Source organism: Vigna umbellata, chromosome 3, assembly GCF_029865625.1.
Source record: "Vigna umbellata cultivar VRB3 chromosome 3, Vumbellata_1.0, whole genome shotgun sequence".
Classification (NCBI taxonomy): domain Eukaryota; kingdom Viridiplantae; phylum Streptophyta; class Magnoliopsida; order Fabales; family Fabaceae; genus Vigna; species Vigna umbellata.
In genome coordinates this window covers 9,197,051-9,324,962 of record NC_142167.1, presented here as the reverse complement: position 1 = coordinate 9,324,962, position 127,912 = coordinate 9,197,051, and the positions used below count along the sequence as shown (strand labels likewise).

General features: G+C 33.9%; 10 protein-coding genes and 2 pseudogenes across 11 annotated transcripts; 4 read left to right on the top strand and 8 right to left on the bottom strand.

The window, feature by feature from the left end:
• Positions 1-12,091: 12,091 nt before the first annotated feature.
• On the bottom strand, positions 12,092-13,730 carry LOC148201587 (secreted RxLR effector protein 161-like). The gene is made up of 3 exons (XM_088109441.1): positions 13,332-13,730; positions 13,146-13,280; positions 12,092-12,244 (listed from the first exon to the last, which is right to left on the bottom strand). Exons 1-3 carry the CDS (start codon positions 13,728-13,730, stop codon positions 12,092-12,094), a joined length of 687 nt encoding a protein of 228 aa, XP_087965567.1.
• Positions 13,731-24,163: 10,433 nt separating this feature from the next.
• Positions 24,164-27,427, top strand: CRR22 (Pentatricopeptide repeat (PPR) superfamily protein). The gene has a single exon (XM_047309825.2). The coding sequence runs from the start codon at positions 24,809-24,811 to the stop codon at positions 27,251-27,253; it is 2,445 nt and encodes an 814-aa protein (XP_047165781.2). The 5' UTR covers positions 24,164-24,808; the 3' UTR covers positions 27,254-27,427.
• A 1,818-nt stretch (positions 27,428-29,245) lies between these two features.
• Positions 29,246-37,304, bottom strand: LOC124834976 (serrate RNA effector molecule). The gene is made up of 12 exons (XM_047309820.2): positions 36,794-37,304; positions 35,943-36,067; positions 34,605-34,656; positions 32,444-32,518; positions 32,270-32,344; positions 32,107-32,154; positions 31,875-31,943; positions 30,992-31,792; positions 30,858-30,903; positions 30,294-30,535; positions 30,022-30,201; positions 29,246-29,629 (listed from the first exon to the last, which is right to left on the bottom strand). The coding sequence occupies exons 1-12, from the start codon at positions 37,123-37,125 to the stop codon at positions 29,569-29,571; spliced, it is 2,106 nt and encodes a 701-aa protein (XP_047165776.1). The 5' UTR covers positions 37,126-37,304; the 3' UTR covers positions 29,246-29,568.
• LOC148201586 (uncharacterized) lies at positions 32,527-34,584 on the top strand. The gene has a single exon (XM_088109308.1). It carries the CDS (start codon positions 33,669-33,671, stop codon positions 34,134-34,136), a length of 468 nt encoding a protein of 155 aa, XP_087965434.1. The 5' UTR covers positions 32,527-33,668; the 3' UTR covers positions 34,137-34,584.
• A 9,973-nt stretch (positions 37,305-47,277) lies between the features above and the next one.
• Positions 47,278-48,801, bottom strand: LOC124834977 (Pentatricopeptide repeat (PPR) superfamily protein). The gene has a single exon (XM_047309821.2). The coding sequence runs from the start codon at positions 48,613-48,615 to the stop codon at positions 47,278-47,280; it is 1,338 nt and encodes a 445-aa protein (XP_047165777.2). The 5' UTR covers positions 48,616-48,801.
• Positions 48,802-49,441: 640 nt separating this feature from the next.
• Positions 49,442-55,785, bottom strand: LOC124834979 (histone acetyltransferase of the MYST family 1). The gene is made up of 9 exons (XM_047309822.2): positions 55,465-55,785; positions 54,306-54,394; positions 53,752-53,814; positions 52,626-52,835; positions 51,561-51,629; positions 50,874-51,035; positions 50,179-50,272; positions 49,927-50,069; positions 49,442-49,850 (listed from the first exon to the last, which is right to left on the bottom strand). The coding sequence occupies exons 1-9, from the start codon at positions 55,733-55,735 to the stop codon at positions 49,647-49,649; spliced, it is 1,305 nt and encodes a 434-aa protein (XP_047165778.2). The 5' UTR covers positions 55,736-55,785; the 3' UTR covers positions 49,442-49,646.
• An 8,019-nt stretch (positions 55,786-63,804) lies between these two features.
• Positions 63,805-65,621, bottom strand: LOC124833470 (ribosomal RNA small subunit methyltransferase-like). Its single transcript, XM_047307964.2, has 2 exons — positions 65,129-65,621; positions 63,805-64,736 (listed from the first exon to the last, which is right to left on the bottom strand). The coding sequence occupies exons 1-2, from the start codon at positions 65,435-65,437 to the stop codon at positions 63,996-63,998; spliced, it is 1,050 nt and encodes a 349-aa protein (XP_047163920.1). The 5' UTR covers positions 65,438-65,621; the 3' UTR covers positions 63,805-63,995.
• A 361-nt stretch (positions 65,622-65,982) lies between these two features.
• Positions 65,983-66,618, top strand: LOC124833468 (ubiquitin-ribosomal protein eS31 fusion protein). Its single transcript, XM_047307962.2, has one exon. The coding sequence runs from the start codon at positions 66,024-66,026 to the stop codon at positions 66,489-66,491; it is 468 nt and encodes a 155-aa protein (XP_047163918.1). The 5' UTR covers positions 65,983-66,023; the 3' UTR covers positions 66,492-66,618.
• A 12,553-nt stretch (positions 66,619-79,171) lies between these two features.
• Positions 79,172-80,319, top strand: LOC124833466 (ABSCISIC ACID-INSENSITIVE 5-like protein 3). Its single transcript, XM_047307960.2, has 3 exons — positions 79,172-79,735; positions 79,817-79,888; positions 80,072-80,319. The coding sequence occupies exons 1-3, from the start codon at positions 79,172-79,174 to the stop codon at positions 80,150-80,152; spliced, it is 717 nt and encodes a 238-aa protein (XP_047163916.1). The 3' UTR covers positions 80,153-80,319.
• A 10,448-nt stretch (positions 80,320-90,767) lies between these two features.
• Positions 90,768-91,256, bottom strand: LOC148201585 (secreted RxLR effector protein 161 pseudogene; annotated as a pseudogene).
• Positions 91,257-93,567: 2,311 nt separating this feature from the next.
• Positions 93,568-94,450, bottom strand: LOC148201584 (uncharacterized; annotated as a pseudogene).
• Positions 94,451-99,282: 4,832 nt separating this feature from the next.
• On the bottom strand, positions 99,283-107,372 carry LOC124845987 (protein FAR-RED ELONGATED HYPOCOTYL 3). 2 transcript variants are annotated; one of them, XM_047323191.2, is made up of 10 exons: positions 107,138-107,277; positions 105,513-105,621; positions 100,664-102,869; positions 100,535-100,591; positions 100,282-100,353; positions 100,127-100,189; positions 99,977-100,045; positions 99,853-99,897; positions 99,693-99,775; positions 99,283-99,587 (listed from the first exon to the last, which is right to left on the bottom strand). In XM_047323191.2, the coding sequence occupies exons 3-9, from the start codon at positions 102,830-102,832 to the stop codon at positions 99,719-99,721; spliced, it is 2,532 nt and encodes an 843-aa protein (XP_047179147.1). In that variant the 5' UTR covers positions 102,833-102,869; positions 105,513-105,621; positions 107,138-107,277; the 3' UTR covers positions 99,283-99,587; positions 99,693-99,718. The 2 variants fall into 2 exon arrangements, with proteins under 2 accessions (XP_047179147.1, XP_047179150.1); XM_047323194.2 differs by lacking the exon at positions 105,513-105,621 and having other exon boundaries at positions 107,138-107,372.
• Positions 107,373-127,912: the final 20,540 nt, after the last annotated feature.

Below are 127,912 nucleotides of genomic sequence, written 5' to 3'. Positions count from 1 at the left end.
ACATCAGTTGTATGTCCAATGCCTGAACATCACTTACAAAGAATGGTTCCTTGGGCATGAAGTTCGATATAAATGTGATAATCAATGCCTGAACATCACTTGTATGTCCAATAAGTCTTAAAAAAAATTGGTGCACTTAAAAATCAATGCCAGTTTCAAAGTTGACCCCTATGTGCATAACCTTTGCCTGAACTCCCCACTTATTTGGCCTTTGCTCCAGTGGTATTTCTGCACAATGAGTTTTACAAAGAATGGTTCCTTGGGCATGAAGTTTGATATAAATGTGATAATCAATGCATGAACAACACTTGTATGTCCAATAAGTCTTAAAAAAAATTGGTTCACTTAAAAATTAATGTCATTTTCACAGTTGACCCCCGTGTGTAGAACCTTTTCCTGAACTCCCCACTTATTTGGCCTTTGCTCCCAGTGTTGTTTCTGCACAACGAGTTTTACAAAGAATAGTTCCTTGGGCATAGAGTTCGATATAAATGTCATAATTATTGCTTGAACATCACTTGTATGTCCAATAACGATTAAAAAAAATTTGCACTTAAAAATTAACGACATTTTCTTTGTTGACCTAACTGTGCAAAACCTTTGCCTTTTGTCCCTAGTTATTTAGCCTTTGGTACTAATGTAATTTTGCATGAAGAGTTTTGCAAAAAATGGTTCCTTGGGGATGAACTTCGATATAAATGTGATAATTCTTCCCTAATATTCGTTATCATGTCTATATTTGTGCTTCCATTAACTTTATTTGGATTACTTGGATCATGTGCCCAGTGCAATGTGTTTTCCTCAATCTTCGTTTGGAAGTTATAATATTATGTTTTCTGCAGATGATCCAAACACCCCTTGTGACAATTTTTTCTCTAATATTAATTTTATATTTTCAGGTATAACAAGTTGAAGCAGCACTGTATAAAATCCAAATTTTAAACAATTTAAGATAGGATATTTTAAATCTATTTAAAGTGATAATAAAGAACTATAATTACAAATTGTAATTTTTTAAACAAAAGTAAAAACACTTTTGAAAAAAAAAATTGGTTAAGGTTAAATTATAACAAATTTAAAAATTTGTATCCAGATTTGACAATTATAACTACTATGAAAACAAAATTTTAATATGATATATTAGATAACTAAGAAAAATTCAATATTTTACCAAACTAGAATAGATAAACAATACATACAAGAAGTGTTAATACAATGTATTTTAGATATTTAAGATATTTTAGTGAGTAAATAAAAAAGTCAAAAAAAATTATATAATTTCACAAAGCCTCAATGCTTATTTATAACTAATTATTACACATTACTTTGTAGTCCATTACATACATAAATATATGTACCCACAAAAACTAATCACTAAAAGACAAAAATTGTAAGCTATATCAAGAACATGGTACATCTATAGTTGAAAATTTCTGCTACAAAAATGATTCTAAGACCTCATTTATTAGATTAATTTTTGCTGCAACAGGACTGTAGTACAAGTGTTGATCCATGAAACAAAGAATTCAAAGAGTGTCAGACAATCATTAATCAACCAGCACTGGATCAGTTCTTTTCATCCCTAGTCTGAAGCACTTTGAACAGCTCGTTATATGGTAGGTGTAGTTTTCAAAACATTAATCAATAATCTGAGATTCAGAGAGCAATAATTTAGATCATCAATAACAAAAGAAATTTTTATGGAAATGTAGGAATTGAGCACACAATATTGGTAGAGTTCCCTACAAAAAGTTCACAATAAAACTACTTACTAAGCATGAGGGAGAATGTCAAATCAAAATATTGATAAATTCGGTAGGACTTGAGTTTTAAACTTGATTTATTGGTACAGTTTAGAGAAAAAAATAAATAAAATAAACAATAAGCCAAGTGAACAAACAAAGCCAATATCCTAGGAACAGTGACTGCCTGATGAAGTTAAAGAAGTTAACAACAACCTGGGAATAGTGATTGCCTGATGGTTGTTCTGAGGACGAAGAAGCAACATCCTTTAGCCTTTTTTTTGAAGCGGGCGTATTGCCGAATCATTCGCAGCAGAAACAAAACAAGTGCAGCAAGAGAGACAACACCACATGAAAGATACAGGCCCCAAAAGCTAAATCAAGTGAAGTTGATAAGGCTTGGAGTTGCTTGTCCTTTCTTCAGGACAACCCATTTTACAGAACCACCTCTCCTGTATCCTATGATGACCTTGAGAAAGAAAAAGAAAACAAAGGAACTATTAGACTTTGGAGTAAGTTGTTTCATTACGATTTTTATTAAACAGGGTTAAGAGGCTGAACTTGAAAAATAACAAAATAACATGGAGTTAGAATCTACAACAAAAGATGAACATTGGGGCACCTATTGCTGCACCAAATTCAATAAACTGGTCGTAAAAGGTTATCATATGACGCTACAAAGGCGTACATTAACATAGTTACAATTTTCTTCTTAGGAGGACCACGAAAGTCATTATTGACTCGGTGCTCAAGAATCCATATAACAATTCCAATCACCAAAAATGAGGCAGTCGTAGCACACCACATATCTGCTATAAATGGTTTGAGGAACACCCGAGCACTTGATCCTAATTTGTTGATAGGAGCCACTATGACAAGGCTAGATGATGCAAAAGGCTGAGAAAAATCCACAATCCTTGTACGGTTTGTTACAATTGCAATGTCTCCAACAACAACATCATATACCTAAACAATTTTCAAGGATTACATGTTAACAAAATTAAGACAACACTGAACAAAAACCAATGCTGATTACAAATTTTTCAATTTTTGTTCCCTTCTTTTCTCACTACGATTCTACCCAAAAATATTATAAGGAAGAAGAAAAATAAAGAACAGGTAAATTTTTTTACAAACTTTGGAGTAAGAAAAAACATAATATTATTTCATCCATCAGAATTTTTACGTATAACACAGCTGCCTTTTAGTAAAAACACTATATGTCAACTAAAAAACAATCGTAACAAATTGAGTAGATATATATGAATTAACCAACGTTGACTATGTTTCTTTTTTCATCATGGGTATCACTTACAAGCTACACATAATCCTTGGCCATCATTTGAAGTTTATGGGCAATAGAAAAAATTCTCAAGCTCGGATCAGGGTTGGCATGAATAACATACACACGAGGACCAAACAATTTAGATTGATTAAGTTGGTGATTTCATCCATATCAAACTTAATACTCAAAGGAAGTTTATAAGAAATTTTCAAACTCCTTTTTTCAAGTTCATGACTCAAAGCAGATACTCCATTAATCAAGCTCAAAAATATGGTTTCTATTTAAATACATAAAAACCCTAAATTTATGGAAATATAATATAACTCAACATACTTTTTTCATGTCTTAATAAACTTCATCTTCTTGACCAACTTCCTCTATTGCAACAATACCTACACTACCAAATAAGGTCTAAAAATATCAAAATAACACCAAAAAAACACAACAACCCTAAATGGTAAAAAAAATTAAAAAAAGAAATCAAACCCACCAAACAACAACAAAGGATTGACAAAAGGAACGTCTGGAAGCTTAAAAAACACCGTCAATGGTGGTTTCGCCCTTTGTTGGTGCTTCAGAATGGCGAACGACGCAGACAAGGTTTCGGTTAATAGTGGGAGTCCGGTGAACGGTGAAAAGTTGGCCAACGTCCGATTCTGCTCAAGCAACACTTGTGGCTAGGAAGATGCTCTTTCTAGGGTTCTCTCACGAAAATGAGATTTCTAATTTTTGAAATCTCAAAATGAAGCCCGCGCAATCAAAACCCATCTGACCTTTATTTACATGTCATTTTCAATTTTTAAAATCTCTTCCACATGGACCAATCAGAGCGTGACACGTGGCTGTGTCAAAATGTTGTCAAAAGTTGTTGTCAAAGTATCATTATCCAATTTCAAATGGCAAACAATACTAAACCACATAATGTTTGGAATCCCATAGAAAGCTACAACAAGTAGAACTTCAATGAAGAATAAGCATAATAGGTGCAGATTATGATCACCAAAAACTAAGTAGTTTTTGTACCAATACTGCATTAAGGAGGACAAGCGTAGTAAAATTGGAACAAGAATTTTTCTTTTTGGAGAACAAACTTTCCCCTCAGATAAGTTCAATGCCTTAGTTTGTGTATACAGAGCTATCGGCTAGTATGTGTTCTTCACTCAAAAGAAAAGATTGCATACACTAAACAAAGAAATATAAAGTGAAAGGACATTTTCAGTGGCAGCTCACCATATGCCTCTGAAGCTGTTTTATGCACTTCATGAAATTGAGGCAAAACTCGCAAAAGTATAGTCTCAAACAGTCATTGTATTCTGGTGGGAATGGGGAGAAGTACCATGTCTTGATCTCATATCTTCCTAGCTCAATAGTAGCTTATGAAAATTGTTAGAAATTCAGCTTATGATGTTCAATTTTTTTACAGAGGAAATAACTTCTCCGAAATAAGTGAAAAAAAAACCCCGGAGCTTATGATTATAAATCACATTTTATGACAGGTAAAAATGACCTATTATAACAAGTGGACTGGGGTCATCGTTCTTACAGTTATAATAGGTCTATGTTTTTTTATGACGTAACATAAAAATAGCCTATTATGACGACTTTCTGTCACCTGTCATAATATGTCAAAGACAAAATTTCATTTATCAATCATAATAAAGATAATTTTTTATAACGTAACTGGATTTACCTGTCATAATACTTGAATTTTTATGACCGTAGATATTTTTATCTATCATAATCTGATATGACAGATAATTGTTCACATGTCATAATACATGTTTTTCAAAATTAACTTATTAAAGCATACATTGTCATATGAGTTATAAAAACTTGTTTAAAAAAATCTTAATTACAATTGACATCAAATCAATTTCCTGTGTTATCATTTCATCCAATCAAATTTATAATCAATATATCATGAAATCACCATATTCAATTGTACTAATAAAATGGAATTCATTTCAAACATTAAATTGTCTAATAATATTTAATACATTATTTATACATAAAAATATATATTAAATCCAAATATTACATTATATATATACTACTAAATTGTAGCAAAGTTTCTACAATTTACTAACACTTAAAATAAAAGAAGTTCACTTAGTTCTAATGTCTTCCATGTCAAGATCTTCCAAAGAGCAATGCTTTCCAACATTCAAATAATTATTGCACGGACAAAAGGAACTTTGATTTTATCCAAGCAACGAACTAACTGAATTATAACCTTTTAAAATGCAAAAGTATAAAGTTCACTCATCAATGAACAAGCAATGTACCAAAAGATTGCAAGTGTTAATCACTCAATTGAAGTCTCATACACGAGACAATCCATATTGTATCTAGAAGCAAGTTTTAACTCAAAATAATAATAATAACAATAATAATAATAATAATAATAATGATGATGATGATGATGATGATGATGATGATGATGAATATTATGTGGGAGATGATATTGTACAAAACAATACCTTCTTATAACTAGATGGTTCTAATTTTATAATTGATTTGATAGATGTAATTGCCTGAATTAGCACACCCTCTTCTCCACCAAGGATCTAATAACCTACTGTTGGATTAATAGAAGAAAAAAGAGGCAACGAGAAAATGAAGAAGGAAGACAGTAGAGAATTCCTTAATTCTGGAAAAGGATATTTTATTCAATATATCTCAGATACATTTATAATGATAAAATTGAAAGCATCCACGTAGCAATAGCAGTTTTCAGAAACCACGTAGCAGTAGCAATTTCCAGAAACGGTGAATAAGAACGAGACTTGCTCCTAAAGTGTAGCAACTAATAAATTAAAATAAATTGAAATAAATTAAGGCAGTTATAAAAACAAGTTTTAACACTCCTCCTTTTTTTTGAACTTCAAATTCCAATCTTCTCTCTTAAGAATTCAAATTTGTTGATTGGAAGTGGCTTTGTAAACATGTCAGCCAATTGATCTTCAGATTTGCAGTAAACTAAGTTTACTTCTCCATTTTGCTGCATCTCCCTCAAAAAATAGAGCTTGATGTTGAAATGTTTAGTTTTTCCATGACACACGGGATTATTTGCAATTGCAATTGCTTCCTGATTGTCAATATAAACTTCAGTTTTATTCTTCTGCTGAATATGTAAATCACATAAAATCTTCTTCAGCCATAAAACTTGATTTACAGCTGCTGTTGCTGCTATGAATTCAGCCTCTGCAGTGGATTGTGCTACAATCTCTTGCTTCTTTGTACACCATGAGAAAAAACCTAAGCCTAGGCTAAAACAATATCCTGAAGTACTTTTCATATCATCAATGGATCCAGCCCAATCACTATCAGAAAATCCATACAACATGAATTCTTTACACTTCTTAAATTTAACACCATAATCAACAGTGCCTTTTATATATCTCAGTATTCTTTTTGCTGCTCTTAAATGCATTTCACTAGCACAATGCATAAACCGAGATAAGAGACTTACAGCAAATAGAATGTCTGGCCTTGTTGCAGTGAGATACATTAGACATCCAATCAAGCTCCTAAAGTATCTTTCATCAACTTTATCAGTTCCATCTTCCTTTGTGAACTTTTCCCTTTGATTCATCGGTGTGCTAATTGCTTTGCACTCCTCCATTTGAAATTTCTTCAATATTTCTTTTGCATATTTTCTTTGGCAAATAAAGACTTCATCCTCACTTTGTTTGATCTCAAGTCCAAGAAAATAGGACATGAGACCAAGATCCGTCATTTCAAAGGCTTGCATCATTTCTTGCTTGAACTCCTCAACTAGCTTTGTGTCATCTCCTGTCACCAAAAGATCATCAACATAGAGAGAGACTATGAGAAGGTTATTTCCCTTATGTTTCACATAAAGAGTGGACTCAGATAAGCTTTTTTTGAAGCCTATGTTCAATAGGTGATCATTTATCCTACTGTACCAGGCCCTTGGTGCTTGTTTTAGGCCGTATAGGGCCTTTTTAAGTAGATAAACTTTATCTTCTTCACCATGCTTCACAAATTCCTCCTGTTGCTCCACATATATTTCTTCATCTAGAACTCCATTTAAGAAGGCTGATTTGACATCTAATTGGAATATTTTCCAGCCCTTTTGCGCAGCTACAGTTAGCACCAATCTGATTGTATCTAATCTAGACACAGGAGCAAAAGTGTCAGAATAATCAACACCAAAAATTTGTGCATACCCTTTAACGACTAGTCTAGCCTTGTATTTGTTGATTGTGCAATCTGCATTAAGCTTTGTTCTGAAAACCCATTTGACTCCAATCACTTTTCTGTTTTTAGGCCTGTCAACTAGTTCCCACGTTTTGTTTTTCTGTATCATAGACATTTCCTCCTCCATTGCAATTTTCCATTTTGGGAGTTGTAGTGCTTTTTGACAACTAGTAGGTTCACAAATGGCTACATTACATCTTTGATAGATATCAGTCAATAGCCTTGTGCCTCTAATTGGAGGTTCATCTTCCAATTCATTCTGCAACAACTCTGTGGTTTGCTCTCCAGGATGATCATCTTGTATATTGTGAAATGATTCAGTTGTGCTTTGTGAATTCTTCCATTCCATTGCTGCCCTTCATTGAAATTCACATCTCTAGTGATAGTCATCTTTCCGGTTTGAGGATGATAAACTTTGTAGGCTTTCGAAATTGTACAGGCTTCAAATGGAGTTTTGTCTTTCAAGGCTTTAGTTGGAAGTCGGTTTTGCAAGTAAATTGCTGTATTAGCAGCTTCTGCCCAAAATGTTATAGGTAGCTCCTTCTCATGTAACATGCATCTAGCCCTCTCCATTATCGATCTATTTCTCCTTTCACTAACCCCATTTTGTTGAGGAGTGTAAGGAGTTGTTAATTGATGCTCAATCCCATCTTCTTCACAGAATTGATTGAATTTGGTTGATGTATATTCCTTCCCATTGTCTGACCATATAAATTGAATCTTGTAGCCACTATGAGTTTCTACCATTTTCTTGAATTTCATAAATACTCCAGCCACTTCATGCTTGAATTTCAAGAAAAATATCCAGCACATTCTTGTAAAATCATCTATGAACAGAACAAAGTAAAGACTACCTTGTAGTGATGGTGTTCTTTGGGGTCCTGCTACATCAGTGTGAATTAGTTGCAACTTTTGAGAGGCTCTCTAAGCTGATTTGGGAAATGTCTTCCTGTTTTGTTTACCAAATTGACAAGCATTACAATTTGGCAAATTATCAGAAAATATTGGTACACCTGTTGACATGTCATTCTTCTTTATTTTTAACATTCTTTCAAGGTGACAATGACCAAGTCTCTTATGCCAGAGTTCTGTAGGACTGAACTGAGTGTAATAGGTTGTCTGCTCCTCCTCTGTTGGATCAAATGAGAAGCTTTTACCTCTCATTCTAATTTTTAGAATTTCCCGGTCAGCAATGTCACAAATAAGGCAATGTTGATGTTCAAAGGACACTTTAAATCCCTTTTCCATCAACTGACCTACACTTAGCAAATTTTGATCAATGTCAGGTACATAAAGAACATTTGAGATTGTTATTGTACCTGTGCTCGTTGAAATTACTATGGTTCCTTTTCCTTTTGCAGAAATATAGCTACCATTTCCTATTCTGACTTTCGAGACTTTAGTGGGCTTCAAGTCCTTGAATAGAGTTTTTTCATATGTCATATGGTTGGTACACCCACTGTCAACCAGCCAGCATTCTGAGTTGCCCCTTGCTGAAAAACATACTGCAGTAAAAATGTGATCTTCTTCGTCTTGCTCAACAACTTGGGCATTGGCTTCATGCTGTTGAAGTTTGCTTCTACAAATGATAGCTTCATGGCCAAGCTGATTGCATTTACTGCACTTCGCGTCTGGTCTTTTCCAACATCTAAATGGTGGATGTCCCATTTTTCCGCAATGCTTACAAGGTGGATAATTTTTCTTTTTATCCTTGCCTTTGTTTGTAATATCTTCGCTACTTGTTGGATGGAATTTGTTGAAGCTTTTCTTCTTACTGGTTGCAGCAACTTGATGCTTTACTGGTAAAGCATCTTCAACCACATGTTCTTGCCTCATAATCCTCCGTTGCTCTTGGGCCTGCAAAGCATGTAACACTTCCGCCAAAGTAATCTTGGACAGATTCTTTGTGTTTTCCAATGAGGCAATAGACACTTCGTACCTTTCTGGAACTGTCACAAGGATTTTCTCGACGATTCTGGAGTCTACAAAGTCACTGCCTAACAACTTTATTTTGTTGGCAATGCCCAATAACGTGTTTGAGTACTCCTTGATTGTCTCTGACTCTTTCATCCTTTGCATCTCAAATTCCCTCCTTAGGTTCAACACTTGCATGCTTTTTATTCTGTCATCTCCTTCATATTCTTCCTTCAAAAAATCCCAAATTTTTTTTGGTGATTTAAGAGTCATGATTCTGGTGAAGATCAATTTTGTAACACCAGAAAACAAGGATGACTTTGCCTTTGCCTTCTTTGTTTTTTGTTCCTTGTGATTTTTGATTTGAGCAAAGGTAGGGTTCTCTGGCAGCGGTTGAACAGTGTAATCCTCTTCCACAGCTTCCCATAAATCCAGTCCCTCTAGATAGGACTGCATTTTTACAGCCCACATATCATAGTCTTCCCCATTAAAGATGGGAAGTGTTACTGGAAAGGAAGTTGACTCTCCTTCCATTCTACAGGTCCCTTAAGAAAAAATGCTCTTGATACCAATTTGTTGGATTAATAGAAGAAAAAAGAGGCAACGAGAAAATGAAGAAGGAAGACAGTAGAGAATTCCTTAATTCTGGAAAAGGATATTTTATTCAATATATCTCAGATACATTTATAATGATAAAATTGAAAGCATCCACGTAGCAATAGCAGTTTTCAGAAACCACGTAGCAGTAGCAGTTTCCAGAAACGGTGAATAAGAACGAGACTTGCTCCTAAAGTGTAGCAACTAATAAATTAAAATAAATTGAAATAAATTAAGGCAGTTATAAAAACAAGTTTTAACACCTACAATTACTAACACTGGAATGTCTCCTACAACTTGTAATAACGATTCTGCGTTATTAGTTGAAAGGATGGTTTCGAATGATAATTTACCAATCTCATGAAGTTACATATAAAAGACTAGTTCATACGTTTTTGAATGGTTTAATACCTCTTTTGGTCCCTCGAAAGGGGGCCAATGTTCAATTCGGTCCTACCTTTTTTTAGAAGTTCAATGTGGTCCCAACTTTTGTAAAAAGTGTGCAATCAAGTCCTTTTTGGAAACGGCGTTGAGTTTTTAACGGAGCAGCTGACAGGGTGGACTGAAGTTAGCTACGTGGCTGTGTGTGGGTAATACGTGGCTGTGAGAGGGTGATACGTGGCTGTGAGAGGGTAAATGTGATAATATTACTAAGGTTAAGAAATCAGAAGTTAGGGTTTGAGGAGTTGTAGAGAAATTGGTGTTTGAGATACAAATGGCTTCTTCTGAAGGGTGTTCGTCGTGTTCGAGAAGTTGGGGCAAAGGATCTTCTCGGTGGTCCCATGGTTGTGGTGTGAGAGGAGGTGGGATAATCCCTACTTGTTACTGTGGTGAGGTGTTTGCAGCGTCTAATAATTCATCTTCTACCTTGTCTTGTTCAACTTCGAAAGTCAATGGTTGTGCATCGAGCTTCTTGAACAAAATGCCAGCGAATAATACACAGACGAAAAGTCTGGTGTTTCTACCGCCGTCGTCTTTGCCGTTTTCTACCCCCAAAAGTGCATATGCGTCTGCATCTGCATCTCCGGCTGATAATAGCGACACCACCAATTAAATAATTGGTGATTTTTCTATGACCAACTACTGTATTTTATTCTTGGATTATTGATGTAATTAATTAAGATATGCTAAGTAAAATTCAGCACAAAACACGTAAATAAATTATGAACATATTTACTCCTTTTTTGTTTTATATTTTTTGGATGAAATATACTTTATGAAACTGAACCAGAAGCTACTGCATTTGATATTGACTTGTATGAATAAGTCAGTAACTGTGGGTTCCCGATTGGATGCATGCTTTTGCTTTTCAATTGGGGAAAATTAACGTTCTATTTGGAATTTATTATTTAAGTTGTTTTGATTCATGTTTTTATGGGGATGCATAAGTTTAGAAGTTATTGTAGTGTAACTTCTTTATCAAACATAAACCCTAACCTGATTTGTGGTTTCCAATTTCAGTTTCAGATTTGCAGTATCCAATTCGCGCTTCAGATTTCAACACACTTCCTCCACGATGATAAATCCCAAATTACCAATTTCTCTATAACTCCTCAAACCTTAACTTCTGATTTCTTAACCTCAGTAATATTATCACATTTACCCTCTCACAGCCACGTATCACCCTCTCACAGCCACGTATTACCCACACACAGCCACGTAGCTAATTTCAGTCCACCCTGTCAGCTGCTCCGTTAAAAACTCAACATCGTTTCCAAAAAGGACTTGATTGCACACTTTGTACAAAAGTTGGGACCACATTGAACTTCTAAAAAAAGGTAGGACCGATTTGAACATTGGCCCTCTTTCGAGGGACCAAAAAAGGTATTATCATGTTAACAAGTTGCAGACTATATTGTAATATCATGTTAACAATGCTCAATAAAAATTGATTCCAAAACATCCAGTCATGCTCCCTCAGAAAAAATGAAAAAGGTATTCAACATAAGCATAAAACTAAAATCATTATACAAATTTGTGATAGCTCGTTAATATTTATACAGGATTCATATCATAGAGTTTATTTTACTTCACAAATTGAAGCTCAAAATACTGAGCAGTTCTTATTTATATAATGCAAATAAAGCTTAAGGGATACAGGCATACCTTGTAAAGGGTTAAAACTTCTTGTAGGATCATACCAAGCATGCCGATTCACCACTTGAGTGATTTCTATTCTTAGTAGAGGGCGAACCAAATCTTAAGCATAATTAGTTTTGGGTTCACGCTTTCTATATGGGTGTTGTTATACCTTTCTGTTATTTTTCTTTTCTCTCTCTTTTCCTCACACGTTGCTCTTTTAATAAGATGAGTCACTAAGCAACATGATTCATGCTTGCGAGTGTATCTCGTTAGCAAATTCTCTCTGATATTTCTCACCAAATGCTTCTTTCCAAGTGAGGTATGCAGAAATTCTTACAAAGGATGGAACCACTTCCCTTGACAACCTGACATTTAGCAATAGAACCCTTTTCACATCAACCTGAATGGACACAAAATAGATTAAAAGTATGGAATTTTATCAAAAGTAAATTTTTATTTTTTATGCATCCAATAATTTATTTATTTACACAAATAGAAGGCCTTAATACTAGGTATAGATTTGGTAAGGTATAGATTTTTTAAATGAGTATTTATTTTATAGAAAGTTATATTTTCATTGGTACCTGCAGATGCCATAGATGTCAATGTGAGAATAACTTTAGCTAAGGTCATATGGTTTCCATTAATACCTGCAACCCATAAATCCCTTCACTGAAACCCTCACAATGCTAGAGTTCATCACAATTAATAAAACAATTGTAATTCTAGATTCTCATTTATATGTCAATTGTTGATTCATATTTTATTGTCAATACCCAAAAACATTCTCAATCAACAATACAGTTATAATATTTTGGAATATAATATACTCATCACATTCAAGTAACTGAGGGCTAATCTCATTGTACTTTAAGTGTTCGGCGTATAGAAGAAAAGTAAAATAGTAGAGGAGCAAAAGATGGAACATGGTGGAACTTTGCGTAACTTTTTCATAATGAAGGAAAGGAACTTATTTTATTCAATATAACAATAGTATATTTATAATAATTTAAATAAAACAGAAAACACCCATGTAACCAAGATTTCAGCAAAATGTGGATGGAAAAACTGACTTGCTCCTAAAGTGTAAAAACCAACTTATTGACTTAGTCCTATCTAATAAATTGAAATAAATTAAAACAAATTAAGGCAGTTACAAAAACATAACTTTAACACTCCTCATTGCCTTTTGTACTGCAAATTTCAATCTTCTGTCTCAAGAATTCAAATTTACTGATTGGAAGTGGCTTTGTAAACATGTCAGCTAATTGATCTTCATATTTGCAGTAAACAATGTTTACTTCTCCATTTTCCTGCATCTCCCTCAAAAAATAGAGCTTGATGTTGAAATGTTTAGCTTTTCCATGACACACTGGATTATTTGCAATTGCAATTGTTGCATAGTTGTCAACAAAAATCTCAGATTTATTCTTCAGCTGAATACATGAATCACATAAAATCATTTTTAGCCATAAAACTAGATTTACAGTTGTTGTTGTTGTTGCTATGAATTCAGCCTTTGCATAAGATTGTGCTACAATCTCTTGCTTCTTTGTACACCATGAGAAAACTCTTGAACCTAGGCTAAAACAATATCCTGAAGTACTTTTCATGTCATCATTAGATCCAACCCAATCACTATCAGAAAATCCATACAACATAAATTCTTTACACTTCTCAAATTTAATACCATAATCAATAGTGCCTTTTACATACCTCAGTATTCTTTTTGCTGCTCTTAAATGCATTTCACTAGCACAATGCAAAAATCGAGATAAGAGACTTACAACAAATAGAATGTTTGGCCTTGTTGCGGTGAGATACATTAGACATCCAATCAAGCTCCTAAAGTATCCTTCATCAGCTTTATCAGAACCATCTTCCATGGTGAACTTCTTCCTTTGATTCATTGGTGTGCTATTGCTTTGCACTCCTCCATTTTAAATTTCTTCAATATTTCCTTTGCATATTTTCTTTGGCAAATGAACACTTCATCCTTACTTTGTGTGATCTCAAGTCCAAGAAAATAGGACATGAGACCAAAATCTGTCATTTCAAAGGCTTGCATCATTTCTTGCTTGAACTCCTCAACTAGCTTTGTGACATCTCTTGTCACCAAAAGATCATCAACATAGAGGGAAACTATGAGAAGGTTATTTCCCTTATGTTTCACATAAAGAGTGGACTCAGATAAGCTTTTTGTGAAGCCTATGTTCAATAGGTGATAATTTATCCCACTATACCAGGTCCTTGGCGCTTGTTTTAGCTCATATAGAGCCTTTTTAAGTAGATAAACTTTATCTTCTTCACCATATATTTCTTTTTATAGAACTCCATTTAAGAAGGCTGATTTGACATCTAATTGGAATATTTTCCAGTCCTTTTGCACAGCTACAGTTAGCACCAATCTGATTGTATCTAATGTAGGCACAGGAACAAACGTGTCAAAATAATTAACACCAAAAATTTGTGCATACCCTTTAATGACAAGCCTAGCCTTGTATTTGTTGATTCTGCAATTTGCATTAAACTTTGTTCTAAAAACCCATTTGACCCCAATGACTTTTCTGTTTTTAGGCCTGTCAACCAGTTCCCACGTTTTGTTTTTCTGTATCATAGACATCTCCTTCTCCATTGCATTTTTCCATTTTGGGGGTTTTAGTGCTTCCAGATAGCTAGCAGGTTCACAAATCGCTACATTACATCTTTGATAGATATCATACAATAGCCTTGTGCCCCTAATTGGAGGTTCATCTTCCAATTCATTCTGCAACAGCTTTGTGGTTTGCTCTTCAGGATGATTATCTCGTATATTGTGAAAGGATTCAGTTGTGCTTTGTGAGTTCTTCCATTCCCATTGTTGACCTTCATTGAAATGTACATCTCTAGTGATAGTCATCTTTCCAATTTGAGGATGATACACTTTGTAGGCTTTTGAAACTGTACTATATCCCACAAAGATGCCCAGAATTGCTTTCTTGTCAAGTTTATCACGCTTAACCTGAGGAACATGTACAAAAAAACACAACCAAATACTTTAAGAATGGTTAGAGAAGGCTTATACTCATACCAAGCCTCAAATGAAGCTTTTTCTTTCAAGGCTTTAGTTGGAAGCTAGTTTTGCAAGTAAATTGTTGTATTAGCCGCCTCTTCCCAAAATTTTTTAGGTGGCTCCTTCTCATGCAACATGCATCTAGCGATCTCCATTACCAATATGTTTCTCCTTTCATTAACCCCATTTTGTTGAGGAGTGTAAGGAGTTGTTAATTGATCCTTCTTAGGAAGTTAAAGGTATACGTCAGAAGGAATAAAAGGGGAGGAAATTAAAGGTGGGAAAGGAGGTTAGTTTGTTAGTAGAGAGAGAGAGAGTATAAATAAGAAACATAATAGAGGGAGAGAGGGTTATCAAATATTTTTGCTTGGGTATAGACTGGACATCTTTTCCAGCGGAGGAAGGGAGGCTTCCTTGGGGAGAGACACTTGTATTTCTTCTTTCTATACATTACAGATTGAATAAAATACATATACATACATTTTATCTTCTGTTGTTTAGAGTGTGAGTGAGAAGAGAGAAATTTGTTTTGGCTCCCTGAATAAAGGAACCTAACAGATTTGGTATGACCTGGTAGATCTGTATTGGAGGGAAGAAGAGTGAGGAAAGAGAGGTAGAGAAGAAGAATTAAAGGACGAATGATGGCGATTGAGTAGATGGTGGAAGGCGAAGATGCGAGCGGTGACTCACGAACTTTAGTCGTTTAGCCGCGCTCTCGGACAACGCTCCAAGAACCAGGATCGGAGCTCCGAAGAAAATCACGATTCCGTCAATGCCGAACGCGAGCAACGACCACCGGAAAGCTCGGAGGATGAGTCGAAAGATGACCGAGGCGAAGTGCAACGCAATTGGATGAAGTGCGTTGGACTAGATCTGTCAAAACAAGTAACCCTAAAATGATATTAAACTCCAAAGACAATTCAAAATAAAAAATTAGCATACAATCCAAGCATAATCCAAAAACAAGTACAAAAGGCGAATAAATAAGTTTTAAATATTGATAATTTTTGTATCACTTGTCCATTTATAATATTAAAGTCTTGAATAGATAAATCTATAATATTTTTCTCTCTTGAAACATCCTTTGTTTATCCCCATCTACATATAATAAAAAAATGCTAACTAATAATATTGAAACACAAAATAATAAATAATTAAATTAAATTAGGTGGGTTGGTGAGCGAACCCAGCTCACCACGGGTTCAACCTGTATGAGCCAGGTTCTAAGTGAGTCGGGTTGAAAACTAACCTGCATAAAAAAAATTACATTTTTTTAAAACCCAACCCGGCTCAAACCCATGGTAGGCCAGGTTGGCTCGTGGGTTACAACCTATTTTGATAACATTATGTTGAACTACCTACATTTGAAGGTATTGATCCTATGGGTTGGATCGCAAAAGCTGAGAAGTTCTTTGACCTCCAGAGCGTGCCGGAGAAGGAGAAGATGAAGCTCGTTTATATCTATATGGAGAGAGGCACTAGTTACTAGTTTCGCTTTTGGCGAAAGAAAACCAGACATCCAACTTGGAAGCTGTTCACCGATGCGCTGACGCAGAGATTTGGCGAACTGAATAGGGGCACCTTTTTTTAGAAATTGGTCATCGTGCGAGAGAAAGGGAGCGTTGACGAATAATCCAAGAGTTCGAAATCCTGGTGGCACAAGCATTGGGAGTAAGTGAAGAACAAGTTCTGGGATACTTTTTTGCTGGATTGCAGGAGGGACTGCACAATATGGTGAGACCGCACGATCCACGCGACTTGTTGATGACAATGGAACGAGCTCGAGACGTAGAACAAGTTGGGCTGGTATCGCGAGGGAGTGGTGGAATGGTAGGAAAAGGAGGGGCGACTCTAGAAGCACTCCTAAAGGAAAAGGGAATTGAAGTCATGACGTTAGTTTAGAGCTTGAGCCAAACTAAATTGATGGAAGGGGAGACAGAAGGGAGTGGCTTATCTCATGGTGAGGAGGCAAAGTTGGAGCAAATTCTAAGTAATTTTGAGGGGGTATTTAAGGACCCCCATAGATTGTCGCCTGAGAGGAGAGTAGATCATAGAATTCCATTGAAAGAAGGCATTAAACCTATAAACGTGAGGTCATACCGTTACCCCTATGGGATGACAACTGAAATAGAGAGACAGGAGGAGGAGATGTTGAATCTGAGCATTATTAGGCCCAATAATAGCTCTTATCCTAGCCCTGTAATATTTGTGAAAAAGAAGGATGGAAGTTGGAGGTTTTGTGTGGATTATAGGGCATTAAATAAAGTAGCAGTGGCTGAAAAATATCTTATCCCAGTCATTGAGGAGTTGCTGGATGAACTCTAAGGAGCATCTTATTTTTCAAAATTGGATTTGAAGGTTGGGTATCATCAAATAAGGATGAAGAGTGTGAAGATATTTCTAAGACTTTCTTTAGGACTCATAAGGGGCATTATGAATTTCTTGTTATGCCTTTTGAGCTAACAAATGCCTCATTCACCTTCCAAGACATGATGAATTCAGTTTTAAGACCCTTTTTTAGGAGATTTGTATTGGTATTCTTTAATGATATACTTGACTATAACAAAACATGGGAGTAGCACTCACAACATCTAGTGAAATTCTTGCAAGTGTTGGCTGAGCATAAACTCTTTTCCAATAAGAAGAAATGTGGATTTGGCAAGAAACAAGTGAGATATTTGGGGCACAAAATATCTGTAGTAAGGGTTGAGATTGACAGAGAAAAGATTGCAACTACTTTGGAATGGCCAGAGCCTAAAAATATCAAGGAGCTACGAGGTTTCCTTAGGCTGACTGGGTATTATAGAAGATTTATGAGAGACTATGGGAGGATGGCTAGACCTCTAACTGATAGGCTGAAAAAGGGAATGTTTAAGAGGTCCACATAGGAGCAAAAGCCATGCAAAAGCTTAAAGAAGCTGTAACTACAGCCTCGGTATTGGCTCTGTCTGATTTCAATCAAACCTTCTATGTAGAGTGTGATGCCTCTGGTACTGGAGTTGGGGCAGTTCTGTCATAGAGAAAAAAACCTATAGCCTTCTTTAGTAAGGCTTTATCTGAATCTTCTCTGACCAAGTCCATCTATGAGAAGGAGTTGATCGCGCTTGTGCTTTCTATACAACATTAGAGGCCATACTTATTGGGTCAGAAATTTGTTTTTTGTACTAATCAAAGGAGCTTAAGATATTTACTAGAACAACGTATTACAACCCAAAGCCATCAAAATTGGCTAGCTAAGCTCCTTGGGTATGACTTTGAAATAAAATACAAGACAGGGGCTTTCAATCAGGTGGCTGATGGGTTATCAAGAAAACGAGAGGAATGACAAGCAGGAGACAAAAGTCTTACATATGATATCCAGACCATATCGATTTGAATTTCAATAAATCATGGAGGAGGTGGAAAAGAATGATTGTTTAAAGAAGATTTTGGAGGAAATAAGGGTGAATCCTAATTCCCATCCTGCATATACCTTGGAGCATGGGAGATTACATTAAAAGAGGAGGTTGGTTTTATTGGCACAATATGTCTGGATACCTAGATTATTGGCAGAATTTCACAGTCACAAGATGACATTCAGGGGTCTATACGACCTATAGGAGGGTGGCACAATCTTTGCATTCGGGGAATGAAGAAGAGAATTACAAATTTTGTGGTTGAATGCCTCGTATGTCAACAACATAAATACTTGGCAACATCTCCCCAAGGTCTTTTGCAGTCATTACCCATCCCGAAAACAATATGGGAGGAGATTAGTATGGACTTTGTAGTGAAATTACCCAAGTCTTATGGGTTTGACACTATATTAGTGGTGGTGGATAGAATCAGTAAGTATGGACAATTTATCCCAATTAAACACCCTCATACAGCAAGATCAATAGTTGAAGTGTTTGTGAAGGAAGTGATTAGACTTCATGGGATACCTATAACCATTGTTAGTGACCGAGATTCCACCTTTTTGAGTGGATTTTGGAAGGACATTTTTCGCTTGCAGGGAACACAGCTGAGGATGAGCACTACCTATCATCCAGAAACGGATGGGCAGACTGAAGTGTTGAATAGGGTGTTGGGAACATATTTGAGTTGTTTTAGTTTCAAATAGCCCAAGAGTTGGAGTTTGGTCTTACCTTGGGCTGAATATTGGTACAACATCCTTTACTAAGGAGCATCCAAGTGCACACCCTTTGAAACAATGCATGAAAGACCCCCTCCCACAGTGACACGCTTCATACCTGGAGAAATAGTGGTAGAAGTAGTTGCCCAGGACTTGTAAACACATGATGAGGCTTTGAAGCAACTGATATATCATATGGCCAGAGCTCAAGACCAGATGACACACTATGCCAATAAGAAGAGGGTGGAGGCCAAGATCAAGGAGGGAGATTGAGTATTCCTTAAAATCAGACCTTATAGACAAACGTCTATGTCTACAAGACTACACCCTAAGCTCTCAACAAGGTATTATGGACCAATACTGGTGGAGAAACAAATAGGACCTGTTGCTTTTCGGTTGCAGCTACCAGAAACATCAAGAATACACCTTATATTCCATGTTTCCCTGCTAAAGTTAGCTATAGGAGAACATCATGTTAAAGGAGCCCTACCAACTGAACTACAGGATGACAAACCCATATACACATCTGAAAGTGCTACAGCGAAGAAATCAACAATAGTAAGGGGAGGAGATACCCCAAGTCTTAATACAATGGCAAGAGGGCAGTTTGGAAGGTGTCACTTAGGAGGAGGAGCACTACATCCGACAGCAGTTCCCTGACTTCAACCTTCAAGACAAGGTTGACGTTGGAGAGGAGGTTAATGTTAGGAAGTTAAAGGTATACGTGAGAGGAATAAAGGGGGGTGATTAAAGGCAGGAAAGGAGGTTAGTTTGTTAGTAGAGTGAGAGAGAGTATAAATAAGAAACATAATAAAGGGAGAGAGGGTTATCAGATATTTTTGGTTGGGTATAGACTGGACATCTTTTCTAGTGGAGGAAGGGAGACTTCCTTGGAGGGGGGGGGGGGGGGGAGGGCACTTACTTGTATTTCTTTTTTCTATACATTATAGATTGAATAAAATACATATACATACATTTTATCTTTTATTGTTTAGAGTGTGAGTGAGAAGAGAGAAATATGTTTTGGTTCCCTGAATAAAGGAACCTTATAATGCTCAATCCTTGCTTCTTTACAAAATTGATTGAATTTTGTTGATGTATATTCCTTCCCATTGTCTGATCTTAGAATTGAATCTTGTAGCCACTTTGAGTTTCTACCATTTTCTTGAACTTCATAAATACTCCAATCACTTCATGCTTGACTTTTAAGAATAAAATACAACACATTTTTGTAAAATCATCTATGAATAGAACAAAATAGAAGTGATGGTGTTCTTTGAGGTCCTGCTACATCAGTGTGAATTAGCTGCAACTTTTGAGAGGCTCTCCAAGCTGATTTGGGAAAAGTCTTTATGTTTTGATTACCAAATGAACAAGCATTACAATTTGGCAAATTATCAGAAAGTATTGGTACACCTGTTGACATGTCATTCTTCCTTATTTTTAGCATTCTTTCAAGGTGACAATGACCAAGTCTCTTACGCCAGAGTTCTGTGGGACTGAATTGAGTGTAATAGGTTGCTTGCTCCTCCTCTATTAGATCACATGAGAAGCTTTTACCTCTCATATGAATCTTAGAACTTTCCGGCCAGCAATGTCATAGATAAGACAATAATGATGTTCAAAGGACACTTTAAATCCCTTTTCCATCAACTAACCTACACTTAGCAAATTTTGGTCAATGTCAGGTACATAAAGAACATTTGAGATTGTTTTTGTACCTAAGCTCGTTGAAATTACTATGGTTCCTTTTCCTTTTGCAGAAATATAGCTATCATTTCCTATTCTGACCTTCGAGACTTTAGTGGGCTTCAAGTCCTTTGGTTGGTACACCCATTGTCAATCAATCAGCATTCTGAGCTACTCTTTACTGAAAAACACGGTGCAGAAAAAATATGATCTTCTTCATCTTGCTCAACAACTTGGGCATTATCTTCATGCTGTTGAAGTTTGCTTCTACAAATTATAGCTTCATGTCTAATCTGATTGCATTTACTACACTTCGCGTCTAGTCTTTTCCAACATTTAAAGGTGATGTCCCATTTTTCCGCAATGCTGACAAGGTGGATAATTTTTCTTTATATCCTTGCCTTTGTTTGTCATGTTTTCGGTGCTTGTTGGTTGATTGTTCTTGAAGTTTTTCTTCTTACTAGTTCTAGCAACATGATGCTTTGCTGGTAAAGCACCTTCAACCACATGTTCCTGCCTCATAAGCCTCCATTGCTCTTGGGCCTACAAGGCATGTAACATTTCTGCTAAAGAAATCTTTGACAAATCCTTTGTGGTCTCTAGAGTGGTATGGATGCCTCATATCTTTTTTGGCACAGTTACAAGGATTCTTCGATAATTCTACAATCAGAAAAATTAGTATCGAGTAATCTTACCTTATTAGCAATGCCAAGTAATTTGTCTAAGTATTCTTTAATTGTCTCAAACTCTTTCGTCCTTTGAAGCTCAAATCCCCTCATCAAGTTCAACACTTGCATGCCTCGAATTCTATCATCTCCTGCATATTTTTCCTTTAGATAATCCCAGATTTTTTTTGTTGTATTTAAAGTCATGATTCTAGTAAAAATGGTTGTCGAAACACCACAAAGAGACATATTTTGCCTTTGCTTTCTAATTTTTTTCTCCTTATGAATTTTGATCTGGGCCATGGTAGGATTGTCTGACAGCAGAAGTACTTCGAAATCCTCTTCAACAGCTTTCCAAAGATCCAAAGCCTTCAGCTAAGCTTCCATTTTTACAACTCAGAGATCATAGTTTCCCATCAAAGACAAGAGGTGCTACTTGGTAGAAACTTTTTTTAGAACTTATTTTCACATGTTTGTAAGAAGACTGCTCTAGATACCAATTTGTTGGGCATATAAAAGAAAAGTAAAATAATAGAGAAGCAAAAGACGGTGGAACTATACGTAACTTTTCAAAATGAAGGAAATGAACTTATTTTATTCAATATAGCAATAGTATATTTATAATAATTCAAATAAAACAGAAAACACCTATGTAATCAAGATTTCAGCAACGTGGGAAAACTGACTTACTCTTAAAGTGTAGAAACCATGTTATTGACTTAGTCCTATCTAATAAATTAAGGGAGTTAAGATAACTTTAACATTAAGATATATGTTGGACCCCATTCATCCTCTCAAAATAATCCTTGATGGGCTTTGTCTGGATGACTCATGAATCTTTGTCCATGATGGATATATCTATGGAACAACCATTCTAACCATATTCTATTTGGATAAGATAAATAAAAATATCATTTTACATTTGGATGAAAATCAATAAACGATGTTGTTGCAGAATGGGTTTCTTGTTTAAGTTTATTCATAAAACAAAAAACAACAAAAAAAAATTAAAGAGAATTACTTATAGTGCAGTTTACACGTGAAAGGTTTGGATGAAATAATAAATAATTGCTTGGTATGGTGCATTCAGTTGTCATAATTGAAAAGGCTGCACCAATACTATTTTCCTATGGTCCACTCACGGTTTTATACCAATGGAAAAGTTGCTCCAGCCATTTTGAAATGACTGAAAGAGTCAAGTTTCTCTCCTTATAATGTAGGTCCATACATAAACTTAGGTCCTTATTATTTAATCCATGAAAGCATAGTAGGGACTTGTGAACAAGGATGAAAAGAAAACAAAACAGCATGGTCTCATCCCTTCTAAGCTTTCATGAGAATAACACTAGCATGGCCAAAGAAGATGTTTATGCGATCAAGGGTCATGATGTACTAGATGGACCGGACGGTCATAATGATACGGGATAGTTATGGCTGGACGATCATAGAATTATCTTTACTGTAACCGGACGGTTAAGAACGAACGACCGTAAAAATTCTGTAGTCATTTACGCAAAGATTAAGGTAAACAACGATTAAAGTCATTGGGCCGAAATTGGGCCGTGATTAACGTCTCACTAATCCTAGACCCATGGCAAAAACTATAAATACAGGTCAAAGGTAAGAGGTAGTGGTTCGCATTTAATGTGCATTTATTACTGTTACATTGAATTGTCGAATGGTACACTTTAGCATCGGAGAACCTTTAACATGTACACCTCCGGACGGAAGAGCGAGACAGAGGACCTGGGAGCGAAACCGGACAGTGAAAGACAACAAATTGTGAAAGTGTTTGGTAACTCGACCTTGCAACTAAAACAATATCCAAGCAGAAATTTCTCTGCACATATATCATACTTTAAACTAGATTTGAAGGTTGTTGTTAGTACAAGAAGATTTTACTTCAATTTCTTTTGCTTCAAGTCTTTAGTTTATGAACTGGTATGATGACCATAGTTCAATGATGAATGAGAACCAAAATTCTTTAGTATTCCACGGCTAGAATACTGGTTTACTAAATCTGCACCTAGTGGAAAAAATGTTGAAAACAAGACAAGTTGATTCGGTGACTCTCTATGAGAAGGAAGTGAAGTACTTTTACCAACAATACCACCCACCTTGAGAACAATTAAGTCAATTTGGCTCTCATTGCCATATTTCATAACCTGGTACAGAAAATTATTTACAACCAAATAGAATAACAAAAGGAAGCATACATAAGACCCATTGCACAATCACCAAACATCAATGTTATGGAAGTATAAACTTTTTACTCAGTGATAAGAACTATATTCAGTGGATTCATGAGAAGTAGCAACAAAGAATTCTGAGCATTGATTATGTAATTTCAGTTGTGGCAGGCTTCATGTTCAATGGAAGGAAATACTATAATCAAACAAACATCTTTAAGCTACAGAGTTTTTGTTAACCAGCCAGTCTTATTATTTTTCTTTCTCAAAATAAACAAAAGATGAAACCATCTAAACATTGCACTTACATAAAAAAGATGGTAGACACTTTCACAACCACTAAATGTTTATAAATTATAATAAGCTACATAACATACATGTCTCAGATGGAAATTTCGTCTAGGAATTCGTCAATTAGTGATGTTGTCCGCTTGGGTCTGCATCTTGCTGCTCGAGGAGACCCTTTTCCCTGTGGTGGGGGGATTTGAATGTTCTCCTCTTCAAACTCTTGAAGTTCAAGCGCAGAGATTCTCCACCAGTTCTATCTGTGTGATGGATATAGGCATATAAAAGAAGCAAAATCAAGCATCCTAACAAGCTCAATACTCTGTATCTAAATACTATAACAACTTCCACCAATTAATCATTCTAATCAACAGATTTACACCCGAACTGTGGAACAAGCAAAACACCCCCAACAACCTATATCAGCTTATTTTGTAGGCTACAATTGAGATAGCTGCTGTTTTGAAACTTTATATATAACAGGTATCTTCAATTACGAATGATAGAAATCAATCAAGATTAATGACATTCATAATTAACAATAAAAATCCATAGGTGTCCTAAACAAAACATATAAACAAATAGCAAGCAAAGTCAAATAAGTTTCCTAGATAGGAATCCTCAGTTTTCAATCATTATCTTCTAATTCAAGGTTTCTTCTTTACAGTTGTAAATTTCATTTTGCATAATTGAAAACCCAAAATTATGATGCAAAATGTCCTTATGCCTCGCTACGCAAAACCCTAGAATAGGTGGAGCCGCACCAGAACATGATGCTACTGTTACAGAGCTATTAACATCCTAATTTTATTACAGTCCTTCATTTCCAAAATATTATCCTCCACTGCACCGAAAGAATATATAAAAAATGTCTGTGAGCTCATGCAGACATGAGTTCGATTCTTACGTATGAATCCAAAGAACTTGGGTACCTTTGCATTGCGTCCAAGTTGAGACACCTCAAAGTAGAATGAGTACCCAATTCATCACTCTACGTCCCCCACCAATTCCCAACATCACAAACCCAAACACCAGAAAAATACCAACACCGGCCCCTCTTTACCAAAGAATTTTCATCCCTTCCCATGTCTACAGACACCCTTCCGCCGTACTCTTAGAACTCTGCACTTCCCTCAAAGAGCTTCACCAAATCCTCCCCCTTGTCATCAAAATCGGTTTCTACGACGAACATTTTTTCCAGACCAAGCTCATCAGTTTGTTCTGCAAGTTCAGCAGCATCACTGAAGCTGCACGTGTCTTCGAGACTGTGGAACACAAGCTCGACGTGCTTTACCACACCATGCTCAAAGGGTACACGAAAAACTCAGCTTTACGTGATGCCCTGAACTTTTATGGTAGGATGAGGTATGATGAGGTGAGTCCAGTGGTGTATGACTTCACCTACTTGTTGCAGATGTGCGGTGACAGTTTGGATCTCAGGAGGGGGAGGGAGGTTCACGGGATGGTCATAACTAATGGGTTTCAGTCAAATTTGTTTGCCATGACTGCTGTGGTGAATTTATATGCCAAGTGCAGGCAGGTCGAGGATGCGTACAAGATGTTTGAGAGAATGCCGCAGCGGGACTTGGTTTCGTGGAACACGGTGGTGGCGGGGTTCGCACAGAATGGCCTTGCCAGGAGGGCTGTGCAGCTGGTTTTGCAGATGCAGGAGGCTGGCCAGAAGCCAGATTCCATCACGTTGGTCACTGTTTTGCCAGCCCTGGCGGATGTCAAGGCTTTGAAGATTGGAAAGTCTGTCCATGGTTATGCTTTCAGAGCTGGCTTTGAGTCTATGGTTAATGTTGGGACAGCGATGCTGGACATGTACTTCAAATGTGGGTCTGTGAAGAATGCAAGGTTGGTGTTTAAGGGGATGAGTGGCAGGAATGTTGTTTCGTGGAATACGATGATTAATGGCTATGAGCAGAATGGGGAATCTGAAGAAGCGTTTTCGACGTTTTTGAAGATGTTGGATGAGGGGGTGGAACCGACTAATGTTAGTATGATGGGGGCTTTGCATGCTTGTGCTAATTTGGGTGATCTAGAACGAGGGAGATTTGTTCATAGATTGTTGGAGGAAAAGAAACTTGGTTCTGACGTGTCAGTTATGAATTCTTTGATATCCATGTATTCAAAGTGTAAGAGGATTGATATTGCAGCATCACTGTTTGGTAATCTGAAACAGAAAACAGTCGTTACATGGAATGCCATGATATTAGGTTATGCACAAAATGGATACATAAATGAAGCTTTAAAACTATTCTGTGAGATGCAAGCTCATGACATCAAACCCGATTCCTTTACATTGGTGAGTGTAATTACTGCTCTTGCAGATTTATCAGTTACCCGGCAGGCTAAGTGGATTCATGGACTTGCTATAAGAGCTTTGATGGACAAAAATGTCTTTGTTTGTACAGCACTTGTGGACACCTATGCCAAATGTGGAGCCATTCAAACTGCAAGAAATCTTTTTGACACGATGGAAGAACGACATGTGATAACATGGAATGCAATGATTGATGGATATGGAACACATGGGCATGGAAAAGAAGCACTGGATCTCTTTGATGAAATGCAGAAGGGATCTGTTAAGCCAAATGAGATAACGTTTCTCTCTGTTATAGCAGCTTGTAGTCACTCAGGTTTAGTGGAAGAGGGACTCTATTACTTTGAAAGCATGAAGGAAAACTATGGCTTGAAACCTGCAATGGATCACTATGGTGCGATGGTTGATCTCCTTGGTCGTGCTGGAAGGCTAGATGATGCTTGGGAATTCATCCAGGATATGCCTGTCAAACCAGGAATTACCGTTTTAGGTGCAATGCTAGGTGCATGCAAAATCCATAAAAATGTAGAATTGGGTGAGAAAGTTGCAGATGAACTATTTGAGTTAGACCCAGATGAGGGAGGGTATCATGTGTTGCTTTCCAACATGTATGCATCGGCTTCAATGTGGGAAAAGGTTGCTAAGGTAAGGACAGCCATGGAGAAGAAAGGGATCCAGAAAACTCCTGGCTGCAGTTTGGTTGAGTTGAGAAATGAAGTTCATACATTCTACTCAGGAAGTACTAATCATCCTCAATCCAAAAGAATTTATGCATACCTTGACACTCTTGGAGATGAGATCAAGGCTGCTGGGTATGTGCCCGACACTGATTCAATTCATGATGTAGAAGAAGATGTGAAGGAACAATTGGTCAGTAGCCATAGTGAGAGGCTTGCCATTGCATTTGGACTTCTGAATACAAGCCGTGGCACAACAATACAGATTAGGAAGAATCTAAGAGTTTGTGGTGATTGCCATGAAGCCACCAAGTACATTTCACTTGTGACAGGGAGGGAAATAATTGTGCGTGATTTACGACGGTTCCATCATTTCAAGAATGGAAGCTGTTCTTGTAAGGATTACTGGTGAATCAATAGAAACCTTTGTCGTCATCAATTGCTGTGTTAATTTTTTAGCATGAACTGCAATTTGATTTCATGCAGCTTTGCAACATTATTCCTCTGTTCCCTCTTAATGGAATAAATTGTTGTATTCCTACGTACGATACTCATTAATATCTTAAAAATAAATTAGTGTTCTCTAGACTTTTTCTTGTATCAATTGAATTTTGTTGCATATGAAGAAAAGATAAGGATAAGCTTAAACGTAAAACTGATCTTGAATATTATCTCACATACCAAACAGACACGACTACTATATATAGGCTCTAAGCCTTCCCCTGTTCAAGCAACAAAAATAGAAAACTAACATCCAGTTGAATAACTGGATGCTTTTTCATCAATATCTCTAATATGATCTCACTGCCAACTCTTCTTGTCCACTCCCAGGTAGGATATATGAGTAACCTTTATTCTGATTTTAGTTCTTCCATCAGTTTCAACTTCTAGAGTGTTGAGTATGTAATACTTAGGGTGTGTTTGAATTCAATGAAATTTGAGGAAAAAAGCTTCTCTGATATAACCCTTTGTTTTAAAATACTTTTTTGTGCAGTTCTTACTTTTCTCCCGGAAACTAAATTTTGTAAACCGTTTTAAAATTTTAAATGTTTTGTCCTTAAAAATAATTCAACTGAACAGGTCCATTATATGTGTTTGTGATTTGATTACTTCATATTCATTAATCACTGTCTAGATAATATGCTGATAGAATGAGTGAGTTATTATTTTGCAGATGTGGATATTAACCGTGGTTATGCAGATTTGTCAAGTGGAGGTACACAAAGGTCAGTTTTTTTCTTTCTTTCTTTAATTTAAACAATGCACGAATAAATGTATCTGTCTTGTTTCATCTATTCCTCGTGCTACATCTGCTAGAAGTTCAATCAACACGATGGTAGTTGAGAAAGGAAATATGGTGAAGGAGCCGATATAATCTTTAGAACATTGCAGGATTGGAACATAAGCTTTATAGGTTATTGAGAGTTTTTCATATCATCTGAGATTAAATGTTTACTACCATAAATCAAAGTAGTTAAACCTTAATAAGAAAAAGAAATTCCTTCATTGATTATACTTTTACTGGAAGTTTTGATCTCACAGAGAGAAAGAGAGAGATGAATCAAATTATACTACCATAAATTACAATTTACATCAGCTTTCAAACCATCAATAACTTTATATAGAATGTGATTTTTATTATTCCAACTACTGGGTATAACTATATATTGGCTTGATTATATCAATTTTTGTCAAAGTTGAATAATTATTAGAACATAGTCAAACAATTTCTATTTTTATGTTTTAAAAATATATATTACGTTTTGTTTGAAAGATATCAATAGAATATTAAATGTGGATTAATGTATAATAAATTGTAGATATGATTTATTTGATAAAGCATTAATTCAATGATAAATTTTTGAGATAAAGTTATCTAATAAAGTTATGGAATGGTCTAAGAATTCATGCAACTCGTAGTGATGTAATTTGATTATATGCCCTATTTATGAAATCTTGAAATGTAATTATAATGTCTGCCTCTTGTACGTGCTACTCCTGTAATCTACCAGAGTTTTAAAAAGGTTTAATGATTCATGTGTTATCTACACATTTATTTCTCTACTTATACTTAAAGTCATCTCTAGTTCTTACACGTCATTTTTATCCATTTTGGTTTAGTCCTTACTTTATTTTATTTTATTTTAATAAGATTGGTGATTGCATGATGTTAGGTGTACACATTAACTTAAAATAAAGTATAAATTTTAAAATGTAGTCACAGAAGAAAAAGCCTATTCTTAACATGATTTAACCCTACTCAGCCCCATCCATCAAATTCCCTGTTTAACTCAACCACTCGACCCAACGGAATAAATAATCTCTCTTAAAAGATGTAAACTTTAGTGTTGTTCTCTTTCACTCTACGCACATTAGAATTATCTCAAATGAATTCAGAATATACTTGAAATAAATTATGAGTGGAAGTTTTCATTTACCAAGTAACTTTTCACTCACATGATGCTAAGCACACCATTATCCAGTAAATAACAAATCGGCTAATATTTTTAAATTATCCTTTCACATCATATGACATTTTGTGAATGAATTCTACAAATCTTATCTCGAGTACAACATCATCAAAGTTAGATCCGTCGGCTCTCCACATTAGAAAATAAGACTCAGACAAATGCACCAAATAAATGAACCCTAAGCCCGCTAAGGGTAGACTGCAGCTCTCATCAAGAAAGTGTAAAATCATTTAAGTTAGATGAATTCCACCAACTCCTACAAGCTCCGATAGTCTATCACAGTTACTTCGTCTTCAGGGGCATCCAGATCTTGATAGCTGCACCACCATTTGGAAAAATCAGTAAATGTTTCATACAATCGATAGAAGACAACAAATAAGTAAATGCCCATATCTGGCAAGTGCACAGAGTTATATAATGACATGAAAATCCTTGAACTCCCATCAACTTTTTCCAGAACATAAGCTAATAAAGAAATATCTTGAGTAAAGTAATGAACTTTCCTTACAAAGGGATAAATAAATAAATATGTAACTAGTAAGGCATGAATATCTTGAGCACTGAATAATATGTAACTAGTTCAAAAAGGGCATAGAGAGTTGGGTTCGGTTGCAGATTAAAGTCTGCAGAATAATATGGACAGGAAAGAGGTAATATGATTTGTATCCGGAAAGGGAATGTCTGGGTAAAAAGACAGCATAATAATTACCTTCGCATCCGTCGAGGATCTGGTCTAAAGGATGGAGGGACAGCAATTATAGGCCCTGGTCCACCTATATGAGGACCAGATCGCATCTTCCTTCCTGAGGCATCATACGACGGTCCTCCTTGCTCCCTTAACATCTGCATTGCAACTTCTGGTGGAGCAGGGACAAAGGGTCCCAAAGGCCTGTGTAATTGAAAATTTATTTAAGTACCAACAAATCCTCAATTAAAGAAATAAAGTGGATTGGAATCAGAAAAATGGGAAGGGAAACCAACCCAGCACCAGGTACAGGCATCAAAACTGGCGGAGGAGGGGGCATATCTGAAGTAAATGGAGGTACACCAGGCCCTCCGTAATCATACATTGCTTCATCATGGTTTCCCATTTGCCTTTCATTGGATGGGGAACTATTATCTCCATTCATTTTGTCATTCGCGTCCTGGTCTCGCCGGTTACCACGGTCATCCTTCAATCGGCCCTCCAAAACTCCTAATCTTCGCTTTAGAGACCTATCCTTCTAAAAAGCAGAACAAAAAGACACTGAGCATTCGAAAATCAATCCTTACTGACATTATAAAAAAATACACGGGTATACAAAAGCCATAAATTCCTAACAACTGATATATCAGGCTACTTTCCCATATAGCAATAGATATTCATAGGGAAATGCAGAAAACAGTGCAGACCACATCTGTAATGATGCTAAAATGCCTCGATACAGATAAACACCCACCAAAACCTGAACATCAAAACGTTTCTATAACATACTTTGATGGACAACAAAGATAGAGTAATCTTCAAGGTATATAACTGCCTGGTAAACAAAATAACTAGACTACCTGAGGTTGCTGCATGACAGGTGTTCCACCAGGAGCATCAGGATCACTACAATGGAAGAAAGGGCACTGTAAGCGGGTCAACCAACACAAGCAATGCTAACCACTAAATAAAAGAAGCCTTAAATAATACTTACTTCATGTAATTTTGAAAATAAAGATCCTCACGCAATTTTGATGTCAGTTCCATTACAAGCTCGGGATGTTTTAGCTTCAAATGTTTGTACACAAATTCAGCCGCATGAAAAAGCTTTGTGCAGCCCTTAGCTCCACAACCATACTTCCACCCATATTTCTCATCCCTAATTTTTCTAACATATGGATCCAACACATCAGCTGCAGCAGCATCTATCTTCTCCTTGGCAGTCATCAATTCCATTGGATCCTGACCATTCAACCTGTCCTGCCAAAATGAATCAAGTTTTTTCTCCCATTCGGAACCTGATTTACTTGTTTCTTCATGCCCTGCTCCTTCTGGTCTCACATGTCTAAAACCCTTGGCCTCATTATTCTCAACCATTCCATAATAATCAATACCATGAATGCGCCAAAGATATGTAATAAGTGTGTCCAATAGCTCAACACCCTCTAAGCCCTTAACAGATGTTAAGCCTCGGATTATTATTATGGGGCCCACAGATCCACTGTGAGACTTGTCACCATTTCTGTTGTGGTCACTAGTACATAAGATATTATCTTCAATACCCTTCTCCATGTCAAGCTTACGAACAACAGCCTGAGCTTTTAAAATATCTGCTTGTATCCGTCTAGGTTCAGAACTGATAGGGTGAGCCTTGGGTGCAGCTGAGAAATCATTATCTTTATTAGGTCCCCTACCATGTCTTCTTCGCTTAATGCCACCATCTGTTTCTTCCTCTGAATTAGGTTCACTGGCATGCCCTGATTTACTGGACGAAGAGGAATTCAAACCAGGATTTCTGTATTGATTGAAAATTATCATAAGTCAAAAAATTAGGAAGAGCAGTCAAAAGCAAACTGTGAGAAAGAGCAAAAACATACAGGTCTAACGTTCCACTCTGCAAGTCAAGAATAAAATCCTTTGCAAGTCGTCGAGCATTTTCATTCCTCCTAAAAGATGATGTGGCAGAGACGATCAATAAAAAAGTATTTCAAAATATTAATTTACCCATGATATTTAGTAACCACCCAACTAAAAACTCTATTATATGTTCCATCAACGTATAGAGGGTGCTTCACTCAGTTTTGATTAGAAAAATCTGCAAAAACTCACCTTTCAATTACTGTTAGTAAATTTGTTGGATGATACTTATCTTTTAACCTACACAAAAGAATCAAAAGAAGGAAAGATCAGAAGATTGCACACGAAATTGAAGCAGGATGATAACCCAAGAATCAAAATAAAAATGTTAGCAGTTCACCAAGAAAACTCATACCATTCCTCATCCTTATGAGCATTAAAATAAGCTCGTTTTTGGGTAGAAATATACTCCGATTTGTATTCTTGATACCTAAGAAAAATAAATAGCATATAATTAGTCAACAACTATCCAATAAGTTATTTTGTGAGCTTATGCGAAATGAAAAGGATATTATATTCCAACACTTACCTACGCTCAGCTTCAGCTGGCAGTACATCATCTTCGAGCTCCTGAATGAATTGTTTATAGGACATCAACCCCTCTCTGAAATAATTGAAAACATCTAAACTGTAAACAGACTTCCCCGTGAATTAGTAACATAATCAACACTTCAAATAAAAACTGCTATAAATACACTTCAAGAAAGAAAAGAAAAAGTAAGAATTTAAATAAATAATAAATTCAATTTTACTTTTTCTATATAGTGATAATTCCCCAAAAGTGGGAGATACAATTAGGTATATTAATTTTGCAAAAGTTAAGCACAAACGCAAAGCACAACTTCCCACAAGGTTGGGAATACAGCATAGGGAAGAAAATAATACTGGTCAGTACATGTGCTAATATGAGACAAAGTATAACTTACAGATTCTTTTTTTTACCATTTAGTATATTTCTATAGCATAATAGAACAGGACACGAGGTTAAAAAAAGTTAAATTTGAATTCACAAAAGAGGGTGGAAACAATAAAAGAGAACAGGAAACTCCACAGAATCAATACATAGTGGCATGCAGAAACTTCTTCTGTTGATTATAACAGAATATGCCCTCCTTTTGTACCTAAATGGGTAAGAACTCAATGACACGAGGACAAACAATCAAATGTAACTGAATTGTTTTGCAATTTAAAAAAGTAGACTTTAATCTTTAACTCAATCTCACAAAATTGACTAAGGACCACACATCTCAAGCATGAGAATAGAGTGGGATGCAATATCGGGTGACACATTAAGCCCAACAAACCATGTTAGGATAAGATATGATGCCATTTTAGAAAATAAAATTCAAACCTAATTCAATGTCACATAATAAGCTTCTAAGATGAGGTTTGTACTAACTATCTTTAGTCGATGGAACTCCAACATGCATATTTCTAAACTCCGAACAAATAATACAAGTTTGCACAATGTTTCAATACCGTCTGTACAGAAAAAAAAATTAACTCCTTAATTAAATATTACTGCTATTTTTTGCAGGCATAAGATAGGAACCAAATGCAAGTAGAACTTCTACATATCCAAAAGAAAAAAAAAACACATAAAAGCAGGACTAATGAGAATTCTAACAAGAAGGAGAAAATAAAAATCAACCGATCAAATAAGAGCATAATTTATGATGGTAGTAAACAACTCCAAGTCAATAAATAGTATTGAATATAAATAACATAAAAAAGTAATTACGGTGTGAAATAGAATGTTTACAATTTACAAAATCTTAAAGAATATTGTTTTAGGGTTTCCTGACCTTTTGTATTCTGCACTACTGTACTCTATAAATACAGTAGAAAATTGTAACAGTAACTTAAGGCAAAAATACATTGTTCACTTAAATCTGAGTTATTCAACTCTTATTAAGGTTTGGCTACTTTCTATGACATTTTTACTCAGTGATTTTCTTTTAACCATTATCCTGTCTGGACTGATTGTTTGTCTGAATATAGTTTTGCTTATAAAGCTCATAATGAATATAGAAGCACCAGTCCTGCAGAAACCAATCTTCAACAACCATCAAAGAAGACTCAGGGCCTGTTTGAAAGAAATGGAAAAGGAAAAAGGGAGGGAGACCATACGAGTTGTAAGATTTCCCCTCTTTACCAATTCTCCCAAAGAGACCCTTAGTGTTCTCAGACAACAACTGTTCCTGTTCCTTTCCAGAAATTAACTTGCCATAACATCATAGCTTCTTCCTAAACTTTCCTTTGCCAAAAGGTATCTTTGTATTTGAATGCCATTTCAGTCACGGATATTTTAATGCATTACTTCAGTCTTTGCAGAGTGCATTGGAATCCATATTTCAGATGCTTATTTATGGATAAAGGATAACTGAGCTGCACAATATGCACATGCTTGTAACACACATTTCAAATTCCTCTAATAATCACGTCTCCAAATTGCTCAACAAATAGTAGAAGAGATCTCAACTCAGGGCACAAAGTAAACATGTCATCTGCGATGATACAAAAAACTCTCAATAACCTATAATGCTTATGTTCCACTCCTGCAATGTTCTAAAGAGTTTATTGGATCCTTCACCATATTTCCTTTTTAGCAGATGTAGCACAAGGAATAGATGAAACAAGGCCGGTATATTTATTCGTGCATCGTTTAACTTAAAAAAGAAAAAGCTAACCTTTGTGCACCTCCACTTGACAAATCTGTATAACCACGATTAATATCCACATCTGCAAAATACAGGAACATACCACAGTAAGCTGACTTCATCTGGGTAAAAACAGAGGAATGTATGTACTTAATAGCATAAAAGTGTTGATCTACAACAAACCTTGAAAGGAAAATATTGTGAAAGAGATTGATTTCTTATATTGAAATGTCTGATTTTATATTTTCTTCAAATGTTAAGGCCAATAGGAGCGTTGTTATGAATTCTCAAAAAAAACAAAGCATAACTGAACTTATACATGTAAAGATATTATTAATTTATTAAACCTTGGAATCAGTTCTGAAAATACTATCAATAATTTGTCAAATTGTAAAAAGGACTGTAAATGTTACAACTTTACCACACAGCAAAATAAACAAATCTAGATAGTTGACTATCAGTAAATTCACTAATGAATAATAAGGCTTCCATAAGCTGGCTCACAATAATAACTCATCCATAATATCAGCATATTCTCCAGACAGAAGTTTTTTTCCTAAAATTTCATTAAACACGCCCTAAGTATTACATATTAAACACTCTAGAAGCTGAAACTGTCTAACTTATGACCATCTTTTTTTCTATAATTCATATTTCAAGACATCTGGCCTATTTAAACAAGAAAATAAAAAAATATGGTGGGAGCTATAAGAACTATTAATATGTATATGATCATTCGCCTCCTCCTTGCAGATGTCAATCTTAGTATTTTAAGAACCTAGAATAATTAACATCAGCATTTTTCACCCGTAGACAGAACAGTTAACTACAATATGTATTGAAGTCAAAGAATCTGATAATTTGTTGCCTGACAAACAAATAAATGTAAACTTGTACACAGCACTTCATGCTGTATGGTGAATGTATCAGCTTATGTTTGACAATAGCACAAAAAGGACACTGAATAAACTAAAAAGCAGCATAAGATACGTAACGAATTGTAGGACAGTAATATTTATTTTTGTTGCAATGGAAGAGATTATATACTATGTATAATTAACATTCTATCTGCACTAATCATGCTGATTCAATGGTACACCTATGGAATAATCTACAAAACAATATGCACATTGTCTACACAAACATGATATAACCAATTTAACTCCCATCATAAGCAACACAAACAAATGAAATTGAAGAGCATAAAAAACTATTATATTATGTGCAGTTATTTTTCAGTATGCAGAGTGGGAAAATGTGTTTAACATAGCTCGATTAGAGAACAAAAGTGAAATTTGAGTTATAAATGTCACCTACACTATGAAAGGAAAACCCAAGGGAATTACAAATTAAAAATTATTAACATACCAGACATCCCATTATGATATCCCCCAACAGATCGATGTGCAAGCCTGCCATAAGACTTCTCATCCGCATAACCAGTTCTTCCACCCACTCCCCGTTCATAGCCACCAAAATACTCATACCCAAATCTGCTTTAACCACATTCAATTAATAGATAAACTATCAGCATAAAGTGTGACACATAGCCCATGATAAAAAGAAAGTAAAGCAACAAATTCAAAGGTGAAAAAAAAAATACTTCCAAAGTATTACCTATAAACAATTTGAATAATTTCACGACAGCATGAAATCACATAACACAGTCAACATATAACCATTCATCTCTGAGAATATTGTGTCCTTTAAACATAAACTTAAATAATAACAGGATAGCATGAATATATCAGCACATCATATAGTCAACATAAAAACACTCGTCTTTGTGTAATCATGCTACAATAGGTGAAATTAGAAAGTCAGAAAATAGATAAAGTCCAGGGTTCCGCCAAAGAAACCTGAACTCCCTTGTGAATTAGAGGGTTAATTTCCCATCTAAACTAAATGTCATTGAGGAAAAAACATATACACTTCCCATCCATGAGGGTTTCTTCATTTTCAGCAACATAAACAATCAATTCAACCAACAGTTCCCACCACAATAAAAACACGACCTTTTACGTCAAAACCCCTAAATTAAAATAAACTACACTAACATACATGACCTAATTCCAATGCTATTTTACTTAGCATGTGCTCAACCCAAACAGTCATTATTAATTATAAATATCTAGCTTGAAAATAAAAAAGACCTAATTCCCTATATTACAGACCAAAATTCCATATACTTCAAAAATGACGGCAAAAGCTGGTATCACCTGTCCTCATTTCCATAACCACGGGGGCTGCCCCTCCGAGACCGCTTGTACGGCGGAGGCGAGCGGCGCGATGGCGGCTGTGGAGAGTAGCGGCGGTCGCGGTAGCCAGGGCTGGGGCTACGGCGGCGCTTGAAGTCCCTGTCGCGGTCGTAGTAATCGCGGCTACGGTTGGGGTGGCGGTCTAATTCCCGATCGTCGCGGCGGTCTCGGCGGCGCGGCGGAGGAGGGTCATCTTCGGCGGCGGAAGTGGCTGGTGGAGGGGGTTGAGGAGGAGCGGAAGCAGAGGGAGATTGATCGAGAGATTCGGGGGGCATGTTGATGACTTCAGCCATGGTTGAGAGAAGAGGAATCGATGGAGAGAAAAACCTAATCCCAATTCAATTGAAGATTGAAGATTTAGGTTTTGGTTTGGTTTTGTTGCAAATGAGATTAAGATGAGTGTGGTGTGTCGTTGGGAGAAGAAAGTGAAAGATGCAGTGAATTGGTGGTTCGCATACAAATCGTAAATTGGATATCAAAAGGCATTTAGTACGAGATAATTAATTAGGGTTTATATATATCTTTTAAGTTTATTTTTACAGAAATCAAAAAGATAATAATACTTAATTAAACAAGAACGAGATAAATTAATAATATTATAAATTTCAATCATATCAAATGTTTATTTATATATATATATATATATATATATATAGATATATATATACACCAGACTATAAAGCAGAAATACGATTATATCTTCTGTGTATGTATGTGTATATTTGTATGTTTTTTTATGTATATAAAGGGGATTTGTTTTTTATGATCTGTTTTCCTTTTAATTTTATTGTTTATATAACCGTTATTTTAAATTGAATTAATGCATTATCAATAAACAAAAATAATATAAACATTTAAAAAGTACATTTTTTTTAATTTATTAAGTATAATTGAATTTTATAATTTGAGATAACCATTAAATTATTGATATTATTTACTATTCTTCTTTTTAACCCAAGCGCTTAACAAATATGAATTAATATGGTCAATCTCATTTTTTATTACTTTTATGTGAAAAGATTTGTAAGTGAAATATGTTACATTATACAATTCACCTCTCTCTGATATGTGAGAGCTCTTCATGTTTTATAATGAATAAAATGTGGGTTGAGTTTTATAGTGATATGACTGAACGATGAAGGCATGTGGTAGTTGTTGGTGTAGGTGACATCATGGTGGCACTGGGTGGAGGTGATGTTGTGGTGAAATTTTTGAGATAGTTTGGCTATGGAAATAGCCAAGTTGTGAAGATAATTATACCATAAAGATAACTTAACTATAGAAATAGGTTGGCGATGGAGATAACATAGTTGTAGAGATAGTTCATTGTGGAGATAACTCAGTTTTCGAGATAGCTCAATTATGGAGATAGCTCAACCATGAAGAAAACTCAATGTAGCTAATATTTTTTCACCAAGAGAGGAATAAATTGGTTTCCCAAAATTTTGAATCTTTTTAAACCAAATCCTGAGATGTTGGGTCTTTAAATTTTTCCAAACTTTCAAAGAAACACAAGATTAATGAAATGGCATAATTACCCACCTTTTGGACTAACCACCCTTACTTGCAAAATGACATAATTACCCACCTTCCAATTCATGTTATGAGACTCATACATTTAAAAATATTAAAATGGACACATCAATCATGTTAAATGAGTGTATGAACATGCCAACACGTCAACATGTTGCTTTCTCCAAAAGACCTCAAAACACTAGGAAGGGCCCACAAAATCCATCATCATTCCACGCAAGCTTGGCGTCTCCCTAAAACAACTTATTGAATTTGAACACAAAACCGTCTTTGCAAACCCCAAGATCATTAAATTTCACGACACAAAGCTCGTACATAACATGTTGGAAAACACACAACAAGCCTACAACACAACCCTATACATAACATCTGGATTAAAATTAATAATAATGAAATCTTTAAGAATTAATACTACATAATACACTAGAATTAGGGATAGCAAAAAGGACTATGTTTGACAAGTCAACCCGACCAAAAAAGTCAGGTCGTAATAATGTTTTTAACTTAGGAGTCTGAACCAACCCGATCTACCAAACCTGGCAAGCCAACCCTAGGGATTGCAAAAGAGGCCAAGCTCGTCGATCTAGCCCATCCGCCCAAGCAAAAAAGGCAGGTCAAGTAAATGTTTTCAGTCCGACCAAAAAGGTGGGCCAAGCTAGTAGCTTCACGAGCCAGCCCAACAACCCAACTTCACTAAAAAAAATTGAACTTGTGTCATGAAACATCATATTAACACAATCTGAAAGTTCAACCAACGTTTGGTACAACTCGCTCAATGTCCAAAACAGTTCGGTCAAGGTCTGATAAGGTTTGACCATGATCTCAAACAGCCTGGACGATAACCCGTTTTAGCTCAAAATCAACCTGGCAACCCTATCATCAGCCCGATTTTCATGTAAAAAATAAAAATTTCAACTTGTTTTCACTAAGTTGGGCAGTGGGCCAAGTTGTAAAGTTTAACCTGTTTTCAATTGGCATGGCAGTCCAACCCGACCCATTTTTGGCATATCAATATTGAGTCAGGCTTAGACAGACAAGATTGACCCATTTTCTCACCCCTAACTAGTCCGATTATCTTGGCTTTGTTAAATGTATTTCTCTTCTTGTTTTGCATTTATTTGGACTCTTTATTTCTCTCTGAATGGAAACACTTTGTTGGTTAGAACATATAATATCAAATTTTACAATTGTACAATGAAATGGTATGACATTTCTATTTTACTTTTATCGAACAAAATATTGAGTATAGAAATATTATTTAGTGATGAACAAAGTATAAATAACATAAAAAAGAATCAAAAAATATTCAGATAGAACAATAAAACTGGTCCAAAATCCCTTTCTAAAAAACTAATAAACAAAACAAACTCACCTCATGTTGGAACAATTTTCTAAGAACTTAGGGAAACAAGATGAACAACAATGTAGACTTGATATAATCTTCTAGGCGTGAATACACATTTCCTAAAATCAATATTTCGTTCCTTATAAGAGTGAAGGGGGTCACGAAATCCGCTTTTGAGATACAAAGAAGAAATACAACGATCATATTCACTCTTAGTATTAACGTCAAACAAGAATAAAATTCTCACAAATTGATTTGTGTGTTAAGTGGATGAGAGAATGTAGAGAAAAAGTCTCACTTATCTGTACATCAATAGAGTACAGGATCCCTTTATATAGATTATGATCAGGCATCTTTGAAATCCAAAAGATATCATATTCTGATTAGTTACATTTCTTCATAAATTATTGTAACTTTTCATGAATGGTTGTAACTCTTCTTGAATAATTATAACTCTTCATTGGTTATAACTCTTCATGAATAAATGTAACTCTTCATGAATATGAAAATTGTCTCTAATACTCTTAGATTCCAACAACCCTCCACCATTTGAGAGTATTGTATAATTACTTAACACAATAATCAATTTAATAATTGCAATCTTACACATAAATGAAAGTGTACAAAGACTTGAACTTTCACTTAGTAGAATACACATTTCAGGAATTTGTATTTTATTGGTGTCGAAACGATTGAACCAACATAATACATAATGAAGTCTTGAAGATACTCTACATATAAGATAAATTACATATTCTTGTTATACTTCACACAATAGAGTCATGCGTCAGTATCTATTCATAAGTGCAACAAAGTCATGCCCCCTGGACTTCTTGAAGTGGCCAAACTTCGCACTTACATAGGTTGATTTCTTAGGTAAACATGTTCCATGTCACAAAACATAAATTCAAGAAATCAATTAAGAATTAGTCAACCTCCTAAGCATCACAGATCTAAAGCACTTTTGAAATAATTATCTGTGCTTTCAATCCTCAAATAAGAGATTTAATCTTATTGAACTTAAGACTCAATGTCATATTAAGCGTTAAGTTAAGATTCCTTTACTTGTGATTAATCGTGGGCTCCATTTCTATTCCAATTGTCATTCTGGAAATGGAATCTTTAGCCAATGCCTTAGTAAATCCATCAGTCAAATTAAACTTTGTTCGTACGAAATCTATTGTAATAATTCCATCTTTGATGAGCCCTTGGACATAACTATGTCTCACACCAATATGTCTTGATTTTCCATTGTATACTTGATTATAAGCCTTTGCCAATGTTGCAGCATTGTCATAATGTATTGCTATTAGTGATATTGGTTTTAGTAACAATGGTATTTCGAACATGAGATTCCTCAACCATTCGGCTTCCTTTGTCGAGGCTAGAGCAATAAACTTTGAAGCTATAGTGGAATCTGTAATGCAAGTTTGTTTCTTAGACGACCAAGAAATTGCACCTCCCCAAGGAGGAAAATCCAACCACTAGTTAAAGAGTGATATTTTGCATTTGTAATCCAACTTGCATCATAATACCCTTCCAATATTGAAGGATAACCACTATATGTTAATCCATAATTAATAGTTTTCTTTAAATACTTAAGTACTCGACGTACTGCTTGCCAATGTGATTGACTAGGGTTACTAGTATATCTACTCAATTTGTTTACCGCAAAAGCAATATCTAGCCTTGTACTTATCATTGCATACATTAAACATCTTATTACCCTTGCATATTCCAGTTGTGAAACTGTTTTACCACCATCCATTAGGTAATATCTTTAAACTAGGGTCCATATGGGTTGAAACAAGAGAGCATTCATAATTATTGAATTTCTTGAGTACTTTCTCAATGTAATGAGATTTAGACAAAATAAATTTCTCATTTTCTCTCTTAATCTTTATACCTAGTATAACATCTGCTTCGCCCATATCCTTCATAGAGATATAAGATGATAGAAATGTTTTGGTCAAATTAACTTGATCTAAATTTGTTCTAAAAATTAGCATATCATCAACATATAAGCAGATTATGACACCATTACCGCTGTCATCAAATTTATTATACACACACTTGTCTGAGTTATTTATCTTGAAACCATTTAATAACACATCATCAAACTTTTGGTGTCATTGTTTTGGCGCTTGTTTCAATCCATACAAGGATTTAATCAATTTGCATACCTTGTGTTCTTGGTTTTCCATAACAAAACCTTCTGATTGTGTCATATACATTTCTTCTTCTAATTCTCCATTCAAGAACGTTGTCTTGACATCCATTTGATGAATTACAAGTTTATGAATGGCTACAAGAGAAATGAATAGCCTTATAGTGGAGATTTTAGCCACTGGTGCATATGTATCGAAATAATCGATTCCTGGTTTTTGTCTAAAACCTTGTGCCACTAAACGTGCCTTGAACTTATCAATAGTTCCATCAACCTTCATTTTCCTTTTGAAAATCCACTTACATTCTATTGGCTTACACTTAGGAGGTAAGTCAACTAAGATCCATGTGTTATTTCCCAAGATAGATTCCATCTCAGCATTAATTGCTTCTTTCCAGAAAGTTGCATCTTGAGACCTTATGGCCTCTTGATATGTCAATGGATCTTCTTCTATATCATAAAAATATGAGAACTTTGTTAAGATACCATCTCTTGTTCCTTCAACTAAATATACATGAAAATCTGAGCCAAAAGATTTTTCTTTTCTTGCCTTTTTGCCTCTTCTGAGTTGAGATGTAGAAGCATCACTCTGATTTAAAGTTTGATCATTTAATCATTTGATCATTGATCAATTAAGTTTTGGTATAAATCTTCAATATTAGTTTTAAGAGTTAAATCCTTTGGACGAGGAATTGAAGAAAACCTATTTTCATCAAATATTGCATCTCTTGATTCTATAATTGAATGAAGCGATACATAGTCATTTTGTTATATTACATAGAATCTATATGTTTTGCTATATTCAGCATATCCTATGAAGATGCATTCAATTCCCCTTTCTCCCAATTTATTGTGTTTGGGTTCTGGCACTTTTACAATTGTCCTACAACCCCAAATTTTGAAATAATTCAAATTTGGCTTTCTTTTATACCAAAGTTCATATGGGGTTATTTCATTCCTTTTCATTGGAACTCGATTTAGAATATAACAAGCCATTAACACGGCTTCACCCCAAAATCCATCACTTAATCCTAAATAGGACAACATGGAGTTGACCATTTCTTCTAAGGTCATATTCTTTCTTTCTGCTACACCATTTTGTTTTGGTGTATAGGCTGTAGTTGTTTCATGTATAATACTCATAGATTGAAAATAAATTGGATCATAATATTCACCACCCTTATCCATTCTCAATCTTTTAACTTTAACACTTAGTTGTAACTCTACTTCATTTTTATAAACTTTAAATTTTTTTAGGGCTTCATCCTTAGAAAACAAAAGATAATCATAACAATAACGAGAATGATCATCAATGAATGTTATTAAATATTTCTTATTTCCTAATGAAGGTGTATTATGGAAATCACATAAGTCATTATGCACTAATTCAAGCAATGTTGAATTTTGTTCAATATTAGGAAAATGATTTCTTGTTATCTTTGTCAACATACATGTTCTACATTTTTCTATGTTCAAATCAAAAGGAGGAATTAAATCAAATTTAGACATTGAATATAATTTTTTATAATTAACATGCCCAAGACGAAAATGTCATAAAGAAGAATCATGATTGACAACATAAACATAGTCTTTCACATAATTTATTACACTTAATTTGAACATATTATTACAAAGATATCCTAGTCCAACAAATACAACACCCTTAGATAATATGAATTTATCAGATTCAAATACCAATTTAAATCCCAATCGATTCAAGATTACTCCAGACACTAAATTTCTTCTTAATTTTGGAGCATATAATATATCTCTTAAAACAAGTGATTTTCCATAACTAAATAATAATTCTATTTGTCCAACACCGAGGACTTTAACCATAGAATCATTTCCCATGTAAAGAACTTCTTCATTGTCATCTTCCTTAAAAGTTTTGAATAGACAACGATCTTTACAAACATGTCTTGAAGCCCCTGAATCGATCCACCATGAATCATCGGTCTGCACACAAAAGATTTCAGAAACCATCTCCACAAAATTCAAAACAGAATTATGTGCAATTTGTGTACAATTACCTTTTTTCGGTTGGCCTTGGCTAGACTCCCCTTGACCTTGTTTAGTGCCATTCTTGGTCATCTTCCTTTTCCAGATTGTGCAATCCCTCTTTAAATGAACAGGTTTGCCATATTCCCAACAATTTGCTTGTTGACTTTCTTTACCAAATTTTGGCCTTTTGTTCATCTTTCCTTTATAGAAATTATGAGGCATTTTCTTGTTATTTGGTATTGTCTTTTTTTTCATCTTCCACCATATTAACAGTAGAAGAATTAGGATGATTGGAATCCTTTTGACCATCTTACAAACGGACCCCTTCTTCTATCCGAAGATGAGCAGCCAATTGTTCAACATTCATATCATCTTTATTATGTTTTAGAGAATTTCTAACATCTTTCCAATTTGGTGGTAGTTTGTCAATTATAGAAGAAACAATGAATGTCTCATCCATTACAATATTATGTTGCTTGAAACTTCCTAGGATTATTTGGATTTCATGAAATTGTTCCATTATTGGTCTAGCATCAATCATTTTATAATTATTAAAATTACTAACTAGGAATTTCTTGCTTGATGCATCTTTAGAAATGTATTTGCTTTCAAGTTAATCCTAAAGTTCTTTTGCAGAATCCACATATTGATATATGTCAAATAAAGGATCAGACATATCATTCAAAATGTGACCACGACAAACATAATCATCATTCTCCCATTTGTTCCTTTTTCGTTGTTCCTCCAATGTCTCGTTTTCGCTTTCTTTGGGTTGGGAAGAATTTAGAACATATGTCACGTTTAGAGCTGAGAGAAGGAAATGCATCTTCTTTTGCCATCGTCGGAAATCAACGTCTTCAAACTTGTCTAATTTGTGAAAGTTTGCAGACATCTCACGAATTGTTGTCATCTTAGAGAATATGTTTCAAACCTAGTCTTTAACTTATCTATTTTATTATTTCTGTGACTACTATTATATGGTTTATTACAATATTTTGGGATGTTACAGTTATACCCAATAGTTGGAATAATAAAAATCACATTCTATATAAAGTTATTGATGGTTTGAAAGCTAATGTAAATTGTAATTTATGATAGTCTAATTTGATTCCTCTCTCACTCTGAGATCAAAACATCCAGTAAAAGTATAACCAATGAAGGAATTTCTTTTTCTTATTAAGGTTTGGCTACTTTCTTTGATTTGTGGTAGTAAACATTTCATCCCAGATGATATGAAAAACTCTCAATAACCTATAAAGCTTATGTTCCAATCCTGCAATATTCTAAAGACTATATTGGCTCCTTCACCATATTTCCTTTCTCAACTACCATCGTGTTGATTGAACTTCTAGCAGATGTAACACGAGGAATAGATGAAACAAGACAGATACATTTATTCGTGCATTGTTTAAATTAAAGAAAAAAGAAAAAAACTGACCTTTGTGTACCTCCACTTGACAAATCTGCATAACCACGGTTAATATCCATATCTGCAAAATGAATGCATAATACAGGAATATACTGACAGTAAGCGGACTTCATCTGGGAAAAAAACAGAGGAATTCTCACCAGGATTGCTGTCATTAATTCTCACCAAAAACAAAGCATAACTGAACTTGTGCAGGTAAAAAAGTTATTAATTTATTAATCCTTGGAATCAGTTATGAAAATAGCATCAATAATTTATCAAATTGTAAGAAAAGGAATGTAAATATTACAACTTTACCACAGCAAAATAAATAAATCTAGTTAGTTGACTATCAGTAAATTTACTAATGAATAAGAAGGCTTCCATTAACCGGTTCATCATAATAACTCATTCATTCTATCGGCATATCATCTAGATAGTGATTAGTGAATATGAAGTCAGCAAATCACAAACACATACAAGGGACCTGTTCAGTTGAATTATTTTTAAGGACAGAACATTTTAAAATTTTAAAACGGTTTACAAAATTTAGTTTCCTGGAGAAAAGTAAGAACTGCACAAAAAAAGCGTTTGATGCCTTTCTTAGAAGCTAAATGAGTTGCGTCTAAAAAGGTATTTTAAAAAGGGTTATATCAGAGAAGCTTTTTTCCTCAAATTTCATTGAATTCAAACACACCCTAAGTATTACATACTCAACACTCTAGAAGTTGAAACTGATGGAAGAACTAAAATCAGAATAAAGGTTACTCATATATCCTATCTGGGAGTGGACAAGAAGAGTTGGCAGTCAGATAATATTATAGATATTGATGTAAAAGCATTCAGTTATTCAACTCGATGTTAGTTTTCTATTTTTGTTGCTTGAACAGAAGGCTTTAGAGCCTATATATAGTAGTCGTGACTGTTTGGTGAGATAATAATCAAGATCAGTTTTACGTTTAAGCTTATCCTTATCTTTTCTTCATATGCAACAAAATCCAATTGATACAAGAAAAAGTCTAGAAAACAATAATTTATTTGTAAGATGTTAATTAGTATCGTACGTAGGAATACAAAAATTTATTCCATTAAAAGGGAACAGAAGAATAATGTTGCAAAGCTGCATAAAATCAAATTGCAGTTCATGCTAAAAAATTAACACAGCAACTATAAAATTTTCAAATTTTCAGAAAAGTAAAATGAAACACATACATCATTACATAATAACTTTTGCACCACGAGCTTTGAGTTTCTCCATTATCTTCTCCCCTTCTTCTTTTGAAACACCTTTCTTTATATAAAAAGGTGTTTTATCCACCAAATTCTTGGCCTCCTTCAAACCTAAATCACTAAAGCCCCGGACTTCCTTGATGATTTTAATTTTGCAAGCCGCTTCGTAGGACTCCAGTTTCAATTCAAACACAGTTTTTCCCGGCTTTTGCTCCTCCTTGGCCGCAGCTGGTGCTTTCGCTGCCATTCCAGCCAAATTTCCCGATCCTGCTTTTATAAATTCCACATTAGGCATCTCCTTCACACCCATTTTCTTCATCAGCACAAGACCCAATTTTGAGGCTTCAGCTACTGTAAGAGATGCTATCTCATCAACAAGCCTGAAAACTCTTTCTGATGGAGGACCTCGATGATCATTGGGATCAAATGTAGCGGGATCAAAATCAGCTGGAAGACTTCTTGGGTAAATTTCCACTTCCTCTACATCCTCCTCCTCTTTCCTTGCAGGCTGACCAAAATTTCTTGAAAATGCATATATGTTACTAGAGTTAAGCTGCACTATGGTTGGCTGAAAAGTTTGTATATACAAACCATGGGGTAAATAATGCCTTATTCTTGAAAGCAAGCTCATTCTCAACTGATTGTGATACAGTATCTAAGAATGCAAAATCAATCCAGTTTAAGACCCATCGTGTTCGCCTAATCCAATAAATAAATTGACCCTGAAAGCAGAAAAAATTAGATTTGTGCATTCAAACTCAAACTGGTTCCTCCATCTCTTGATAGCCCTTGCGAGTCATAACAGGTTTCACCTTCATCATTTGCCTATACCTATTCCATATGCCATCCTTTATTTTCTTGTGCACCACATCCTCCTTCAACAACAAGCCACCCTCCCCGGCAGCGCGAAGCGCATCACAAACCAACCCATAAGTATACTCTCTGGGCACGGATCCGCCATCAACCAACTCAACAAGAAACCCCCAAGCCTCAACAACCCTCCCAGCTTCACAAAGCGCGTGAATGATGGGAGTATATGAATTCGAACCGGGAACCCCGTGCCCCAACCTCTGCATCTGCCTCAACATCTCAACACCCTTATCAATCTCATTCACAGCACTATAGTACCTTATGAAAGACCCGTAAGTAACATGGTTCGGAACAACACCCCTTGTCTTCATATCATCGAACAACTCCAAAGCCCTCTCCACGCGCAACGTCTTACAGCACCCATCAATTAGGGCATTGTAAGTCACAACATCGGGAACCAACCCTTTGAAAAGCATTGACCGGAAGAGACGCCCGGCCTCGTAAATCCGTCGGCGCGTGGCCTTCCTGCAGCCGGTGAGCCTTCCGTAGCGGCAATAAGAGCTTATGAGAATCGTGTAAGTGAAGGTGTCGGGCGGGCACCAGAAACCGGGAAGCTCCATTTGCTGGAGAAGGTAGCGCGCCTTGGTGAAGTTCCCCACACAGCATAGCGCGTAAATCAGCGTGTTGTAGGAATGGGTATCAGGTTTGCAGCGGAACTGTTTCATTCGGTGGAAGGTGAGCAAGGCTTCGTCGGCGAGGCCGTGCTCTCCGAGGAGTTTGATGACGCACGTGACAGTGGCGGTGGTCACATGAGGGCACTGTTTGAGGAAATTCCAGAGGTGTTTGGTTGCGCTGGCACGGGCAAGTAGGCATGCCAGCTCGCGGCACGTGGCTTCGGAATGGGCAAAGGCGAAGCGGGCTTCGACCCAGCGGAAGAACTCGAGGGCCTTTAATGAGCCGAGATGGACCTTGTAGGGGTCTTGGTGGGCAGCTGGGCCTAAGACGAGAGTGTTGTTGCAGAACTTGTGATGTTCGAGGTTGAGGTTGCGCTGCCGCAGCGGGGTGCGGTGACGGAAGCCGCTCTGGCGACCGATGGAGCGAGGTGATTGGAGGGTGTAGCGGGAGATGGAGCGGAGAACTTCCGTGACAGCGTCATTTGTCCATGGCGCAGCTGACGGTGACGGTGACGGTGATGGTGCATCGAATGGAAGGTCTTTGATTACCAATACCAGTACTTGGTTGGTAAGGTGTTTGTTAAAATGACGCACAGGGTTTGTTACTCCCATTTACGTTTTGCAAGCGTTGCAATTTGAACCGTGTGTTCACCCTAGTAAGGAAAAATAAAAGAAAAACAATCGTTGGAAACCAAAACGTATATCTGCCCTTACGGGTTTTTAATAATATTTTAATGAGGGGTAAAAGGGAAACTTTTGCAAGAGATGTGATCCTATTTGTGTTAATATATGTGATTATATAATTCAAAATGTATTTGACATTATTTTATATAGTGTGGATATTTTAAAATGTATAATACAGTTTTCAAATTTCATCTTGTAGTTTAAATTTTTTAAAAAGGTTGTAGTTGAAATTTTATCTTGTACAATTGTATTTTTAGTTTTGGGCTTTTAGATACAATTTTGAAAATGTGTCTGGCAAAAATGAAATTTAAGTGGACTTTTACTCAATTCTAAAACATTTTATTTTTACTTTCATAGAAAAGAATTTAAATATTGAAAAAAATACTCATTATTTTTAGGATACACAATCACTCCAATATAGTAAATATTGACATAATTGAACTCATGTTTACTGTATCATGTATATTTTTTTAAAGAGAAAATTAATGTTAACATACAATCTTGAAAGAAACTTTTTATCTTTTTTTTTTTAATTTTGTAAACTTAAAATCTTAGTAAACCCTTTAATAGATACATATAACAATTACTAAAGATAAAACATAATATTCAATTTTCTCAATCATTGAAAATAAATAAAAAATTAAATTAAACTTTTTGAGCTGAAAATGTATTTTTTTTTATAATTCTTAAAACAAAATATATCAATAATAACTATATTAACTATTTATTTTTAAGTTAATGTGTAGTCCTAACATCATGCAATCACCCATCTCATTAAAATAAAATAAATTTTTGCTTATGGCATTCATGATTAGAAAGATAGGAGGAAAGAGATAATAGAGCAATAGATGTATGTACCTACGCTAACGTTACAGTTACAACTACAGCTACAGCCCAATCAAGTATTGTTCCTATTCTGATTTTCACTATACATAAAGGTACAATTTATTTTTGAGGGATCAACTCTGTTCTTTATAAGGAGTCCAGATCAATTTGCTAACATCAACCTCCAGGCCGCCCCTTCCAGCAGCTTTAAGATGGCGATCCAACACTTTGGGATCAGCACAGATCACATGTTGACCTTTCCTGTATTGAATCAACTCTAGACTCTGTAGGGTTGTTAATATATCTTCAGCTTTAATGGCAGTCATATCACTCAGTTCCTGTTCAAAACCAAATCATAAGTCATTCATTCAAGAAAAACCACTCGTTGCCCTCCAAACATTCACAACAAGGTACCTTGATAGAAATGTTCCCCTTGTGCTTCTTCAGAATGTCCAAGAGAACCCTGGTCCAATATCCTCTGTAGCTTAGCAGTCCAAGATCTGAAAGGGGTCTTTCAGGTGTCCCAACTTTGCTCTCCTTCTTCGACAGTTCGTATGCTTTTCAATCATTCAAATTTCAACAACCAGTTTCAGTCACACTTCATCACATATACTCTAGCCACTGCTAAATAACAAAAGGCCCATTTTACAGAAAAAGAGAGCTTACAGAAAGCAATTAGAAATTTGCCATAGCCTTTCCTTTGGTAAGGTGGAAGGGTGAGGATACATGCCAAATTGTAAGATTCCTCGGAATGTTTTTCCTTCACAATAAAAAAGTAAACAAAATCAACAAGATTAACCATAACGTGAAGAAAACAATAAACAAATAAGTATAATTAGAACCAAGTTCTTTTCTCATAATGCACTACTTGGTAAATCAGCAAGGAGAACCACTGGTTACAGCAATGAAAACCTTTATCAGTTTCAAAGAGACTACTACTGAATTGAAGGAACTTTAAACGAACTTAAAAAAAGATTAAAAGGTAACATGAAAAAGATTGAACTCGAGACATCAAGAAAATGACAAGGATGAATCACTGCACCGCAAGCAAATTTGAAAAACATATGTACATATATAAATATAAACACTAGTCCGACCAATGAACCAATGACCTAACTGAGATAATCAATGGTCCAAGTTTTAAAACACTGACTAAAAAAGCAAACATTAATCTATTTGCAAGAATAAAAACGTATTTAACCCATAGAACTGCCTGAAAATTGATTGGTCCCACAACTTCAAAGGGCGTTTAGGATACGCTTTAGAAAAGAGACAATTTAAATGGCCTCTTAGAAGTAAAATAAAAAATTCTGAAACGTCTTACTGAAGCAAAATATTGACAGCATTGTAATATTTTTTACCTTGGAGAAATAGCCAACCATGTGACATCCTCGATCATCACATTCACACAAAACATAAAACAGAAACAGATCTACATCATAATAGAGGGTCTTGTGATCAAGAAATAACTTGGCCAAATAACAAAGATTCTGCCCATAAACCTTGTTCTTCTTTCCATCAACCTGTTTCCAGATATAATAATAATAATATTTAAAATAGTAATAAAAAAAATTCAAACTTCGATAATAATCAAGGACTAATAATAAAAAATGTGCAGATAATTATTGCAACTTGCAACTGCCAGCAAAATAGACAGCTGCTATTTTCTAAATCGAAATAATTTCCAATATTTTAGATGTTTTAACTTGCATTACATATCATTTAACTATTTCAAAACAAAATCACCTATTTTATTTTAATGAGAGAAATAATTAAAAAAATTATTGGAGTGCTGGTGCTCATCAGGTTAGGGAGCCGCAGAAACTTGGGCAACCATCAATGTCTTTAAAAAAGAACTCTACCAGAATCAAAGGAGAATAATGAATTTTTATAAACAAATTGTGAGTATTCATTGCACAAAGATTTAAAGATAGGTGACAAAAAGAAAAAACTTGATTTTGAACTAAAAAAATTGAAGATAATGGAATGAGTACTAATGAGAATAAAAGGAGGAATTTGTGATATAGAGAACAGTGTAAAAAATGTACCTCAAACATTGACAGTGTGCCACTTCTATATATCTCATCACCAGGGGGATGCTTCAGATCGCATTTCCTCTGCATGAACAGGAAGCCAACGTTAGCACTGAAAATGGTGCTTAAGTGAGCATTGGGAATACAAAACGGGCAATTTCTTCAAGTTCTTGGGGTCCCAACGGAGAGCAAAGAATAAATACCAGCAGATGAATTTTACAGACTGATAGGATATGAATGTGGGTCTTAGAAGGAAGGGAAGACAATAATAAAATATAGTTCTTAGAGGGGTTGAGGGGTCAGGACAGTTAGGAAGCAGGGGGTAGGATAACTATCCTGGTGGGGTGTTATGTTCAGCTTAGGAGGAGTCTTTAAATAGGGAAATGGTTGTCTAGGGAGGGGACGTTTTGAGAGATCATTGTTGACAGGTATTGACCTGTGAAGAGGGTTAAGCCTCTATATCCAGATTGTATAGAACATTCTTTCTATGAATAATACTCAGTTTCATTCTTTTCTTTGTGTTTTGTGGTGAGAAGTGAGTTCTTGATTAGGTTCCCAGTTCAGGAACCTATCACAGACTGTTTCATATTAATACTCTTTTATCAATTTTCAAGTGGTAAAGAAACTAAAAACATTCATTTCACTCAAAAAGGTTCATTTTCAAATAAGTAGAAAGAAGAAATAAATTTTAAAGATGACTAAATGATTAAAAGTGCAATCCTGAGTATGAGTAAATTTCAAATGGCAAACAATACAAAACCACAGAATGTTTGGAATCCCATAGAAAGCTACAACAAATAGAACTTCAAAGAAGAATAAGCATCATAGGTGCAGATTATGATCACCAAAAACTAAGCAGTTTTTGTACCAATACTGCAATAAGAAGGACAAGCATATAAAATTGGTAAAAGGAATTTTGCTTTTTTGAAGAACAAACCTTCCCCTCAGATAAGTTCAGTGCCTTAGTTTGTGTATACAGAGCTATCTGCTAGTATTTGTACTTCGCTCAAAAAAAAAAAAAAGGTTGCATACACCAACAAAAAAATATAAAGTGAAAGGACATTTTCAGCCGCAGCTCACCATATGCCTCTGAAGCTGTTCTTTGCGCTTCATGAAATTGAGGCAAAACTCGCAAAAGTACAGCCTCAAACAGTCATTGTATTCTGGTGGGAATGGGGAGAAGTACCATGTCTCGATCTCATATCTTCCAAGCTCAATAGTAGCTATATTTTTCACTTTTGTAAATTCCTCATGTTCTCGTAAACTGGCAGCATCAAGCTCCTCGTGACCCTATAATTTAACAATACATATATAAATTTAAAATACAATGAACAAATTGATAGTTGAAGCAGGAACAAACTGAACAGCCAGTAGAATATAGTGGATACAACTTGAACACACAAGAAAGCAATGATCAGCATCCAGCTCAAACATAATAATATTACAAATTCACAATTGCATGTTTCATGCAACTTCAATGTTACCATTAAAGCTACTCATGCAAACAAGGATAGAGTTTTTGAAGCACCTATGCATGAGGTGTCTTAATGTGTTTGCAACTGAGGGGCCTCTAAACTTTTTTTGTCGAACAGTTTTTTTCATGAAGAAAAACTATTATAACATACATCCATTATCCAATACCCATCTATCATATTCATGTTTGAAAGTTGTTAGAAATTCAGCTTATGATGTTCAATTTTTTACAGAGGAAATAGCTTCTTCGAAATAAGTGAAAAAAAAAACCGGAGCTTATGATAACCTATATCAGCTTATTTTCTAGGCAGCAAATTTCCGTTTTCTCAATTTATCCCCAACAATTGATTATCTAAAATACAACCAATTGCAAATAATTCAATACCTTGTTTTTAATGTTACTACAGAAGAAGTAATTCTTTTATGCAATCCAAACAAAGTAGATTTTAAAATCATTGTTCACCTTACATATCCTCAAAAATAACTTATTCTATATAGTCAATCATAACAATAGTTAATTGTATACTTAATATATTTTTTACAGCTAATCCAAACACGCTGCTATACATCATTTTGAAGTAACACTCAAATATTGATAAGATATTCAATCAGAACAGTATGAACAAAGAGTTGTGCCAGAGCGAAATTAACAATGTATAGCTTGCGTTTTGTAGTGTGTATCTGTGTCTAACACCTTATCTTGAAGTTGTAACTGAAAATGTAATAATTCTACCTCTACATGTGTCTCATCAATCTTCCTCTTTTGGTGGCGTGTCATCTTCAAACCAGTTGCGCCCTAAAAAACCATATTTGCAATTTTTTAAATGAGTCCAGTCACAATACCCCAAATTTTGATATTAGAAGTAGACATAACCAAGAAAGTAAACAACATTCAAGATATTAAATTGAAGAATAACCAGTACAAGTGAAAACCATTGTGTATTAAATTCCAGACACCAAGATGAACATGACTACAACTCGTTATGATACCAAAACTCTTCTGCTACCACCAGGTCCCACCCAAAAGAAGATTCCATAAAAAAAGAAAATATGTCTGTTTTAAATATTACAAAACCATGCACTTAAATGCAATCCAATGGCATCATTTGTTCCATGTAACCAATCCCATCTAATAGAAAAAGATGAAGTTGTGTTTGTAAATAAATAGATGTCTCAACAACATTATCACTTTTTCCTCAGGAAATCCCCACAACCTTCTTCAAAAAAAAATAAATTGACGAGGTCTAACAAATGCTGCCGATACAATTTGGAGTAAATATTCATTACCTTCTCCTCCACTTTCTCATCAACAACCGCCTCCACTGAATCAAGATCAAGCTGTTCAAGCTTAACCCACTCGTCAAGCCTTCTATTGACTGCCAAAGAAAAAGGCAAAAAAATTACAATAAGACTAACCAGTGAGCATCTTATCATCATTCCTGACTACCAGTGTTTTAAACTTCTGGAAGTGACATATAGCAACAAGCCCAAAAAAAGCTATAATAAGATAGCTGCTATTTTGAAACTTTATATATAACAGGTATCTTCAATTACGAATGATAGAAATCAATCAAGATTAATGACATTCATAATTAACAATAAAAATCCATAGGTGTCCTAAACAAAACATACAAACAAATACCAACCAAAGTCAAATAAGTTTCTAAGATAGGAATCCTTAGTTATCAATCCATTATCTTCTAATTCAAGGTTCCTTCTTTACCATTTTCACTACTATTACAGTTGTAGATTTCATTTTGCATAATTGAAAACCCAAAATTCCCATGCAAAATGTCCTAATGCCTCTCTTCATAGCATGTTTTAGGAATCAACACATTGTGCCGCTTCTGTCCCTATTCAGCCCGTTATTTTGTATGCTACAACAACCACACTAAACCACTTTGCTACGGAAAACCCTAAAGTAGGTGGAGCCACACCACAACAATATGCTACTGTAGCAGAGCTGTTAACATCCTAATTTTATTACACTCCTTCATTTCCAAAATACTAGTTATGGCTTCCCTGCTCACCCCAGATTGGGATAAAAACCACACACGCACAAGTGATTCCTTTCTCTTCAACTCGGAACTTTTCGTTCTGTAAAACAAAACCTCAAATAACAAATAATCCTAACTCGGCCCACTAACGAATTCATAAATAATAATTTATAACAATCCAGGTTCGGTGAACGCTTCACCAGTATTCACCTCATATTCACAACGAATCCTATTAGTAATAAGATTTAAATTACAATCAGAGCCACCGACACAATACTCACCGTTAACCCAGAACAAAACGCGAAACCAAATCAAATTGCATCCAAACAAACCTTAAATCAACACACAGCTCAACCAACCAATCAACCCTCGAAGCCGAAACCATAACAGTTCACTCTATTCATTCAAATGGAGAAACAGAACGAAGGTCGAAGGACGAAGGATCCTACACTCGGTGTAATGGACGTAATACTCGTAATCGCTGGGGATGGCGTTGTGAACCTTCCGGCGTTCGATGACCTTAACGGGATGGTACTTGCTGTCCCTCCACCGGCACATGACACGCGTGCCGACCTCCAGGGGGAGAACCGACGATCTCCTCCGCTTCGCCATGTCGGCCTCCGGCGCCGCCTCCGCGCCGTCGACGGACATGGATTTGCCTTTGCCGGCGGAAGGAGCGGAACCGTTTTCCCCGCCGGTTGGGGTTTCAAGCGAACCCATGAAAGAGAGAAAGACGAGTCAAATTGCGAATCTGAAATAAAGCTAAGGTTTTAAAAATCCCATCAGTTAAGTAGAATGAAAACAAAGGCTTAATTAAGTTTGGTGTAACTAGTAATAAATTTGTAACTTTCAACCTATTTTAATCATGATAGTGAGTTGAATTTTCTCAAATAGTTCTCTTTTTTATTTTTTTTCGATTAGGTCTATAAAATTGATAAATCAAAGTAATTGGATCGATGTTATTAAATTAGGTTAACCGGTTAAAATTAAGCTAGATTGTCACTGTGATGTAAAATCATTAATTGACATGGCAGATACAGAATATATTATGTGGAATATGTATAATTGAAAAAAAAAGTTTTTGAAAATTGAAATTAGGGTTCGTGAAAACGAAATTATGGTTCATCATCTTCAATCTTTCTCCAAATTAGAAACCCTAGCGATTATAGGGTTGGTTCTGTGTTTGGCTTTCCTTGCAGGTTTTGGTTCAAGATGAAGGTGTGACGATGGCCTCATGATGGTTGAAGAATGAGCAACTCGCGATGCACGTTTGAAGAAGATGAAGGGCTGAAGTTTTTGTGCGAAGAAGATTGTGTGATCTGTGTGATGAATATGAAGGAGTTTTGCGATTTGGGTGCTTCTGCGTTTTAGATGCTCATGGCTTTCTAGGTTGAAGGATATTGACTTGAGTTTTTGCAGGTCTGTAATTTGGGATTTGTGCAAGAAGGGAGAAGAGAACTCGTCCAATGGTGGCACGATTTTAGGGTTCTAAATTGGGATTTTTCTGAATTTCTGCAAGTTCAGACTCGTTGCATAGCTCTCGCGATGCTTGCGGTTTAGGTTGCTTCGTGGCACGAGGATGAAGAGAAAACGAGCCTGGTTCGCGGTGATGGCGCATAGACGTTGGCTGACCATGGTGGTTTTGTTGATGCATCGTAGGTTTCACGATTGTGCAAGGAAGATGAACATGGTTTTGCGATGGTGGTGGTTGTGTGGCGTCACATGAAGGCTAGTGGTGACGTTTTTTGGGTGGCTGCCATGGATTGCTAGGGTTTCTAATTTTGAGAAAGGTTTAAGAAGATGACATGGCAGAATGTGGTGACAACTCAACTTAATGTGATGACCTGCATCTGCGACATCAATTAATGATTCCACCTCATAGTCACAACTCAACTTAAATTTAACTCCGTTAACCCAATTTAACAACAGGGTGATTGCACTATTTTTCACTTTTAGGAACCCAATTAAAAAAAAAATAAGAAAGGACCTATTTGAGAAAACTCAACATAAATAGAGACTATCAAAATGACTAAACCAAAATTTTATGGCATATTTGCTTCTTAAAAGTTTAAAATTATTGAATTGATTTTCTACGGTTAGATTTTTAAAGTTTTTTAAGAGATTTTAAAATTTGTAATAAAAATAAATAAAATTATATCACTTAATTATTTTATTAGTTTTTAGATTTAGAGATATATGATGTAAAATCTTATAAGTTAAAAAAGAAAGGTAACTTTAGATTTTTAGTGTGGAGTTGCATATAAAGGGTAAGATCTTAATGGTTCGAGTCAATGCGGGTATTATATTATCTGACTCACAGATACTTGTTACCCGCAAAAAATAATAATAATAATTTAATTTATATATTTTTTAAATTAAATTTAATTAAAATAAAATTAATTTATATTTTATTTGGTTAAATTTAATTAAAATAAAATTTAATTTATATTTAATATAATTTATATTGTATTATATATATAACTTTTGTAATTTTATTATAAAAATATATAAAATATTTCTTTTTTAATTTTTGCGGGTATCTGTGGGTTCTAAAATACTCGAAAATATTTTTTAAACTGGTAGCGGGCGAGTTGCGGGTCGGGTTACAGGTAGGCACTATTCGTGCCCGACGTGACCCGTTGCCATCCATATCATAAGAGAGTTGGGATCTTTGAATAAATGGTGTGTATGAATGTTATGATAAAAGGTTAAAGTGAATAATATTTATAGGATCAACATGAATCGTGAGTCCATGGAATAATATTTATTTGTGAGTATAATAACAATATAATAAATAATAAAAGAATGATAATAGATATAAGTGTGGACTACTTTATAATAGAGAGTCTTAAAAAATCTTATTAGGTCGTGCTCTTTAATATGTTTGTTAAATAGGATAATAACTTTAGACAAATTCAATAATTTTATTTTTATTTTAGTGATAATTTATTTGTAGGATATATGAGTGTACTAAATATAAGTAAATTTACTTCCTTGGGTATGAGAACATTTTGTCATAATATCTATTATTTTCCTTATTTGAAAAGTATAAAAATGTAAGTATAAAAAATGAAAAGACTCTATTAAACTAAAGAGAGATGTGTAAGCAATTAAAGATTTTATTTTTGTTGAAATATTGTGTTAATTTCTTTATATAGATTGAAAAGAATATGTATTCCGGCTTGTGGGGTTCAAGTCAGCTACTCTCCATGTTTTGTTCATCAAACTTTCTTGCACATGCCACTTTTCGCCCTTCACCTTACTCTTATTATTGTTCGGTTAAACTTGGATGTTACTTGCAGAAGGTACTCTGATGCCAAAGTCAGTATAGATTCGATAGTTCAGTAATAAATGCATATTAAACATAACCAACCTACTGCAATACCTCAAACCTATATTTATAGATTTCAAAGTAGGTTTCAGATTAGCACCAACCTAATTACGTCCCAACTTGTTAATGATCATGTTTTGGTTTAATATAATAGTATTTAGCTCTAAACCATGTTTAAGGTCTGATTGATGAGACTGATCGGTTCACACTTCCTAACCAACTGGGTTCTTGACATGTGGGAATGTCTGGTTCAGTCATAAAGTACACAACCCCCCAAGCTCGAGCATATCTTGATGTGCGAAGGGCTGTGTAGATGGAAAGATATCGCGCGTTGTTGGGATGCTAGAGCTATTGGTCGTAAACGATTAATTGCATGGGCAATTATCTTGAGGACGTGTCAGTTGAGGGAAGTTGTAACCAGTGGCAATGGGACACGTGGTTTACGGGGATTCGTGCACTTGTTGAAAGAAAGGGTCGTGAGATGTGGACTATTAGATCTTACTTGTTTCAATGGTTTGGACTCGTTCATCTGAGGACATATTTCGGCTATAAAAGAAGGTGGGGCTCGATGTCATTTTCACCATTGCTATCTATACTCTCTTCAAGAACCGAGCGTCCTATTTTTCTTTTCTCAAAAATAATAATGTTGATTGTTAAGCTTTCTTCGTCTGAAAAGTCTGAGGGGACAAGAGGCCGAGGTTATGGCGACAGTGACTAGAGTCTTCAATGTCATCGGTCAGGTCTTCAATCCTTGGATCAACTGAGTGAGAAGAGGTATATGGTGACGGGGCAGCATGTGTGAATATAAACAATGTTGCTGCCTATGCTAATATGAATGAAGTAATTAGAAATCACAATCCTATTTCATAGAAATCACAATTGTGAATAAAGTTGGACCATGTTCTTGTGTTTTCATAAAATAAGAATAGGTAAAGTCGATTATTGTTTAACAAATTTGGATGAACATCTGATCCCGATGGCTGAATTAAAAATTCAGACTCTAAACTTAAAACTGCATCCAAGACATTGTGAAAGTATTTGTCAATTGTTGACCTAGATCGAATGGAAGAAAAATGTCACACTTTGATTCTTCACATTATGCCCAATTATATGTAGAAATTTAGCAACTTGTTCCTCCACTATCGACCATAATGCATTATTGACTAACTTAGTTGCCCTTAGTCGCTGACATAAGTTAATAAATATCTTTGATCTCATCTGAATAATGTCACAATATCGATTAGTATGCACAAGGTAAGACATTAACTGCTCTCTACGACGATCTTTGTCTGACATAAATTTGCTAACACCATTTGTTGCTCTCGAATACATATTCAATATCTTTAGCACATGTGCAATAATGCATAACATTGTTATTGCATCTAGTGTTATGTGCATTTGTAATGAGCAGTGTAAGTGTGTTACTATATTGATGTCCACACACACAACATCATCAACTATATCTTTACCAACCAAATATGACACATCTATCTATACTACCGTAAACAAATATAAACATTATTACATACAAATAAAAATGAAGCTATATTCATTTACAATTTAAAAATAAAATTTGTTTTATTCTTCTCGAAAGCAAAATAATTATTTATTTTCCTAAAAATATTAATTTAAAAATAGTAATACATCTACTCAACATCACAATTTCATAAATATCTACATTGAGCAACATAATTTCATTAAAATAATACACAATACATAAATTCATACAATCATTAAGTAAATAATACATACTCGTAAATAATACATATAATAATTAATAACACATAATAAATATTACCTATTGAAGACTTGTGTACTAATGAAGAAAACGAAATACGAACCAAGCATAAAACAACCATAAACCATGCATAAAACAACCATAAATCGAGCACAAAACAACTAGGAATTGAGGATAAAATAACCACAAACTGAGCACCAAACAAGTACATAATATCAACCACCTCCACACACAATCACAAGCAAAAACAACACAACCACTATTAGAAACAACCACAATAGCTCTAACACCTACACTAACCACCATATATAAAAAAAATCAAATGACAAACAACTTCACCTCCACAAACCACCAACTAACCTCCATCAGTTGAGAACCATGTGCTTCATCTCCTACATCAACCACAAACTCAGATCCACCACAAGTCAACACTATCACACAAACCCGACTTCACAACATGCATGAGTACCAACTTCAACTTGCCTTTCCACCATGGATATCCCACAACCCAAGAATAAGTATTGGAATGAGTTATAATGACATGGAATCAATTACAACCTCTTGAATGGGTTACAATGCCTTACAAAATTGATTCCAAACTCCTAGAATTGATTCTTTATGTGTTGAAATTGGTTACGAGCTTTACTGAAATGGATTTCATTTTTTCATTTTGTTGTATGGTGTAATCTATTCCACTTGAAGGGGAATTAGTTTTGTTTCCTTTATATTTTACCTCATCTTCATCTTCACCACCATGGAAGTTGTGAAGGATACAATATTAACAACTTGGTAGCATAGCTCGACAATGCGCCTTAACAGCTTGGCAGTACGCCTCTTACCATTAAACATGGAATTGTGAACCCATGAACCACACACACATATAACTCCCTTGAAATAACTCAGAACACTACTCTTTCCACCACAACAAAAGAAAATGAATCCAACTTTTCCATGTCTAAAAATTTGTACACTCACCAACCACCTATAACAACTAGCTTGACCATATTTAATGGCTTGTTGAACACGAACTGGGAAAATTTTTCAAACGAAAATTGTGTACTCATTCATGTTAGGAGAATCTCACTGTGTGGCTCATGGGTCCGTGGATTCTCTATCAAGGGTAAAAATGTTAAGGTTAAACATGCACATGAACAAAAAATCTATTGAGGGTAAAAATGAATTTTCATACATAATACCCTCAAATCACCATAGTTGAAGAAAGATTCGAAAATCACTTCATCCTACTATCGTCATCTTCTCTCGTTTTCAAATGCATGAATATGAGCAAAATTTTACCTTCGAGTTCATCTTCACCAATGTTTGTAAATATTATCACCCTAAATGAACACAACATTAGTGTATTTAGGGGGTATGCCATCTATGCAAGCACTTTCAAGAAAGAGCTAGAGTCATTTATGCAAGGTCAAACTAAACACTTTCTATTAGGTCATCATAAAGCACCTTTAGTAGATTATTAGTATTTATACCTTGTATTAAGGGTCAAGTAATGTAGGATTTATTTTTAGGTCTTGTATTAAGGGCAAAGTAATATAGGATTTTTAAACAATCTTGCTTAAGTTGTAGGATGATATTTGCACCTAGCTTAAGCTAATCTTGGATGATTAATTTTGTAACCCTAGCTTGGTGGAGGCTGTCCCACATGAGACATGGTGGCCACTTGACAAACTCTTAATGAAGAGTTTTCTTACAAAGGTAGTGGTCATGTGTCATTTTCCTGGTAGGGAACTTTTGCTAAAGTGACTTTCGACATGACAAACTCTTAGTGGAGAGTTTTCTTACAAAGGTAGTGACCATGTGTCATTTTCTTGATGGAGAACTTTTGCTAAAGCGGTTTTCTACATGACAAACTCTTAGTGGAGATTTTTCTTACAAAGGTAATGGCCATATGCCATTTTTCTAGTGAGAAACTTTTGCTAGAGTGATTTTCCACATGACTAGGAGTGAAAAGTTTTCTAAAAATTAAAGTGGCACATGTCAAGCTCTCCTTCACGAAGATAGGATTTTTAAGGTTTGATGCAAGATAACATTTTAGAGTATTGGTATACTTTGGAGACACCTTCATCTATACATAGAGGTGTCTCCCCCTTTGTAAACCCACTTTTGAAATTAATAATGAAATGCTGTCAAAATATTGAGTCATTTTATTAATCTCTAAAGTCAAGGTTAGAACATTTCATGTGATCTCTTCTAGCCACATTCCTCTAGAATTGACCTAAACTCTCTAAGAACACCATCAAAACACCACCCCATCACCATTAAAACAACAAAGGTCATGAGTCTTTCCCCATTATTCACCTTGCTTCCGCATCATATTATTTTCATAACATCTCTTCTAGATTTGGACCAACATAGCTTGAAAAGATTGCTATCATATAGTAATAGAACTTTAGTTATTTTTGTTTCCCCCTTTGTTTTCCTAACCTTTTTTTTGTTGTAACTATCTTGAAATGTTCCAAATTAAGTTCTCTTACACACAAAACAGTTATGACATTGATGATTTTCAAAATTAAACTGTATCTATAATTTTTAAACTTGTCAAATTAATAGAAAAAAAATTAGCAAGCTTCCATAATCTTTCATATAATTTATTGGATACATGAACCTCATGGACAATGACTATCAAGATCAATTTTCAATTCATTTGCCGGACAATCAGTTAATTTATATTTCATTTAGATTGAATACCATATAACAATGAAATATGTTTCCGTTATACGGAATATCAGACATACCAAATGATAAATAGTTCAAAGCATAACGTAGCATAAACTGAAATCACTGTGATTAAGTTCTGTGATATCAAATTCGGAGTGATAAACCTAACTTCTTGCTTGGTTCATGGAATCTCTCTTGTCATAAACATTATCTGGGGTAAGGCAGGGAACCAGTTGCCAGTCCTTGGAATTTGAATAGTGTAACCTTCTGCTACAATGATTCATTCACAAACCAGGCATCTGCAACAGTATAGTAGTCTGCACTTTTATTCTGGTTAATGGAAAACAGAAGTAAAAGACTGGCTGGCATGAATATCAAAATCGGTAAAATTTGATTGAGTTGTATAGTGCCCCTCTATCTGTACTACAGTAACCTTCAAAAACGTTAACTGATCAGGTCCAAACCAAATGCTGCCATGCAATTTTTAGAATAAATAATCATTAACTTCACTTACTCATCATCAATGGGCCTATGAATCAAGCTCTTGCGATTCAATTTAAACGTAAGTAAAAAACAGAAAGCACGTGAAACAACTCGTTTCAGCGTCCACTACAACGAGCTCATTATGGCCATGGCCACAAAGGGGTTCAATATTAATTTGGTAATACCATTAAAAAAGGCATAAGCACCCATGTCAAAGAGACATGAATAATTTAAAGGCTATTTGATTCAATCCAGGTAGTGTAGACATTTATTCATTTCCAACCTTAGAATATCATATGCCTCATATCACCAAAAGACTACCTATAAATTTTAGTACCAAATGTTGAAATTTAACCTGCGTGTGACAAATAATAGCTCTAACAAAATATTGGTTCATCTGTAACTGCAATATGCCTCATGATCATTATCAACACTTCAGCTTCCCAATCAGGTTGCAGCAGAAAGAGAGAATGAGAATATTTGCCAAAAAAATAATGTGTGACACCACACAGAAAGCTGCACATGCAGATTTTCATAAAGTAACGAAGGAAGAACAACATGTGATCAAAACACTATAGATTATATGGGGTAGAACACATCCATGAAGGATCTCAACAAAATACAATGCTTAAGAAAAGTTTATCTAATACCACTCTTTCTTTGAAAACTGCAGCCTAATGATAAGACTAATAAGAAAAAAATAGTGTAGATTTAAGACTGAAGAAGCTATCAAGAAAATTGACCATCTGAAATTAGGAGAAGTGTATGCCAGCTTTGTTAAATAGAGATAGCAGGTATAGGAATTCCTGCAATGTGAGCTTGGATGACCTCTTTTCTTCAAAATCTCCCTCTTTCAGAACACCCAAAACCTTGTCCTTGAATTCAGATTGCACCTCATCAGCTTCCCCATCCTCAACTTCCATTTCATCATCATCTGCTCCATCATCATCCATCTCCATACCTTGATCATCACCAAAACTAGCAAAGTCAATTTTGTTATCTGCTTCCTTCAATGAATCTACTTGCCCAAGTTGCAGCGCCCTAACAGTTCTGTAGTTCTTTTCAAGCAAGGAGATCACACTCTTCTGCCTAAATATCGAACCAAGAGTCTTGTTCTTCCTGTTGAAACAAATTCGCAAAAACCCCTCCCATTCCTTCTGGTTTACTTCAATACGGGGTTTCCTGGGCTCAATTCGCACTACAGAGGAATCAACTTTGGGAGGGGGCCTGAAGTTGTTTCTTCCAACTTTGAGGAGGTGGAAGACTCGAGCATGGAGTTGAGTGTTCACCGTAAGACGACAATATAGTTTGTCACTAGGCTGAGCAACCAGTCTCATGGCAAATTCTCTCTGGAACATTATGATTGCAGCCCTAAATACAGGCTGGTGATTGAGTAACTTGAATGTGAGAGGAGAAGATATTTGGTAGGGAATGTTTGCAACACATATGTCAAAATAAGGAAGATCGGTTTTCAGCACATCACCTTGGATAACCTGTAACCATGAAAAAAAATAAAACAGAACACAAGTATCCATCTTGTAAGTCGAAAATAAGCTCTTCCAAACGGGTTCTCTTTGCTCATCATGCATGATACACTTAATTCATAACTCATCGTAATAAGCACTCGAAATATAAGTTGAAAACTGTTTTCATAGGCTACCCTAAAACCCCATTGAAGCAATCTGCCCCATATTTTAAAAACCCAGTCACTGACCTCCTAACAACTCAAGTTTCTGGTTATTTTCAATTTTCACAGAATCAAATATTTTGAATTGTTGACTGTATTTGACTGAAAAATTGAGAATTCGCAGTGGAATTAATTTTCCTAAAAACAAGAGTGCGGAAAACTGAAGAGAAAGTGAAATTTTGTATTTTGTATACATACAGTGAGGCGATTGGAGTGAGGAGTGCCCTGGAACCGTCGCTGGAGCTCGAGAACCATGCGTGGATCGATCTCAACGGCGACTACTTTCTTGGCTACTTCTAGAAGCTTCTTGGTGAGGTTTCCGGTACCGGGACCGATCTCGAGGACAACGTCGGTGGGTTTGACGCCGGATTTTTGCACGATGGAGTCGACGAGCAAGGGGTTCTTGAGAATGTGCTGCCCCTTCGATTTGTGGAAGGAGATTCCTCCCTGGTACGGCATGTGCTGCTGCGCCTTCGCCTTCTCCTTCCTCGCTTTCCCTCCCGCCATTGAAACGCGCGTTCTCGCAAGGCGCTGTTTGTTTTGGATCAAAATTACTTAGAATGGAACAGCGTGCTGAATAGGTATCGCTGAAATGCGAAGAAGAATTTAAAATTGCTTAACAGAGAATATATATCTCAAACTAGCTTCTGCGTTTGCCTCCACCGCGGAAAAGAAAGAAACAAAGCGAACATTAGAGTTTAAGTGTGCATTTATATATATAATTTCAGTATTAATGTTGAAATGAAATAATAGAAAAATTATTTTAAAAAAATACAGTAAATAAAAAAAATCAAACATAACATAATTATTTCAAATCACATTTTTATTTCACAAATGAAAAATTATATATATATTTTTTACAATGTAGTGTGATAATTCGTTGAATAAAACTAATATATATATATATATATATATATATATATATATATATATATATAATAAAGCTGTGATTTTTCTTCAAAAACTTAATATTAAATGGGTTGGGTCCAGCAAGTTTTGGGCTGAAAAGAAGCCCAGCAGAAACCCTAATTCCTACACTATTTAAACCTTCCATGTGATCAGAAACCCTGCATCGGAAACCCTAGCAGCTGCAATGCAGATATTCGTGAAAACCCTTACGGGGAAGACCATCACCCTTGAGGTGGAGTCTTCGGACACCATCGATAATGTCAAGGCCAAGATCCAGGATAAGGAGGGCATCCCACCGGACCAGCAGCGTCTCATCTTCGCCGGAAAGCAGCTCGAGGACGGCCGCACCCTCGCCGACTACAACATCCAAAAGGAGTCCACTCTCCACCTTGTCCTCCGTCTCCGCGGTGGTGCCAAGAAGCGCAAGAAGAAGACATATACCAAGCCTAAAAAGATCAAGCACAAGCACAAGAAGGTGAAGCTCGCCATCTTGCAGTTTTATAAGGTTGACGACTCCGGCAAGGTGCAGAGGCTCCGCAAGGAGTGCCCCAACACCGAGTGCGGCGCTGGAACCTTCATGGCTAACCACTTCGATCGTCACTACTGCGGCAAGTGCGGTCTCACCTATGTCTACCAGAAGGCCGATGCTTAATCCGTAATGAATTTGCTTTTCTTATTAGTATTTTTAGTTTTTAAAAGTTTTGTTTCATGTTTGTCTAATTAAACTTTTATCAATACTTTATCGATTTGGATTATCTATTATTCGCTTTCATGTTAAATTTCGTTGATGCCATTGGTGTTTGATCGAATTGATATGGTTGTTTATTGTTCTATGATATATTGGGTGTGGTATACGAAATGAAAGTTGTAGATTGAGATTGGAAAATCCTATTTATTCGTTTTGTGTGCTTGATGAATGTTGAGTTGTGATTTAGGTGTTAATGGTAGGGGTGGCAAAACTTGTAGGTATTTTTTAACCCGATATTCGATTGTACAGAATACATATTGTAAGTATTTTTAAAATCCATATTCGATTAGATGGATAACAGGGTCGGGTAATGGGTAGGAATTATTTGTTTCTGAACTATCCGCTGTCATTGTATAGAAGATTATGTTTCTATTTTATTTTTATGATTTTGAGATTGGTTTCTTGATTGGGGATATAAAAGAATTGCTTGTGGAAAGGTTTCGAAGTGTGATTGGATGTTGTATGGTTGAAGATCGAGTGTTAAATGGTGTACTCTACTTATTTGTTTTGTGTAATGAGCCTGTAAAAATTTGAAGTTAGAGATTTAGCCTTATTAAGTTGATAAACAACTAGATGTAGCCTATTTCAAGAGGTGAACTAGTATAAATGTATATGTATTTTTCTTTTTGATATCTATCTCTTACATATTTATGCAGAACACGGTTTCTAGCGTTTTCCTTTAGAGTAAAAAGAAAAATTTGAGTCATGTTTATACTTTAAACAAAAAGAAAAATATTTAAAAGTTCAATTCACACTCTTTTGAATTCTACTTATTTATTTTTAATAAGAGGATCAGAAGATACTAATCAAAAGCAAGGGAAAAAGGCCATGTTAGCATTGTTTCATTTGTTGTTATGCAAATAGGGCAACATGCTATGCAAATAGGGCATCTTGCAAATAATTTATAAGCCTTCAAAGCAATTACCCTCCCTTTCTTTAATTATTATACTTTCACAACTTCATTTTTTTTATATAATAACCATTCTGAAGTTGCTTTTATTCCTTTTTTTATTGAGTGAAGTGATTTAATTTACTTTTAATCCATTAATATTTAGTAATATTTTAATTTTAAAAGTGAGTTGGTTTTTGACTTTTTTCAAAAAATGGTTGTTGATTTATTTTTTTCCATTTTTGTTATTAATTCATCTCATTTCATTTTCTTGTTAAATAATTAATCAACTAATATAATACTAATTTCAAGGGCAAGACAGTAATCCAATTTTTTTCTTCTAAAATATCACGTTCTATTTTTTATATCTGTTCAAGAAAATAATACTTAATCAATTACCTAATAATTGTAGTTTTGACGTATTGAAAAATAAAATTAATTGAAGTTTTTATCTTTCAGTGAAGAATTATTACAACCTTTTTGAAATTTGTCTTCGAATTAATTATTTTTTGTTCTACCCAAATATAATATATTTAAGTAAAAGTTTCAGTAAATATGTTTTACATAAGAACTTTATTATTATGTATGGATCGGGATTTACAAGGGGGCAATTAAAGTTTACATAGAATTGAAATGTATGAAAAAAATTCTTGGAAGTTAGTTAAGAATTATTTGAAATTATAAAATTTTAAAGAGTAAATGAATTATTTAAAATTATAACATTTCAAACAAACTTCTGTTTGAAAATTTTATACTCAAGTTTTTCTTTTTCTTTATATTCTTTTATTAATATTGAAGGGTATGTCTTGAGTTTGATCAAGACCAAGAGAATGCCGGTTTGGTCAAATTTTATTGTCTTTATTGTAATAAACATTAATGATGTTTCTAATAAATTTGATTGTATTCTTTCTTGCCAAATTTGATTGTATTTATTTTTTAGTTGACACCATCGAAGTTTTCTAAATTAGCGATCTTAAATTATAATTACTTTCCTTCAAAGTTTTATTTTTTCAACAATCATGCTTGTGATTGATTTTGTTAAGATCAAAAGATGAAAGAGTGAGGGGTTTTAGTATGTAAAAGATTATCACGTGGATTTAGGAGGATTTTAAGATAATTTTTTTGTTTATTTGAGTGGATTTGAAGTTAAGTGAGAATAAATTTGGAGAATTTTTTTAACATGTCATATCAATCAAATCGAAGAATAATTTTCATAAACTTTATTTTCAAATTTACTCTTACTTAATTCTAAAATATTTATAAATAATAAGAAAAACATTATAAATATTTTCTAAGTAAAATACATATCTATATTAGAAAAGATTTAATTGATCATATGGTCTTATCTTATTTGTATAAGGAAATAACACCTTAAATCATATTTGTAATGAGATAATGTTTTGTGTTCTTAATTGCTTGGTAATTTTTAAATTCACTATTATTTGAATTGAAATTTTTTCTTTTAACAAGACATGATAAAAAAAATCTCTATACATATTTAGATCACATTATATTCTTTGTTTTTGAGTGTCTACCATGAAGAAGATTCAACTCTTAAAGATGATACAAAATTTATGCAAATAAGAATATGAGCTTTAATAATAATTTTCAATTGTTTCAAATAGAACTCATGTTGAAAATCAAGATATGCATAATTTCCAATTCTATTCGGTGCTTAAAGAGTTCTACTATTCTAGTAGTTTAACGTGTTTATTTCTAATCATCTATAATGTTTTAAATGAGAATGTGAAAGTTATTGTAATATTTTTCACATGTCATTTAGTAATAATTATAATATTTTATAAAAAAAATCCATACTTATTGGAGTTATTTTATATTAGACATCTAGATGATAAAAAAAAAAAAATCCAAATTGGAATTATTTTATACTAGACATAGTTATTTTGTATTAGACATACTAATCAGGATGATTTTATTATGTGGAAATAAAATTTAAATTATGATGTATAATTATAAGACCACAATTACTCATCTTTTTCATCGCGTCACTGTAAATCTACCTTGCGCTACCGTCATTTCTATCATACCCCCGTGACTCTACCATGTTCGTTCCAATCACCATCGCGAGTAGCATCTTGCACGCGTCACACACCCATCAGCTTCACCATACACAACAACGCCATTGTTTAGCCACCATGACGAAACCTTAATAGCAGAAATCGCGAGTTCGACCAACGCACCATAATCGCGCCTCCATGAAGACCTAAAAACCAAAACACTCAGATTGCGAAAAGCCGCAAATCGCAACCAAGACTCGAACAAAGAACCACAGTCTCGTATCTTCGTTCTTCTTCCATCGTGAACCTGTAGAAACTAAATCGCGAGAATTGTGCCACCTAAATCGCGCCACCGCAGCTACCATGGACCATCTAGTTCCATCATCACACAGCTACATTGATAAATAACCCAAAACTAGAAAAACCCAAAAAAAGCAAATCAAAACCCTAACTCGCGAGTTTGCAAGCTCCTCATCGCAACACCATCAACCTCGCCGTTAATCACCAACAAAACCCAAATTGCGCTTCAACCTGAAGAGAAAACGAAACCCAAGTATGAAATCCTCGTGCAATCCTCCTTCATATCGAGCTTAATTGTGCCACCATGGCCTTTCCATTGTGTCGCAACGACGAATCACACGTGAACCTCTTCTTCTCCAAGGAACTTCGCGCACTACCTCCATTAGCTTCTTCAACCAACAAAAAGAAAAAGACCACAAAACCCAACTATGCAATGCGCCATTGTGATAATAGAACCAGCAGCCACCAGAAAACCTTCTCCATGTCCTTGCGGTGCAAGAATCTCACTCTGTGTCAGAACCCTAATTTGGGTGGAGAATTACACGTCATAATTTAAATTCTATTTCTACGTAATAAAATCATCTAGATCAACATATCTAATATACATCACATCAACAGGTCTTGACGCCGTTTCTTATCACTTAACGGAAAGGACTTAATTGTTACTACTTTACAAAATTAAGAACCAAAATGAGATACTTTTAAACGAGAAGACCGAATTGAAATTCTTGAATAAATATGAGGACCATCCGATAGTTTAAAATTTTTTTAGGCTTAAATACTTACTTGGTCCCTATGTTTAGTGGTAATTTTCAGTTTAGTACCCGGTTTTAAAAGTGTAGACATTGGGTCCCTATGTTATCAAAATTGTTTGACTTTAGTCCTATCCGTTAAGTTGGTAGGAACAACGTTAAATGTTAATTTATGTGGCAAATTACTTATCCAACGTGGCTAAAGCAAATTTTATAGCAAAGACAGATATGAAAATATCCTTTGATTAGAAAATCAAATACATATGTGCTTGCCCTAAGACATTCATCTGGAAGGAGCTTAGCTGAAGAAGTTGAGCTGAAGGAGGTAGGGTGCCCTAAGTTTTTCGTTCTAACACAATGTTTGTGTTCTTTGCTGTTTCCTTCTTGTGAGGTGGGTGCCCTAAGTTAAGGAAGGTGTTGTTGGTTTTCTGAAGTAGGTGCACTAAGTTGAGGAACTGTTGTTGTTGTCTTCTCTGTTTGGGGTTCGTTTTTGGGGATTGAGGTTGTTTTGTTGGTTTGGACGAAGCATTATTGTGTCGTTCCGCGAGGCAATGTCAATGAATTAGTGTTTGTCTTGCTCATGGGGGAGCTCTTGTGGTGGTTCATCGAGAGGAATGGTTGGCAACCAAATATGATATTGTGGAGAGCTTGCCGTATTGAGAGTCGCAAAAACTCTTAAGAACGAGGGGAAGCATTTTTGGGGTTGCCCTAATTACAAGGTTTGCTTCATATCGTTGTGTTTTTATTTTGGGATACATTTCTTTGGTTTTTCCTGAGATGTTTTTGGTTGACTGTTTTGAATAGTGGAGTCAAAAGGAAGAAATGCGAGGATGTAATTTCTTCAATTGGCGCACTGAAGATAATGTAGATGAAAAGGATACTACAATTGGATGACAAAGAAGAAAGGTTATTAATCTGGAAAAATGACTTTTGGTTTGTCAGAAAATGGAGAAGGTGTTAATATGGATGTTATGTTTGATGGGTTGATTAACATCATCTTTGTATGTCTTATGTTTTAATTTTGTTCAAGTGGTGCATCAGTCACATTTTGTGATGAAGTTGGTTATATTGTAATGTTTGTTTGTTACTTAATGAATGAGATTCTGCTTGTAATGAGATTGTGCTTGTAATGACATTCTATTTAATGAAGAAGTTGGTTATATTGTAATGTTTGTTACTTCAAGTGTTTGTGATATTGATGAAATCTGGTTTCATTAACTTTTGAATGAAAAATAAAGTCATGAAGTTAATATGGCTATGACAATACATTAAATGTCATGAAGTTTGATATTAGAGAAGCCAAATTAATATGGCTATGACAATACAATATGAGACAACCCAAAATAATATGATATTAAAGGTGAAACATCACAAAACAAAATACATCACATATCATCCAAAATGTAAACGTTGTTATGTACAAAATACATGACAGAAAGTAATAATATTGAAGGTGAAACATCACCTCAATATCAGAAATTAACAATATTTAAACTTCAAAGTACATATCCAAAATACAACACAAATGTACTTAATGTTTGAAAGTAGAACAATAATCTAAAGTGGTGTTGTATATTGATCAGTCTAGGGTTCTTGAGTAATTTGACTTGCTTGAGTAGGGTCTAGTGTAGCTTCCTGGTGTTGTTGTTGACTTGCTTGTGGACAATTAGTTCTTCTATGCCCTAGTTGTCTACATATGGCACATCTCTTAGGGATTCTGGTTTGTCTAAGTTGTGTATCATCCCTCTTTTGCTCCAAAGTCTCTAGTCTTCTTTTCTTTCTTGGTATACCTGGCAACACCCTTTTTGGTGGAGGCAAAATATCAAGATTTGAAGTCTTTTGCCATAGATGAGGTCCGTTCAGAGGGAAAATGATTGGAGTGTATGTTTCATCATACGTGGAGGTTCTAAACCAATGTGGGATGTAGTCTTCTAGATTGATGTTTAAAAACCTCATGGCTATGACTGCATGACAACAAGGGATTCCCGTTACAGTCCACTTTCTACAGCTATAGTCTTTTTTCTCTACATCAACCACAAACTTTTCAGCAATGTTGGATGTATGGAAAATCTCAAATATTTGAATCCCTGACCAACTGCCAAATCATAAGCAATGAATGTTAACAAGAAATCTTAAATGGAAATAGTTGAATGGAAACTTGAAGCAAATCAGTATTGTCATACTTAAGTATCACAAATTTTGTCTTCTCTAACTCTTTCTGTAGTCTCTTATGAATTTTGGGGCAAATGACACCTTCAAATCTACTTATCTTCTCTCTATTGGATGCCCACCTCTTCATCAGGTAGATACGAATCTCTTCCAACATTGTTATGATTGGTTTCCCACTTGAATCTAAGATGATACTGTTAAAAGCTTCAGATATGTTATTCACAAGTGTGTCACAAGCATGTCTTCCTGTAAATCTAGATCTAGACCAAAATCTGCAAAAAAATTAAAGTTAAAGATTTGGAAAAGAAGCAAACATTTAAAAAATATGATAGATCATTTAAACTTTTGAATACTTGCCTTGGTGGAATAACTATCAAGTGTTTAAAGGCGTCTTCATTAACGTCTGTACACCTTGAACAAAATCCCCCACCTCCAAGATCATCAATTAACCATTCTAAAAACCAAGTTCATATTTCCTTATTCTCTACTTCAACAACAACATATGCCAATGGACACATCTGGTCATTACCATCTCTTTCAACAACAGTTAAAAGCTCACCTCCATATTTGACTTTTAAGAAACATCCATTCAAATGTATAATAGACCTACATGATACAAAGTTTTCCTTACATGCTTTGAAACACGCATACATTCTCTTGAATATGGCCTTATCATCATTTGGTTCTACATTAAGTTTAACTGTTGAGCCAGAGTTTGACCTTAGTAACTCCTATGCATAATCATACAGTCTTTCATATTGTTGTTTGAAACAACCATCAATATTGGTGGATGCCATTGCTTTTTCCCTACTTGTTGTAGACCTAGACACACCAATGTTCCATTTTTTACAAAATTTATTGTGCAGGTTTTTTAGATTAATATCAGGATTTCCTTTCATGCTCTTCTCTAACCTCCCACTTAACCATTTAGAGGTAACTAAACAAATATTGAATTCTCTACTGCATGTATGCTTGTCTATAATCTTCCTTAATTGCCTTGTACTTTGGCTACTCCTATATCCATAATAAGCGTACCGTGGACGTTTCCCTTGTGAGCCACAACATTTGACACATATTCTTCTCTTGTCATTCTTAGAAATCTTCAACTTCCTACCGTTATATACTCCATAAGTTCTACTTGCATCAGTGAAATCCTTTTTTTGAGAGAAATATGTCTCAGTTGCCATATTCTTTCATACTTATGGGTTCTGAGAAGATCCCAAAATCTCCATATCAGACTGTTTCATGGTCTAAGTCATCACTTAAATAAATACTGGCACAACTATGAGATTCCACTCACTATCAGATAATCCTCTGGCTTGTACATGCTTCTTTAGAGTAGTACATCCACTTCTTGTACCCACTTATTCTTCACCATCCTCAACAAATTCTTCTTGACCCTCGACACTTACTTCATCTTCACCATGTTCACAAAGTTTATCTTTACCCTCCTCACTAACCTCATCTTCATCATGTTCACCAACTTCAACAACTTCACCTTCACCATCCTCAGCAACTTCTTCTTGACCCTCTTCACCAACTTCATCTTCACCATGTTCACAAAGTTTACCTTTACCCTCCTCACCAGCCTCATCAACCTCATCTTCATCATGTTCACCAACTTCAACAACTTCACCTCCTCCATCCTCAACAACATTTTTGCATCTTTCTGTGCCTACAAGTCTTTGTTAGTGTATTTTACTTTCATATTGGGTAGAATTAGGCTAGCTTTAGGATTTTTCTTTATATTTGTAGTTTTGTAAAATTGTAGTTAAAATTAGGTTTTTAAGAGTAATTTTTAGTGTTTGTAAATAATTAGGAAATTAATATTTTTTTAGAAAATATTTTGATAAAAATCTTTCTTTTTAATTGATAAATTTCCTTTTCTTTTCTTTAATTTTGGATTGGTATTTTGATGCAGAATAAGCCCTTATAAATTGAGCTGAGTTGACAAATGGGCTGTTGAAGCTGATTGGGCTTATTGGAATTAAATTTGGAAGCTGCTGCATAAGCTTTTGGCCAACGCATAAGCTGGATAATGGACATCTTGGGCCACTACTGCTGTCTGGATGAGTGGGTCGCTGCTGCCACACTTGGAATGTATTGCAACATTTCATATTAGGCTGCTGCAATGAGGCCTAAGTTGAACGACGTCGTTTTGGGTGAAGAGGGAAGTTGCTGCTTTTGGGGGTAAGTCTCGAAGACTTAATTCATTTTTCCCCATTTTGGAAGAGAAGAACCCTTGCGCTAGGGCTCCTGTGTGAGAAGAAAAAGAGAGTTTGAGAGAGTAGGAGTTGCCCGGAGATGGCTAAGGCACGTGACCGAAGGAGCTGCCCGACGAAGATGACCGGAGCTGAACCAGAAAAGTTGGAAGATGATCGGAGCTGCCACGTGGAGAGGATCAACGGTTAGAAAGCAGATGAAGGTTAGCCGTCCGATTAAACTAAATGAAGCTTCTCGAGCAAGGTTCCCATCTCCCATTTTGATCTCTTTTTCCCATTTCTTTTCTCTTTTCTTTTCTGTAACCCTATATATAGGGATTTTGCTTCTGCCATGTAGAATATATACACTTTCATGGAGACATATATTTTTTTAGTTTACATTTTTAGTCTTAGGAATAGATAGAGCGAACGTGAGAGCTTAGGGTTTTATCGCGCTTTCAGCTTTGAGTTTCTTGCGTTCTCGCTCGCCTTTTCTTCGGTATATTCTCGTGTAATCCTTGTTTTCTTGTGAATAAAATTTCTTCTGTGAAGTTTCTATGTGTTGTACGTTCGATGATAAAATAACTCATAAAAAGCGCATCTTCCACCTTTTCGCTTCAAAGAAATACCACGCTCACGAACTGTATTCGCTCCCCCACCGCAGTCGCTGACAAACCCTGCTCCTTCACCAAGCCTTTTCGGTCAAGAATATTCTTCGAAGAAACCAAGCAATTCACCTCTGCTCACAGAATGAAGAAACCAAGCAATTCAACCCTTGATAAAAAATCCCCAATTTAAATATGACCTAATTTTCCTAATGATTTTATTTCACCATTTAAAAACCCTAATGATTTTATTTCCCCAATTTACATACACGTAACCCAAACTTTGGCTGCCACGTTAACTACTTTGGGCCAACTAAATGCCACATCAACATTTCTTGCACAACTCACATCTACGGTAACTTTAACGTTATCAATTTTAACACCGTTAAACGGATAGGACTGAAGTCAAACAATTTTGATAACATAGATCCAATATCTACGCTTTTAAAACCGAGTACTAAACTGAAAAAATTACTACTGAACATAAGGACCAAGGAAGCATTTAAGCCAACTTTTTATATATTAATATCAATACACCCAAAACTATATAATATTTTTTATCAAATAAAAATGAATTGTAAGAGAATAAATATGTTTATTAAAATAATCTTTAAGTTTTGTTTTCTGAATTTAAAAATACATGCGTATTTATTAGCATTAATAATACATTAATAATTAGTAGACGTATAATTAATATATATATTAACATATTTATTTGAAGACAGAGAATATGAGCTTGCGGTTTATTAAAGGAATGTAGATGCATGAAATTTTGTGGCAAACAAAAAAAGTATTAATAAAACTAGTACAGTTAAAATCTGGCTATCGCTCCATTACAAGTTAGTTATTTAATGAATCAATTCAATCCAACTCATTTATTAGCAAATAAAAAAAAGTTATACCTTCCACATTGTTAAATGGTCTGACTTACTAACTCACTTTTTTTTTTCAATTAAAAGAAATAGCAAAATTTTTCTGATTCAAATATAAATAAAGTGGAAGGGTCTTAAATTAGATTTATAATCAATCAAACATAAGATTTCGTTTATACAAAGATATGATAAAATCTCCTCAACAAAATTTTTAATGGCTTTATAGCGATTTAAATTTGTTTTTGTATAAAAATTGAGTTACTAAATATAGATTTATAGATTTTTCATGTTGTCTAATTATTCCATACAAAAATAATTTCATGGAAGACTTTGTTTCAATATTTTGTAAAATGACTAATCCAATAAAAAAATACTTATTAGAAAAATTAGGTGGATTAGTGAGGTAACCTAACTCACCATCAGTTTAATCCAGGTGAAATTGATCCATATCAAAATTTTAAATTTTTTTCAACTCAATTGGCTCGTGAATTACAACTTGTTTTGACAACACTAAATAAAACCAAACATTGTTTTACGTGAAGTGTGCACAAAAGAAAAAGGAAAATATTTTTTTAACAACTTTTTTTGACAACCTTTTTACAATAGCCTATGTGGTAGCTTGTGATTGATCCGTTACAAATATATGGACTAATAAAATAGTGACACAGTCTATTGTCAAAAAGTTATTAAAAAAAAATTGTTAACATATCATAGTCCAAAGAAAAATTATGTAGTTTGGTTTTGTGGTTCTCTCTCTTCACTCACACATAAATGTTTCTGTGAGTTGTCCTTTTCCGACTACATTACAACATCAATAATGTTATATATAAATAGATATATAAATAAAGTAATGATATTTTGACAACATTTTGATATAACATTTGTATTAATTTTTCATTAAATATAGGATACGGTAACACAATAATATATTAATACTGAGCCCGTGAGAAAATGACATGTGTATTGTGTTAAAATGTTATAGAAAAATATGTGATAAAATATTTTTTTCATATAAATATATGCATCCACTCACAACACACATTTGTATTTCTCAGCTTTGTGTTTTTGAGACACTCTCAAATCTCAATTTCATTCCTTTCTCCACTCATGAGATCGCTCTACACAAGGTAAACTTTTCATTCTACTTTTTCTTTTTCTTCCTTTTTCTGAAAACCGCCACACGCTTCAATATCTTTTCTCTTCTCATGTTAAAAATGGAGCTTGATCTCCTTTTGCCACTGAATTAATTGCATGTAAACCATTCTTTTTTGTGTTTTCATTTTTATTTTTTTGAACCCTTTTGCTCGTTTGTTTGTTTTTTTTTTCTTTTCAATTTTTCATTGTCTATCTGTTCTTATTTGTTTTCCATTTTTTACTTTAAAAGAAAATTGAGTGTATACTCTTAACTAAAGGGTTTTGGAGTGGAATTTCAAATAGGATCTTTTATCGTTTTAATTGTGGGGTTTAGTGTTTGAATGTGTATTTATTTGAGGTATATGTATTTGAGCATGGAGGCAAGTTATCAATGTTCTTAATGCACCCTTTGATGCTTATAAAGGGAGAAGCAATTTTTTTTTTCATGTGAGAATTTTGATCAAATTTCTAAGTGCTTATGCTTGTGTGATACGAAGGGAATAAGGTTTGGAAATGCATAATTTGTACTATATTAGAAAATGATGTCCTAGTCCAAATTTTATCACACTCTTTGATAACAGTTGTCATTTTGATATCATATCAATATGTTTTCATTTTTTTTAAGTAAAATGAAAATATTGTTAATTATGGGTTTTGTTCTTCTTGGATTGGTCTGAATGCTTCAAATTTCAAAATCATTAGGATGAAAGAACGTTAGTGCTCAACATTTTCATGCTTATGGATTCCTTTCTTTTTGGCCTCATTTTAACAATTAAGAGCTACAACAATGACTATAAAAGTCTTTTACCATTAGATGTATGATCTCATTGTTTTCCAATGTTTATTCCTAATAGAAATTAGTATTTTTCTTAATGCTTTTTACATACATCCATAAGAAATCATCACCCTTTATGTAAACTTTGTAAAATTTCACAAAAAAAGTCTCATAAAATATACAAAAAAAATCTACAACTATTCCATGAAAATTACATATTAATGTTTGAATGGATTGAGTTTCAACACAACACTTTGTTTGAAATATTATTTATTGAATAATATGTCAACACAAATTTCTTTTACAACATTGTGACACATCACACATGTTATTTTTTTCATTGAATTTAAAGTAAGTGAGTACAATAACAAAGAAATAATGAATCAATGAAAAAAATAACATATGTGTTTTATCAAAATGTTGTTGTCAAAATATTTTATTTTATTTTTATTTAAATATATGTTTGAAAAAGAGTTTAAAGAAGCTTCTTTCTTTCCAATGGACAAAAAACCCAAGTGACAATGTTACGTTTTTTTATCTCATGCTTATGAAGATGAAAAGTTTGTTGTTGGTCAATCGAGACATGTATGCTAAATTTTTAAAGGAATTGAAGAGCATTTATATCAAGGTTTTTATTCATAAGGGCATTTTTGATTGTATGATATGATGTGAAATGTGGAGCTGATCGATGTTGAATTCATATTTTGTGTTTTCTCAGGTTGAGTTTATATATAAGGTGGTTATGATTGAAGATATGTATTTGTTACTCTTACGTAAGAGTACAGTATTTTTGTCTTAGAAAAGTCGATTTTAGCTATCATAAAAAGTTCATATTGTAAGTTTGATGATTGGCTTTTGTGATCGAAATTATGGAATGCCAAGATGGTGGTGATAAGAATGAAAAACATTTACTGCAACAACCTTTGGTGCGACAAAATTCCTTGTACGGTCTGACACTGAATGAAGTTGAGAACGAATTAGGTGAGAGAGGAAAACCAGTGAGTAGCATGAACCTTGATGAGCTTCTAAAAACTGTGTACACTGTTGAAGAAAACCATTCAACCAAAGCTGGTTTATCCTTAACCAGTTCTCTATGTATGAAAACTGTTGATGAGATTTGGAGAGACATACAAGAAAGCAAAGAGAACAAGTTTGAAGAGAGACAGCTTAGACTGGGAGACATAAAATTAGCGGATTTTTTGGTGAAAGCAGGAGTTGTTGTTGAAGCATCTTCTACCGTTGTTAATCCTCAACAACCACAATACCAAATTCCACAACAAGGTTTAATGGGGATTTACATGACTGGCCAGAACATAGCACAATCGTTACACACACGAGCTACTGCTACATCACAAGATAAGACCTTTGAGAGAAGACAAAAGAGGATGATTAAGAATAGAGAATCTGCTGCACGTTCTAGAGCAAGAAAACAAGTCAGAATTCTCTTTCTTTTAAATGCTATCATATAGTATTTTGGTTAAATTCCTTATCATAAGTGAGATAATAATGAACAGGCTTACACAATTGAATTGGAGCACAAAATCTCCCGTCTGGAAGAAGAAAATCAAAAGCTCAGGAGACAAAAGGTTTGGTTCAGGTTCTAGTTTTTTGTTTTTTTTTTTTCACTTCTATTGATTCAAAATGATGAATATAGAAAGTCTTTCAGTATTTACAATTATTCTACCACCACTTTCTATATTGTATAACTTTCAATTGATATAAAAAATTATTAAAAAAAGTGATTTTTGCTTTGAAACATTGATTTTCAGGAGATAGAGGACATATTATTGAGTGTGCCACCTCAAAAACCAAGATACCAGATTCGTCGAACTACATCAGCTTCATTTTGACATTTTTGTACCTGTAAGGACAAATTTGTAGATATATGAGCATGAATGGGTGCTTCTTTTGGTTGTTGTGTGTTAGTAATATTAGCTATTTGATGCATTTGGATACAAGGAACCGTTGTTTTGTTATTAGGCTTCTCTAATTATAATAGCTCAGTGAAATATCTGTTGTAAACGTCTTGTGGAACATTAGTTTTATGTTGTTTGATGTACTTGCATACAAGGAACAGATTTTCTTGTTATTATGCTTCTCTAATTATAATAACTCACTGAAATCTCTATAGTAAAAACCTATTGAGCAACATTATAGTTTTCTGGCATTCATTATATATAACTTTTTCAATCAGTTGAGTTTATTATGAAAGCTTTATAGAGTGGCTTGAATCTGGGATGACATGCTTGCTGAGCATTTCAACTATTTCATGTTATGAAAAAGGAAATGTTGCTATAAAGAAATAGCACCAAACAAATTTTAAGAAAATATGTTGTAGAGATTATAAGAAAGAAATCATAAGAAGTTACAATGGAGTAGTTCAAAATTTAATGTATATTCAGATATTACGAAGGGTGTATTGGTTGAATTCCTCTATTATTACTTTTTCCATTGCATTAGTTATAATATTTTATGAATCTGGAACGAAATAAGTTATAATTAACAGTTTCTCTATAGAAGTATTAAAAAAACATGATTGCATAAAATAAATGTGTTATGTGCAAACAAGCAGAAGAAAGTACTGAATATTTATTGTCTGAGTGAAAAATTTTATGTTATAAAATTTCATCACAAGTTGAGTAAGACTCCCATTTTGATTCATCATATATTGAAATTGTTTTCCTAATTAAACTTTTTAGTATTGGATGTGATACTCATCTTGAAAAAAAAAATTCATCACAATGTATCGAGATTGAAAAGGACTCTAATACTATTTATGTGTTCATCTCTATTATTGTTGAAATGAATCCAAAAACAATTTAATAATGGTCATAATAATCAATTTTACCATATAATAAATTCAAAAATACTTTTCAATAAAAATCATAAGTTCCACTAACTGTATCCATTTTGTTATTAGAGCCATTTCAAGAAAATTGTTCTATCTCCTCACAGGTACAACATTTCTTTTCTTTTGTCTCATTACCTCCTTATTGCAGCTTATCGTAAGTTTTTTTTTGCTACTCAACATCAAAATTCCTACCAGAAGATCCTCCCTTCTAGGTTTTGATCACCCAACTTGTTTCACCTCTCGATTATTCTACCATTTTAGCCTTCTTGATCAACATAAAAAAACTCCCAAATTCCCATAAGTATAATGACTTTCCTTAACTCATGCCTTAGTCTTCTCTCAAACTTTTGGCATTTGCATAGTTCAGTCATGTTTTGAGTATAAAATCTTGTTGGATACTCGAACCTAGCAACATAGTCGTGCACGAACATCTCTCCTTGGTGCATGGTCATGAAATCTAGCTCCCTTTTGAATTTAGCATTATCCGGAAAATACTTCTCTAAAAACCTCTCTTTGAAGTTTTCCCATTCAAATTCTCTCATCGAACTTCCATCATCTATTGCATGTCAACCCATCAATACTTAGCCTCTCAATTCAAAAGGTAGGATACGAACCCCAACTTCTTTTCTTTAAAACAAGGTCCTAAAGATATTATCCATCTCTCGGACCCAAGAATCAGCCTTATCTGGAATAGTCTTTCCAATAAATTTAGTGTGATTATGTCTCATAAATTTGCCTAATTTGGGCTGATCTCGAGCTCCACTAACTACGTGTTGTTTTTGGTAACATTAGCCATCATTTTAATGGCCTTAGAGACTCCCTTCGTCTTTTTAGCGGGTTGCCTATGAGAGTGGTTTAGGTTCCTAACTCTATGCGATATTCTAGACACACAAAAATGAAGTTACATGAAAAACACAAATAGTTACTCAACGACACATTGGACTCTATAAAATATGCATATAAGAATCACGAGCTCACTTCCCAGCATACCCCTAAAAATCATAACCTGTCTTTGATACTACTTTCACCCGCAAAAGACAAAATGAAGAACACACACGAAGTGAGATAAAAATGAATAATTGTCTCTTGTATTTTTAATAAATGCTATTGCTTGCAAAGTTTTCAACATTCATGCAACAAGCAAAATATACCTTTATATAACCCTACAAAGTGGTTAAATGATTTTTAAAAGTACGCAACAATAACAACTAAAATAATGAAACTCACATAAAAGATTGTTGGTCCATCAAATGATATAACATTTAATAAAAGATTTAAAGAATAATTTTGATGTATATTTCAAAGAGTAGAGTACCATATATATACATTCAAGGATCCTATAATTCTTCATCTATTAAAGGAATGACAGGTGCACAAATATGCACAAATTATAATAATATCGAAATTATAACTAACACAATATTTGATTGCCTAATATCCTTTAATAGAATATTTGACATATCTTAACACCCCCACTCAAGTTGGTGCATGGATATCACACATTCCCAACTTGAATAGAGACTCATTAAACAATCTTCTTGACACTTCTTTGGTGAGAACATTAGCCAACTGCAATTCTGATCTTACAAAAGGAAATGAAATTATTCCAACTTCAAGCTTCTCTTTGATGAAATGTCTATCAATCTCCACATGCTTTGTTCTATCATGTTGCACAGGATTGTGAGCAATTGCTATAGCTGAAGTATTGTCACAGTACAAACTCATAGCTTCATTTTGTTTAAAGCCCAAATCTGATAGCACATTTTTAATCCACAAAAGTTCACATACACCTAGTGCCATGCCTCTGAATTCTACTTCAACACTAGATCTTGCTACTACAGGTTGTTTTTTACTCCTCCAAGTTACAAGATTCCCTCCTACAAAAGTAAAGTATCCAGAGGTAGATCTTCTATCATCTTTTGAACCTGCCCAATCTGCATCAGTGTACCCTTCTACCTTTAAGTTTTCATGATTTGAGAACAAAATTCCTTTTCCAGGAGCAGACTTCAAATATCTCAAAATCCTTTCAACAGCATCCATATGAAGCTTCTGTGGGTCATGCATAAATTGACTAACAACATTCACTACATAGGTGATATCTGGACGTGTATGGCACAAATAAATTAATTTTCCTACCAGCCTTTGGTATCTCCCTCTATCTATGCTTGCTGAATCTGAGCATTGAAAGAGTTTATGATTTTGTTCAATTGGTGTATCGGCTGGTTTACTCCCAAGCAGCCCAATTTTCGACAGTAAATCAATAGTATATTTTCTTTGGCATAGAAAAATACCATGTTTTGATCTAGCTACTTCAATACCCAAAATGTTTTTGAGGTTTCCAAGTTGTTTCATCTCAAATTCAGATGCAAGGTATTGTTGTAAACTAGAAATCTTATCTTGGCCATTTCCTGTAACAATCATGTCATGTACATATATAATCAAAGCTGTAATTTTTCCTTTTCCTCTCTTAAAAAATAAGGTGTGATCAGACTTACTTGCTCTATAGCCAAAAGCCTTCATAGACTTGGTAAACCTTCCAAACCATGCTCTTGGGGATTGTTTTAATCCATATATAGCCTTCTTTAATTTGCAAACCTTCATTCCAATTGAATCAGTCATGCCTGGTGGAGAATCCATATAAATTTCTTCTGAAATTTCTCCGTGTAGGAAAGCATTTTTCACATCAAATTGTAGAAGAGACCAATCTTGGTTTGCAGCTAGCGACAAAAGTATTCTCACAGTATTGAGCTTGGCTACTGGTGCGAACGTCTCTTGGTAATCTACACCATAAGACTGAGTGTAACCTTTAGCCACAAGTCGTGCTTTATACCTCTCAATAGTTCCATCAACTTTATGCTTAATTGTAAAGACCCATTTGCAGCCCACAATTTTCTTCCCTCTTGGAAAGGACACAAGATCCCAATAGTTTTTTTCTAAAGCTTCCATCTCCTCAACCATTGCTTCGGTCCATCTAGGATCTGCCAAAGCTTCCTATACATTACTAAGAATAGAAATTGAAGATAATTGAGATACAAATCATGCATATGACTGAGATAACCTGTGAGATGACACATATTTACTAATGATATATTTAACTTTGGCTTGGAGGCCTGGTTCATATTTAGCTGGAGGTTGACCATAGTTAGAACGAGGTGGAAGAATATATTGAACAGTAGTAGACTCAGTGTTTGATGTGCTGGTGGTCTCACGCAGACAAGAATCAATTCCATGATCAATTTAATCTAAATTAGTATTATCAGAGATAGGATCAGAAGGTACCTCTGAAGAGTCAAGTTGAACCTGTGGAGAAAATTGAGCCAATTGGTTATGATCAGAAGACACCGTATTATCCAGAAAAGAAGGGTCCATATTTAGGATTGGCTCACTTCCTGCAGAATGATCCTCACACAATAATTTATCTTCACAATCAAACATACCAACAACATGATTATGCACTTCACTTTCATTGTCTCCCTGAAGTGGAGAATCACCATAAAAAAATTCATGCTCATTAAATGTCACATCCATAGAAATATAAAATTTCCTTGATGGTGGATGGTAAGCACGATAACATTTTTGAGTTGATCCATACCCAACAAAAACACATTTGATCACCTGTTCTTCAAGCTTTGTACGTTGATGTGGGTGTAAGTGAACATATATAACACAGCCAAAAATATGAGGTGGTAAATAAACTATGGGAGGAAGGATACAATGATCAGACAACACATCAAAAGGCCTTTGAAAGTTAAGCACACTAGAAGGGGTTCGATTAATTAAATAAACGGCAAAGCTCACAGCCTCACCCCATAAATGAGATGGAACATTATCATCTATCAAAAGTGATCTTGTCACCTCTAATATATGTTTATTTTTCCTCTCAGCCATTCCATTTTGTTGTGGTAAATAAGGACATGTAGTTTGATGCAAGATGCCTTTAGAGTTCATGAACTCTATTAATTCAGTCTTAAAATATTCTCCTCCATTGTCTGATCGAATGACCTTAATAGATGTGTTAAAGTGTGTAACAATCAAATGATAGAAGGAACGAACCACATCACACACATCACTTTTATATTTAAGCAAATATACCCAGGTTACCCGAGTACAATAATCAACAAAACTGATAAACCATTTTTTTCCATTATGTGTAGATTGCGGGGCAGGGCCCTAAACATCTGTGTGAATTAATGAAAAAGGAAAATCAGTTATGTTATTGCTTAAAGGAAACACAACACAATGATTTTCTGTCAAAACACAAGTTTCACAAAAAAAATCAGAAATATTGCATTTCTGAAATAGTGATCGAAATAATTTTTGTAAATAACCAAAAGAGGGATGTCCCAACCGTCTATGCCACAACCAATTTCTTTTTTGTTTTTATCTTGTATGTGATCGTTCGCAAGACAAACCAATCCTTTTTTATGGTCTGATTGTGAGACATTTTCAAGATAATACAGTCCTTCACTCTCTCTACCACTAGCAATCTTCTCCTTGGAATGGATGTTCTGAAAAAGGCAATGGGTTGGGTAAAACAAGGCAACACAAGAATGTGATTTGTTTAACTTGTTGACGGAGATAAGATTACAGTTTAATGTAGGAACAAATAAAACATTAGGAATCGATAAGGAGGGTGAGAGGGATATAGTACCTATACCTTCAATAGAAGATGAGATCCCATTGGCATTAATAATAACAGTTTTAGAATAATTAGAGGAAAAATTAGTAAATATATGAGGATCACACAAGTCATATGATCAGTAGCACCCGAATCAATTATCCAATCATTATCCTTAGTAACATCAGAAAGATTAAGGACAGAGTTAGATATACCTGACTTGGTCACAAATCCGGCAGCAGTAGAAATATAACTCTTGGAAGCAGTGGAAGTTCTAGAATCATGTTTCTCTGATTGATTGTCATCAGAAGAAGACATCAGAAATATTCAATGAAAAAAGCATTGATTCCTATATCGTAGAGGATATTAGTGTTGGCTCTTGATACCATAATAAAAGATTTAAAGAATAATTCTGATGTATATTTCAAAGAGTAGAGTAGCATATATATACATTCAAGGATCCTATAATTCTTCATCTATTAAAAGGAATGACAAGTGCACAAATATGCATAAATTATAATAATATCTAAATTATAACTAACACAATATTTGATAGCCTAATATCCTTTAATAGAATATTTGACATATCTTAACAACATTGAGTCATTAGAAGAATACTATTTCACGACATCTACAAATATTAAATGTCCTATCTAATGCATAATCACTACTACCAAAAAGTGCACAGATAGCGCTTTTATTTATCATAGATAACGTTTTTTAAGCACTATCTATGTCGGCGCTATCTATTAATAGATAGCGCTTCTAAAAAAATGCTATCTATTATTGTTTGACAATAGACAGCGCTTATTTAAAATAGCGCTATCTATTGGTGGCTAACAATAGATAACACTTTTTTAAATAAACGCTATCTATTGGTCTATTTTTTAAAAAATAATAATTTTTTAATAAAATATTTTGAAAAATATAAAATATTATTTCATAAAAAATATAAAATACTGGTTTTATTATGTACAAACATGCCCTATTTATTGGTTTTATTATATAGAAAAAAATATAAAATATTAAGTAAAATATGACAAAGACAAAGATTTCAAAGAATATTTATTAGTATGAATAAATACTATTGGTACAATATATTTCAAAATATAATCGTTAAATTGTCTAGTACGTGTCATGACATGACATTGCTTCATAAGACAATATATAAAATCATAGCATATATATATATATATATATCCTATTTGTACCTATGAGCATGTACATCAAACACTACATCCTATAAATAATTCAGTACTTAAAGATCTACAATATAGTAAAATTAAAGGTACTAATAAAAGAATATATATTTTTTTTGTTAAGAATGAAGAAAAACATAACAACATTCAATGGACTGTATAAGAATATAGAATTGATAAACTAAAATCTTGGTAAAATAAAATCAATAGTGTTTGGAAAAGTTCATTAAGTGGGTTGCAAAGAAGTTTTTCATGTGATCATAAGACATGAAAAGCCAACGTGAATAATTGAAAGGAGTAAGGAAAAGTATAAGGCAATAGAAGAAAAAGTCAAGAAAAATCATGACTCAAAGTAAAGTCATGACCTTCGGCTCGAGTAAGCCCATATTAACCTTCGAACTAGGCTGATCCATCTCGAATTTTTACTCAAACCTGCTCATGAGTGTCTAATTTAAGTGAATTTTAAGATGATTTTTTCACTTGTTTTGATTATCGATAAGTTTTAGTTAAATTCACTTTAATTTAGTTTGTTTTATAGAGTACAACATTGGAAGAGAGAATCTAAGGAAAACTAGAAGAATTGAATGAAAATGTTGCAATTTGAGCAAAACTTTAAAGACGTGACTAAGCGAAAAAATGAGGTTGGGTCACAAGGAGAAAACCCCTTGGAAGAAGAAACCTTAAGCATTAAACTTCCAGTTGAGCCATGGAGACTTCTTCCTAGAGAAGATATCTTAGGAGTTGGGCACTAAAGCATGAGACTGAGCTAAAAAGGAAACCTACATGGAAAGGAAACCTTTATTGCTAAGCCATGCAAGTGCAACTGAGCACCCTCATGGAAAATTTATAAATATAGAGTTATACCTATGATTTGAGGAGCTTTCTAGAGATATATTTTCTTAGATTATTCTAGGGATTTTAGAAACCTTTTCTCTGTATTTCCTGAACATCTTTACAAAGTATAAGAGGGATGACTATTGAAAGAGTTGTAATGTTTTCATTGATCATGATGAGCTAAACCCCTCTTGTGTTTTGAGATTTATGATGTAACCCTTTGAAACTCTTTTGTACTGGTACTATTTTATTTCTTAAAGTATGTTTCATTTGCATGTTTATGAATTAGTTTATGTTTGTTATTGGATGAGTGAGAACCGGTTCCAAGTTGTGGTCCAAATAATTCTCTTAGTGTTATTAGATGCTAGGAGTATATCCAAGGCTCTAGTCGGTTATAGAGTCCTAATCTTAATGCAAGTGATTCATTAAAACATTCACTGATGGATCATTCTGAAGTTTGATTATCTTAGGCTTTAGGTGTTAGGAATGAACCTAAAGTTACATTTAAGAGCACTTTCAGGACATGAATAATTACTTTTTTTATGAATAATAACTGAACTAGTAAAAGAGTGGGACAAAGTGGTGAAATCTAACCTCAACATATTTTTGTTATATTGAAATAAACTCTTTTATTAGAATCTGTTTTGATACATTGTTCACACAACCCAAACACTCTTTTATTTAAATCAAGAATATTTAAACATTATGTATTCTTTCAAATCTCTATGGATACAATACTTTTTGTACTATATTTACCTAGTATACTTGCTTGAAAATTGATTGCAGAAAGCAATCAAACACCATGTCTTGACCTTTGGCTTGAGACCACTCATCTCAACCTTCAACCTAGGTCAACCTATAACAACCTTCATCCCATGCTGACCTATCACAACATTTAGTTAAGGCCAACCCATCACAACCTTAGGCCCAAAGAGCTTGTCACAACCTTTAGACTAAGTAGGGTTGTCCCAACCTTTGGCTTGTGTTGATCCATTTTAATCTTTGACTCGAATTGGACTGTCATGACCTTTAGTTTAAGTCAGCTCATCATGAGTTCTACTCGGATTGACTCGACACAACCTTCCTCTAGGTTAACCATCACAACTTTTGGTCTGGGTTGATCGATCTCAATCTTTGGCTCGTGTCAACCTGGGTTAACATTTGACCCAGGTCAACCCAATTTGACCTTGAACCTGGGTAGGCATTTCAAGAGCTTCAGTTTGAGCCATCCTTTCATGACATTCGACTTGGGTCATCCAATTGCAACCTTTAGTCTGACTAACTTGTCTCGAATTTTGACTTAGGCTGACTCGTCTCAACCTTCAACTCGAGATTGACTGTTTCAACCTTCAACTTGGGTTGATCATTCACAACCTTCAACTAGGGTAGGCCCGTCACAACCTTTGGCTCATATCAACCTGTCCTAACTTTCAATACAGGTCAACCTGTCATGACCTTCGACCCCAGTCAACCCATCATGACCTTCGACATGGAGCAATCCATCTCAATTTTTATCCCAGATCGACTCGAGTTAACATTCAACCCATTTTGCCCCGTCGCGACATTTATCTCAACCTAGCTTATCATGACTTTTAGCCTGTCATGACCTTACATCCATGTCTGCTTGTCTCAACCTTCATTTTGACTTTCAGGTCGATCACTACCTTCAACTCGAGTCCACTTGTCTTGACCTTTGGCTCACACTAGCTTGTCTTAAGCTTCAACATTTGACAACTCGTCTTGACCTTTGATCTGACTTGGACTATCTCGACCTTTGGTTCATCCCTATTCATCTCGACCTTTGACCATGGTCGATTCGTCTCTAACTTTTCACAAGCCAATTTGTGTCAATCTTTTGTCTAGGATAAACCATCATGACCTTTGGTTTGGGCCAACTTGTTCTAACCTTTGGTCTGACAGCCTTATCTCGACCTTTGATTGAATCAACTGGACTCAATGTTTGGCCCAAACTGGCTTGATTCAACCTTCGATTTAGGCTGACTTTGCTATAACTTTGATCCAGGTAGATCGGGTGGACCTTCAAGTTCTATAGTGGGGTCAAACCCACTTTGGCCTAGATCCTAACCTACTTTAAGGAGTTTTGGGAATTGAAACTTTGTTTTGACCCACCCATTTTATGACCCTATAAACGAGAGCTTATTTATAAGTGGATCAAGATTGACCTAGGGTCCATGGATAAAAGAGACACCTCTCTAATCATAAGTACTAAAAGTTGGTCAGGATGGATCGGGCAAGTCTTCACGTCAATTAGCTAGACTCCAAATGGTTGGTCTCTAACTAGTTGGTCTGAGGAGCTTCTTGTGTGTCCAAACTGTTTGGATGGTACATGTAGAAGGTACACTGATGCTAAAGTTAGTAAGTGACCAAGCGAAAAAGCACTAGTTGTCATGATGCATGTGGTGTGCATGTATCTGAGAGTCATACCTTGGACATTTATTTATAGTAGATGTTATGGGCTTTTACCTTTTTACCGGCCTAATCACAACCCAATTGTTGGTTTAAAAATGAGAACAACATAAAAAACAAAGGGAATAAAATACTAAAAGTGGAAGAGTATAAGAATTGACTAAGATAAAAATAAATGCTTTCTCCTAAAGTTTAGGAATACAAAAGACTTATTCAATCAAAAAAAATTTAAAGATAAACTAAATAAAGATGCCACGTGTAACAACGTGCATATCAAAAATAAATATCTAACACTCCTCCTTGAGTTTGCAACTGCAAACTTCAATCTTTTTTCTTAAGAACTCAAACTTGTTGACTGGAAGTGGTTTGGTGAACAAATCTACAACCTGGTCTTCAGTTTTGAAATAAACAAGAACAATAGCTCCATCTTTCTGTACTTCTCTTGAGAAGAACAACTTAGTGTTGAAATGCTTGGTTTTCCGATGAAAGACATGATTATGGGAAATAGCTATTGCAGCTTGGTTGTCTACAAAAACTTATGTGTTTTCCTTCTGCCCTATGTTAAGATCAATTAAAATTTTTCTCAACCACAAGGCTTGGTTAACAGCAGCTGTAGCAACAACAAACTCAGCTTCTGCTGTAGACTGTGCAACAATTTCTTGTTTCGTCGAGCTCCATGAGAAAACACCCAATCCAAAGCTAAAACAGTACCCTAAGGTACTCTTCATGTCATCAATTGAACCACCCCAATCACTATCTGAGAATCCTGTTAACTTAAATTCTTCAGTCCATTTGAACTTGATGCCAAAGTTGCGAGGGCCTTTGACATATCTAATCACCCTTTTTGCAGCCTTAAAATGCATTTCACTTGGAGAATGCATAAACCGGGATAAAATGCTTATAGCATTTAAGATGTCAGGCTGAGTTGCTGTAAGGTACATCAAACAACCAACCATGCTTCTGAAATATGTTTGATTTATCTTCTCGGTTCCATCTTCCTTGCATAACTTTTTATTTTGATTCATCGAAGTGTTCATTTATTTGCATTCTTCAAGTTTAAACTTCTTCAAAATCTCCTTGACATATTTCTTTTGACAAATGAAGACTTCATGTTCTTCTTGTTTGATCTCCATGCCAAAAAAAAAGATCATTAAACCAAGGTCTGTTATCTCAAACACCTTCATTTCTTTCTTAAACTTCTCTACAAGCCTTGTGTTGCTTCCTGTTACTAAGAGATCACCCACATAAAGTGAGATGATAAAAATGTCAGCTCGATCATGCTTAACATACAGTGTTGATTCGGCTAAGCTTTTGACAAATCCCAAGTTCAACAAGTGATCATCAATTATGTTGTACCAGGATCTTGGGGCTTATTTCAGCCCATAAAGAGCCTTTTTGAGTAAATAAACCTTATCTTCTTCTCCTTCCTTCACAAAACCTTGGGGTTGTTCAACATATATTTCTTCTAGCAAAAAACCATTTAAAAAAGCTGATTTAACATCAAGTTGATAAACCTTCCAATTTCTTTGAGCAGCTATAGCAAGTAACAACCTAATGGTGTTCAATCGAGCAATTGGTGCAAACGTATCTGAATAGTCTGTACCAAAAATCTGTCCATAACCTTTCACTACGAGTCTTGCCTTGTGTTTGTTGATAGAACCGTCAACATTTAATTAGTTCTATACACCCATTTGACCCCGATTACTTTTCTGCCTTGAGGTTTTTCCATAAGAATCTAGGTTTGATTCTTCTCGATCATTGACAACTCCTCCTTCATTGCAGCCCTCCAATGTAGAATTTTCTTTGCTTCTTCATAATTTGCAGGTTCACACACAGAAATATTGCATCTTTCATAAATTTCAGATAGCAATATGGCACCTCTTACTAGATCATCATCTAGTAATTCATTTTGCCAGCTTTCATCTTCACTTTGTCTTGTGTTTGAGGTTGAAGATTTGAACTTCACATCTGTAGAAACCAAATTTTCCTTCCTTTTATCATCCCAATTCCATTCTTCATCTTCCAGAAAGTGAACATCCCTGCTAATAATTATTTTTCCGGTTTGCGGCTTAAAGATTTTATAGGCTTTGCTGACTGTACTGTAGCCTATAAAGATACCCGGTGATGCTCTTTTATCCAGCTTATCTCGCTTGCTTTGTGGAACATGAGTAAAGCACAAACAACCAAATATTTTAAGAAATTTCATAGATGGTTTGTAACCATGCCAAACCTCAAATGGTGTTTGATCGTTCAATGCTTTGGTGGGGAGTCTATTATGAAGAAAAACAGTTGTACTTGCTGCCTCTGCCCAAAATTCTTTTGGTAAATTCTTTTCATGCAACATGCATCTCGTCATCTCCAAGATGTATCGGTTTCTCCTCACTAACCCCATTTTGTTGTGGGGTATAAGGAGTAGTTAGTTGATGTTCAATGCTAGAATCCTCACAAAATTGATTGAATCTTTCAGATGTGTATTCAGTGCCATTGTCTGACCTTAAAATCTGAATTTTGAAACCAGTTTTGTTCTCAACCTTGGCTTTGAACTTCCAAAAAATTTCAGCCACCTCTGATTTGTCCTTGAAGAAAAAGATCCAACACATTCTGGTAAAGTCATCAATGAAGAGAACGTAATAAAGATTACCTTTCAACGAAGGTGTTCTTTGAGGCCCTGCTACATCTGTGTGAATTAATTGCAGCTTCCTTGTTGCTCTCCATGTTGCCTTTGGAAAAAGGTTTTCTGTTTAGCTTCCCAAATTGACAGGCTTTGCAGTTTGAAGTTTGATCCTCAAGCATCGGAATATCAAGTGCTAGCTCTTTCCACTCATTTGCAGTAGTCCTTGATGATGATAGTGCCCGAGTCTCTTGTGCCAGATTTCTGTGACATTTTCCTTCAAAGAAAAAGCAACATGCTCCTCCTCCAATGGATTTATAACAATTTTTTTCTTTCATTTTTACCTTAAACATATCTTGACCAAGCTCCATCTTTAATCAAACAATATTTATCTTCAAAAATAACTTTAAATCCTTTTTCAATCATTTGACCAACACTTAATAAGTTATGGTCAATTTCAGAACTAAAAAAACATCATGAATGAACTTTGTGTTTGTATAGCTTGTGATTGCAATTGTCCCCTTTCCTTTGACTGAGATATAATCACCATTACCTATTCTGACTTTAGTGACATTAGTTGGCCTCAATTCTCTGAAAAGAGCCTTGTTAAAGGTCATGCGATTGGTACAACCGTTATCTATCAGCCAGCTTTCACTCGATTCATTGCTCAATAAACAAGTAGCTACAAATAGTTGGTCCTCCTCCTCCTAATCAACAACCTTAGCTTATTCCTCTTGCTGTTGATTTTTGCTCTTGCATATGATTGTTTCATGTCCTATTTGAGTGCACTTGTTGCATTTAGCATCAGGTCTTTGCCATGGAGGGTGACCCATTTTGCCACAATGCTGACATGGTGGGTAACTTTTCTTTTCACCTTGTCCTTTATCGTAATTATTTGTATTGCTCTGGTTGCTGGCTGGATGATTCTTCTTGTAGTTTTTGGCTTGTTGGCTTTTGATTAGAAGAACACCTTCAACAGCATGATCTTCCCTTATCGAACTTTGTTGCTCTTGAGCTTGGAAGGCATGTAGCACTTCTACAAATGTGATTTTAGACAAATCCCTTGTGTTCTCTAATGAAGCAATAAATGCTTCATACTTTTCTGGCACCGTTACCAGAATTTTCTCAACAATTCTGAAATCAGGAAAATTGCTGCCCAACAACCTTATCTTGTTGGCAGTACCTAACAATTTGTTTGAGTATTCTTTGATTTTTTTTCAGACTCTTTCATCCTTTGCAACTCAAATTCCCTCATTAAATTAAGCCCCTGCATGCTTCTTATTCTTTCATCTCCAACATACTCTTCCTTTAGATAATCCCAAATTTCTTTAGCTGATTTAAGAGTCATAATTCTTGTGAAGATGGTTTGAGAAACACCAGTAAATAGACATGTTTTTGCCTTTGCTTTCTGGTTTTTCTCTCCTTGTGAATTTTGATCTGGGCCATGGTAGGATTATCTGGCAGCAGAAGAACTTCATAATTTGCTTCTACAGCTTCCCAAAGATCTAGAGCCTCCAGGTAAGCCTCCCTTTTGACAGTCTAGAGATCGTAGTTTTCTCCATCAAAGACTTGAGGTGCAACTTGTGAGAAATTTGATTCGGCATCCATTTTCATAGGTTTGTAAGACAAGGGCTGTAATACCAATTGTAACATCCCATAATCTCACACTTAATAATTCATAATTGATATATTGTAGCATTACATTTAAGGTAACATCCCATAATCTCACACTTGATAATTCATAGTTGATATATATATATATATATATATATATATATATATATATATGTCTTAAACTCAGATTTCAACTACAAACTCATAAATATAACTTGAATTCTTCTAATTTATTCTTCTATCTCTTTCTTCATTGGCACTGAATCAAACGACATTCCTTCATTTGCTCCCGTATAACGAATTATACGATCATCGCACATACACAAACACAAACAAGTAGGGTGAGCTAACATGCAACAAATCATTTATGAAACATGCATGATTACTTTGATACACTCAACAAACATCATATGATAATTATGTCAGACACCCTCATACCATCATACAACAATCGCACCATAGATACTCATCCCATCATACCACAATTCCTAATAGACACTCATCCCACAATACCCCATAAACACTCATCCCACAATACTCAGTAGACACTCATTCCACAATACCCAATAGACACTCATCCCATAATACCCAATAGACACTCATTCCACAATACCCAATAGACACTCATTCCATAATACCCAATAGACACTCATTCGGATGATACGTTGATGAGCGGTCGGGAGGTTATGCACTTGTGATGACTTCTACCTCTTCTTACAAATACAGTTCCAAAATACTCCGTAACATCCACAAGGTTAGTCCTCAACACTATGTCCAAAACCGGCACATAGACCAGGACCTCCTGCCCCTCTCACACATAATTCATCCTTCTCCACTTGAGATTGGATGATTATTAGAGTATCAAGATAACCTCCAACAACAGGACCCTCAACATCAACATATACACAAATACCATATCATTACAGAATCTTTCCACGATACTCATACCATGCTCATATTCCTCAACTCATATTATACCATTACAAAATCTCCCCATAATACTAGTATCAGGATAACCTCCAACAACATGACCCTCAACATCAACATATACACTAATACCATATCATTACAGAATCTCTCCACGGGACTCATACCATGCTCATATTCCTCAACTCATATTATACCATTACAAAATTTCCCCATTATACTAGTATCATGTTCATATGCATAAATTCAAGTGCAATATAATAAAATACAATCATCACAGAAATCATACAAATGAAATTATCACAAAATAAATTAACAATACTAAAATATCACCATAAATGGTCATCGGAGAAGAATCAAATGTTTGACGAATCAAACTCACCATAAACGCCAGTACATATGACTAGTCACAACTTACTGGATTTGACCAGGGACTGCTCTATGATCAGGGATGTACCAACTCCGATTTTTAAGATTCCTCTATCCTACCATCACAATTATAATTCATAATTCCATATCTACCACAATAACCTGAATTCATCGTAAATTTTCATTCCAACAAGATATATTGCACAATAATTTAACAGTACATAATTTGTTCAACAAAATTTAAGTTAAAAACTTCTCGAGTAGACTTCCAGGAAAGAGAGGTGTGTCACAATGGACAACTTAAGTACCAAGTCTTTCCTTAGCCAAAGTGTTCCTCAACTAGTTTTAACAAATTTCTTATTTACAGATTTGAAACAACAACATATAATATTAACACAGAAATTCAATATAGATAGATATATAGTAAGCACATATGTTTTTCATTAATAGTATTCACACAGAATTTCAAGACATGAATAGTAATAAAACAATACTAAATCATAATATAAAAGCTTAGAAAGGTTAGCTCCCCTACCTCTATTCCAGACTTAATCTCTTGCTCAGAATTTGTTTTCCCGAAAACCCTCCAGAACCTCTACTCTTCTTGCAACTAAAAATTTCTTCCTAACTCTTTCTTCTCTATTTCTCAAGATTTCTCACTTGATTTTTTCTCTCTTTGTGCAGAATAACCTCCCCTCTCATGGCTATTTATAGTCCAAAAATTTTACTATTTAACAATTTTTTAATATTATTTATTATTTTAATATTATCTTATTATATTAATATTTTAATCACCACTTGACATATTTGATCCCTCAATAATGCCTTCAAACGTGGAGTGCTTATCCACTATCAATATTTTAATTTTTTTTAAACAAAAAAAGTAGAAAAGAGTTTGAACCCATGTTCTTCAAATCACCACAATTTTCTACCATTTAAGCTACCAAAATTTCTTATTTAACTTATTAATTATATTTTCCATTCACAAAGAAATTTATTACTACTAGTAATAAAATTGTTACAATTAAGGTAAATATTTTTCATGGGTCTTACACCAATTGTTAGTTTAAAAATGAGAACAACAGGAAAACAGAGAGAATAAAATACTGAAAGAGGAAGAGTATATAAATTGGAATGAAATATGAGTGGGAATTCATTTTATTTGACTGTCAATTGCAATACATTTATAATACTTGCAGTAACAAAAAAATTGACTAAGATGAAACATAAATGCTTTCTCCTAAAGTTTTGGAACAGAAAAGACTTATTCAATCAACAAAAAATTTAAAGATAAACTAAATAAAGATGCCACGTGCAACAACGTGTAGTTCAAAAACAAATATTTAACACCAATCATACCTTAATCAATAGTAGTAAGTTGATTCGTGATTATTATTTGTGTTAATCTGACCTTCATTGTGTAGCCGATTGGCCATGTCGTTCAGTCATGGTGGCCGACCACAGGTGATTTGTCTAGAGTTGAGCCAAAGAGTGTTCAGCCAAAGGGTGTTCAGCCAAAGGGTGTTCAGCTCAGAGTGATTGAACAAAGGATGATCGTCGAAATGTGGTCGATATGGAATGTTCAACCAAGGGTGGTCGGCTCAGAATGATCGACCCAAATAGGTCAGTTTAGGTAAGCTGGCCAAGATTGGTCGATCCAGACAGGTTAGACTAGAGTAGTCAACCAATGATGATGGATAAGTTAAGACGTGGTAGTTGAGAGACAACTCCATCTGGAAACCACCAATAAGTGGTGTTAGGTCGAATATATTGGCCAAAAGGATAAGCCAAGTATCATATTTTTATGAAGGATTGGATAAGAAGATAGGCTAGGGCATTGATGTCATCTACTTGGAGGGTGATTAGAGGGTGATGTATTGGTACATTATTTTCAAGTTTAGGTTGAGGTTCGTGGATGATTGTTTCAGAGTGGAAGGAATATGACAAAGTTAGAGATAGGTATAACAAGACGACTTTGTGCTTGATCTTAATTTGGACTTATAGGTATAGGTAAAGGTATCAAATTATGTTGAGGTTGGCTAGATTATCTACATGTGTAGTTGAAATTTGGATTTATAGAAGTGCTTCAATCAACAATTGTTGCTTCAATCAACAATTGTTGCCTCACTTGACACTTGAGGAGTGATGTTTCCTCTTCATGAACACGGGTTGCATATCTTTGAGTGCTTATCCTTCTTGTTATTCTTGTTGGACAAGTTGAATTGGAGTGCTTACAGAGTATTAAAGTTCAATACGCTTAATTAGCACATAAGCTTAAGGTTGTTTATGCTTTATTTTCAATTAATAAATGTTTTAAAGGACCATACGTTACTTAAACAAATATGTAATTTTAAATATTTACCATAATTTATTTCAATTTTTATTTAATCTTTTCAATTTCACAAACGAAACTCCTTTTTCGCAAGTTTAACTTCAAAAAATATTCAAAATTTATCATTTAAACATAAAATATCCATATCTTAAAAAAAAACTAAATAAAATTTTAAAAAACATAAACTAACGATATGATAATTAAAAATTCATAAATTTTGAATCAATTACATCAATAATTTTGGTTTCTAAATATACAAAATAAAAAAATACAAAAAATAAAAGAAAGGTGAGTACCTAAATTGATACTTTTAAAAAAAAAAAAAAAAGAAAGAGCCTGAAATCCTTATTTAAATGATAATTCAATTTTAAGAAGAAAAAAAATACAAAATTCTCATGTGAATGACTATTTTTATAATTAAGTTGTTAACCTAATAACGACATATCTAAATCATTAATATTTCTTTAAACATCGTCAAATCTATAAATTAGCACAAAAATTAACACTATTTCCCAACCATTCACTTTCATGTTTCTTCTTTTTCGGTAGTTGTCATATTCTCGTTACTCCATTTTGAGTTTCTTTTTTTCATTGTATGTTTTGCTTATTGTGGTTATGTGTGGAGACAACTAATTGAGGTGTCAATAAAAAAACTTCACGTAATGAAGATTGAAGAATATCCAAACCAAAGAAAACAATAAGTGAAATCATTAAAAAATTAAGATATTGATCTATATGAATTCCTGTGAAAATTTAGCAATGTGTTTGGATTGATAATAGGTACAAAGTTTTCATATTCGAAAGTTAAATGAAAAGTTAATGTCATTGTTTATATTGAAACATCTAAACTTTTCATATACTAGCTACAAACTTTTCATTTTTATTATATTGAAAGCACACTTAACAACAGTTAAAGTTATATTTAGCTCAAATAACATTTTCATAAAAAAAAAGAAAAAACTGAACTAAGTCGTAAACACCCCTCCCTGTTATTATCAAAAAGTACAAATTGCTGTCATGCCAACTGAACATTCTCAGTTGTTAAAAGTAACAGAATTATTGATCTATGAACATGCATTCAGGACTCATGCATAATTATGTTTCAAAGGGAAAAATGTTGTAATTTGACACTTATAAATACAGAATATATTGACCAAAGGAGAAAATAAAATTATAAATGTAAGAGTACCATTTGCACTAAAGGAAATAAGCATGCGAAATACTTCATTCCTAACAAATATTTCATAATTACAATTTCTCAAGCAGCCTAAAGAATAAGTATATAATACAACAATCTCCAAATGAGGTTGATCGCTAAAGCCTTACAATATCTATTAATATTTATAGTAGACTTTAATTGCAGTTATCCTATATTATATTATTAATATAACAGTATTATATTACAAATACTGGATTTGGAGACTTTCCACTATAACCTCAAATGGCCAAGAGGTATCCATTCTCAACGCCAGAAAATCATCTAGTAGCTCTCACTTCATCAGCCTATAAATAGGAACAATTTGAAACACAACTTGAAACATTCGTCTTCAACGAAATTACTCATTTAATCACAACAAAATATTGGGGTTGGCTCAAAATATAAACTACCTTGTTCCAAAAGGATAACATGACAATCATGCATGTCTTGATGGATCCTCATGCAACTGTGTTGCTCTCACGTTAGGATCATCCTGCCACAATGAAGCTATTTATAGAAGTGCTCTTCAGAAAAAATATTAAGTAAGAATGTTTGAATTACCATACTAACCCGAATGCTATATGTGAAGCCAGTTCGCAAAAAATCTAATTGTGCCTGCATGTTTGAACCGTATAAGAATTCATCAAACATTATGAGGGAAAGAAAATTATCCTTGGCTTTTAGTAAACCATACCAGACCAGAAATGCCCTGATGTGCACCATAGTAACCATCGTGACTGGTTGGTATTGAACTTATTGGTCCCTACACATGTAAACACAGTTTCTATATTATTATACTGTAAAAAATATTTAACAAAAGATTATCACAAGTTCTTTTACGCACCAGCCCCTGAAGAGTCTGTTGATTCCCATAGTAATCATCACGAGTTGGTCCCATTAAGTTCAACTACACCATCATGAAATAAAAAAATGTTATAAAGTTTAACTCATTAAATATATATTATAAAATATTAGAACTTTAGTATGTCGTATTCATACCATTCCTTGCACGCTCTGTTGTGTACCATAATAACCTTCAAGGGTTACTGCTGCTCTTGTGCTGAATTTTTCCTGCAAAAGAAGGTTCCTTTTAACTGAACGGCTGTGTAATTCAAGCAAGCTGACACATGTATTCATTAAAATAAATTGAAATTCACATGTATTGTTTCATAACTTTTCATCTACATGTTTTTATCCCAAAGACTAAAAGATCAAACATTTTTAAGGGTTAACGAATTGTAGGAGAACAAACCATTTGTTGCAAGTTGTCTAGGGCACCAACTGTCATCACTTCTGCTTCAGAGTTCACCTGCAAGTCATAGAGAAGGTCATATAGCAAAAACATGAAAGCGTAGAAGTCAAGTTCTTATAAACAGCAAACCTTTTTCTTTTTAGTTGGATTCTTCTTTTTGTTTGGCTTGCCTATATTTCTACTTTGTGTATCTTCTTCAGTGGAAAGCTGACCATGAGCCCCTGATGTACCAGCTTCTGTAGGACTCTTACTAGAATTGTTAACACTCACACAACTTTTGTGTGCTTCATGTAGTGCATGGAATGCAATACTATAACTCTCTTGGGACAATGATCCCTCTTCACCAAGCTTCAGTGCTCGCTGACATAAATCATTGTACCGTTGCACTCTAGTTAGCATGTGTTCAGATTCTTCTCCAATTATATTCCTGAGCTTTGCATCTCTTGTCCACCGTTTCAAAATATATTGAGGCGGGAACACTGACTGTCCAGAATATTGAAGAACAATCAATGCATGTCTACAAAGATAACCTCTGTATTCAAATAACCTACATATACAAGACAACTCGAACTTCACTTGATTCACCACAACAAAAAAGTCTTTACTTGTTTCCATGTCATGAACCCTGTGAACTGTGGTTGTATCATCCTGCCTGTCAGCTTTAGGATGACAGGCAACTGCACCTACAACCTCAGCTTGAATTTTCTTGAATACAGCATGAGTGAAAATCCCTGCAACACTCTTCTCCAAAGGTGAAGGAGTTTTTAAAGTTGCCAATTTATTCCAAGTATCAGAATCTGCTTTTGCTTCCTCTTCATACCTGTCTTGCAAGATTGATTCATACTGTTTGACAAAGTCTTGGACAGAGGTCTTCTTATGAACATATTTGTCAAAGAAGGAATTTACACTTTCAGATCGCTGGACAGTAGACATACCACCTAAGAAAACATCTTTCATGAATGTTGGTGCCCATAACTTTCGATCTTCATACAATGACTGCATGCATTCATCCTCTCGAAGTTCACACTTATCAACAATTTTCCACCATCTCTTCTCAAAATCATCACTGGTCAAGGACCTATAAATGCATTTTTCAAATTTTGCCATAAAATTCTCATGCTTTTTAATTACAGGAGCTAAATTTTCTGATACCTTCCCTAATACATGCCATAGGCAAATACAATGACTAGAATTAGGAAAGATGTCTGAAATAACTGACTTCAATGTCTTGTCATGGTCAGTAATGATCACTTTTGGAACTTGACCACCAACTCCTTTCAGCCATGTCCGAAATAGCCAAGAAAAAGTGGCAGCACTTTCATCTGATATCAAGGCACATCCAAGTAATGTAAATTGGTAGTGCTGGTTCACTCCAACAAAAAGTGCAAGAGGCATTTTATATTTGTTTCTAACATACGTGGTGTCAAATGACACTACATCACAAAAGTTGATATAGTCATGCCTACTTTTAGCATCAATCCATAAAAGATTTTTCAGACGTTGATCTTCACCAAGATCTACTGCATAAAAGAAGTTAGAATTCATATTTTGCATCTGTATGAAAAAATCAAGCATGAGTTTAGCCTCCCCTGACTCCAGGCCCAAATTCCGACCTTTATCAAATGGATTCTTCTCATTCTTGAGACCAACCACAGTTTTGTATTCAGCAAACTGCCTAGCCATTGCAGCATACATTCTTCTTGTTTGTTCACTAACTGCTTGGGCTGGTAAAAGCTCATGATTATGCTCTTTCACAAAGCTATGTATAACCCATTTTCCATCTGACCTTCTTTTTACATGCATGCTTGCTTTACAATCAGTTTTAGAGCAAGATCTTCGACCTGTTGAATTTTCAGAATCTTGTTTGTTCTGTCGAGCACGTGGTCGATTAAATGATTTGTCATACTCTCGTTTTGTTCCATATCTGGAGCAAGCAAACTTCGCATCTATAAATTCTCTTGATGTTTTTGAACGACGACTATTTTGTATTGCAGTGTTAAATCCCATTGACCGAGCATATTCTTGGTAAAAAGAATAAGCTTCCCCATGAGACTCAAATTCCATGCCAGAAAGTGGCTCAAGATTTGTATCTTCCTTAAACATTACAATATCAACTGTGGGTGAATTCAAATCTCCACCATTTAGAGCATGTACCTCAATACCAGCATCAACTATATTTCTGCCATCTATACCTCCATTATGCAATTTTTCTTCACTGTCCAGCATGTTATCAATTGTAGTTGTTTCTTCATCCTCTTTATCATGTTCACCAGAAGGTAACCGGAGATCTATATCCATGACGAAAGAAGCTTTCGGCTCAGTGGTTTCAAGGGTACTGAAAAATATAAAGGAAAGGCATGTCAAACGATCAAGTAATTCACCTCATTAACTGCCTCCCTGTGTGATTATGCATTTTCTAGGAACAAAAGAAAGCTATATAGATCATGACAAGGAATTTTAACTAAAAAGGAAAACAATTTGCTAGTTTAAAGGCACAAGATAGTTAAATCATCTATAGAAGAATTGACAACATAACCTTATTATAGGCAGAAACAGTCACAGATAATAAGCATATGTACATATTTTGAAACATCAATTAGTAACCAACCAATGCATTTTCTAGGAACAAAAGAAAGCTATATAGATCATGACAAGGAATTTTAACTAAAAAGGAAAACAATTTGCTAGTTTAAAGGCACAAGATAGTTAAATCATCTATAGAAGAATTGACAGCATAACCTTATTATAGGCAGAAACAGTCACAGATAATAAGCATATGTACATATTTTGAAACATCAATTAGTAACCAACCAATGCTCCTAATTTAGGGGTAAGTTCCATGACAATTTATAGAGGGCCCAAATTCTTTACATGATCTTGAGAAGAGAAAATGAAGGCTGCCATGGAAATTAAGTCATTTTCCGCAGAAATTCATATGCTGCACAAAATAACGACTAAATAAATAGGGACCTGATTTGAATATGAGAAATGCTAGGAGAACACTCTCTTTCATATCTGACGAGGCCCAGAGAATGAGTGGGCTTCCTCAACCTCTAGCCCACGAAGGTACCAAGCACAGTGGGGAAAAGTATACGTGAGAAAGAAGAATCCAAGGGCTGAGGTGGCAGGTAGTTAGAGGAGGGAGAAATCAGGAGGGGAATGGAGAGATTCTATTTGTATCCAGTTTTTGCTAAACGTTGGGGAGGACTGGGATTTTGGTTGACAGAGGAGAGGAACCGTTCGTGTTGCTCTAGAGAGGAGGGTAGCCCTGGGCGCGATTTGTTATCCTTCTATTTCATGTTTTTGTTGACAGAACAATACATACATCAGTGTTCATTTCATTCCTTTCTTTTTCTTATAAGCTTTTAAGGTGTGGGTCTGTATCAAAATCCCATCCAAATAGATAAACCAAATTATATCAATTGTTCTATTGTGTAAGTAGAGGTGAGGCTAGCAACAGCACCGACAGTGCCATGTCACCTAGATGTGCGAACAAGTGGTTTGACTTCCAATAAAGGGTTATAATGGGTATTTGGTGATCACATGATAAGAACTTGGGTATATAGAGTACCCAAGTCCCTTATCAAGTAATGAGATGTTCGATGGGTTATGTAAGTGTTTGTTCTCCCCCCTTGCTATATATTGAGGGTGGATTCCTCTAGTGCTAGGGTGCTTATCAAATTTGTATCAGAATTGAATTTCGATGCTTCAAAAATGGCTACCTACAGAGGGTGTTTACCATTGATTAAGTTGAGTGAAGTGTCCATGGGTAAAGTGTCGTAAAGTGAAAGGAGTGTGTTATGTTGCATTTTTTTGTCATCAAAGTCTAGGATTTTTTAACCTCTTTTAGAACTCACAAACAGCTAAGTTTCACAACAGCCAAATTTAATTTTTGGGGTTTCTCTCGAAGACCAAGAAATCCTCTTTAAAGAACAAAGAATGGGCTATAAAAAGCTCATCATAGGAGTGTAAAGTCATTAAACTATTTTTCATTTACCCAAAAATCCCTCTAAAACCTCATAAGTTGAATGCGATAAAGAGGCAAAGAAGACTGTTATATACCATACAAAGGATTTATTATTGAAAACTTTGGGGTTTCTCTCCAACCAAGTTGATATTTGAAGCTTAGCCCTATTTACTCATATCAAAGCTTCAAAAATTAGTGGAACTAAAATGTTCCAAGCTAACAGGACAATGTCACATTCACCGAAAGCAAAAATATCTACATTGTTGGAGATCTCACATCAACTAGAGATATGGTCAAATTATAGTGTATAAGTGAGTACAAAACTTACTTTACAAGTTGTTTTTGTGATATAGGCTTCAAATCCACTTTTTAAGATGGTACCCGAGCTTATTCTAATCCTATCGAGGTTTACTAGTCTATCATGTCACCCACTATGGGCCCCCCTTTATTCCCATGCTCAAGATATTGAGTCCTTTGGCATTAGAGATGTGTTGAAGAACCATATTGACTAGAGCTAAAATCAAATTATAGTACATAAGTGAGTTCAAACCTCATCTTACAAGTCGGTTTTAGAGGTTGAATTAGACCTAAAATTCATTTTCTAAGAGTTACTAATATTCTTCTTATACAAATAACTTACTATTGCAATTTGAAAAAAATAATAATTTGAAAGTATGAAATTTCCCATATTAAAGGACCATATACAACTATGATCTATACAGACCATGTTATTTTTCCCATAATAGCATTCAGAAAAATAATGAAGCAGCCATAATCAGGACCCTACAAAAACCAACTGAAATAGAATGGAAAAAGTGTATTTCCACTTCAACCCCCCTCCCTATGGAGTTTATCAAAGTGACACTCAACCCTGAAGTAGAACATAACTCCACCTCACTTGCCTATAATATTACTAGCAGTCAAACAAGAAGGCTACCATATAAAAAAAAAGGCAGAAAACAACTAATATCCACATTAAAGGATTTGGTACAGGAACCAGAATTTTCAGACCCTTCACATCAATGACCTCCTCTGTTCCATCTGATCCTCTCTTACTGTGACTATGCAATCATTTCCTTCAGACAAAAGGATATGATCACCAGAGTTTCTGAACACCTCCCTGTGAGAAACAAATCATCAGAGCACATAAGAGCAAAGAAATAACATGAGTCTGAGTTATTGACTAATGTTGGCCTCAAGTTCCTCGTTCTGATATTTCTGGTGGAAATAATGCATACCTTCCAAGTAGATAGAAGTTGAAGCAGACATGGTTAACAATAAGCAACAAGCACTGACAGACAACAGGAAGGTTTTACAGAAAGACAAAATGCCCCTAAAGCTCCACAGCCAACTATTTCTATAAAATGCATAGCATACAAAAAAACTCAAGGAAAGAAGCATATAAATCCAATTGTTCAATCCAAGCAAATAATTTGCTTCGACAAATCATTTTCCAAGCATAAAAGAAAAACTATAATCCTCCACCACCTACTTTCTCTTCCATCTCATTTCCACCCAATTTTCTTCCCATCCTTATCTTTCTTTACCATTACATCACTTGTTACATCCTCTTCCTACCTTTTCGCTTTTCTTGATATCTCTCTCATCTTTCCACCCCCATTCATTGAATTTCATAAAATAACCTAGAGCTCATAAAACAACCTAGAGATCAACATTAATATAATGATATCAACCAAAAGATTAGGCTGTCACAATTTAATTCAAATTGCAAATTATTCTTTCCACTGTAATGTTATGAAATAACCATTACACCATAATGCTATAACAGGGTTTTTTCGCCAACCCCAATAGGCAATTTGTGGAGGTTGGCAGCACCACTATGGCAGCACCAAAGGCTACAACGGTGTGTTTCTATTACATAGTTTTGGGATTCCGCACTCAGCAACTGTTCAACTTGTTCCAGTGGCGAAACATCACTTCAGAGCCCTCCAGAGGGTTTAACTCAACCTCAAGAAACATCAACATTAATAGAATGGTACACATCCGACAAAAAATTGAAGCATTGCTCACGCAATTCAATCCAAATAGTTAACATCCTTTTCAAAGGCTGACCATACTTTAGAGAATCTCAAGAAGACTAAGTCTAACTAACCTCCAAAACCACTTGCAATAACTAACAAATCTAAAACCATTTCAAATTCAACTTCATTCAACAAAATAAAAGAACCACAATATCAACACAATTCTGCCAAGCAAGTCTAACCTCCAAAACCACAGTACCCTTCGTCTCTCATAGCACACAAGTCAAAAACACAAGTCAACAAACTTGAAATGCCAAACCACAAATGTTAACACTCCAACTAATTCTTTCATTCATCTACGTCACGACATTATTTTCTCTTTAATTTCACAGTTAAGTTAATCAAACACAGTAAGTCTCTAAGTCACAGAGACAAACACTGGCACCTCGCCTAACAATTTTAGTACCTAACCAACTAGCACAAAAACACACAAAACTTCGAATTCCAATCCAAATTCCACTTCCTTGTGCACAATACTATCTCTCCATCTCTCGCGCACGCATACACACATAAGCACATAGTATTTGATTAATGATCGCCAATGAATGAATGAAGAAAATAAAAAAAAAGGAGGAAATCATGGTGAGAGAGTACCTGAAAAGAGGGATTGACGATGGTTTTGACGATGATCGATGTGTGTTGAGAGTGAAGAGGAGAGAGAGAGATGAAGAGAGAGAGAGAAGAAGAAGAAGAAGAAGGTCACGCGAGGAGCATGAGCGAGTGGAGGAAGGAGGTTCCCCAAATGCGTGAAGCTTAGGGTTTCCGAAGCCACTCTGTTCTCTTCGTTTCCCAATCCGACTCTCCCAGACCCGAGCACGTGTCGCGTACCTTCTACTTACCACACCCTCTTAATGAATATTATTAATTATTAATTATTAATACAAAATAAAATAGAAAATTAGCACTCCTACTAATGATTATTAAAATTAAAATTAATATATTAGTATTTATTGATGCTTTTTCCCGCTCAAGGTTTATTCCTTTTAAAACCAGTCAATAACAAGGCGCGTGCAAATTAAGCTCAGCTCACACATAATAAATAATACAATATTAAACAATTTTCTTAAAAAATAATATGCATCAGTTAAAAAAATTTAAAAAAAAAATAGATGTTCAGAAGGATGAAAGGACAGAATAGAATTTGATTATTTTTTGTATAAAATAAATTACAGTGTCTCATAAATCTTTTTCTCAAATTTTGTATTTTTGTTAAAAGCTTCTAAGAAAACTTCACTCACAAATTTGAAAAACATTTGTTTGATTACTTCTTATATATTTTATCAGTTATTTGTTTGATTAAAAAATATCATAATGTGTGTTTTTATAAGAATTTAAATTGTAAATGGTAAAAAAGAAAAAACTGTGTATAATCCAATCAAATATTTTGAGATAATAAAGTTGATTGTTCTGAAAAAGATTTCGAAGTTATACCGAATTTTCTAACTTTTATCATAATTATCTCAAAATTTATTTTAGCATTTACAATTTTTAATCACGTGAAATTGAATATACTCCTTAAAACTAACAAATGTAATATTTAGTAAATTTATTGAAGTTATATTGTATATGATAAAAATAACATTAATATAGTTTTAGTATATGTACCATCATAGCTTTGGAAAACGTTCAAGTGCTAATTAAGGAATCTTGGAATCATATAGATATTATTCGATCAAAATCAAATAAACAAGATAAAGCTCATAAATAAAATACATAAATTCTCTATAATATAAGATAATAAAAAAGATCATTATGTTCTTAAAAGTTAATAATTTATTTGCAGATAAAAATAATATCATTTTTCTAATATTTTTTATCTTTAGATTCAAAGATATATATTTATTATTCAGTTTACAACCATACTATGTACCTATAAATTAAAGAATAGACAAAAGTCATGAACAATTTGAATGCTCGACTTTGAGACCACCAAAACTTTTAACAGTATGATTAATTTAATATTTATTAAAGGTAGTGTTTATTAAATACAATATATAATTAACTTTTATAATATTATTATTTTGGTTAAACTCCTTTAGTTATCCCTATTTATGTGGTTTTTCTCAGTTTGATCCTTATTTTTTTAAAATTTTCAATTGAGTCTTAAAAAGTGCTAATTTGAATCAATTGAGCCCCTATTATTAATTTAGCTTAACGGAATTAAGTTTTTGCTGAGGTTAGAGGTTGACGTGTCAATTTCTGTAAACGTGGCATGTTGAGAGGAATGTGCTTGTGCCATCGTCAGCACCATGGGCAACCCTAGGCCGCCGTTAGCCACCCTACCACCTTGTCGCAACCTCGCCATCACCCAACACCAGCGTCGCCGCCGCAAGACCACCTTGTGCCGCCGTCACGCAATCAATTTATAGCATTCCAACAACCATCTTCATCTTCTCCAGCAGAACCCTTGAACGCGAATCGCAACGCCGTCCCGAGTTCGATTTCTCCACCAGTTCGCGAACATCTTCATCAACCTACCTCGTCGTCATTCAAACACCACCCAACACTACAAGTCTTTGATGTTCCCCCTGGTAGTTTGGTTGCCCCAATTGATGTCGTTGTTCCCCCTGGCAACACCGATCTCGATCCATCTTAGACCTCTTTCTTCCACGTGCTTAACATTCCAACCGGTCTTGAGTCATCGCTTGGCTTCTCCAAATCGTGCTTTAACATCTAGAATAATTGTTGTTATCTCAAAATATGAACCCCAATTCCAAAACAGAACCTGAAAGCCATAATCCCAAAATCTCGATCATCAACTCAAATGAAACTTACGAGATCAAGAACACAAGAAGCAGAACTCTGACCCCAAAGTGCAATTTGAGAAAACAAGAATAGAGCACCTAGAAGAGAATTCCTAAACAAGATCAAAAACCCCAATTTGCAAGAACAAATTGCAAACCCTAACCCCCAATTCGTGAGACCCAAAACTGCAGAAAAGATTTAAGAGAACACCCAAAATCGCAACAATCAGGAAACCCAATTTCAACCCCGATTCCAAACGCGAAAACCCATTCAAGCCCCAGTCATCTTCCATTTTCTTTTTCTCTAATAAAATGCCAACGAAAGATAGCTCGATGTTTGAGGAAGACGATGAACCTTTGGGTTTCAATTTTCAGAATTTTCTTTTTAATAATATATTCCACGTACAAAGGTATGAGAATGTCACGTTTAAAAAAATTGACATGTCAATTTCCAATCTCAGAAAAACCTTAACCCTGTTAAGCCAAATTAACGGTAGGGGCTCAATTGATTCAAATTAGCACTTTTTAGGATTCAATTGAAAATTTTAAAAAAACGGGATCAAACTGGGAAAAACCCACATAAATAGGGGCAACTAAAGGGGTTTAACCTATTATTTTCTTATACACAATATGATTTTATACTCATGATTAATTGTAAAATTATTATTTGAAGAAAATTTATTATTATAGAATATAATATTTAGTATATAAATATATGTGTACTTTATCTGTAAATTAAATTTTAATTATTATTGGTTCATAAAGATGGATACATATACATGTAGGTGCATAATTATATAATAAAAATATACTTAGAAAATTGTTAGCTCTTAGTTTAATATAGTCTTTGTATGATTTTGGCAGTATTTCAACAACAAAAATGTAAAACAAATTTAACTTAACTGCAAATGTGATTTAGTATGTTTTGTTAAACATAAACGTTATGTATACTCTTTATCTTCTTCATAAGTTTTTGTTTCGGTAGATTCAAATAAGCATACTTTGTTTATAAGAAAGAAAGAGATGAAAATCTTGTACATTTCATAATACACATCAAGCATATAAATGGTTATTTTAGGCTTATAAATACATGTTTCTTCATTATATTAAGAATAACTCAACTTTTTTTTATTAGCATCAAGACCTCTTAAAAAATGTGTTGAAAGTTGTCTCATACAAAGACCTTTTATGAAAAAGGCGAGATGTTAATGTTGGAGAGTCACTTAACTATTTCAAGGCCATGTGCTTTGCTTAAAAAGTGAAAACAAAAATGCTACATGCCTATTCTAGAGATGTTGCCTGAGAAAACATGCATTTAATGTTTAGTCAAGAGCATTTAATTTTAGATCAAAATATATAATGAACCTCCTTAGACGATTTAATGCGTATAAGCTACCTAATGATTTTAATGATAACAAACAATATAAATAATGTGAATTAACATTTCATATGATGATAACATGTGTGTTTATGCAATTGAAGGATATTTTGATAAGTATGTTTCTATCTCTAATCAAACAACCATAAAGATATCGTTTAACGCTTTTACATACGACGTTTGATATATTAAAATTAGTTTTAATAAAATCAATCAAATCAAACTGATAAATGCATTATAGACTAAGTTAAAATTAATCTCAAACGACTATTTTATTTATGAATAAATTGGTTGTATGAATCCAACGTGTCTATGATCAATTATTTAGGAAACAAATAATCTTATGTGCTCATGCTTAAGTATGATTAATTATACTTAAGTGTTATATTTGCATACATTATTCCAATTGTTTCCTTTATAAGACTTAAAACATATGAATTTTGAGGAGATCAAATTAAATCATTCCAAAGCAAGCATTCTCTATCATAAAGAGGAAATATACAACTTGAGATCTCAATACGAAAACTTTATATATCCAAGTCTACCTTATATAGAATCATCGGTCAAATTTTAAGAAGTTATATAAAGAGAACAAGTTGATTTTTTAGAACCTACATCAACAATACATATTTCTAGATCTTCTTGTATAATTTATTTTCTTTATGGCTTGTGAGAAAAATGTGTAAATGCTTCACATTGTGAAGCTTTCACAAGTGAGCTTAAATTGTATTCACAATCGGGAGAGGTTTGTGTACTCATTGTAACTTGGAGAGATTGATGTACTCATTATAATCGTTCGTTGATTAGTATAACCTGTTAAGTAGTGTGCTTAAAAGAGAATTAGACATAACTTATGAATTTGGGTAAACCAATATAAAATATTTTATATGTTTGATCTTTGTGAACTAGACGATCTAGTGTAGTGTTATATGAAAAAGAATCTAAAATTCTACTCAACCCTCTTATAGAGCCAATTGTTTTATCATTTTTGTGTGTTTTACAACTTCAAAATGTGGTCAAACGCAAGAAAAAGCATTAGCAAAAGAAAAACTTACAATTATGTCATAAAAACTCTAAAGAACTTGTAATGAATCTTATTTTCAAGCTCTATATAAAGAAGATTTTGGTGAAGAAGGAAGGCTGATGAAACTTTTACAATAAAAACATAAACAAACCCTGGTTTTCTTAAGCAATCCTTAATTTATACTTGTGAGGAAGAACATTATCTGTGTTCATGGCTATTTAGAAGAATCAAATTTATCTTGTATCCATCGTAAGACATAATAACCCTCTTTCTAGTGAGCATCCCACTAATATTTTAGATTACTTTCTTTTAAAACCTTTCAATTTTATCCAGGAGTGGTTGTTGTTCAAAGAATACTTAGTTTTAGTCAAGAATGATTGTGTTTCAAACAATAGTTAATCTTAACTAGAAGTGATTATGTTTTAAAAAATACTAAATCTTAGCCTGAAGTGGTTATGTTTCTAAATAGTACTCAATCTTAGTCAGGAGTGGTTGTGTTTTAAAAAATACTCAATCTTAGGAAGACGTGATTGCATTCCGAACAATAATTAATGGTTTTAGCCAATTGATGTAGATCCATCTTACAATTTTAAATGAGTGCAAGGTTTTATGTTAAAGTTTCTCAAGAAAACTCTAAGAAGATTCTTATTGGACATTAAGATAATCAAATAGTTATCTAGATATGAAAGTTCACTTCAAGGAGCTAAAAATAGAGGAAGAAAGGTTTCAATTGAAACAAAACAAGATAATAATAATGAACCTAAAAGGTGCGAAAGCATAAAAGTAATAACATAAAAAAATATGGAATAAAATAACAAAAGATGAAGAGAATAGAATGGGATGGGAAATGGAACGAGGAAATGGAATGAGGCACACCACTTTGGGAACTAGGCTACCAAAGACAATAGGTAGTTGTCATCACTTGAACCAAGGTTCAAGATAAGAGCAAGATTAAACACTCTCACAAGAGCAAAGCTCACAAATGAGAACAAATGTGTCTCTCAAATTCAATATTTATCAATCCTTTACATGTGATATGGAGACTCCCTTAGGCACGATTAAGGACCTCTTAACAAATATAAAATGTTAGGGTAACCTAGGTAGTCCATGCTCTCTTCCTTGCTCTCCAAGAGTGTCAAAGCAATCTAGAAGGTTAACAAAAGTCTCCCTTTCTCTCCAAAGCTCTCTCCCACATTTTTTACCATCTAGAAGGTCAATCAAGCTCCTTTCCACTTCAAATGAAACCCCACATGTTGGACCAAGCTCTAAGGCCCTTCTTAATCCATCTAGGTTCTCCCCTTATCAAACTAAGGGTGTCCAACAATAATCTTACAAAAAAAAGAAGTAATTCATGAGTCTATAATTTATTCTAAGATAAAAAAGAAGAAAAATTAAACCAAATAAAAGAAAGAAGATGAAGAAACTTCCCCCTAAAGAAGCTTATTTTTCCTAAGTATGTGTCTTCATCCTTGGTTGGAGTTAGAGACTCATCATGAAGAGTGACTGTGTTCCAAATAATACATAGGTTTTAACCTAAAATAATTGTGTCCAAATAATACTTTAGTTGTTTTAGATACGAGTGGATGAGATTTAAATAATACCTACTTATATAAGTAACATTAGTTTATTTATTGGTACTCAATCAAATTGATTGATATATAAATGTATTTTGTTGTTTATAAACAAACTAGTATAGAAAAATTTAGAATAAATCTTTAATCCCTTTAAACCTTTTACATTACATATTATTGATTTACATATAAACTAAAAAGAAGAGTTTTTGTGAAAACAAAATTTGACAAAAATGTGTTTGATTGTGTTTGTCAAACTTACTACAAGAAAAATCAAGATTATTTGTAGCCAAAATTCATAAAAAAAAACGTTTGAAATTTGTAGTTAAATTTAATAACACTCAATGGTTACAAATGTGTATATAATTACATTCAATAAGGTTTGTATGTAATTACAAAATGGATCATGCGAATAATCACGTATAGAAGGAATTTCTATACAAATTACACGTGGATATTATCCTTAAGTAATTATGTACATATGAAATTTATATGTTATTATATACAATAGAAATATTATTTAGAGGTAAATCAACTTTCATATAACTTGAGATTATGTAAGACATTCTTCTTTAAAAAGTTACTTGACAAATCATTAATTCATTATACAAAATTTTATCATTTAAAAAATTACTTAACAAATCATTCATTCATCATACAAAATTTTATGAAAAATTTCCAAAAACACAATCCAACTCATTAATTGTGTTTTTTCATCTATTTTTCATAAGAAATGCAACAAATTTACCATTTAAGGCTATTAATGCAATTTTTTATAAATATATAAAGTAAAATGATTCTAGAGTATAAAAGTTGTTTCAATAATGCTTTTGGATATCGTATGATTAAATATCGTATATTCATTAAACGTATTATTTTTAAATGTTTTAAATATTGCATATTTATCTTATATATATATATATATATATATATATATATATATATATATATATATATTATATGTATAATTTTTATATGGTTATTAAAATTTATTATTAAAAATGAATTCATATATACATGTTAAAATGTATTGTGAAAAAAAGTAATATAGTATCAAATTATATGTATTTTTTTATTTATTTGTAAACTTAATATATTTATTGTGTGTATAAACATTTTAAGAAAAAACATTTGAAAAAAAAATACATAAATCATATCTATCAACTGACTTTTATTTTTAATTATTGCAGTTTAAGATTTATTTAGATTTATTTAAAATTTAAGTCTACATATAAAAGCTAAATTAAGTGTACATTTAAAAACTATCTCCTTTTAATTGTAGGGTGAGTTCTTTTTGTAATTTTAAAATAATAATAATAATAATAATTAATATACGTCTACTACCTTTTCCGTATGTGTAATCTACGTATTTTAAAAATAAGCCGTTCCTACTTTTTTTTAGTGATAAATTCTTTTTTATAATAAGTGGTTTTTTTAAATACTCATTTTGAAATACGTATTCTGAATGTATGCAAATTAACCCATTGTTATACAAAAATACATGTTTGAAAATAATCAAATTAAAAACATACATGGAAGCGTACTTGAGAGAATATAAATAACTCACATAAATATATAAAAATTATATTAAACAAATTATTTTATTGACGGAATAATTTCTGTACTCACTCATTCTTGGGCCCAAGGGTCCGCACACTTGATAGACTAATTCCTAAGAAGATCGTCCACGAGAACAAAGCTCAACCAACACAATAATTTATCAAATCTTACAAAATTTCCACAATACCTTAAAAGGTGAAGATGTCAATACTCTTAATTTATTTAATATTTTATTTTAGAAGTTACACAAATATAACTTACTTTTTATTATTTGATCTTAATAGAGAAAAAAATATAAATCTTGTTATCATTAAATTATTCACAATATTTTTATGGATTTGTAGTGACATTTTTGTGAATTTGCGGACTCATTTGATTATTTTTATTAAGTTTTCAGGAAGTTTTTTATTTTGAAAATCATTTGATTAACTGGTTGTAATTTATACTATTTAGATGGTTTGAAAGATAAAAAATTATAATAAATTTTAACAAAATATTTCATTCCCAACAAAGTGTTGTATTACAAACTTCTATACACACTATTAGAGAACATGTAAAATTAATAGGTAATTATTCTACGAAGCATACAGAGAATGATATGTATCATATTCTTATTTTAAAATCTTTTTATATAACCACGAGAGAAATACTTCTCATATACACGTGTTTTGACGATGTTGGTTAGATTAAGAAAAATATTAATGATGTAGCGTGTGAAAGTTTTGGTCTTACTATCGGTGACTTTTTCAAAGGTAATAGAGGTAAATATATTGGTAATATCTCTTTTTTCTTATTCAAAATTCTTTAAATGCTGGAATGATTGGAGTTATTCTTCTGAGCATTTTCAAGGGTTAATGTATTTGGTTGGAAAGAGACTAAGATTATCGGTCTATAATTGAAATTGTCGGTTAATACTAATTCTTCACATATTCTTTTAAAATCTTCATCTATCTTTTAATTAGATACATTTATCTCAAGAAAATCGGCCAACATAATCAAAATTTTCTCATTAGACGAATTATCAAAAGAACCATAATACAAAAAATGAAGGTAGAAAATACATTTCCAATTGACACAATAGTTTGATGATCTCATTTGCCAAATCAACTAACACTCGAGGATCAATAACTTTTTTGCAAATGACATTAAAAACCATATTCAAACATGTTAAAGGATATCCAACAGAAATAAGTAAGGCTAGAATAACTATTGGTAAAAGTTGTTGCATCAACACATGACAATCGTGGGACTTTAAACCAACTAACTTTAAATCTTGCATAGAAATAAAATTACTAATATTTAAAGAATAACATAATGCTTAAACATTTATAATTTTTTTTCTTTTCTAGAAAGAGTGTGACAGGTTAGGGATAAGTAGGTGCGTCTTCTAAATTATTGTGGATGTAACACAAAACAAATGTACATGTCAACCAAATCTTGTCGTGTTTTTATTCCATTTTTTGTCTTTCCTTTTACGTTTAGTAAAATCTTGATAACACTATCACATACATATTTTTCAACGTGCATCACGTTTATACAATGTCATATATTAAGTTTACATTAGTATGAAAGATTAAATAATATTGATCATTTTTTCATAATGATCTTATTCTTTTGATGTTTTCCGAACATAATGTTAATGTTTTTCACCTAATTCTATACTTCTTCACCATTGCGGGGTCTTGACACAACTTCATCCTCAAGACTTTCATTAAAAGCTTTTTTCATTCTACGGTAAGGATGATTTTGATGAAAGAATATTTTATGTCTCGTAGACATAGTTTTTTGACCATGCTTCAATTGAATATAACTTATGTTTTCCTCACAAATGGACATGCAAAATAACGTTTAACACTGTACCACCCAAGTTTCCATATGTTGAGAAATAATTTATGGTGCAAAATAACATTGTACGCAAACCAAAAGTTTCTTGAGAATATGAATCGAACACAATGACGCCTTCTTTCCACAACATTCTCAAATCATTTATCAATGGATTTAGGTACATATCAATTTCATTTCCAAGTTGTCTAAGGCCCGATATCATCATATATTTTCTCTTCAAGCATAATAAAGGAGATAGATTGTAAATCATCAACAAAATTGGCTATGAACTATGTTTGTTACTTAAGTCCCATAAGGATTCATACCATTTGTAGCAAATTCAAGTCTTAAGTTTGTTATATTGCACCAAATTCTGGAAATGTTTCATCAATCTTCTTCCATTGTGGAGAATTAGTTGGGTGTCGAAGAAGATTATCACACTTTCTTACATCAACGTACCATTTCAGGTTATTTGCATCTTCTTTAATGGCAAACAATCGTTTTAATTTAGGTATTATAGGTAGTACCACACCACCTTTGTGGATGAAGGCTCCAAGGAGAGGACTGAATGCACGACACAAGTTGGATTTGAAGGTCTCTTCGAAGCTTCCTCCAATGAATGACGCCACAGAAATGTCGAAGAACACTCTAGATAGAACATGGACTCGAAGAAACACAGTAAAAACTCTAGACATGAAAGAAAAACAATAAATAGAGAACGAACGAATCAAAAGTGAGATCGAACTCATAGAAACCCTATATGATGGATAAACCTTAATCTCGACCGATTAATTGGTGTAAAGCGAAGATTAAACTGGGGAAAAAGGTTTTCAATCAGTGAAAAGTGAATCAAATCGGTACAAGGGAGGTTTAATCGGTGAAAATGAAGGAAAGAGGAAATGAGGGAAACCCTAGCGAAATATATTGTACAGTGTTGGACGAGCTCTGTGAATGAAGAAATAAACTCGAGAATAGGGAACTATCGAGAAGCAGCGAGAAAGTGAAACTACCTTCGAAGAAGCGAATGAAGAGTGTTATGTGAAGATGAATTCTCGAGAGCAAAATGAAGCTATGGATTATTGATGTGGTTACGGGAGAAGGAAATATGATATGTGGCTCGAGAGAAAACGTGAGACAGCTCAATGAAGACGTGGCTGAATCTGCTGACACACGAGCGCGAAAGGTCTCATACGGATTGGTGAATTGGTATTGCATGGAGGAGAGAGATTATCATGGAAGCAGAAATGGAAAAGGGAGAAATGAAAGTGAAGGAGTGTGCTTGGAAGGTGGCTAAAGGAGAATCTCTAGGATTCTCTAGCCTTGACTTTCAAGGAGAATTAATTCTGGTTTCATAAATCTAATTCTCATTCATCTCAAAAGTGAAAATACAATGGTGGAGTTGAGTATTTATAGTGACTCATGCTCCGTGCAAGCTAAAAGTGTATACAATAAAACGTAAAAATATACAAATAGAGAACACTGAGGAAGGTTTGTCGAGCAATATTTCATCAACCTTAGAAGGTGGACCATTTATGTCTTCATCACCACTATATTCATCAACTTTCTTTTTAAACCGCAATAAACCACATGTTGGACACGTCTTCAATGAAGCAAACTCATCTTTGTACAATACACAATTATTGGGGTATGCATATATATTTTTCTATTTCAAACTCATTGGACATAGAGTTTTCTTTGTCCCGTAATTATGGATAGGTAACATGTTATTTTCTGGAAGCATCTCCTTCAACAACTCCAACAATTATGTGAAAATTTTATATTTATCTATCCATTCCTTTCTTTTAAACTGCACAATCTCAAAGTTGTTAATAGTCATGTAAAGTTGGAACATCCTATGTACATCTCTTCCTCTAAATCAGATTTAAGAGAATCATATAAATGAGTTTTTAAAAAAAAAATCACCTACATCATGTATCATGTCATCTAAATGACCACTCATTCATTCATCCACATAATTTGCTCCTCGTGACATTGTAGGCTTGTGTAATACTTTTCTATATCAAGTTCAAATTATATAATTCCTTTCTATACTGAAGATGAATATATGGTCACGTTTGTTGCCCAAGTTCTGATGTATTTGATTAAGACAAGGAACACAAGGATAAAAATATGTCTTGTTCACATAGATTGCATGATTTTTAGCATATTGAAAGAACTCGACCCTTTTTCATACTCTTCACTAATGCAATGTTCATACATCCAACTTCGATCCATACTATATTCGTAACATACTCCATCAATTTCAGTTTTTTATAACTCTCACAAGGTGAGACTCTACCTATTAAAAAAATAATTTTCATAATTTTGCTAACACGTATATGAAGAAGTCTAACATCATAAATTTGATAAAATTTTGGCATCTTTTCACATTAGTCTTCGAAGTACACGAAATGAAAATGATCACTTATGATCACAATCAAGTATGCATCTGGAGAATAACAAAAAATGATAAAATTTATGCATAAACTTCAATGTACACATTACAGCAAATTATGAAAAATAATGTTTTCAAACTGTTCGATCAGATAATTCGGGATTTAATACAAATAATTAAAAGTTTAATCATTTGTACTAAATCTCAAATGGAAACAAAGGTTCATCCAATGTTAAACTAAAATTATAATAAATCTTTAAAAAACTAAAATTATTTAAACTACAACATCTAATAAATCCAAATTAATCAACTTACTTATATAAACTAAAAATACAATTTAATCAATCATTTAATAACTAATCAAACATCATCAATACAACTAAATTTGATAGTAAAAATATTCTACAAATTTAAATGAAACAAACATGTTAATAAAACCAAGAAATAAAATAGTGAGAAAAACTTTTCCAAACAAAGTTTCTCAAATCCCTAAAAAAATTTGGCCAAGATAAATAAAATAATGGAAAACAAAATGGCAAAAATCACATGCAAATCAAGCCATATTCAAAATTGCTAACACATATACGAAATATTCATTCAATATTTAGTATACATAACAAACCTTGAACAAAATTGAACGATGGTGAAGGAATCATCATCGTCGTTGTGGAAGAGTCTTTGTCGGTAAGGGAGAAAAGAGAACTCGCACTATTTCTTGAAGGTGTTCAAAACACAATTCCTACATGAAAATAATCGATGAAAACAAAAGAAAATTATACCCAAGGTAGCCAAACAATGTGCCTTTGCATTAAATGAAAGAAAACTTACCTATGGTGGTGGTCACACTTGTCGTCGCAACTGCTGAAGGGCTTGAGAAGAGAGAGCTCGAAGAAACAATGAACGAGAAATGTTCTTACGCTACTTTTTTTAACTCTTTAAACAACATATGTTGTCAGATTCTATATGGGGAAATGTCATATCTCCTTAGACATTTATCTATAGGAGCCCCGATGTCTAATTGGTACAAGAAAATGATTTTCATGCTTATTTTTTAATGTTTTAAACAGCATATGATGTTGGTCACCCTACAATCTAACGTCTAATGAGATATGATGTCGTCCTCTATAGAATTCGACGCCTAAAGGGTATAAGAAAAGTCCTTTCCACTTTGGTTTTTTTAATGTTTTAAACATAATTAGATATTGGCCCCCTAATTTTTTTGATATCAAACTTTTTAGAATATTGTCTTTGATAACACTTTTTTTTTTTGCATATTTTTCTTTGTTAAAAATCTTTTCTTAGGTTTCTTTAGTTTTTAATTCTTTAGAAATAGAATAGTTTAGTGTAAAAAGGTAAAAATATGACTTTAATAAAATTTGGTTAATTTTCTCTTTTTAGGCAAATAAAATTAGTTTTTTAAAGAATTAGATTCTTTTTCCTTTTTTAGAAAACAAAATAAAAATATTTTTTTAATTCATTATTTTCTTTCATTGTTTTTACCCTTCTTTAATTCAATTTTTCTACAGAATTGGGCTGAAACGGTACTGGTCTTGGGCTAATTGAAGCTATTGAGCTGAATTTGGGCCGTCAATGTTGTTATTCCACTGATTAGGGTGCTTGGAAGCCATTGCTGGAAGCTGATGCTGAAAAATTGAACAAATTGAATGAAATTGGGCTCTACTGCGTTAGATTTGGGCCTGCGCATTTTAATGGGATGTTGGTGCCTTGGCTAAATTAGGTTGGACTAGTGTTGCACATTGTTGGGCCACCGTTGTTGATTCTTGTTTGGACATTGCTGCTACAATGCAATTTGAAAACGCCGCTACAATGGAATTAATTGAAAAGTTTTTGGCTGAAATGCGCTATGCTGCTGGACATTGGACGCTACAATTATACTTGGAATTGGGCTGCTGCATATTGGCTAACTCCAACTAAGTTGAACGCTACAGAGAGCTACTCCCTCCACCACCCCAACTGCTCCCTACACCTCCCCAATTTTTTAATTACAAAACTACCCTTTTTACTTTTTTAAGAAAATCCTAAATCTCTACCTCTCATTTTCACTCTCATAGTAGCCCCACCCCTCAACTCTCATTTTTACTCTCACAGTAGCCTCACCTCCAACTATCACTTTCTCTCTTTCAGATCTATTTCTTTCCAACCTATTCTTCATATCCGTTTCCACTTCTTTAATCTTTTCTTCTCCATTTTGGTCCCTTGGTTGTGTGTTAGTGGTGTGGTGTTGGTGTGGTGGTGGTTCGTTGGTGGTGCTTCATTCGTGGGTGCATCTACTGTGCAGTTTGGGCTACAAGAGATTGGTTCAAATTAAATTTGGTAGTATTATTTCATTTGAATGTATTGGAATATATTGTTTGTGTTGCATTTTGTTCTCTGTCGGTTGTGTTTTCTCTGTGTGGAGAGGAAGAAGATAACCCGCTCAGGCCTCAACGGATGTGGCATATTCGTTTTGCATTGAACATATGTCGATATCCGTTCGAAAACAATGTGAAAATGCCACATATTTTAAAGGTAGGAATGAGTTAGAGAGTATAGAATCCATATGAAGGCCACCAACAAGAATCTCTACAGTGCCGCTGAGGCATTGGTCACTGTCATCGATGGAATAAATTTGTTCAATGTTTGGCAAGAACATCAACAGATGCTATGAACTTAAATCATCTAATTAAACACAGAACACACAAGGAAATTTTAGCAAAAATTAAATGATGATGCAATGTTTGCATCGTGAAACAAGGTTGGAAGTCGTATTATGATTATAATTGTACGACCTTTGTAGCCCTTAACTCTAGCATAATATAAAACAAGATGAAACGGAAAGATTAAAAGGACAAATTCTTCTAACACGGATAAATGGTTGGCAAAAATGTTTGTCATGATGAGCTACGAATCTTATGTCCATGATCATGAAGGTCAAGAATAATTTAATAACAAATTTTGAGAAAGAGAGCATTGTTAAGAGATACACACCACAAACCTGGGTATTATTTGCACGTGGTTGGAATCCACATTTTCAACAACACAGGATCGCACAATTTCAGGGGTTGTTAATGGAGTAAACCCTCTCTTCATCACTTCAGAGAGTGTCCAATTTAAAAGAGCCATCTCTAACAAAAATTCTTCATTTTTCAGGTAGTAGAACTTGGACCCACTGACCTGTGAAGTAGCATGTTAGATATATATATCCAAAAGACAAATAGAAGTCAACTGCCAATCATATCCCAGTTCTTCTTTTGAGGTTATTGTCAAAGTTAGAACTGAGAATGAGGTCTTAATATTGTATACAAGAACAATGATAGAGATGAAGCATTTAATTTTAGAAAAGTTTAAGACCTTGCCAATTTCATGTCATAAAATGGATATCCACATCCGTTTCACCTTAATAATTAAATTTTACTGAAGATAAAAATAGGAATGAGGAGGTGTAGGGAGTAGTCCGTGGTGGTGTAGGGAGGAACACTCAATTCTGCGTTTTGGAGGCTAACAGATGTTGCTTTTAGGGGTCTATCTCTCGAGAAATTCATTTGAAAAAGCACCCAAGAAGCTAGGGCTTTGAATGAGATGAAGAAAGGAGAGCTTCGTTAATGCAATCCTACCTTAAGAAGAAGAGCTAACCAGAGCTGCCCATTGGAGATGATCAAACGGCCAGAGGAAAGCAGGGATGCAAAGTGAAGAGGGTCATCCGATTATGAAGCGTCACAAGCAAGTTTCCTTTTTCCTCTTTTTCCCTCTTTCATTTCTTCAACCGTATATAAAGGGGCTTCTACCATGTAAATATACTTTTCATACTTTCAGAACAATCTACACTCTGCGGTTTTATATTTAGTTTTAGAGTTAGGGTTTTTTATGCTTTCGTAGAGGTAGAGTTCTTGGCTGCTCGCTTTCGCCGATAGGCTTGCGAAGGTGACAAATTGTGAATGGTTTGGTGAGTCCAGTAGTGTGTAATTTTCCTTTTCATGTTAATAAAATTCAATTTCTTGCTTTGGTTCTATTCTGGTTTACGTTTTGATTTTGTTTTTGAATTCAATGTTATTTCTATGCTTTATTGAATTTGGTTGTGAATTTTTAGATTGATGAATATGCTAATGAACATTGGTTGGATAAATGAGTGGAAAGAGTCAAAATTAGGTTATAAAATATGACCTAGAATACCGCAAAGTGGGATTCACATTAACATGATGTCTTCTTGAGAATTCTTAGTATTCTTTCTTCACTCCAATGTGCATTCACCTATGAATTCAATTATGCTTTTGAGATTGTTATCTTGCTTTTGATTGTAATAATAGAATTTAGGTATTGTTCTGCATGTTTTGATTTCTTTATGAATTACAGAGATGAATTAGAGTTTAGAAGTATTTTTTTATGCAATCAGAATAGGTTTCCATGTCTGATATTGGTTAAAAACATAAACTGGATTTGGATTCATTCTAGTTTTGATGAACTGAGTGTAGATCATTGTTTTAAGTTCTTAAAATGAACTTTAAAGACCCTGTAATGGGCTTATTTTCACATGATGTCTTCTTGAAATATGATCAACTACTCTGTACATTAATTCTATATGAATTTGATTCTAGTTTTTTATTATAACCAATTCTCCTTGTTCTGATTCTTTAATTTTGGTTCGGATATATGCATAAACCATTCTTTTTCATTCATTGTTCATTGTTTTCATTAGTTTCCATATCAAGTTGCTTTTAGTTTCCTTGCATCATTAAATCATAGCATGTATAGGTTAGTTTTAGTTATTGTTTAACTTGTATGCATAGTTAGATTCAACATCTTTTCATAACTGTAGTTTAGGTTCAGGTCTTAGTTCTTGATATTTTATTTCCTTATTTTCCTTTTAAAGAAATTTCAATTTTTAATTCTTTTATTTTAAAATTCAATTTTAGTGTCCCCATCTCCATTAGTATATAATTATTAAATAATACAAGACCTTAACTCTATACTTTGAACTTAACTGTACCGAGTTCTAGGATTGATATTTTGGTGAGCCCTTTACTACATTAGTGGGGACCAAATTTGTTTTAGACTAAAAAGTAGTCTAAAATTATTTCGTTTGACTTTTTTAAATGTTTAGAAACCATATGACGTGAGTGTCCTTCCAAACCAATGTTTAAAGGTGATATGACGGCGACTTCTACAATATTCGACATCAAACTTTTCAAGAACATAGTTTTCAACTAACTTTTTAAATGTTTAAAAACCATATAAGATCCACTCCAAGCTACATCTAAAGGTGATATAAAAAACTTGACACGATATTCGATTTATAAAATAAATAACAAGTTTACAACTAACATATTTGTGAAAAAGGAAAATCACAGTCAATTTTTAAAATTGGTCTATTTTCACTCTTCAAAGCCATTTGTTTCAAAGTAAAAGTACATTAAGTTTGATGAAATGTTATGTTTTCCTCAAAACTTAAAGAAAATTGTATTGACGAATTCAGAATCATGGTCAAACTACAAAATAATGAGAATGTGGTACGAGAAGTAACTTTATTTTTCTTTAACAATATTAGAACAAACTCATAATCTAAAATAGATAGGACTTAGGAGCCGAAACCGCGTTTGCAATAAGTTCAAAAAAAACAAAATCCTTTGAAAAACCCTATGAACAGTATTTCTCTTGTCGTTTGCGTCCAACAAAACGTAATAAGAAAATATAACTTTTTGTCTCAAGCCAAATAATAATGATTTCTTCCTTCGTTGACAACAACTTAAAATTGAAAATGTCTTGATCAAATAGTAACTTTAATATATTTTTCTTCTTGTTCTACTACATATTTTAATGGGTATTATTCAAATATATGTGTGTATTTATTCATGATGTCGTTTATAGAGAGCTCAAATCACAAAAAAACACATTACAAGGTTGACTTTGGGAGATGGATTACAGCTAGCTTCTTGCTAAATCATTCCAATCTGAACCTGTGTTTGATCACCATGCAACTTTTGGAAGAAAACAATTTTTTTTCCTTTAAAGTCTTTTGATGTTTAGTTTTAGTCTTTTTAAAAATAGTTGTCCAATTTTCTATTTCTCTAATTTCAATATGAGCATATTTCAGTTTATATGATCTGGATTGCTTTAAATTAATTGGTACCTAAAGGTAGTTCATACTAATAAATCTAAATCTAAATTCGAATTATTTGTTTCAAAAGAAATTGAAAATTTACGTTATAAATCCAAATATTATTTAATTTTATAAAATTGAGTTATATTTAAATTTTACTTTTTAAAATAATATTAAAATTATTTCTAGTAAAATTTATTACTTTTGTTATTTGTGTGTATTGTGCCACTTGTTATTATATTATTATCAGACAACTTATAAATGAAAAAAATGTATTGAAAATCACGTATAGATAAAAAGTAAGACAAATTTATGATAATAAATACAAACTTTATCTTTGAAATTAATTTTATGTATAGCATTAAATTAAACTTAAAATTGACCTTTTAATATAATATTTCACAGAATAATAAAAACATGATTTACATGAAGTTTAATTAAATATTAATTTTTTTCATAAATATAAGTATTTTTAATTTAATTTTTATTTATTAAATATTTAAAAGTTTTATATTTTTCAATCAAATCTTTATTATCAAACTTTTTTGTTAACTGAATAATATAATTATTGTTTTGTTTCATACCTTATTTATTCATCTTCACATATTAAAAAGCATAAAACAAAATTAATATTGCAAAATATGTTGTATTTTAAGTATAATATTGAAGGATGTGTGAACATAGGAAGATTCTTAGTGTATAATAATATTGCAATATTCCTTCCACTGAGAAAAGGAGAAGTACTATGCTCACAGACACTGCCACACACACTTTTTGACTTTTTCAAAGCTTTATGATTGTTTCATTGACCACAATGCCACTTTGTGGAATTTGAGCTGTCACCTGGGAAATGCCACCACCTTGCTATTCCACCATAATATACATATATTTATTTCATATATATTATAAAAATAAATAATAAAAACTAAATTTATATATATATATATATATATATTTTAAAAATAGTTAATAATAATAATAAATCAAGTAAATATAAAATATTTATGTATATCAAATTATATTTTTTATTTTTTATTTTTTATTTTTTATTTCCTACATCATACAAAATAATTATAAGGTCTTAAATAGACTAGTTCCGGATTTATAAGTGTGGTTTTGGATCTTTTTAAGATCAACTTTTTGTTTTTAATTTATATTACAGAAAGTAGAAATTAAATTCACTTTAAGTGATGTAAGTCTCTTACCATTTTCTTCACTTCAAATTGGTACATTAAGAACGTCTGAACAAGGATAAATATATTTTTATTTTTAATTTTTGAGTGAAAATGATAATTAGTTTGTTTATGAAACTTTGAATTAATTTAATTTTTTAACTTTAAACATACATATATTTAATTCTTTTAATTAAATTTTATTAGATTTATTTAACTTTTTAAACACATTTTATTATTATATAATAGTATTTGAATTATTTATATTGAATATATATATATTAATATTAATTAAAAACACGTTTAAAACATTAAATAAACTTAATAAAAATTAAAATAAAAGAATTAAATATATATGCACTTCTAAAAATATGAGATTAAATTGATTTAAATTTTCAAAAAGACTAATTCTAATTTTATAGAAAAAGACGTATGGATGTGAGCCCATATTATATTTTTATCTAAAATAAAAATTTGTATTCACTTTTTTCTTTGATATTCAAATATATATATATATATATATATATATATATATATATATATATATATATATATATATATATGGTTATATATAGTACAATATATATGTTTATGTTTGTCTAAATACTCATTGAATATTTTGTAATAATAAAAAAAAACTGAAAATGATATTATAAAAAATTTAATTACAATTTTTTTTCAATGCTAAATGTTAATGAAGAAATCATGATAATATGAATTTCAAAATAAATATGGTATAATCTATAAATCCATGTTTCCGTATTTTATTTAAAAAAGTTACCTGTTAGCCATATTCATACCTATGTGTAATTAATATGATATTCAGTAACCGAATCAAAATAGAATTAAACAGTGCTAACTTATACATTTAAAATATAAGTAAATGAGAAAAGACAAATATGTATCTGTTTAATTTATTTAAAATTTTGAATATTATGTATATTTACATTCAAATATTCTTCTTTAATATTAAGACAAAGAAAAAAATACTTTTATAAATATAACTTTAGATCTCTAATAATAAAAGGCTTAATACCTCCTTTTTGTCCCTCTTTATAAGAGAAATGTTCAAGTTTGTCCTACATTTTCTAAAAAGTTCAATGTGGTCTCAAGTTGTGAAAAAAGTGTCCAATTAAATCTTTTTCGGTCACGGCGTTAAATATTTAACGATCCAGCTGACAGCGTGGAGTAATTTGTGCAACGTGGTTGTTTACCTTCATAACGTGGCAGTTGATGTGGCAGTGGCAGTGATTAAAAAATTCTGAGTTAGGGTTTGGGTATTCGAAATCGTGCCACCACCATCAACCCCTTGAGCAGCGCCGTTTTGGCGAGCTCCTTCGTGTCATGGAAGAACCACCAAACACAGCAAATCGCACCACGCGAAAGAACCCAGAGTCGCGAATACCTAATCGCAGAAACCCTCCACGCACAGATCCAACGCGACCCAGAACAGCCACCACTGCTTCTCCTCAGAACCACCATCATCCACCTCATTACCTTCGTCCAATCCAGCACGCGAGCCCTAAAATCGCAGAGTGTCAATCCCAAACCGCAAGAACCACGCGAAATGCAAATTGAAACCACCCAGACGTGAGTTCAGAACCCAA

Excerpts from the sequence above, each read along its gene's own strand:
- LOC124834977 (XM_047309821.2), bottom strand. The coding sequence starts at position 48,615 with ATGGGAGTAACAAACCCTGTGCGTCATTTTAACAAACACCTTACCAAC.
- LOC124833468 (XM_047307962.2), top strand. The coding sequence starts at position 66,024 with ATGCAGATATTCGTGAAAACCCTTACGGGGAAGACCATCACCCTTGAG.
- LOC124833470 (XM_047307964.2), bottom strand. The coding sequence starts at position 65,437 with ATGGCGGGAGGGAAAGCGAGGAAGGAGAAGGCGAAGGCGCAGCAGCAC. Across the intron at positions 64,737-65,128 it reads CTCACTCCAATCGCCTCACT|GTTATCCAAGGTGATGTGCT; the intron begins GTATGTATACAA and ends TCATGGTTACAG.
- LOC124833466 (XM_047307960.2), top strand. The coding sequence starts at position 79,172 with ATGGAATGCCAAGATGGTGGTGATAAGAATGAAAAACATTTACTGCAA. Across the intron at positions 79,736-79,816 it reads GTTCTAGAGCAAGAAAACAA|GCTTACACAATTGAATTGGA; the intron begins GTCAGAATTCTC and ends AATAATGAACAG. Across the intron at positions 79,889-80,071 it reads AAAAGCTCAGGAGACAAAAG|GAGATAGAGGACATATTATT; the intron begins GTTTGGTTCAGG and ends ATTGATTTTCAG.
- CRR22 (XM_047309825.2), top strand. The coding sequence starts at position 24,809 with ATGAGTACCCAATTCATCACTCTACGTCCCCCACCAATTCCCAACATC.
- LOC148201586 (XM_088109308.1), top strand. The coding sequence starts at position 33,669 with ATGTTTACAATTTACAAAATCTTAAAGAATATTGTTTTAGGGTTTCCT.
- LOC148201587 (XM_088109441.1), bottom strand. The coding sequence starts at position 13,730 with ATGGAAGATGGTTCTGATAAAGCTGATGAAGGATACTTTAGGAGCTTG. Across the intron at positions 13,281-13,331 it reads TAGCAACAACAACAACAACT|CTGAAGAATAAATCTGAGAT; the intron begins GTAAATCTAGTT and ends TCATGTATTCAG. Across the intron at positions 12,245-13,145 it reads AGATGCAGGAAAATGGAGAA|GTTGATGTGAAAAGGGTTCT; the intron begins GTAAACATTGTT and ends GTGTCCATTCAG.
- LOC124834979 (XM_047309822.2), bottom strand. The coding sequence starts at position 55,735 with ATGGGTTCGCTTGAAACCCCAACCGGCGGGGAAAACGGTTCCGCTCCT. Across the intron at positions 52,836-53,751 it reads TTGATGAGACACATGTAGAG|GGTCACGAGGAGCTTGATGC; the intron begins GTAGAATTATTA and ends GTTAAATTATAG. Across the intron at positions 50,273-50,873 it reads TGGTTGGCTATTTCTCCAAG|GAAAAACATTCCGAGGAATC; the intron begins GTAAAAAATATT and ends TTTATTGTGAAG.
- LOC124834976 (XM_047309820.2), bottom strand. The coding sequence starts at position 37,125 with ATGGCTGAAGTCATCAACATGCCCCCCGAATCTCTCGATCAATCTCCC. Across the intron at positions 32,519-34,604 it reads TCAAGTGGAGGTGCACAAAG|AGAGGGGTTGATGTCCTATA; the intron begins GTTAGCTTTTTC and ends CAATTATTTCAG. Across the intron at positions 29,630-30,021 it reads GATCCTCGACGGATGCGAAG|CTATCAAGATCTGGATGCCC; the intron begins GTAATTATTATG and ends ATGGTGGTGCAG.
- LOC124845987 (XM_047323194.2), bottom strand. The coding sequence starts at position 102,832 with ATGGATATAGATCTCCGGTTACCTTCTGGTGAACATGATAAAGAGGAT. Across the intron at positions 100,592-100,663 it reads ATCCAACTAAAAAGAAAAAG|GTGAACTCTGAAGCAGAAGT; the intron begins GTTTGCTGTTTA and ends TATGACTTGCAG. Across the intron at positions 99,898-99,976 it reads ATCAGGGCATTTCTGGTCTG|GCACAATTAGATTTTTTGCG; the intron begins GTATGGTTTACT and ends TCAAACATGCAG.